Below are 121,896 nucleotides of genomic sequence, written 5' to 3'. Positions count from 1 at the left end.
ACTGTTGAAAATGTAGGGGCTATTATTCACACTAGGACTACCACTGAAACAACCATGGTACAACTACTGTTTTGAAAGCATTAAAAAAAACATTTCGGAGACCGTTTTAGAAGGTAAAAATAAATAATATAATTACAAACCTAGATGGCGCTGTCAGTTATTTTAACGACACAAATTTAATACGCTTATCACCATATGGTATCTTATATTATCTTAACCGCGGACTTACAGTTTACTCTCAAAAATCAAAACAATCAAAAATTCAAAATTCAAAACATTACCATCCGGCCATAGAGGCATAGAATATAGAATATAGTCCGGCATTCCGACGTTGTTCGTAGTGTTTGCTGCATATTTATTTTTTTTTAATGATTTTATTATAAACTGACACACATCTGATGAATCTGATGTACACTGTACGGTTGTACCTTAGTAATAATAACTAGCAGTTCGTAATAGTTGTAGGTCTATCTAATGTTATACTTATTGGGACTTATCTCATACCTAAATAACAGGACCTGTACCTAAACAGCTTTTACCCACTAAACTGTTTTAATCGAAAAATAAAATAATTTTTACGCAGCAGTAATTATGGATGCAGAAGTGGATTCTGCTTGGATATGTACACAAGCCGTCGTAAGTACTGACAGTCAATCGGACAATGAACAAGAAAAAATTAACAATGTGAGTACCTACCCCTTATATTATATATTTTAATTAAAATTAATGGTGGGAGGAGAGGTGTAACTTACAATATTTTGAATCAACAGGTTAGTCATAGATACTGCTTTTACAGTGTTGAATGGTATAATTAATATTATATTTAAATTAATTACAAATGTATGCATAATATAATTCATCTTATGATAAATATAAAGTTATTTATTGGGCTCCTTTACTCATAGCCGTAAAGAGATGGCCTAGGGGCTAAGCCTCCCTAACACTTCCTACATTTTTCTAAGCTTGTTCAATATTATTATAGAAGGACTTAAGCTCTCCCCCCCCCCAAACCTCAAACACTATTTGTGCCAATACTTAAATAACTTAATAAGATAGTTACAATAGCATTTACTCATCATTGTTTTTAATTAGTATGGCTGCATTTTCCTAAATGATATGATTGACAATGGACGTTATGTGCTGAAAGAAGGTGATAATACAATTGGACGACATCCTTTAAATCATATATACATTGATCATCCGGTAAGAATAGTTTTGTTTTTGATCTAGATGAATTGCCACTTGTTTGTTTTTAGGATAGTCAAGGGGTCTTATTATGTTATAATGTTTGATAAAGTTAAAATGTAAGCATTTTTAAAATCTAATTTTGGTGATTGAATGTTCAAATATATTTAAAAATTGTAAGTAATATCTAAATAAGACAAGAAAATTTAGAATTCAAACTTATTTTCAAAATCTGTTGTAATAAAATTAGATGGTATTCAGAAAAAAAATAGGTCTGTTTAGCATGAAAAACAGTCTGTTTCAAATCCCACTAAGTATAATTTAAAATGTCCTTCAAGCTGGTGGCAATATTGATTGATTGTGTACTTTTATATTTACATTTTGTAATATTATTTAATATTTTTTGTTTTTCATATTTTACTATTAGTCAGTATCGATGAACCATGCTGTTATTCAATGTGATTCTGATGGTGTTGTTCTGTTAGATAAAGGAAGTTTAAATAAAACTAAACTTAATAAGGTATTCATAATAATTAGTATTTATAGTTTATACATTATCCCTGCAGTTAATTATAAATATTTTCAACATATTCATAGAAAACCTTGAGGAAAGATGTTGCTTATTTTCTTGAAGAAAATGCTTTATTGGTGTTTGGAGAAGTCCGAGCTAATTATTGTATGAATGAAGAATCTAATGAATTCACAAATGATACCAAATCAAGGGGTAATTTAAAAAAATTATAGATAATACATTAATACACAAATATACATTCTAATGTATGTTTCTTCTTATTTTCATAATTTTTACTTTTGTAGCACCTCATAACACTTCTGTTGACGAAAAAACTCAAAATGATGGGCTTTCCTTATCAAAATTGTCTAATGCTGTAAGATTGTATATTTTATTATTTCAATAATCTTACATTTTAATTTATTTATTCTTTTCAGGCCATTACTCCCAAATCTGTTAGTACTGACATACCTAATGTAATTACTGATTGTAATTTATCATTAGTAATTGAAAATAGTTCTTCATGCAAGATAGAAAAAGAAGTTCCCAAAACCGTTATTGGAACTGAATGTGCTATGAATACTATTAATGATATACACACACAATTAAATTCTTCTAGTCCAAGTGATGAATATTTATTAGAGACTCTTAGCCAAGTAGAAGCAAAACAAAATTCTAATGGAATTTTTCACAATTTATCAAATGAAGATACTACTGTAATGAATCTAACAGAATCTGTTCCCGAGATAACACAAGAAGATTGTCCCAGTCCTGTAATGGATCTTAAGAGTTCTATTTTAACTACAAGCAATGTAGCGAACAATCAATTTGTATCACCTAACAAAATTAATACAGAAGCGATGCGAGAAGATACTCCTAGCCCCGTAATGGATCTTAAAAATTCCATTATAACTACAAACAATATATCAACAATTATGTTTCAGTCTCCCAGCCAAATAAAAACAAAATTAAACAGAGAAGATACTCCTAGTCCAATAATGGATTTGGGATGTTATGATGATTTTGGAAATAACCTTGAAACCATTAATTATGGTATTTCAGCCATTCAGTCTCCAAATAAAGTCGATGAATTTGACAATACTCAGGTTCTGGAAATTGATAACAATATTGTAGAATTGTACACAAAGACCTCAAACAATGATGATATTTTATTTTACAAAGCCCAGAAAGTTAAATCTAGTAAACAATCAAATACTCAAATTCAAAATTCTTCAGACATTCAGAGTAATGACAATTTATCAAATTCAAAAAATATTAACTTAGATACAAAATGCAATGAAAAACCAACAAAACACTTTTGTAGAAAAAATGAAATTCAAAATGATAATTTTAATAGTGATACTTCCCAAAATACATCCATGCTAACATCTTTTCGTTTAATAACAGCCACTGATGGTCATAATAATGATGAACATAAAAGAATTATTAATACTTTTGAAGCAGATGATGATGAAGTATTTAGAAATTTTATTGAAAATGAATGTAAATCTCAGCAACATGATTTGGCAAAACTAGAAAATCAAGATTTTTTTAACTGCCCCACTCAAAAGATATCAATTAATAAAAATAGAAATATAAAATCAAAATTAAGTTCTTCAGTACATGATGAAGAAACACACAAACCTCCAGAGTTCAAACAACCTAATAAAATGAATACTATTACTTCTAAGATCTATACCACCAGTATACAAGAAGAAAACATTCAGATTCCTGAAATAGAAGATGATTTTTTCAACTGTCCTACTCAAAAATTACCAATTACTAAAAAGATACAACCAGAACCAAAGGTACCTTCTTCCATATATGAAGAAGAAACGCAAATACCTTTGGAGCTTAAAAAACTCAATAAAATAGATACTATTACTTCTAAGAACTATAACACCAATATACACGAAGAAAACACTCAGATTCCTGAAATGGATGATGATTTTTTCAACTGTCCTACTCAAAAACTATCAATTTCAAAAATAATACCACCAAAACCAAAAGTATCTTCTTCCATATATGAAGAAGAAACGCAAATACCTTTGGAGCTTAAAAAACTCAATAAAATAGATACTATTACTTCTAAGAACTATAACACCAATATACATGAAGAAAACACTCAGATTCCTGAAATGGATGATGATTTTTTCAACTGTCCTACTCAAAAATTATCAATTTCAAAAATAATACCACCAAAACCAAAAGTATCTTCTTCCATACACGAAGAAGAAACGCAAATACCTGTGGAGCTTAAAAAACTCAATAAAATAGATACTATTACTTCTAAGAACTATAACACCAATATACAAGAAGACAACACTCAGATTTCTGAAATGGATGATGATTTTTTCAACTGTCCTACTCAAAAAGTATCAATTTCAAAAATAATACCACCAAAACCAAAAGTATCTTCTTCCATACACGAAGAAGAAACGCAAATACCTGTGGAGCTTAAAAAACTCAATAAAATAGATACTATTACTTCTAAGAACTATAACACCAATATACAAGAAGACAACACTCAGATTTCTGAAATGGATGATGATTTTTTCAACTGTCCTACTCAAAAAGTATCAATTTCAAAAATAATACCACCAAAACCAAAAGTATCTTCTTCCATACACGAAGAAGAAACGCAAATACCTGTGGAGCTTAAAAAACTCAATAAAATAGATACTATTACTTCTAAGAACTATAACACCAATATACAAGAAGACAACACTCAGATTTCTGAAATGGATGATGATTTTTTCAACTGTCCTACTCAAAAAGTATCAATTTCAAAAATAATACCACCAAAACCAAAAGTATCTTCTTCCATACACGAAGAAGAAACGCAAATACCTGTGGAGCTTAAAAAACTCAATAAAATAGATACTATTACTTCTAAGAACTATAACACCAATATACAAGAAGACAACACTCAGATTTCTGAAATGGATGATGATTTTTTCAACTGTCCTACTCAAAAAGTATCAATTTCAAAAATAATACCACCAAAACCAAAAGTATCTTCTTCCATACACGAAGAAGAAACGCAAATACCTGTGGAGCTTAAAAAACTCAATAAAATAGATACTATTACTTCTAAGAACTATAACACCAATATACACGAAGAAAACACTCAGATTCCTGAAATGGATGATGATTTTTTCAACTGTCCTACTCAAAAATTATCAATTTCTAAAAAGATACAACCAATACTAAAAGTATCTTCTTCCATACACGAAGAGGAAACACAGAAACCTCTAGAATTTTCACAATTCGATAAAACAAATTACATCACTTCCAACACCATTAATATTCAACAGAATAAAGGAAACATTGTCAATTGTACAACACAAAAATGTCAGTCAAATTCTATTTCAAATTGTTCTATAAACATTGATGAAGATGTCACCATGAATCCTGAATATTTTGGTAAGTACCATGATTCCAGTTAAACAATATACCTATTGATCCAAATTTAATTTATATTATGTTTTTATTTTGTTTCAGATGTATCAAATAATCATAAACAAATTGTTGAACCTGTCAAAGAAGACAGATGTAAGGTTCAAAAATCAAAGTGTGTCAAATCAACAATTAAACTATCAAATGTCCAACTACCAGTTAATTGTAATGAAAAATCATCAAATAGTTTAAAAATTAATAAACCCAAAATTCGGGTTAGAGAAGATTTACATATGTCCTGTTCTGGTGATTCAAGCAATAATTTCCCAAACATCCTAAATAAACCTAATGAAAATGCTGTATCAAATAATATAAATACTACAGTGCCTTTTGATAAAAACTTTGATTCGCCTGGTTGTTCAAATACTACTACTATAAAAAAAAATGATTTAAACGCATCATCATCTACTAAGCAAAAACATTTTACTGATGATTCTGTACAATCTCAAGTAACTGTTTCCCTTAAATATAAACACCAAATGAAACGAATGGATGAATCCATATTTAGTCCATTAAATATACCTGATGTAAGTGCAAACTCATTGTTAGAACATCATTCATCTCCAAAAACCACTGAGAATAAATTAAATACCTTAAACTGTGAACCATCTACTTCTTGTAATGATGCTATTAAATGGAAATCATTTTGGAATAAGAAAAAAGTGCAAAGTCAGGGTAAAGGAATAAGTGATAAACAAAAAAGTATTAAATTCGCTACCGAAGTTAAGGAAAATAAAGAACGGTACCAGACAAGAGCAATAACTAGAAAACGAAAGCAAAATGGTGTTGTTGAAAGCAACAAAAAAATATGCAGCAGGAATAAAATATTAGAACCATTGGTGAGTTTTATAATGTATATATATTCTATATAAGTATCCTCAATAAATATTTTTTGAGAGTGGCATCATCAAAATTAGATATTTCAGTCTTTTAAATAGAAAACATATATGTATATTTAAAAATTGAATACAAGGTGTTGCTCGCAAGTTACTGATAGTGGAAATTAAAAAAAAAAATTTGAGAGTAAGTTTACAATAATTTTTTATGAGCATTTGTATTTAGAATTTTGGCTAAATTTGTAAAAACTACAAAAATTTACAAATTATTTTGAGTTAGAAATTCATAAAAAAAATTTGTTATTATACCAAATTCTGAAATTTAATAGAAGATTCCTTAGAAGTTTGTCTACCTTTATCAAAATAAAAAATTCTACCGGAAATTCAAATTAAAGTTTTTATGATGGTTTGAGTTGAAATTTTTCATCATTGGATATTCACTTCATTTCTCATGTAACAATTTTCTTATTTTGTTGCAAGTCAAAAAACGAAAAACTGTAGGTACTTAAATTTACACCATACATTTATTTTACCAGTTCATATACTTGATAACATTTTGACTCGTTTTGAGCTGTTAACAGACATTTTTAATTTTCAATTTTTTTAGTTTTTTGTTTCTATAAATGTCAATAAAATTTTATTTGTTTGGTCAAAAAGCTTGAAAATTTAATGCTCCTGATATGTATTTACAATATGAGTTGAAAAATATCAAAAATATATAGGTAAGATTTTGTTTTTGTCAAATTTATCAAATTGAAAATATACAAATTATTTTGTAGTTAAATATTTATAAAATGTCCATCATGTTATCATCGGTTCAAATTGTGTATTAGAATGTTTCTATGACTGTATTGTCAGTATTATCTTTTAACTGCCTTAATTTTTGCATCTCTTAATATACTTAACTGCTTCAGTTATAGTATAGGGTGTTTCATAAACACGGACAAAAACTATTTAGGGATAATTTTGTTAAAGAAGTTTTATCGAATAAAAATGTACTTATTAATCAGCTTCTATATATACTCCTAAATAAGTGTGAAATACAATATTGTACGTGTGTGCACCCTGGCTGCGATGACTGAACAGTATTTTTCCCATGTTTATAATGCATTTGAGTACTAAAATGTCTAAAATGTATTCCTCAGCATAAAGATGCATCATGATTCATGATTAACACAATACACCTGATCTAGTAAACCTTTAAAAATCTCAAATGGAATGGATATAATATAACGGATAACAACAAAAATAAAATCAGAGCTGTCATGAAAACAAAAAAAAATACCACCCACTTAAATTCTGTCCATGTTTATGAAACACACTATATTTGTAATCAATATTTTACTAATTTAGTAGATTATATATTTATATCATACTACTATATAAAATAGAACCCCCATTTTTGTATAACTCAAAAAGTACACAACAGATTTTAGTACAGTTTTCACTAATCAATAGGTTTAGATTCAGGGAAGGTTTTAATATACAATTTATTCGTATAACTTGATTAATAAAATAAAAAAATTATTTGTGTCATACATCCGTATATACTTAAATAGCATAAAATTATCCCCCCGCTCACAGATTTTTCTTGCGCTGTGGCACTATAATCCTTACTGGCTGTGGAGCTGTCTTAGTTAAAGAATACAAATGATACCAACCGATTTGCCATTCCAGTTCAAATGGCTCCAATTTCCCATGAAATTAAGCTTTGCAAAGACTATAAGGTACGAGGTCAAACATTAAACGTTGCAGGTTTAGACTTAACTGCCCAGTGTTTTTCTTATGGTCAATAGTACGTAGCTCTGTGCACATGTCGCATGCAAACAAAATCTATTTGTGCTGGCTCTAGAAGCGAGACACTTGAAGTGATGTATTCAGAAATATTTAATGCTTAAGACAAATTGATAAAATTGACACAAAAATAAAAATCATAAAAATATATTTTACACTTGTATATAAAATTATACTAAAAATATTAATCAAATTAAATTTATGATATAATTCATATCAAACTTTTCACATAATCCTAAACATATAAATGTACTGAAATCTAGCAATAGCAAAGCATAGCCGGGTCAGCTAGTCTATATATATATATATTACAATTTGGTTTTGTTTTACTATTTAAAATGTACATTTAACAAATAATTTGAACAAGCTATATTTTTTGTAATTTTAGGTTGAAAATTCATCAGAAATTGTTGTTAGTTTTAGTTATCTGAAGAGTCGTCACCTACAAGAAATGAAACAATTTGTTGACCAAACAGGTATATTAATACTTGGCCCAAATAAATATGAATTGTATTTTTTAAAGCTAAATACTATATTGTTCTTAGGTGGTACGGTTACAGATGAGATTACACAATGTTCAGTATTGGTAACAGACAAGATACGGTGCACAATGAAAATACTGTCGGCAATAGCCAGAGGATGTCCAATTGTCAATGTCAATTGGCTCAAACACTCTTACACTGTTAAAATGTTTCAAGGTTTTTTTTCTTGCATGTTCATTATAGTCAACTGTGTATAATATAATAATACTAAACATTTTTATAGACTTTGACGATTTTATAATTGTGGATAAAGATGCAGAAAGAAAATACAAGTTTCAGTTAAAAGAATCACTGGCCAAAGCCAAGGCCAAGAGACTCTTAGATGGATATAATGTATTGGTTACTCCATCAGTGAAACCTGGTCCCCAAGAAATGAAAGGTACTTTTTTGCCTATTGTAGCGATCTTGTTAATTGTTACTTATAATTAAAGACCAGATATTTATGCACTGTTATTGGTATGCACTTATAATGAATGTAAATATATGCAAAAAATAATATGAAATATTCAGTATACAATTAAATTGTTTTTATCTACGAGGACACAATTATACCCGGATGTGTTTTTATCCGTCTTACAAGCGTACACCATAGCACATTTTACGTTTAAAATAATCCATTTTACTATGTTGTTTTTAAAATTACAAGTGCACTGACCTATTATACAATTTAAAGGTAAGCTTATTACTCTAGACATTTCTAAGGCTCTTATTTATATTTTAATATTACAAAGCAAATTATGGCATTTAAAAACTGTGCATTTTTGGAAATTTTAAAATAATCTTAACTTACTTTAAAATTAAAATATCAATAAAAGCCTCTCTAGATCAGGGGTGCAAAGTAAATACTATTGGATTCCTTAAGATATAAAAATAAATAAATGAGTTCTAAAGAAAAAAAATTGTTGATAAATCCATATATTTATATAATAGCAATATGGAGACAAAAAATTGTGAGATATGTTGATGGTCCAATTCTCTGCTTTCTGCCATCCGCCTACTGTTGCCCTAGATAATAATCTCAAGTTTAAATTGTATAGTGGATCAATTTACTCTAATTTTAAAAATAACAGTGAAATAAATAATTGTGAATGTTAAATTTGTTGAAGGCAAGATCGGGTTAAACATTTTATTTATGCAGAATTAATTAACAGATTTTGATAATCTAAGATGATACTAAATGATAAAATGTCTATGCATTTGAAAAATCAATTAGATTAAATTTATATTTTTAAATTTTTAGTGATTACTTAAAATTGTATATCTATAATATGCAAAAAAATTGAATTTTGTATATTAAGTACTAACACCCAAAATGAAAAAAAAATATGCAATATAAAATGTTGCTATTTTATTAATCAAGTAATGATTTAAGAAAATGTATTGACTGTATGTATATGATGTAGAAAATAGCAGCATGCATTTTATGCGAAATCCGGTCTTAACTTATAATGTATGTAGACATGTAGTGTATTACCAAGGTTAGTACAACATGTTGATATTTTAATGACACTTGATTTTGGTTTTCAGTAATCATAACATGTGCTGGCGGCAATTATGTCTTAAACTGGACAACGAAACAATATTCAAAGGAGTTGATTGTGACGTGCGATAAAGACCGTACTCGATGGAAGTCAGCATGGGATAATGAATTCGCCAAAATAATTGACAGCGACACCCTTGTAATGTCCATTATTAGACAAAAATTGACTATTTAATGATGATGTTATAGGTTACTTCTTATTAAAAGCTGTATAAAATGAAATGTGTAAAGTCACTTGTTAATCTTCTCAAAATAAATATGATCTTATATTATATTTCAACCAATTTCATCGGTACTAGTGAAATCTCTTTATAGTCGACATTCATAAGAAATTTAAAAATGTCCACTATAGGGATGTGCTCCAGATAAAAATTTTAATGTACAAAACTCATGAACATATAAACAAAAAGTTGTACAAGATCAAAAGAGATTAAAATGTATACTTTTTGTAATTTATAAAAGTTGTTATTATTTATATGTATTTATTAGTTATTATTTATATGTATTTATTAATTACTACAAATACGCTTGTTATAAAAAAAAGTGGGTAATTATTCATTTATTATGTATTTTCCACAATTAAAAAAATCAATATTTTTTTAGTAATTGTTTTCACTTCCATGTTTGTATAATTATGATAAGAAACAACACATCGAAGATTTGATTAATGATTCCACAAATTTAACTTTTCGCCTTTCGGGGGTTACAAACAAATGAACAAAATGATTCTTATGATCAAAAGATTCACTAAATCAGTTCATCAAAGTAAACATGTCCTATCTTGACAACTCAACATTGTATTCTTCAGTTCATACATCATTATGATACTACAAACCTTAACTAAAAAATATATATAATTATATTTTCAATTTCAGTTAGGTATATATATTTTTTTTTAATACAGATATAAAATCTCATTTTTTTAATAATTTATCCATTATTTATGTGTCTATATCTTGTAACTAATGTACCTACTACCTTATACATAAAATATATACAGATTTTAACAAGTAAATGCAATTTTTAACAGTTATATGGCTTATAAGTTTGAAAAAATTTACAACTGATATTAATTTATATACGTTTTAGAAACTACCTTTAAAACAAAAATATCACGAATAATTGTTGTTGAACATATAATTAAAAGTATTAAACCGTATTCAGCATTAATTATTACATCTGAATATCATTAGAAATGCATATGACTTGGATCATGTGTTACTATATCAGCATGGTACGATGTGACTTATTATTTAGGTAGGTACTTAATTTAACAACTTTGTTGGCATTAAATAATTCAAATTGGTCTAGTAAATTCATGTGTACCTAACTAAAAAAAATGTTCATGATTTTTTTTTTTTAAATACTACCTATTTTAAGAAATACCCACAGCGACCTCTGCAAAGTATAAACTATACTTGTAGTACTTTTTTTGTATGGTAAGTTTTTAAAATATAAAACAATAAATATAGGTAGGTACGAGGGAAGCGATACATTTTTTTTCCCCGCGTCACTTACCTTTATGTGAGAGCCTTAGTTAGGTACTTACATGGCTGTATACATATTATATTATTTATTACACTATAGTGTAGTAGTATAACCACAACATTTTGTAGCAAATACATCGGTGATCGGTGACAGCACACTATTATAGAATAATATTGTTTAATTACATATTAATGCCGAGCCCAGAGAGAATATTATAGGCACGATTAAAGTATCCATTTTTTTATTACTTCTGTAAATTTCAAAGCCTAATTTTGAATTTTTTTCAAGTCTCGACACTTCTAGAGTTTTATGTTTAGTTATATTTTAACCGTTAAGACTAAAAACAATATTGTTAGATGCCGGACGTAAAAATTGACTCGCGACGGTAGTGTATCTAAAAATCTGAATGCCCTATAGTCTATACCTAGTCCGAGTGCCGCGTTCTGCATTGTATTGATTTAAACACTACCAATAATATTCTGTTGCGGAATTTGAAATAAAAATGTATCGTGTAATCCAAAGAAGTCAAAAACTCGAAAACTGATGACAACATATTATATTACAATATCTATCATCTATGGCAAAAGCCGACTGTCGTCACTCACCGGAGACGATTCGCAATTCTAATAATTTCATTGAACAAAAAAGAAATGTGTATGGCAACAATAAACATTTACTCACATATTTCATTCTACTCAAGTAATTTTTATAAAAAATTTCGATTTTTTTCAATTAGGATTTAGATGAAGGAAGAAGTTCCACGATATGGCGTCTGCACTCAAGATATGGCGCCTTGCAGCTATATATTACCCGAAGAGTCGATGTACATGTAAGTTTGATCACTTATTCTTTTGAGGCTTGAATATTTTACTATTTAGTCTCAAAATTAAAATTTATTGCCACAGACAATTTGCTACCCGGGTGAAATAGGTGCATATTTTTTGTTCCCGAGCGCGCAACACAAAAAAATACGGTATCACAAACGACGACGGCATATCCAGGTCGCAGAATAATAACTTATTTGTAAAATTAAATAGATATAAATAGTGTTGTAAATACTAGTCATATTACAGTAGTACAGTACACGGGAATTTTTATGTCCCTCAAAATTCAACAATTTTTATTTTTAGTTTATATAAATGTTGAATAATATATGAATATTACTATGTCGTCTGCTTGTGGTCGAACCGCGAATTAAAGTGACGCCGTCGTACATCAAACATCAAATTATTTTATAAAGCTGGGAAATTCAGTCTGCTGATTATTGAATATCTATCGAAAATTAAATAAGGAAATTTTAAATTTTAAATAATCTCGAATAGCTTAAAATGTACCTAACAAATGCACTCTAAACTAATACATAAAATATTAGATATTAATTTCGTCAAAGTAGTTGCAAAGACGCAATCGATCTAAAATTTCAGTCAGCAAAGCAAAATTTAAGTTCAGTCATAGGTATCTGGTTTATTCCGCAGTGCACACACAATAATCAGGGATTCTGTCGGAGCCCGAAAGCGTCGATGTTTCAAGTAATTAATTTTGGTTTCATATTTTTTTGGTGGTTAAATTAACTTTTTATACTTTACATAAAAATTTAATTTCATGAAAAATATGCTACCCCTATGTAGACACATATTTTATTTCTGAGAGTAAATGCATAAAATACAAGAGATAAAATAATATACAAACGCGGCTCGTCGTCGTCGTTTTTCTGCTCCCTGATCGTAGGGTATAGTTTAATAATTATAACCTATTTTTAAGTACTTGAAATAGACATACATTATATGATTTAATTTAGAAATATCCGTTATAAGTGATTACTCATACGACACAATTTTAATTTAGAACTTGTAAATTTTTTCAAATCCAAAGTTAGCAGTTGCAGTACACTATTAATTTAGTGTTATATATATTTCATTGTTCTATTATATTATATTAATATTACATTATATTATAGTTGTATCTAAAAAAACAATTATCCTAAATCTGGAAATGTGAATATAGTATCGGTACTTCGAGGGGTCCAAATAAAAAAATTCTCAATTGTTTTCAAAGGCGGCAGGAAAAACAAACAAAAAATTAAGGAAAAAAGTGAATTTATAGGAGAAACCCGGTTTCGACCAAATCGATTTTGGTTGTTGATGTAACTCTCAACAACAACAAAAATACCGTGGATGTACATGACATTTTTATTGAATACTTATAACGGCGTTTTCTATAAACCATACAATTTTGACAACACATTTTTATAAGCGTTTGAGTTTTGAATTTTGACAAAATTAGTATAAGTCACGAAAATGTGCAAAATATTTTGAGTTAGAAATTCATAAACATTTTTCGTTTTATATCTAAGTTTTTAAAACTTAATACAAGATCTTTATAAGTTTGTGTCTACCTTTATCAATAAAAAAAAGTTCTACCGAAAAGTCAAATTAAATTTTTATGAGCATTTGAAGTTGACATTTTGACAACATTGAATATTCACTCCATTTCTCATATAGGTAGTGATTTTTACTTATTTTTTTGTAACTGAAAACCCAATAATTGCAGATATTTGAAATTCACACCATTTTTTTATATTTTCAATTCATATACTTTTGATGTACTAGTTTTGAGCAGTTTACAAACAATTTGAATTTTGAATTTTTTTAGTTTATTTATTTATTTTGAGGGTCGTTCCGTACGAGGGGCATTCCGTTGGTGTTTGGTTGTTCATAAGGTGTCCATGAGTGAGGAGGGTGTGACCGATTCTTAGTCGGATTATTATTTCTGTTTTTCTGGTAGTTTTTTTTCGTGGTCAGGGATTTATATTTTGTTTTATTTCTCGTAATTTGTTTTTTTGGTTTACCCTGTGGTTTTGCCATATGTTCCGTGTTAAAATATTTAAATGATTTTTTGTGTCTTTTATTGTGTTGTATTTTTGTTTGGGAGCTTCGGATGTTATTGCATTTTTTGCGTGTTGGTCTGCTAGTTCGTTCCCGTTTATTTTACAATGACCTGGTGTCCATATGAATTTGATAATTTTGTATGAACAGCAGAGCGACCTCCACATACCAGATTTTTTAAATTTAATTTTAAATATCTTAACATTTTTAACTTAACTGATTTTTATTTGCTAAACATTTATTAAATAATGAGTTACTTTTAATCAAATCCAAGTTGCGTAGTTCGTTTATAAAAAATTAAATGATAAATATAGTAAAAATTATTATTATTTATGATGCGTACGTATAACATCAAAATTTACTTTTTATTATTTTAAAACCAAAAAACTAGCTATTTAAGTAAATAAAAAAGTTAGTTGTAAGTTTCCAAATCAATTTTAACTTAACTGAATTAAAAATAAAATTAGGAGAACTGTTAACTTAAAACTTTTTGAAATGTCACTTAAAAATGTTCATTAACTAGCCCAGGGTTGCAGCTATTATAATACTAAATTATTTTTAAATATAGGTACTCACATAACATATTATCTAACTCTAATTTATTGCAATAATTATTTATTTTCTTAAACACAATATTTCAGGAATTAATATATTATAAATTAATTAATAATAAAAATAATTGATTTGAACGATATATTTTATAAAATATTGAAATCAAATAAACACACTTACTAATCAGTAATGGTAACTAGTCCCTGTGTATTATGCTATTATTAAAATAAAAATGAACCAGTAGCAGAGTTCTAGTAGATAACTGACTTGTATATTGCCTAGGGAAGAAAGATGACTTTCGTAAGGTATAAATTCTTCAAAAAATGGTTAAAACACAAATTGACACATAATAACTACGTATAGGTAACATAAACCTTAAAGAGATTATTTTAGCTATATAATATCTGTAATTTCTATTAACAAATAGCTCATACGTATTTTGTTGAACATTTTACTATATAGGCTGCGTTTTTTTCAGAGATGATGGTATCCGTCAGTAAAAATTTGCCAATTTTGAGTACAATGCCATATTATGCAGTGAGTAATGTGTTGACGTGAGTGTTTCAAAGTCTTAATTGTATAGCAGAAAACATGTGGTATGTACTTTTTATTTTTCAGTAGATTTATTTAATATTGTTGGATGATCAGAGTTTGTATTGCCCTCAACTTTTCAATTTAATTGTATTGCAACTACTGGTATAACGCTATTCCGGCTATCAATAAAATTATGAAATTGGTCGGGTATGAAATTTATTTTATTTTTTTGTTTAAAATTTTTTTTTGTAATATTTAAATATTTTCACCGATTATCAGGTACGATGACTTGTAGGCACTATAGAGACTGTGTGAGAGAGAGAAGGAGATAAATGTTAGATAGAATGACTGAGTGATGAAAGGGGGATGGGGGGAGAAGGGAGAGCGAGTGAGACTTGTAGGGAAGGAGAATAGGAAGTGTGGAGGTAGAATAGTTAGGTTAATAATGTCGAATACTTAGGAAAGGTTCTTGGATTGCAAAGGCCACTAGACCAATCAGCTGAAAAACTACCTAGCAATAGGTTGAAAACCTTGACTTATGGGATAGAATAAAAATATCGGTAGAGGATGTCAGAGCACTGTTTGTTTGCTCTCTGTATCCCACACCCAACAAAGCAATTAATGTATGTTTAACAGAACCAACCATATATTGTTACTTTAATAATAGTTGGTTCTGCTAAACATAAATTTGCTTTGTTGCGCGTGGGACATAAAGAGATAAAGAGCAAACAAATAGTGCGTAGACATCCTCTCAATAGTGTCATCAAGTTGAACAAAAAAGTAAGAAAAAACGTCAGAAAAGAATACGTCTTTTAAATATTAAATACGGAAGTATGATAGGAAGTAAAAGTAATAAGAATTAACGGTAAAGATAGGACTTTGATGAAAAAATAAAACACAAAAATGTCCTGAAAATAGTCAAAGTTGCCTTTAAATCATTAAAAATTTGATAATTAGATTACAACGATTAGTGCAGTCTTTTCCTCACTCTGTACATTTTCAACGTGTTCCATGTTTTTTGTGTAAGAGGTTGAACATTTAAACGTTTTACTCACCACCCTCACATGCCACCACTGAGTGTTATCTTTTAGCTCGCTAGGCGAACACCTTCGTGACAATCATCGGCCGGCGTGGCTAGCATCCGGGTGGGTGACCACCTGGGTGTATAGTGACGAATCCTAGCTCCACGTATACACGTGTTACTCGAACCCAACCGTGACGTCTACAAAATATGCTGTTAGCCATAGTGCACGGTTTATTAACAATCAAATTGACATACAAAATAAAAAGAATGCAGTTGGGGCTTGGTGTGGCACGGGGATTGGCCGAAGTCCCTAATGAGTAATGGGTGTCAATCTCGGCCGGCGTGGCTAGCACCCGGATGGGTGACCACCTGGGTGTTTAGTGACGAATCTTAGCTCCACATACACACGTGTTACTCAAACACAACCGTAACCCCTACAAAAAATGCTAAATTTGTCATAGTTTCCGATGCTTTAGACAAAAACAAAAAATCCAAATTGTTTAAATTGATTATAGATTTAATAGAACCGCTAATAATTACGATTATTTTAGTGGTGTCAGTTATTGGCAGTGGAAGGGGGGATAGTTTATCATCCAGATAATGCTCAATGTATTCCAAAATAAAATTATTTCAATACGTTATTCAGTTGCTTCAAATCTGATCCTAGAATTTTTACAAAACATATGAAGCTTAAATAATTAATAAAAACATGATGCTTTAAGAAAGACGTTTCACCTGAATGTGTAGTCTCCAATTGTTCAAATGCGTCTTACAAGTATGAAACATATCAAATTTTAGTTAAGCAGTTATCATTCATCTTCATTGATTCCAAATAATAATAATCACTCTAATATTAAAACTTTTATTGCTAAATGAGATCTGCTGACATTGATGAACACTTGTAACACGGGGCCAACACATGCTTATAAAATATTAATACTAACTAGTTACTTCTTAAACGTACATCCAATCATACTTTCAAGTTGAAGCCCATATAAAAGTCTTTATCTCTATTCGCATTAATGGTGTGCTCCAAGTTGTTTGAAATTGTAATAATTAAACAAAAAAAGTTCAACTTAATATTCAAATTCATTGACCGAAAATCATACTCAAAACAATTAGTTCAATAAACAATGATTTTTTTGAAACCACTTGCTATATTCCAAAGTTTATAAAATGTAAATAACAAAAAATCAACTTAAATAAGATATAAATTTAAAAAATGTTAAAGGGAGCATGGGCGCTGGCAGGCAAATGCATTTTAAGAATCATAAAATAAAAAAAAAAGTTCAACTTGATAAGCGGACACAAAAATAGAAAACCAAATAAGGATCTTTTTATTCTAAGGGTCCCACTTAACCCTCTGTTAGTCGCGCGCCAAACGGGGGTGATTAAACTAGCACCCCCCACACTGTCCAACTCGCGCGACTATGCTGTTAAGACAGAGGGTTAAATAAGTCATAAAAAGATTAGTACGCCTAAGGGCTATGGATAGTTGAAGCTGTGGTGATGATAGTAGGCTAGTGGTAGTATATTATCATCACTGGTCGAGTGCAATCGCAATGATCTTTTCCTACTAACTACCAAGGTATTCGATATTGTATAAGCATAACAATAAAAGAAAATATTTAAATATTACCAAGAAAAATTAGAACCTAATTAACTATCATAATTTGAATATATAGTTTTAAAGCCAGTCGGCTAGCATTGTGCCAGTACTTATAATTAATAATACTTTAAATACAGTCAACACTAATTAGTGATTTGTCTATCACAAAAAATTATAAAAACTGATTTAAAAATTCTAATGTATCAAAAAATATAACAAAATGTTAATTAAGAAATAATGAGAGTTGACGGTATGAGGAGTTATTGTGAGGTTTTCAGTATTTGTTTATTCATTAGTTTTGACTAAAAATTATATTGTCTTAACATTCCCAATATGTTTTCTTCTCACTTCTTTCCACATTGCACTTAATCTATTTTTTCCAAAATATTGACTAAGACCAAAACAAAAGGTTATAATAAATATTATTATACTTGAATTTTTTGTATACTTTTTTCAATATTTATGCTAGTTACAGTTTGAAAAACAATATTATTTTAATTCAAACATTAAACTATTTAAGGCAAAAATAGCTTTAACGAAAAAGCACCCTTAGACCTCTTTCACTTTAATTTTTTGTATCCATAATAACTTTCATTCAATTAACACATTATTTTATTGTACTAAGGGAAAGTCGATAGAACTCTGATCATATTTCTTCACATTTTTTACTGATATTGTAAACTGCAATCTTTAATATTTGTTTTTAATGCACATTTTTTCATACATTTTTTTTTTTTTATTCTTAAAATTCATTTGCCCGCGGGCGCCCAAACTCCCCTTCCCATTATTATTTTTGAATTTATATTCTATCATATATTTTTATAATTTTTTTTTATTTTGATTCTTACAATTCATTTGCCTGCGGGCGCCCAAACTCCCCTTCAAATATTTTTTTGAATAATTTAACTCTATAGTGTAATTTTTTAAAAACATTTTTTTTTAATTTTGATAGCAAGTTAGTACCTAGAAATATTCACTGTTTCATTATCTAATTATTGAATATTTAGCTATAAGGTTAGGAATACTAATATTGTAGACTGCAGTCTTCAATATTTGTTTTTAATATAAATTTTTTTATTTTGATTATTACAATTAATTTGCCTACGGGCGCCCATGCCCCCTTCCCATTTTTATTTTAAATTTATATTCCATCACATTTTTTTTAATAATTTTTTTTATTTGATCCTTACAATCCATTTGCCTGCGGGCGCCCATGCCTCCCTTTCCATTTTTATTTTTAAATTTACATTCTATCATATTTTTTTTTACTATTTTTTTTATTTTGATTCTTACAATTCATTTGCCCCATGTTCCCCTTCCCATTATTATTTTTAAATTTATATTCTATCATATATTTTTATAATTTTTTTTTATTTTGATTCTTACAATTCATTTGCTTGCGGGTGCCGAAACTCCCCTTCAAGTTTTTTTTTCAATAATTTAACTCTAGTTCAATTTTTTAAAAACATTTTTTAAATTTTGATAGCAAGTTATTGCCTTAGAAAAATTCACTGTTTCATTATCTAACTAGCTCTTCGAACGTCGCTGGGTTAGACCCCCAGACCCCCCGTGTTAGCTGCCTGTGTTCCTCGATTCTATCCGTTGTGGAATCCACCTCCGGCGCCTTCGAGGTGTTCGAGTGAAAATCGTTTTACAGGAAATTCGAAAAGAAAATAAACCGTACCAAAAAACTGTTACTTGGAGTGTAGACTAGTCTTTGCTCGTCTACTGTAAGTGATAAGGATTTGTGATAAAGATTTGTTATAAGGCACTTTGGAGGTGTCGTTTCGAGGGCGGGAACGTTTGAATGTCGAGTTGGAGGCTCTAGAAATCAGCGGTTAAACTGGCTCGACACATCCAGTTTTGTTTTTTAAACGCGGAACCAAAAGCTTGAGTCGGAGCACCGTATTTGTGTGTCTAGCAAGTCAGTCACGTCAAGGTGAAAAATGAAAATCGATTAAAATATAATTCAGACATCTAATTAAGCCATCCGACTGCGTCGCATAGCCGACGATATGGACCTGCATTGGTCTCCCGGTGTATCTCGCTCCGTCAGTAATGAAGGTCTCTGTGCTATTCGCTGATGGTGAATACCGATGTCTGGACATCTGTCACGTACTTGGAAATCGGTGATTGAACAGACCTGATAGTTTAGACGGTCCAGTCTTGTGCTTTTATGAAAGTCAAAAATCGTAAATATTAAAGATTTATTTTAATGTTTATCAAGTCAGTCACGTCCACTGAAAATCGATTCACGTTCAACTCAGTCATTTAAGAAGGCAATCCGACTATGTCGGACAGCGGACAGTGTGTGCTGGCATGTCAGGTATGCGGACACATTGGTGGGCAGCTATAAGTGAGAATAGTATTTGCCAAAGCTTATTAAAGGACATAATACATTAGCCCGGTGGGATCAAACTCGCTTGCTGCACTGTTTCTTACAATACAAATTCAAAACTCCGGATCTACAATATAAAACCTTCTAGGCTAGGTATCGAATTAACTATACATATTAATTCTGATTTCACATTTTGTGAGCTTAACTGATTAATATACTACACCAATATACTATTATATTATGAGTTAACAACATTGACTGACCTACTCACCTTATTTGCCCTTATATATATTAACATATAATTGGGGGATTATTTGGTAGTATTATACTACTAGTATAGTCACAGTGGCTGAAAATAAAGGCTGATTTGATCGACGTCGTTAAACGTTGACCTCCAATTCTATTCTACAATTGAATATCCAACTACCAACATGAGCAACCTATGGTGACACAGAGTAGCTATTCTATAGGATTACCTTGTGACTATCGAGTACAAAAATAAAAACTCAAAGTAATATAATATATATTATTGAATTAAAAAAAAAAAGAAATATTTATAAATTGCATAGTTAGTACCTTAGAAAAATTCATTGTTTCATTATCTAACTTGCTATCAAAATTTAAAAAATGTTTTTAAATAATTGAACTAGAGTTAAATTATTAAAAAAAAAATTTGAAGGGGAGTTTGGGCGCCCGCAGGCAAATGAATTGTAAGGATCAAAATAAAAAAAATTATTAAAAAGAATGTGATGGAATATAAATTTAAAATAAAAATGGGAAGGGGGGCATGGGCGCCCGCAGGCAAATGAATTGTAATAATCAAAATAAAAAAATTTATATTAAAACAAATATTGAAGACTGCAGTCTACAATATTTGTATTCCTAACCTTATAGCTAAATATTCAATAATTAGATAATGAAGCAGTGAATATTTCTAGGTACTAACTTGCTATCAAAATTAAAAAAAATGTTTTTAAAAAATTGAACTATTGAGTTAAATTATTCAAAAAAATATTTGAAGGGGAGATTGGGCGCCCGCAGGCAAATGAATTGTAAGAATCAAAATAAAAAAAAATTATAAAAATATATGATGGAATATAAATTTAAAAATAATAATGGGAAGGGGGGCATGGGCGCCCGCGGGCAAATTAATTTTAAGAATCAAATAAAAAAAATTAATGAAAAATTGTACATTATAAACAAATATTAAAGATTGCAGTCTACAATATCAGTATTCATAAACTCATAGCTTTATTTTCAATAATTAGATAATGAAACAGTGAATTTTTCTAAGGCAATAACTTGCTATCAAAATTTAAAAAATGTTTTTAAAAAATTGAACTAGAGTTAAATTATTGAAAAAAAAAACTTGAAGGGGATCATGGGCGCCCGCAGGCAAATGAATTGTAAGAATCAAAATAAAAAAATTTATATTAAATACAAATATTGAAGACTGCAGTCTAAAATATTAGTATTCTTAAACTCCTAGCTTTATTTTCAATAATTAGAGAGTGAAACAGTGAATTTTTCTAAGGTAATAACTTGCTGTCAAAATTAAAAAAAATTTTTTAAAAAATTGAACTAGAGTTAAATTATTGAAAACAAAATTTGAAGGGGAGTTTGGGCACCCGCAGGCAAATGAATTGTAAGAATCAAAATAAAAAAAAATTATTAAAAAGAATGTGATGGAATATAAATTTAAAATAAAAATGGGAAGGGGGGCATGGGCGCCCGCGGGCAAATGAATTTTAAGAATCAAATAAAAAAAATTAATGAAAGATTGTACATTATAAACAAATATTAAAGATTGCAGTCTACAATATCAGTATTCCTAAACTCATAGCTTTATTTTCAATAATTAGATAATGAAACAGTGAATATTTCTAGGTACTAACTTGCTATCAAAATTAAAAAAAATGTTGATGCGAGGTAATGTAGGTATTATATAAAAAAAAATCACCACATTATGTCAATGTAAATTTTTGTCATTCTAACTTTGAACGAATTTTCTATGATAATCAGAACATGTTGACACCAGTGGCGCAACTAGGGGGGTGCAAAAAGGTCTTTAGCACCCCCAAGTTAAAATTTAGCACCCCCTGTTTTTTATATCTAACTTTTATTATTTTATTGAAATACCATGAATGTTATGTTTTTAAATATTATGATAAATTTCCTGAAAAAATATTTAATTATTTGGTCGTAAGTCTTATAATATAATTCATTCTAATTCATTCCATACACGGATATTCCCATAATAATAAAGCAAATAATAAAACTGGTTAAGATCAAGTATGCTTCAGCAAAGGTTTACCAATTTATCTTTGCTGAATATTGAAAAAGATTTATTAAATCAGCTTAACACTGAAACTATTTTAAATAAATATTGTATGAAACCTATAAAAATTATGCTAATTTAAAATGTATTATATATATATAAGTTATTTACTAACAAAATTATGAAATTATAATGTATCCTTATGTTACTGAAATTTTAGCAAAAAAAGTATTATAAATTTATTTTCTTTTATTTATGTGAAGTGTGTTAATATATGTTTTAAAATGTTGAATTACCGAGAATTGCAGGCTCATGTGTAGGGGGTGTGGGGGGCGAAGCCCCCCACTGCTCTGTGGTGCATTCACATATTTAGCACCCCCTGTTTTAGAGGTCTAGTTGCGCCTATGGTTGACACACGATACTACGATAGAGTACATATAACGACTTGGATATTACAGGTACAATACTGATTTCATGACTTAAACCGTGGACGACTATCGGAGTCTACTACAGATTCGACAATGGTTTAACAACTTATCATTGTTACGCGATTCGACTATTCGAGACAATAAATTACAAAATGACTGAGATTGTGATTATTCTACTTATTATGTTGTATTTTAAGTTATTACAACAATATTACTGTGCGCACAACAAATTTATTCAATGACATAATTTTAGTGGACGAACGGAAACACGGTGTTACTGCGAGGGGATTTGCGGCCACTGCCTTTGCCAGTGCTGCTACTACTCGTAGCCATCGTGCAAGTCCGGGCTGGGCGTTGCCGCTGCAGGACTAGTCGCAACAGTCGGCGGTGCAGTCTTGTGGACCAGCAGATCTCGACGACGAGCACGGCGGACGCGACGGCATAGCTGAAAAACAGGAACAGGAACGCTTCCTTGAGCCGGACTAGCTTGAGTACCCGGCCGCGGATCTTCTCCAGCGGCAGCACCTTATTGGAACCCAAGTGTGTGATCCAGTGGTCGACGATGCCGGTCTCGAAGAGCGTACTAAGCACAGCGTTGACCGGCTCGATGAGGTACGAGCCGCCGTTGAACATGAACTGCGTGGTGTGCGTGCGCAACAGACAGCCGGGCAGGAACCGTATGGGTATCTTGACTTTGATGCGCTTAGCCTGGGGTATGGAGTAGTAGTACATGAACCGCTTCACTTCGAACAGAGCGATGTCACGCTTAACCACCAGCCGATCGATGACTAGCTCGAAGTTGGTGGGCGGCAACAGCTGGAGCCGCTTCATGAACGTCCGCGATATCCGCGTAGTGGCCGTCGTCGCGTTCATTATGTGCATCGACCGCGGGGTGGCCATCGTGATCAACGCCGAGTCCAGGATCTCATCCATCCGAGTGAACTCTGCACCGTGCGCCGGTACCGTCATGAAGCTGCCCAACGACGCTTTGTACGCCACGTTGATGACCATGCAGTACCACAGCCAGTGCATCATGAACGCCCGGAGGCTACACCAGACAGGCAGCACGCCCAGTGGCTGGTCAATAGCAGTGCGGTACACGAAGAACACCACAGAATCCACGCGGTGCAACTTTTTCAGTTTTCGGAAGAAATGGAACACGCCTGTAACAATTATACGCCAACTAATGCAGTTTATTACTTTATTGTTATTTTATTGCCGCTTTGTGTCGTCTACACTTTTGCGGGTCTGAAATCGGGGGCCAAGTGTACGACAAAACTAGTGAATCGTGTCCTGTATGGCCGTATCCAACCCAAGCATCAACATTTAATGGTAGGTAAACCTACCTATAATTAATTATTGGGGGACGAAGTGGCTGAGCGGATAACGCATCGGTTGCAACACGCACCGTCGTCGGTTCGAACCTAGGTCACGGGCGGCACTTCTCTCCGGGCAGTCATGGTGTCTAGAGAGAGGCCGCCATCCCCCAATCGGGCATAGCAGAAACCTACGGGTGCCCACTAGAAATTCTGCTAAACAAACACACACGTTTTCCATAACCCTACAGTACCACAACCTACAGGCCAAGCCAATGGCCTCAGTTGCCGAAGCTTAAAAATAATTTAAAAAAAAAAAATTTAATTATTATAAACTATCCTAAACTTAAGCAATGTAGCATAAAACAATTATATTTTTAATTTAATCTTGAAAAAACCTTCAAAAATATGTGGTTGTTTATTCGTATATAGTAGGTACCTTATACCAATACGGCCTATGGTACAAATGTACCTATCACCATTTTTCAATTCTCTTTATCTAATATAGAGTTGAGAGTAAAAAAGGCAAAAAATCATTATTGGTATATTGATTTTATTAATACCTATAACTATTATTACCAAAAATATTAAATTCAAAGAGTTTTAAAAATTGTATTTTATGTGTCGAAAAGGAAAAAAAGTGAAATATAGGGTGACAATTATAGTATAAATAAAACATGTTACTCCCATCGCAGATTACCAAATGTTTTTAAATAAAAATATGCGGTGCTGATATAAAAAAAGAAATTTAAAAATTAATAAAAAAGGTGGACTTCAGAACTCTAAATGATGAAAATAGAAGATATAACTTTTTATGTAAACATTTTATGGTTTTAAAAACAAAATATATAAATATGTAGAGCTAGAATAAGAAAGGTGGAATTTGGAAAAATTGTTTAAGCAATAAATTATCCTTATTCGTACCACATTCAAAAGTTGTTATAGTACCTACTTAAGTTAAATATTTAAAATTAATAGTCAGTAATCTAATATTTCAGTCCAATAAGTTGCCATACAATTTATAATATTTCATCATGTGTCAGATACTTAGACATCGGTCATGGTTGTGCTAGCTAATGCACTGCTAACTTAATGAAAGTTACTAAATAATATAACCGCTGTTACGACTCTTATATTGATGTACCTCAGGTCCTCAGCTTTGGACAACTAGCAAATTCTGGGGATAGACTCGCTAATTCTATCAATGTAAGACTACGATACTGTTAGTAGGTAGGTACCATTATTATTAATTACCAATCGATTTGACTCCGATTTGAGTAAGGTAGGTCGTGGGTGGGCCACCCGAAGTTGGCCCACACACGAATAGAAGGGGGAATAGTAATAACTAACAATTCCTGGGAACAGGCTCACACCATTTTGAACTTGATATCTTGTAACGTCGGTGGGTGAACTTCATGACCATATACATGTAGACACCTAAAAGCTAAAGTTTATACCAGGTGCTAAACGTTTTCGACAGACTTGCGATGTCTCTGAACAATGCCCGCTAATCGAACGGCAATAATTAATAATAATAGTAAAATTGATAACTTCTTAACTAAGCAATTACCAACAGCAACTACGAACATCGAGCCGATGAACAACCATCCGATTTTGTCGAACTCGTAAACGTAATTGGTCCAAGACTGCGGCGGAGGGCCGGCCCGGTACGGAACTGCCCACCCCAGACAGTCGATACTCGTAGTCCTAGCCAGTTCAGTGTTGAACGCACTGTTGTGAGTGGCGTACGAGTACCAGCCAAACGCCAAGTCGGCCTCCTCCGAGTACAGCATAGCCGTTATGTTGTCTAACACTTCAGCGCTGTTGTACCAACTGTACATTTCGGACGCATTACCCTTCGGTGACATGATGACCGGCGTGAAGTTCATGTGCCTGGCCACGATCTCTAGCACCTTGCCGCCGACGCCGGACGTGGTCCACAGCGGACGCTGTGCAGTGCCGTCGCCGGGCCGCAACACCGTGTCGGGTGGGTGTTCGTTGCCGGCGCACCGGAGCGGACAGCCGAGCATGTTACCGGTTTTCGGCTTTCCGGAGAACAGGTCGGTACCCACACTGAACCGTCCATCCACCCACCGGTCCAGTAGCAACGGCCGGCCCAACTTGCTGCACCCGTAGTTGGAAAATGGCCGGTAGGTATACGCGTTCACGCCACCCTCGTCCATCCGGACCAGCCCGACGACGTTTACATGCTTTCCCGCGTCCCAAAAGAGGCGGAACGTGCGCCGGATGTTGTTCATGGGCACCTGCCTCGTCCAAACCGCCAGGAAATAGCTCCGCTGCGTGGTGTTCAGCAGTTGCGTGTACAGCCTGTCCTCGGCCAGGAACGCGAACACACCACCTCTCGTCTGCTGCTGTGGCGGGGCGTCCACGGTGAACGACGAATATGGCACGATCACTTTGGGGCTTTGCACGGCCATGGCGAAAGCGTCCACTGCAGCCGCGTACTCGGTTGTTCCAGACCGCCGGAAATACATGTAAACGGTCCGCCGGTCAAAATACGTACGCGTCACGTTCGCCAGGCAGTCGAACAACTCGGCAGTGTACTCGCCACCGCTGTTGTTCTGGGCAACAACCGCCGACATCGAAACCACGTCGGCTAAAGACGTCATACCCGCAGCGACCGCGGACATCGCAAAGCTTAGGAACGACAGCACAGCTAACACCATTGCCGCAAATCAAATCCTTGACTCCGAGAAGTGTTTTTGGGGTGGTTTGTCGTCAGCAGCTATCGAGGCAATAGCAGAGGTGCCGAAAAAACACGGCAACAGATATTAATTATAACAATCGACACTTGACTCGTATTACGACTTGACATTGAGTAATTAAAATAACACCATAATCAATGATCATAAACGTCACTCATTGACCGTTGTTGAAATGCAATTAAACATAGTGCGGCGGTTTTGAGCATAAAAATATGTTTTTAAGTGGATATATTTTGTTTACCAAGCAGTGCCACAGGAATTGAGTCATTCATTAATAATCACTCACTATTAAATTTTTAAAGTGCCGAGGGATAAAAAAATAATCACCAGGAAAAAATGTTTGTCTTTCTAGCAAAATATATTTTTTTTTCACAAAAAAACTATGGTTCACATTTAAAATATTTATAAAATAAAATAAGATCAATATAATATATTTATGTATAATATTTGTAGACAATAAACTAAAACGTTTAGGAAAAATGTATACAACAAAAAAAAAATATGTAATATAATAATAAACCAAACATAAATTTTACATTACTGAACGCGTTGGGAACATTGAACAAACTCTTATTTAAAAATTCAACAATATAAATATACAGCTTATATAATATTCTCATATTGCACGCCTACTATAAAATAATAACGACTTTATAAAATTATTAACTTACAGATTGTTTTATGTTATTCCGATTGAGACAAACTACAAAGCGATATTGTTGCCTTACTAAAAACAAGAAGCACAGAAAAAAACATCATAAAACACCCTGTATATAGTTTACTGTCATTGTAAGTAGCATATCATTATTTATTTAATAAGTTATAAATAAACTAAAATGAACATTTTGAATGAGCAAGTGCAATTTACAAAAATAATTTGTAACAAAATTTGAACACTATAACTTAAGAACAGTGTGTAATATATGTTAAAAAGAAAATAGCGGAAAATTCAACTTTTAGACATAGTCATAATTTTGTGTACTATATGCAACAATCATTAAATAAAAGCAATAAAAAAAAATCATGCATCGCTCGAACAAAAATTTGATTATACAGTTTTTTACAGAAAAACATATATTACACCTTCCAAGAATACAGCTTACTGAAGGATTTTACAGAAAAATTACCTACTATAAAAATTATGAAAGAAAATGTTATCAATATGCATAAGAAAATCAATCTATGATATCCCATTACAATCAAACAGTATTTTAAGATAAATTTTAATGTTCTTAGTTTTTATCTTTAAAATTAATAAAAATATCAAAAATGTTTGATTTGTCACTGATCCAGATCAAATTAATCTCAATAATTCGTATGTGAACTTGGAAGATGTAAGACAAGTTTTAGTAATTATATACTATTGTGTCCTCGTGGTAAGATTATAATTTATTTGCTAGCAATAATTCATCAAAAAATACATTTAATTAGAGAGCATAATATACTAATATTACCATATTTTACAAAATGTTCACATAAGTAATATGGCAAATAAATTTTAGAAGAAAATATGTTGTATATCTCTCAAGTCTCAACGTATTTCAATTTTTTTTAAAAAGCTTTAAATATTAGGGTAAAATAAAACAACAAATAAATGGTCTTTAACAAAAAAAAAAATTTAGTAATAAAAATAGCGAGCACCAAATATATAGTACAGCTAAATAAAACTAATTTTAATTTAAAAAAAGTTAAATTTCATAAGTTTATTTAATATAAAAGTACTTGGTATTTTGTAGCAAAATTATTTTACTAATATTGTATACAACTTATGTGTATTTAAGTCATATTCATGATTTAGTTAAAACAAAAAAATGACACCTTGATACTAGACAATTAAGTGTATAAAGCATGTTGGCTTATGAAACAGATGATATAGCGTTGTGAGGGGATCCCATGGCACATAAAACTTTGTCTAACCATTGTAATGGCCCATTTAAATGTATCTCAATCCAACAAGGTGTGCTAGTAACATCTTGTCTATGATACTCAGCGCCCCAGCCTTTCACAAAAGACATCCTAAACAGAAAAATTAATTTATACTTAATAATTGTACAAAAATATTATTAGTAGTAAATATTTTGGTACTTACCTAATTGTGCACATTTTTGTGAGCTCAAATACAGCTTCATAACCTGAATTCACAGATTCTGTGAGTAAAGTTGCAAATTGTTGATTGTTGAATATACGTAAAGAACATCCAGCTGGTATCTTACACACAGTTAATGGATGAAAATTATGATGGTGATTGCAGTTACGTGACTGTACAAAAACTGCAGAGTCTGATAAACATTCTGCGTATACTTCACCGCCAATATAATGCAATTGAATCCCTAAATTAAATTAAAAATAAATAATAACAAATTTAAGAAGGTGTTTAATTTTAACATAGTTGATGATTTATTTAACATTTAATTCTTTAAAATTAAAAAGGTAAGTACAGTGATTTTTTTTAACGGATTTACACAATGTATTACTAAGGTTAAGATTTCATATATTATCTCAATTGAATATAAAATACTGATTAGATTTCACTTGTTAAAAAATGATTTAACTTTGTTTATCACATTAATTTGAGTAAGTTAAACTATGTTTGAGTGTGGTTATTTGCATAGGAGTAGCAATGTCATGTAATAAAAAGGTAATTTGTATACTAGGCACAATTATTCGGACAGTATATATTTTATTTTTTAAAAACGTGAACATTTGAAAAAAGTATAAAAATATGTATTTAATTTGTTTAATATTTGTAATTATAAATATAAATCTGCATAATGAATGCTATGTTTATTTAAATTAAAACTTTTTCATTTATTTTAAAATAGTAAGCTGTCTATTCATTGATATTGTGATATTTTAATTTTTGAATAACGATTTCTAATAATTCTTTTTTTCAAGTTTTATAATGCATTGAGATGCTTTTTAGTATACATTTTACCAATTTAGGTTTGTGTTTCTCGTAAAGTGATAAAGCTGAAAAGCTAAAAATATTTTGAGAAGTTATAAGTTCCGACCAATTATTTTCCAACAAAATATAGTCCTCTGTTTATACTTGCCTAATTGTACGTAATAATTTGTTATTGCTCCTAAAGTTCAAAGATATCTAATCTAATAGTTCATCAAACTACTTTTTTTTATATACAGAGTGCGGCAGAACAGACTGACGAGTTTTGAAAGGTTATAAAAAATTAACCGTAAAACTTAGAGGAAAAAAATTTTTTTTTAAAGAAGTATAATCCCATTTTTCAAAATTATTGTTTGAAAATTATCTCCAAGATGAAAATGTCAGACATCACCCACACACCATAGAAGATCTTAAACAGAAAATCACCAAGGAAGTCGAAGCTTAACCAGTCAAAACGTGAGAAAATCATATGAGAGCTTCAGAGATCGTCTACAACAGTATATTGATGCTGACGGCCGCCATCTTGGAGATATAATTTTCAAACAATAATTTTTAAAAATGGGATTAAATACTTATTTTAATGAAAAAAAAATTTCTCTCTCAGTTTTACTGTTCATTTTTTATAACCCTTCAAAACTCATCAGTCGGCTCTGTCATGCCCTAGTTACTTGTTGAATGATATATTCTGTTACTATTACATATCTTTAACTATTATTATTTATTTATAATTATTATTGTTTTTGTATATTTTTTATTTGTATAAGCCGTAATATTATTCAATGAGTATTTATCAATTTATTTAAACAAGTTCTTTGAAATAAATCAAAAAGTGAAATGTTAAATAAATTACTATTAGCCTTACTTGGATCTTGTATGTATATTTAAATATATTACCTCTTCCGATATGTCGCCTAGTGTTTTCAATTGTTTGATTTCGATTCACATTAGAAAGTTGTCCAAGGCAAAATCGGTTTAAATTATTACTTGGATTGGTGAAACCATCCACAACTACAACAGGAGATTGACAATGAAATAGTTCTCCAACTCTACTATTTAATTCATAGTATGCTATGCTTGCCCAACTAGCTTGTTCCTGGTGGGTAAACCATTTTTAAGTAAGTTATTTATTAAAAAACTTAATTTTAAAAGTTGTTGTATTTTACTTGGTACAAAACTTGAGTTCCAGATGCGGGACTCATAGCTTTTTCATCAGGCCCAGGAGAACTTCCTAATTCTAAAAATATTTTAAATATGAATAGATATAAGTTCAAGTTATAATTAAAATTTATGAATAAGTCTATTTACCTGATAGTGCGCTGCTCTGAAAGGGACTGTTTGGTGGAGGACTTGATGATGGAGAATTGGGTCCTTGATTATAATTATTGTATTGAAGATTTTCCGGCATTTGACGGAACATCATAGGGGGTAGCTGACTTTGTCTTGGTACCAATACAGGAGGTAGGACTGAAAAGTAAATAACAAAACTTGTAAGATTAATAAGTCAAATATTGTGCTGGTTAGTTTTAAATAAGTTTACATCCGACATTTGTAAGTATATAAGTTTTTTAAACATGAAACAAGTATACTCTATTCCAAATAAATTTGGAAAAACTGTTGAGCCTCGCAGCAGTAAGACTGCTGTAATTGGCCAGTAGTTGGCAGCCAACAACACTGTAAGACACGTTATCATCGGGATTTTTTTGAAATAGAGTATAGGTATAATTTTTTTATAATATAATTTTTTAAGTTGGGTAAGTATACTAACTAAAATATTATAGTATAATAATATCTTAATACTATGATCATCTCTTTCAATTAGGTAACATGTAAATAAGTTAAATATTTAATTTAAAATAAATATTTACATAAATCCAGTTAATTGCTTATAAGAGAAACAATAAAAATAATAAATTGATCTACTAAGTAATTCATAATGAAAATTACTGCTAACATTAATATTGTTACTGTACATCTTAGATGAGATATTGAAACAAAAATAATTCAATACCATGTTCTCAATCAAAACACAATTATTGCTTTTAACTTTTGTTAGTCCCTTAAGCAATATAATAATTTGTTTAAATGAATCAGATTTGACTTACCAGGACTTTCAACACGTTTGTAGTGATAAGGATTAATACAAACATCTTTCTGTTTGTTTTGAGTAGAGAACGGAAATTGACAATGGTCAAGTGGCTTAAGCTCATGATGGGTTTGGAGATCTGGCCATCGCCATACACGGCAGTATATGACATGAGGTAAACTCTTACGATGAGACACCTGAACAAAACACATAGCATGTACATTACCACGATAGAAATTAAATATCCACAGCCAGTTTGATTTCGGTGTAAGTACCTGTAGTCGTCCATCGAGACTTCTCGGTATGGTGACGCACTTGCTCGGCTGTCCAGGACAGCTGAGCGCTTTTTCCAACTCTTCGATGGCGCCTTTGGTTTTCTTTAGTTTCTTGACAAGTGCATCGACTGCTTTTTCAGCCCATTTCTCCTCTTCGTCGCCCTGCTTCCAGCCCAACAGTTTCTTAACGGCCGGGCTGGTAAACGAGAACAGGCTGTTTATCGACGAAATTGTCGACGACGAACGACCCGAATCGAACTCGTCCACCTCCATTGCACGGGAGAACGAAATGTAATAAAACACACACGCACGGAAATATTCGAAGACCAGAGGACCTTAGACACCAGATAAGTGGACAACAGACAAGAGCAAGTACTAACTACTAAGTAGTAAGTTCTTATATTATTTATTTATTGTTATTATTGTTGTTCGGGTGAAGAGAGAAAGGAAAACGCGCATCATTGATTAGAATCCAACGGTGGACGGTGGCGGCTGTTCGGACGGATACGTTCCGGAGCAAACCGCGGCAACGCTGTTCGAAGTGTTACACGCGCATTTGTTACGGTCCCCGGACTGTGCGTGCGCTGCGACGTTGCCGGATTTTGCGTCTCAGCAGGTGTACCGTATCGTCGTTTTTGGGGACGTCCGTACCGCGAAATGTTCGATTTCAAACCACGGCCACTGGTAACGACAAAACTTTTACCGGCCGTTAAATACGACGACAAGCTCGCGCGCGTTGCGGCTTTCGGACAGCGCAGTATAGCACAAAACCACGTTGAGCGCGTGGGACAGTCGTCGCGCTTGTTGCTCGCCGTCTTGTGACTATTATCCCAAACGATTATATTGTGTGGTAGCCGCAATAAGTGTAAATCGCGGACAAAACGTGTCGCCGGCGATAAATGCTCTTCCTCACTGCAGTCGCGGTAGCGAGAACGGACTAGTTTCGTACGCACGCGCGCGCGAGTTCGAAGTAGGTACAACACGTTTCAGCGGCGCTTCAGGTATACGAGACCATACGAGTATACCATAGGTATTAGGTACTATGTGCGTACATTTTGCTGACGAGGCGGGTGGGAGCAGCCGACTGGCGCCTGTACGGTCCAGTCCGATTTTCCCTTTTTTTCCTCTCTGCCGACACGGGTATTATATTTTATTGTATTTTAGATAATATAAAGTGATAATCGACGGATAGAATATTATATTTATATAACGTGTACAACATACGAGTATGACAACAATAATATTATGTACTGTGTTTAGCCTTTTAGGTACGAACTACTAGTGTACAACGTGATGTATGTTGTCCACACTATTTTCTCGTACCCCGATTATCCACCCTCCTGGCACTAGGTGTGTAATATGCGACACATGGAACAAGATATAACTCATTTTTATATGTATATGCTGCCTGCAGGGTCGAACGAAAGAGAACGACAATATATTTAATATTTATGCATGTGTACTGTGTAGTATGTACCTATAATACCTATATATTATGCACTTTTATAGAAAAAAATAGGGCGTCATCCTCCTCGAATTGCGGAGTAAAAATTACCTGAAAAAAACCCCCCAACCAAGAATCCCGGGAAAAAAATCCTCAGATTACAATTTTCTCACAAACACATGCAAATTATTGAAAAGATATTTTAAACACTAATAAGTGTAATTACCAACATAATTAATATTTAATTACAAATATATATATATATACTTACAGTGTAGTAGTATATACTTAAAATGTAGAAAATGTTTAATTTGTATAACTATAAGGAGTAAGGAGTAAGGAAATAAAATATTACGTTTCCCATAACATTTTGATGATAATGAAAATATAGTCTTATTAGAAGGTGTTTTTTTCAAGTTTTACTTTATATACATTCTAGATACCTACTTAATAGATTATGAAATAAAAATAATTATCAAACAACAGTTAATGAATGTAGGTACTCAAAGTTAAAAATATTTCAAATAATACAAACAATAATAATAATAATAATGAAATTATATCAAAATATTATATAAATGTAGATACTCTCAGTTAAAAACATAGCATAATAATATATACATATTTCGAATGATCAATATACGTCAAATAATACAAATAATCATCTTATACTATAGATTATCAAAGGTACACACTATAATGTGCTACACCGTACACAGGCGCGTCCCCAAGGACGGAGGGACGGCGAAGGGGCGTTCGCCCCTGCCATAACAATTTAAATTTAAATGATCAAAATTATTTTAATTTACCGTTATATCTAAGAAGAAAAAAATAAATCTCTACAAAGATAATAATCAATAAGAAAATTATGGGTGTAGATGGAGATTTTAGTGTACACTGTAATAATTTGTATCATACAAATGCTGTACAAGTTGTACTTGATTTTTTGAATACATTTAAAAACCCACAAAATGAAATAGTTAATATTTTGAATTATTATTATTGTTATTATTTTTTTTTTTAATACATAATAATCTTTATTATTATTAATATGTATAATATTACAATATTTCATTGTATAATTGTATTTATTTATTATTATTATTAATACGTATAAAATATAGATTTTAAAAATAGGTACCCCCCCCCCCCCACCTTGAAAACTGTCCAGGGACGCCCCTGACCGTACAAGACAATAGGTAACATTTAAAGTTCTTAATACATATATCATAATATTAATCGGAATTTGTAGGAAAAATAAAAAATTAATTTTACATAATTATGGGTACAAAATATAGTATAAAACAAAATATTATTAGTAGTTATACATATATTATATATAAATTATATATTTGTTATTAAATATTAAAAAAGATGGTAATTAGACCCTAATTAGCATTTAAAAAAATATTTGTTCAATCATTTGCATGCGTTGTGAGAACAATATTGTAATCTGGTGATTTATTTTCCTAGGGTCGGAGATTTTTTGTCTGGGAATTTTGGTCAGGGGTTTTTTTCCCGGGTTTTTTATTCCGATTAACTCCTGTCACACATATTGACCACGTGGTTGATTTTTGGACCCTTTCTATACTTGCAGAAAGTGCATATAGTATTGCTGTAGTACATAGGAAACGGAATTTGATTTTAAAACAATTTATTCGACGATTTATGTCTACACGCTTACAAATCTGTTATTAATATCTCTATATATAATATATATATATATCGTCTGTTTCATATGACTATTGATGATACACGGTAATTGATCGCAGTAATATTATTTATTCGTTTCGATTTCCGTATAATGGAACCAGTGCGCTATGTCTACATGTTATATTGTAGGCGCCTGTGCGCGTTTTTGGACAATAACAACTGCAACAAAGACGTCGATACTAAATTTAATGGGTTTAGGTAAAGACTGGCGCTCCCCTTCAAAATTATATTTTATAAATATGTCGCCGGCATTTAGTGCAGAAGCAACGGTCCAGCGAGGTATAGTATTGTCCCGCCGTGCTGTCGCCATTCACCATCCCAGTACAATCGTGCCAAGTCCAAAACGAAACCGGCTCTCATATTTTATGTGCATCAATGTTACATACTTACATTTGTACAGGGTGCAAACAACTGATTTGTACTTGTTTCATTTGTAATTTAATGTAAGTAATTATATTTTTGTAAGGACGTGATTTTGTGAGGGGCTGTTTCATATAGTGTCAACCGACCCCCAATGGCAGTTGTACTAGTAATAGGTAAAAAAGACCAAAGAAAAAAAGAACAGTTCTTAAAAAAATATTACAATAATTATATAAAAATGAAGAATGAAAGATATATACTCTTATATTCTTTCATATAATTGTATGAAATAAAAAACGAGATTTTTTAAAATAAATAAAATTTTTTTATAATTTAAAATTTTTAAATATTTAATTGGGGCCCAACCAAAAAATCAAATGCATACACGATCTAAGCATTCCAATCAATTTGCCTACGTATCATTGCCAAAGCTCCATGGTACGTAACGAATAAATTACTACACGATGACCTCCAAATCAAAACTGTCCAAGAAACATCCACCAACTTCTATAAAAGATTTCATGGGAAACTCCTCATGAACCATAACCACCTCATCTCTCAACTGGCCTCAAAAACTCTTCCAGATAACCCCACAAGACGTCTCAAACGCAGCTGGTGCAGAGACCTGCTTAACCATTAAAATACATTTAAGAAAACTAAAAATTAATTAATTATTTATTTTTTTTTTTTTATAACTCCTTGTCTAAGGTGACTCGACTGCGAGTCTTCCTTCATGTCACTCAAAGTCTTTATATTACTTATATCATATTTACTTATTGTATATAATGTACAGATTGTGAATTCTCAATAAACGCCATAATTAAAAAAAAAAAATATTTAATTAAATAAACATTTTTTTTAAGAGGAGGTTGTGTCGTACCCGCGCATGTGTAGTATTGGTCTCGAATTGTGGAAGGAATAAAAATCGCCGGAAAAAAATCCCCAGACTACAATATTACTCACACAAACAAGTCATGGAAATTATTGAACTTTGTGTCAGGTTTGTGAGTGGCAAAATAAATATTCCAAATTATTTTAATTTAGTGAGCCATAATATTAGGAGAATATCTAATAATTAACAGTGTGTTAACTGTTGTTTGATAATTATTTTTACTTTTATTTTATAATATTTTAAATATTTTATTTATTTAAAGTAAAACTTGTAAAAACACTTCCTAATAATATTTTAAATTTTCAATCCTTAGCTGTAAAAATTGAATATTTTCTACATTTTAAGTAATGTTACTACACTTACTACACTTACACTAGGTAATTATAGTTAAAAAAATGTTTGTACAATAATTTGCATGCGTTTGTGAGTTATATTGTAGCTTGGGTTTTTTTTTCTCAGGGATTTTCATTCCAATTACCACGGGTACTACGACGTCCTCTAAAGCCTTCAAGGGGATTGGAAACTACGACCGTTTTTAAGGAGTTCAATATATGTAATTTCTATGTACATCCTGGCAGTATAATTGCGTACGTAGTAAGGCGTGATAACTAATTACAAATGTATGTATTTTTAATTTTCATGATCAATTATAAATACATTTAAAATTTTTAAAAATTGTTCTTCTTTTCCGGGATTCAGTTGTACCTATATAGAGTTTTAAATAAAATATGTGAGCGAGGGCATCAAGGATTGCCTTGTAAGTTGTAATGCTACATCAAGATTCATCCGCAATTTTCGTTTTTTTTTTTTAAATGTAAAAAATTAGCACACTCTCTAATAAATTATTGGTATCATACGTTAATTGATATTCAGAAAAAAAGAAAAGCCTCGAAATCAAATCCCCAGTAAAAGTGTACTTTGTTGTTTGTTGGTAAGGAGATATATTTAAATCATGTGATTCTCAAAAATATTAATGGTTAGGGGATGGATGATGTCCTACGGTTGGAAAAGCTAGTTGGAACGAAATTAAAGGTAATTCAAGAATTATTTTATCACTAACAATCTATAAATTCACTATGTGGAGAGCAATAAAAAAATGTTTAGTGTAGGCGGTATAGAAATATTAAATATGAAAAAAAAAACTTAAGCCGCTTCTATATTCTTTAGTTTTCTATATAATAATGTGTACCTACGGAGACGAAACTCTTTTTCCAATTTTCCATCCTGCGAGTGTTATACATTTGTATTATACATGCCACATGGGTATATTGCGTATGATGAGAGTACCGCTGGATTGAGAATGACAACAGCAGTAATACAGCATAATATTATGTAGGTATTATACTTATATAATATATTATACTACGTGTTTCACACATAGTAATAATAATGCGCATTGTAGCAGGCTGTGGCGCCAGTTCACCACAGGGACCTGTTGAGTCCATCGCATACATACTATATAGTAGGTATAAATATATTATACCTATATATTATTGTGTACGTCCGGCGGCGGGCTGCACGAGGTTATTGTGATGAGAATGTGGGTTTTGAAATTTGAACCATTCATAGTCGGCGGGCGAGGGGTTCGTACACATTTTTGGCGCCGATAATATATGTGGTACGTATATTATAACGTATATACCGGCGACCGCGACGGGACTATTATATTATGGTATATGTAAACAATATTAACGAGTGTCGCGTATGTATGTATATTGTATATATATTATATATACTATATTTATATGTTTTTTTTAGTACATCCATGTGTTAGGATCTAATAAATAGATCCGATCTATAAATGGGATTATTGTATTTATATAATATGTACCTAATATATATTATATGCTATATGCACACTACACACACTGACACACACAACAAGTATAATACGAATTTATACACCACATTAATCATATATATAGTAGTGTGTTTTCCGTAGTAGTTATCAGATTCACCCACAGAACATAAAGTTGATTTATAACAATAGTATTACACATTACTAAATACAATGCATTGCTGATAATTTTATGCAGAAGCCGGTATTTACTGATAAGTGATACAATTTAAATTTATTTAAAATATTTTAGTCCATTTAGGTGCTTTTACCGGGTGATTCGTTTATCGTTTAACACTCATTATTTCAAAAATTATAAATGTTTTTGAAAAAAAATTTGTGTAGTACCAAGCTGTTGTTACAAAACGACATTTTCAAAAAAAAATAATTTTTTAAATATTTTGTATTTAACATTTTTAAGTTTTTACTTTTTTAAATGACAACGCAAAGTTTCAATTTCAAATTCCAAAGCAGAATATATTTCTAAGTATTTCGGTAGATAAAAATTAAATTTAGGGCAATTAGTTTATGAGGTATTCAAAATATGTAGATTAGACCGCAAAATGTTGGTCCACTACTTATGAGGAATCCAACATTTTTTAAATGAAACACAGAGTGATGAAATTTTGATTATTGATTTATTAGATTATTTAGATTGGATCATTGCGAATATTGTCCTACGATTTTTCAAATACTTAGTTTTACATCACTACCTCTAACAACATGCATAATGGAAAGATCATTTAGTACATTAAGAGTAAAAACGTGGCTCCCTTATTCGGTCTACTGCATTTGAAGAACGTTCAAATGGTTTGAATGTAATGAGAGTTTATCGTCAAAGGTCGAAGTTGTACAAAGATACGTTATCAGATATTTGGATGGTAAAGATAGTTTTTAGATGTTATTAATATGCTTAGAATGAAACAAAGAATTTTGAAGTTTTTATTTACTAATAAGTAGGTAAGTAACTAATAAAAATATAAAATAATAATATAATAATTTGGATTATATTTGATTTTCTATTTTTATTTTAAATTATTTTTATTTATTTTAACTAACCATCTGACAATACATGACACATTACACAAATATTAATTATTAATACGTTTATATTCTAGAATAACATCAAACCTTTATTTAGCACTTTCCCCTAAATTTTATCCATACTAACGCCTATGAACATGTTCACAAGTTCACTGTTCACATAAGCTCTAATATACCACTCCTAGCCTGTGACCATTTACACTACACTACCTACCGAGCACGTGGCTTTGTCAAAAAGATATATATTCTATTTCTAGTATTACAAACACTTAAGTCCCAATTTTGGTGAGTGCTTTATTTTGTATATTATATTATATTGTATAAGTCACAATTTTTGACACATGTATCTGATGTATCTATGACTATTTCAACAATTTTCATTCGGATACATTATGATTGACAGAACTATTATGCAGTATACACACAAAATAGAGTTGCTTATGAGTTATGATATTCCCCAAATGTTGATTGCATTGCCTCTACTCCCATATATTTTTAAAAGTTTGTAGGTTTTATTTTATAATTTATGCATAATAATTTCTACTTATGTTACTACTAATTTACCAATTTTTTGTGTTTTTTGGTTTTTCAGCCAAGGTTTATTAATATATCAGAATTCTACGTAGATACATTTCTAAGTATTTTAAATTATTTACCCTTAGACAATCTGGATTTAATTTACTGGTTATAACATGAACAAGACCACAATCATTAAAAAGATAACTTATACCAAATCTATGGTTGATTTTAGAGTTACTCTTAAACCTCCTGCTGTTTTGTTTTGTTTCTAATAATATTTGCAGATTTTAATACATTTTGGTTGGCTCTTTTTTTATTTGGTGAATAATATGTCCTAATATGTTATTTTTATTAATATATTTTATATGTATTGTACATTATTATATATTATTTATATTACTATATATATTGTTCAATAAAAGAGCATTTGAGCTTTCAGAAATGGTAGATCCATTGTTAAATCAGATAATACCATAGAACTATAGAAGTTTATGTTGTGTTTCCCAAAGTGGGCGATATCGCCTCCCTTGCAGGGGGCGCTAGAGCTATGTAGGGGGGCAATGGAAGTTACAAGCTTAATTGGGGGGCATTTCATTTCAAAAAGGGGGCGGTGACAGTTTCATCGGTCGTTATATATAGCAATAACAGAAATACCGTAATTATCTGAATTGTGTATTTTGTATTTTTAGATTAATCGTTCGTCGTCGATAACATAAACAACGTACGTGATCTAAATTATCGGAATTATTTTTGTATTTAGTGCACTCACGAATGCCGACCTTATTCGTTAACGTTTTTATAATAATTTTCGTTAATTTGCTGTGTATTATTTTATTTAAATGTTAAACGTTTTTCACATCATGGCTGAATCGAAGAAAAAATGTAAGCAGTGTAATATTGAATATTTGAAGTACGGTTTTATTCAATCGCCTACGAATATGACATTACCAATGTGCCTTATTTGCCAAAAAGTATTTTCAAATGAAGTTATGAAACCGTCGAGACTGCAAGAACATTTAACAAAAGTTCATGCTCATAAAAAAAATATGGATTTCTTTTATTTTCAAACACTTGAATTGGTCAATATGTTTTCAACAACGTCGAAACAAGATGATGACGGATTGCGAGCTTCCTACAACATTTCTCTACTGATTGCCAAATCTGGTAAATCGCAAACTATTGACTTATTTTATCAGCTATAAACGAGGTAATAAATACAGTGCTGCATAAACCAGCTTTTGGTATTTTAAAAAAAATTCTTCTAAGCAATAATACAGTGCAAAGGAGAATTTAGTTGACAAAAAATTGAGTGAACACTTACATAAGTCATTACAGTATGTAATTTCAGCTATCAATAAAATCAAAAATAATTCATTGAATGATAGATTGTTTGGACAACTTTGTACTGAAAATGATGAATAATTCTATCAATTATTATTTTACACAGAAGTTCGTTGGTTGTCGAATGGTGCCTGTTTAGACAGATTCTATAAGTTGTTTGACTCGGTGCTTGAGTTTTTAAAAACTAAAGATGATATTTTACGAGGCAACTTAATTGATTATAGAAGTGACATTGCTTATTTGATGACCTGTTTAAAAAATTTAATGAAACAAATTTGCAGCTTCAAGGTGATGATTTGAATTTAATCTAAACAAAAAATATTATTTCTGCATTTTTGATAAAACTTCGTATGTACAAAAGAAATTTAGGACGAAAAGAATTTATACAGTTTCCAAATCTATCAATGGAACAAAAAAATTATGAAGATTTAATGACATATTGTCAACACCTAGCTGAAAGCACTACATTCCGATTTCAACAAACGATTTGACGATATTCTTAAATGGACATACCCAAATGGGTTTTAGATCCATTTTCAAATACAGAAACCATAGATACTACAAAATTAGAAGAAGAATTAATGGAAGTAACTACAATAATGAGGAATTAAAATTAAAGTTCAAGGAAGGTTACTAAGTATTCTGGCTACAAAAGCAGATACCTATACTTCATCCTGGATTGTGGGCTGTTGTACAAACATTTTTGATCGCATTTTCATCATCCTACTAACTACTTGGTTAAATGTGGATATAGTGCAGTAACCAATCTACTCACTAAAAAAAGACAACAGTTACAAATAACTAGGACTTATGAATGCCGATTACGAAAATCGGAACCTGATATCAACGAACTTCTAGCAAAACACCAACCACATCCATCTCATTAAGATATTTTTTTTCATTTGTACCTATACGGCTATATACATGATATATAATATATTTATAAGCAATAAATTTCATTTTTCATTGCATTACTTTTGTAACAATATTTTTTTTAAGGGGGCGTCTGTCGGATTTTTGTTTTTGGAAGTCTACACTCACAAATTTGAAGCGAAGTTAAACTCTGCCAAATTGAACCTATGTTTCCTATGAGAAAGTTTTAGTACCTATTATTTTGGGGCTTACAAATTTCACTTTTTAGTCTTGAAATTAAAATTTGTTGCCACGAACAAATTGGTACTCGGGTGACGTAGGCACATATTTTTTATTAAAAAAAAAAATAAATAAACGATGACATCACATCCCGGTCGCAGAATAATAACATATTTATACAATTAAATAGGTATAAGCAGTGGACGAGAGTCTTTATGTCCCGCGAAATCCAACAATTTTATTTTTTAGTATACATGAATGTTTAGTTATATGTAAATTATTTTACCTCTACGGCTCTACCCCTCCACCACAAAAATCTCAAATTTTGCCGAAAATGTCTAAGGGGTTGGGTGACTTTGACGAATTGAACCTAATAACAAAGTTCAGCGAAAACACTATTCAATAAAAGGTGAAAAATAATTGAAATATTTTAAAAATTGCATTGTGTATTGAAACTCACAATATAGATACAAATATATTATGAGGAAATATGAATATATACATATATATTATATTTTTGAATACCTTAAAATATAAAATCTATTTTGGTGATTGTTACAACATATTTCATTATACAAAAATTATAACAAAATAATGTAAAAATTGCTTAATTATTTTGAATAAAGTGTAACTAGAGTTGCTTTTTTTACTTTTTTTTTTTAAAAATTGTATATATATTTTTTAACTTCAAATTGAAATGTTCGCTATCGTCTATTGCTTTTACAATTTAATTTGGTCAATTTTTGGTGATGTTAGGGCAATTCCGTTTTTTTTTAGGATATTTTTGTGTGTTATTTTGTCATCGACGTCCTATCTTTACAGTTAATACTTATTTCTTTTACTTCCTATCATACTTTCGTATTTAATATTTTAATCATAGTTCATGTCAACTGTCAAAAATCTACAGATTTTTCGACTTGATAACACTGAAGAGGATATCAGACTGTTTTCAATATTCGTTTCTTTTTTCTATCTCTTTTATCCACTAATAACAAAGCAAATAGAACCGTCCCTGCAGGATCCAAACGCATGTTGCTACTTTCTTTTTGCTTTATGTGCCATTAAGGCTTTTTGCAACTTATTATGTGCTTTGTGTGCCCCACAGCTTAAATATGGCTTTATCCTATGGTATTGATATAGTTCCTATAAGGAACAGCTTTGGTGTTTTAGAAAAAATATACACGTTTTTTTCATACACCAAAACGTGAAATTATTTAAAAAATCAAATTCAAATTAACTTTCAAAATAATTAGATGGGAAGAACGCCTTTAATACAAATTAAAGAATCAAAGTGATTAATAGGTTAATATAATAATATATGTATTTCCAAAAAGGGACTCATAAATTTGCTTTAAACTTAAATTGTTATGATATTAAATACATGATATAAAGTATACATTTTCAATGTGAGCCATGAATTGATAATAATATAAAAATGATTATTTATGAATGAGCGGTAATTGTTAACTTGTAGGTATATAATAAAGTAGGAAAATGTTTAAGCATCCTTCCCCAAACAAAGATCCTACGTGCGTGACTGATAAGAAAGCAGGAAAGATGAATTTTGGTATACACCTTTATTGGAGAGTTTTAATTAACATACTAAAAGTCTAGTATAGGACATTTTTTCCGATACTTTTTTAAGTTGCTTGCCTTACACGGAAATGTAATTTATCATAATAAAGGTAATTTAAAAGTTTATGGAATATTTTCACATTACCACATTAATATAAAAACAACTCTTGTTGACTTTTAAAATTATATATATATGCTTCCATGCAGTCAGCAGTTTTAAAGTGAACATTGCCGCCCCGGGAAACACAGCATTATAATGTTTCCTGGATAAGGAGAAAATATTTTTAATAGCTATTAAAATCACTATAAGTACTCCAAAAAATATCTTGCTTCAGAATATAAAATAAAAGTAATAAAATAATGATATTGTCTTACATTAAATGTATCACCCCATATAAAATAACTTTAACAACGATTAATTTCTTGATTGTTCGACTCTAGTTATAGAGTAAAAACTTAACGTTTTTATTGATAAAATGATACTGTGGATATAGGCTTTAATATATTCCACAACAATGTTTATTTTAACACTAGGACAGGATAATATAATTTATTGAAATAAAGCCATTTTCATTTAATTAGGAGCCAAATTGCTAGACTCACCTGGTCAGTTGTTTTCATCCTTGAATTGCACAGCTGCTTTATCTTCTACCATGGATTTGTAAGTCAAATTGGCTACAACGTGTGTAACATTATTGACGCTTACGTTCTGATCCGGTTCGTTAGGACCAATGTTTCAGCTCATTTTTTTTCAATAAAACTACAAACTTAGCCGAAACAAGTAATATGCATTTCTAGTTTTTACGAGGGGGTGTAATTTATTAGCAGTAGTGCTAATGAAAACAATTATTTTCCACTCCTCTGTTCATATAATTTTAAATATCAAAGTATAACAAATTAACTATTTGTCCGAAATTTGATTACTATAATCTCCATAAGTAGGTACTCAAAAAATATTTTGCTTTAGAATATAAAAAATAAAATACCTAATGAAATAATGATATTGTCTTACATTAAATTTATCACGCCATATAAAATAACTTCAACAACAATATTTTTCATTTTGTGACCCTAGTTACACTTTATTCAAAATAATTAGGCAATTTCTAGTTGTAATTTAAATAGAAACTAAACAAAAATAGTATTTTGAAATGTTATTTTATTAAAAAAAACATTTGTCATGATATATAATAAATTACATCACAATATGTTAGATAAACATGTAACCTGTTTAATAACAATTTTAGGATTTTAGAGACTTAATAATAAATTAATCACAACACATTGTTTAACTTGGATGAATGGCAACATTCTATTGGTACATTATTACTCTAAGAAATTAAATCAAACAACTAGTCCTGTAGTCATTGGTTGAGATCAGTGAAAAACTGTGATTAGGCACTATAAAAATGGTGTTACAAGATTATAAGCAACTACTTGTAATATTTAAGTATTTAACTAATCCAAATCATTAGAATTGGAGTGAAGTACTACATGGGAAGGTGAAGAATTTTCTCATGAACAAAGTATCACTTTTAATTTATTAAATGTATGTCAAGTATTTTCAACTTTACTATTTTTCGTTGGATGGGGAGTATTTTAGATTGTCGACTTAACTAAAGCTGATAGACAAAATGAAAGAAAGACAATATTAGTATTAAATGATTACAATAATTTCCATTAAAAACAATATGAAATTACCACGTCATACGTCAACTTTGGGTAATATTTCTAGTAAAATACGTATTGTAATTAGTACTAATTACTATCTAAATACTTGTGTACTAAATTATTTCAAGGTATATAATTTTCCTCTGTCATGGTTGAAAGTACGAATATGTATTAATAATTAATACAAAATAATAAGAATGCAGTTGGTTCTTGATGTGGAGTGGTGATTGGCTGAAGTCCCTAATGGGTGTCAATCATCGTCCAGCGTCGCTAGCTCCCGGATGGGTGACCACCTGGGTGTTTAGCGACGAATCCTAGCTCCTCATGCACATGTATTACTCAAATCTAACCGTGACCTCTTCAAAAAATGCTGATTGCCATTGTTTCCGATGCTGTAGACAAAAAAAAAAATCCAAATCGTTTATTTTAATTATAGCCACTAATAATTATAATTATTTTAATGGTATCGGTTATTGGTGGTGGGAGGGGGAAGAATTTACCATCCAGATTACGCTTCAAGAATTCCAAAATAAAATAATTTCAATACGTTGTTAAGTTGCTTCAAATCTAGACATCTTTCTAGAATTTTTACAGAACATATGAAGTTTAAAAAATTAAGTGTCTAACACTATTATATTTGTATTTATCAAATAAAAAAGGTTTGGGTTTTTACAGTACCTATCTAAAATATGTACAAGGAGATGTGAGTGGGAGTCACCCATGCACAGGTTTGCTTGGAAAAAATATCATCCCCCCCCCTTTAAGTTTAAAACTTAATTAGCACCAATTATCATAAGTTAGGTGTACAAGTTAATTTCGTTTGTAAAAAGAATAGTTTAAATGAGATTATCTTTTTCATAGAAAAATTTATCATCAACTTCGTTGAACTAAAAACGAAATAGAGTAAATATAAAAAAAAGTGGGCATAAGGATCTCATTCTGCTCTGCAGTACAATAATGTCTAGTGAGGTTGCTGGCATAAATGTTTTAAATTTGAATTCAATGATATAAAATTATTTTACATGAAGTATATTAAGTACTAAGTATATTTTATTATATTATTGTTAATAAAGTAATTTATTTTACTATTGTCAATTAGACATTATTACATATTACATAGTAAAACAGTAAGTTGAATAAATTTTGGTCAAAAAAATTGCAATTGAAAATGTGATTGTGTGTACAAAATATAATATTCTTTGTACATTTTCAGGGGCCACGAATGATTTTTAAATTACTACAAAATAACTAAAATCATTATTCTCATTTGTTTAAATATCTTATTTTGTTTTAATTTGAACTTAATATATCTATATAAAAAACTGTAAGGGTACCTACCTACCAACATATTTTTTTCAGATTTTTGGTTACAATATGAAATACTTCTGAGAAACCTTGTTTAACATTTTCAATCCTAATTCCTTACTTATAAGAGTTGGACTTTTTATTCATTTTTAACTACAAAATTTTTTTAAAAATTGACGAGTTTGATGAATATTATCAAAATGTTAACTTGCAATGCTTATAAAAAAAATCGTTCTTATGTCCTCTTCCTTAGTACTTTTGAACTATTACAATAAATAGCAACTTATGAGGATGGTTGAAATATACATTTTCAAGCATTTAGACACTACAAAACAAATGTTATTAACAATAATCAAACGAAACTTTCAAAACTTTATAATTAGCTCAAAATAAGTCAAAATATTTTGAACATCTTAATGCGTATAGTAAATGAAATAATAAACATTTGGTGAAAATTGCATGTATCCACAGATATTTTTTTTTAGAGTTAGAACAAAACAAAATCAATTTTTTCAAAAACTAGTACTGCATATAAACCTCTGTTTTTAATAGTTTTTTCAAAACTAAAGGTGATATTTTACTTTTGACCCCCCCCCCCCAAATTAACCAGATTGATTTTTCTACCAGAAATGATATCAAATCTAATCGAAGCAGCAATTTTACTGTCACAAAATAGGACAACGGACACAAATATATATTTTTTTAAATAAAATAAAAGCACATTGGGGGACGGAGTGGCCGAGTGGATAAAGCGTCCGTTGCAACGAGCACCGTCGCCGGTTCGAACCTCGGTCACGGTGTCCGGAGAGAGGCCGCCATCCCCCAACCGGGCATGGCAGAAACCTACGGTTGCCCACTAGAAATTCTGCCAAACAAACACACACGTGTTCCGTAACCCTACAGTTCCAAAACCCTTACAGTACCACAACCTACAGCTGATGGCCTCAGTTATCGAAGCTTAAATAGATAAAAAAAAACAACACATTATTGAAAAATCAATACATTCATTGCTTCGTTCAGAATCTAAAACAAGTTTTTTATTAAAATAATTGAAATAATCTAATGTTCTTTGAAATAATTAAATTATAGAATTTTATTTCTATAATCTTTATTCCGTATTCGAATTCATATTCTGAAAACTATTCATAAGTCATTTCGTTTGATGGAACCATCATGTGGACAAAATAATTAGTTTATTAATTGTAGTAATCACTTGATTTTAGATTCAAGAAATATACAATCTATACTATTAAACACAATAAGTATATGTGAGATTATTGTAACAAACTAACGAAACATTATGGAGTAACGTTAATAAGAAGCCACCCATCAGTAGCACTTATAGCTTGTTTATTATGTAATGACTTATAACTTATTAGAATTAAGTTAGATGATCCCTACAACATTTCCTTTTCAGCCTGCGACGTAGATTTCCAGGAAGTGACGGAATATGTAATCCTTTTATTAGAGGATTTTCATGGTTTACTAATTTATTATAAAATCGTTGATAGAAAATAGCAGATTCTTCTTCAACTGTTTTTATACCTAGGTTCTCTGTGGAGGGTTATGTTAGAGACGAAGGGCAGGGCATTTGTGATTTCACGAAGGGTAATATTTTGGAAGGACTGAATTTTATTTAAATTTTATTTTTTTGCCGATCCCCAAGTAGTTGAATTCCATACGTCTATATGGGTGTCAGAAGTGATTTATATATTTGAAGTTTTGTTTTTGAAATGAGAATTTATTTTTTGAAAGTAATACTCTTAGAGAGCGGGAGCCGGAGCGGGCATTAGGTATTACCTAATTTTTTTTTCTTAATATGGTTTTCCATGTTAGTCTTTTATCGAGGTTTAGTCCTCTAGTATTTAAAGTGTCATGAGCAGGGATAGGTAAATTATTTACAGTTACGTTAGGGCAAAGTCCGTGTCTTAGGGTAAAAGTTGTGTGAATGGATTTGTTGTTGTTCAATTTAATTTTCCAATTGGCATACCATTCTGAGAGTAGATTTAGGTGGAATTATAAATTTCTTGAGGCAATTAGTGGAGCATTATGCACTGACAATATGACTTTATCATCAGCATAATCAGTAACAATAGTATTTCGTGAAGAGGGTTGATCGGCAGCATAAATATTAAATAAGATAGGAGAAAGTACACCTCCTTGGGGTACTCCTGCACTAATTGTGGCTATATTTGAGGTGGTGGAACTTTGGCGTATTTGAAAATGTCGGTCTGTAAGATATGACTCCATTAGTAGAAATAGTATAGGAAGAAGAAATTTAAGAAGTTTAAGCAGAAGACCTTCATGCCAGACTTTGTCAAATGCCTGGGAGATGTCTAAAAATTCACCAGTACATTAGCATTTGTTTTCAAGAGAGGTAGAGATTGCATCAATTACTTTATGGGCCCAGTGTACGGTGCTGTGTTTGGTTCTAAAGCCAAATTGTGAGGATGGGAGTACATTTTTTGATGTTATGTGCGGATAAATACGTTTGAGGATGAGTCTTTCGCAAATGTTTGATAAGTATGGCAATACACTTATAAGTTTATAGGATGTTGGGAGGTCGACTAATCAAATCTGAAAATTAAATTTGGCATCCACATTTAAAAAATTAATCTATTTATAATTGTTGTAAAAAATTGGACTCTTGCAAATTCCGACCACATTGAGCGTGTAGTAAAAATACTACAGTAAATTGCAACCGGGATTTTTAGGTTTCTAAAATGGATATTGTAAATTGCGTTCCGGATTTTTCGGTTTACAAAATAGGTATAGTTAAATTGAGCCCATAGTATCTAACATCTAAGTGACCTCCAAAACATTGATATCCATTATATTATATATATATTCTATTTTAAATACTGTTGTTCATTTAATATTTACCGCTTATAGTTTTATGGATAAATTATAAGAGTTACAATCTGAAATCTACATTAAAATTAATTGTATAAATGAATCTTTTAGATTTTCAAAACACTAAATCAAAAAATGTATTCAACAATACCATGTAAATACTATTATGAGGGCTGAATATGTGAAAATGATGTCTCATTCCTATATAATATGCTGATATATAAATTAAAATTGTACGACTGTTAACTACACATTATAAAATTAACCTGATTTTTTATTTTTATTTTCTACATGAATTAACCCTAACAAAAAAAATATTTAAAACAACTTATTAATAACATATTATTTTATTAAAAAATAAAAAGTTTCCATTTTTATTCACTAATTTATTTATTTCAAGCAAACCCAAAAATCATTTTTGGAAGACAGTGATAGTGACAACTCTATAGTGGTGTCCTCTGGCTAATGCTAAGTAACTATCATAAAAAAAAATATTTCTATTGGGTGCAATTTACTACATAGAAGTTTGAACCTGCAAAAATACCAGGAAAAATGTATTACATAGAAATGTAAGCCTGGAAAATACCATGCGCAATATACGTTCGCCCAAAAAAACACAACTTTTAACATACATATGGAACAAAAAATTAACACAAGTCTTTTGTCTAACACATTGTCAGATAAATGTCATTAAATGTGTTAAAAAAAATGTAGCACTAGCCAATATATTATTAGCAGTCCTGAGGAAGACATCAGATATTTTTGTTTTCAAAAAATAAATAGAATCAAATACATATAAAAGTATAATTGATTTAGAATTAACATTATGACATTTAACATTATAACAACCTTTAAATACCTTCAGTAAAAATAAAAAAGATGTTTACCCAAAATAAAATTGGTATATATTAAATTAATTTCTTAAGATTGAAATATATTATTGCATTTTAGTAACTGTATAGGTATACTTATACATTTAAATATAAACAATTAACCCGAAATCTTGCCATTTAACTCATTTTAAAACAGCTTAAAATTATTTCACTATTTATTATTTTTTTAATATGATTGTTTGGTTTATAGGTAATTACACTATTTTTAAAAAAATATGGGGTTTTTAACTTGTTTACTTATCTAAATATATTTTTTTAATCAGGTAAGATACTTAAGAATACATTTTTAAACCTTTCATACTACATGTATATATAAATATATAAAAAACAGATAATTTATTCAAGGAACATTTAAGTTATAGATATTTTTTATTATTATTAGCCAAGTCTTATAAATATTGTACATTTTCCATGAAAATGTGCATCAAGTGTTGATTTCATTAATACAATCGCCATTTACGATGTTTTAAAATAATAAAAACTTGTTAGTAAGAGTACAATAATTCAATTTATAATAAATACTCAACAAATTGTGTTAATTATATTACACATAATACATTTATTGACCCAAATGTCTATACTTATATAATGGTATACGGGTCAACCAATTTGAATAATTTACCTTGTTAACGTTTACTTATTTGATTTTAATGTCCGAACAGAAAGTAATCAAATGCAATTTTGTTATTCAACTAAAGTTTCAAAATAATTCTATCAGACTTAGTAACAGCCAAAAACAACTCTTAATCTTAAGATTGTTCAAGTCAGAGTCTGTTTTTTTTTGGATTTTTGATATCTTCATTCAGTGGCCATGTTTACTAAAAGTCAGTAAAATATTATAAGGTATAATATAAGGTCTTTGGATTTAAGAAGTTGACCAAATCGTACAAGACTTTAAGTTCCCCCTAATCATTCACTTTGTAATAATTGTTCAGGATTTGATGGAATCCAAACATATAAAGTATTTGTTTCCCGATCAATTATTTCTTGACGGCCATTAAACTGTTCATAACTAGTTGATTCACCATTGTGATCGTTATCTTGAGCTCGTAAATTGAGATTAAGAGGTGCACTAACTTCATCTGCAGTTAATATTTGATTGGAATCATGAGAGAAATTGTCATGGAATTTGACATCTCCGTCAGATTCTGCTTCTATTTTATCCTTATTCACTTCCAATTTAGTTAGATGGATACTCATGTCTGAAGATGTGACAATCCCACTCACTTGACCAGCATAACTATTAATTTGAACAGAGTTTACAACATCTTTCCTATGTACTACAGTATGTCGACGCATGTCTGAACGTACTCTGAATGCTTTACCACAAGTTTCACATTTATATGGTTTTTCACCTAATAAAAATATAAAATAAAAATGATGCATTATGAACTTCAGTTATTAAATTTTATTAAATACCAATTGTATTAGAACATACATTGGCATCCGAGTTTTTAATCAGAGCACACTAATTTTTCTCAAATTTTAATTATTTTTCAATATTCTTAAAATTCTAAGTCATTTGCACATGAAAAACACCAAAAGATAAGTAAAAAAGCTCAGGTTAAGTGTGTGTTGAATGGCTTAATTATTGAAACAATTAGAAAATTATTAAACTAGAGCTCAAGAAAGATTATAAAATGTAATATATTTAAACAAAATCTTTGTCCATTACATTTGAGAAATAATTTATACGTGTTAGAAATTAATAATTTTTGCAGATATTCACAAGGAGGGAAATGTGGGTAAGGTTTATCTAGCGACTTAATCTGAAAAATTTGTTAAAAACCATAAACTGCATAAGGTGAAGAAAAAACTTGATATTATTAAAGAAAATGTATTTACTAGATAAAAGTCAAAGTTTTTTAACTTGTTATACTGAGAATTAGAAGAGAATGGGGTGCCATTGCTTTAAAATATAGACATTTTAATTGCTTCACATTTTATAATTTTTGTATTTGTTGAGAAATTATTGAAAAAGTAGGATGTACTAGGAAGATGTATAGTGAACTAGAACATGTAATATATACAAATTATCATCACAAATGTATTACATACCTGTATGAATACGACGATGATTTTGCAAATAAGATGATGCTCGAAAAGTTTTTTTACAAAATTCACAAACATAATTTTTTTCTCCTGTATGTATTCGACGGTGGACAATTAGAGAGTATTTACGAGCAAAGTCTTTACCACAAAATTCACATTGAAATTGTTTGGATTCAGAATGTAATGAAGCAATATGATACTTAAGGTCGCCCCACTGTCGAAAATTTCGTCCACACCATTCACATTCAAATGGCTTATCACCAGTATGCAGCCGATTATGTACCTAGAAATATAATTAACAGTACAAAAATGTCAATAAAGTATTTTATATTATCATTATGTAGGTAAGTAATAAATACCTTAAGAGCACTGCTGGAGAAGAAACTTTTGGGACATAGTTTACAGCTATGTGGCCGTTTACCGGAATGCGATCTTAAATGATATAGTAGAGAATTACGATGATTGAACTTCCTTTTACATTGAGTGCATACAAGATTTTTTGATATATTTTTTTTCATTATTTGTTCCAATTCATCTGTATCATCTTCCCAAGTGTGTTCTGCTCGACTGTTTTCCCCATTATCATCATTTCCATTTAACAAACAATCATTTTCTTCTTTTGGTTTAATCATAGGACCTTCATGGTTTGTAATACTCTCACCATTGTACTCCCAACTAAAAAAATTCAAGAGTTTATGTATTAATTATATTTATAATTATTAATTTTATTACATTTGCTCTTGTATTGGTTGCTTTTCATCAGTTTCTGATTCAGTATCAGCTACGCCAGGTACCATATGACGAATACCTTCCATTAAATCTTCTGGATCAGAAAACTCTTCCAAACAGTCCTGTTTAACAGTAACAACAGTTGCAGGTTGTGGGTGTACAGAAGCCATATGAATTTCCAATGCTTTTAAACGTCGAAAATTTCTACCACAGAGATGACATGTAGGGAATGGCTGTTGAAGTTGAGCAGCTAATATAGACCCATCAGATGAAAATATGCAATGTTTGTCATCCTCCATGCTTTCCTCTTCTGTTAACTAAAAATGTATACAACTGATATGTTAACATTTTTGTTTTATTATAATATTTGTATACAGTAGATCGTTTGCTTGAAGCAAAAACTGTTGAATATTTAATTTTTATTATCTATATGCCAATTGGCAATTTTACATTGATATTTTTAAATTCTTATCAATATTGAGTTTTTGCTCTAAAAATGTTTGTTTAATCTTGAGTATTAAGTAATGAAGTCACTAATGTTAGAGTAAGATTTACACATTCATCAAATTGACAATTCCATTATTGGTATATTTTTAAAATATAGAAAAAAACAAGTTTTTAGTAGGAAATCAAATATAAATAACTTTTTTTTAATTGCAGAGCTTGTGTTCTCAACAAGGTGGCATTTAATTCATAAAAGTGATTAAGGTACTTGCATGTAAATATATAATTATAACTCAAAAAAAAAATATGGTAAAAACATCATTACATTATATATTAATTATTTATATAAAAATAATTAACTTTATAATATCATACCCTGTATTATTATACCCATGAAAGTGTATAGTATTTATTAATTATTGTAGTGTGAGGCGACCGGAGCTGGTAGATGTTGGGAGCGACTAATTATCAAACTTTAAGAGGATGTCAGAGCACTATATATTTTTTCTCTGACTCACAGGCAACATAAAAATATATGTTCAGTAGAACTAATCCTACATTGTTACTTTTAGTATTAGAATGAATTCACTTATTATTTGTGTCGCTGTTAGCTATTTCAATTGTTGTAAGTTATGAGGGTGTAAATTATAACATCTTTAAAATGATTGTAAATTAAAATAGCTACCCAGGTAATGTTCTTAACTTAAAAGTTAGTTTATAGGTGAATTCATTCCAATATTCAAAGTAACAACACAGGGTTTGTTCTACTTAATGTAAATTTGTTATGTAGCGAGGTCAGAGAAAAAAAAATGGTGAGCTGACATCTTCTTAATAGAAATTTAGAGAAATTTAAAGGATACATGAACATATTTACCAATGCACGTTCCAAGAGTGCCTGCTACACATTATACTAAAATACTAATTTTTTTTCTGGGTTACAATAACACACAAATACTATAATACATTTGCAGTTGATGAGTTTTTGCTTTAAGTTGACTAAGTTTGAATACGCAAATAAATAGATGACCTTACTCTATAACTCTGAAGCGGAGGAAGATTATGAAGTTCTGGTTGGTCTTCAATATATTGATTTTCATTATTATCTGTTGGTTCTTGAACATTGTGATTTTGATAATTTACATGATGTGGTGAAGTTCCAGAGTCTGTAGTAACTACAATTACTTTACTTTGCTGTGGTTCATAATGAAATTTTAGATGTTCAAAAAACTTTATTTGATGAGTAAAATGTTTATCACAGATCTCGCATAAGAATGGCATTCGACCACTTACTTTCTTAGGAGCATGTACTGATTTATGTGCCTACAAATAAAGTTTGATTAAATATGTTTATATATTTGACTTAAAAGTAAAAGAAAAAAAATCAATTACGGTAACAGCGGATTGAGAATTAAACTGTTCACCGCATTGTTTACATTTATAACACTTAGAATGAATACTTCTCATTGGAGCGGGGGTGGATTCTCTTTTGCGAAAACGTTTTTTGTGTGGCAAATTATTTTGTATTTCAGCATGGTAATCAGATTCTGAAGCTTCATCTTCAATTAAATTTTCAGAACTAATAATCTGTATAAAAGACATTCAAATAAATAAATTTAAATGTAAAATATATTTATGTATAATACTTGTTGATTATTGATATGACTTGGAGTTTGTGTTGAATGTTTACTATTTGTATTTAAATCAAAATCAGTACTATATAGATAGCTGGTCATAAGATGAGTGTCATGATGGCTACCATCAACAAGAGATTTGTTTTCTTGGGCAAGCTCAGCAGCTAGTTCATGAGCTAATCGGTGGTCATCTTCAGTGAGTGTTGTAGATCCATCACCAGATAAAATATCATTTGTATCATAATACCCAGTTGTGTGATGAGATAATTCTCCATTCTCATCTAGAGTTATATTATATGTTAAGTTCTTTAGATGTTACCATTTTAAGTTGACGGAAATACTTACCAATACGGAATTCTTCAGGCAAATTGTGTTGGTTACTAACAAGTTGTTTACTATTTTCTTCAGATACATGTTGATGACCATGTTCAGTGATATACTGATCTGCAGTTTCTAAAAATTCTCTTGATCTTTCATCCAATATATCATTATCCATAGCTGGTAACTGATATGATAACAAAGTCACCTATTAAGCATAAAACCAAGATAATTAAATTGATATTAACATTTAACGGGTTTATTTATTACAGAATATATTTAATAGCACATTTAAATCAAATAAAAACTTTAAAGTGTGAATATTATTACTAATAGGATGATTAAAATTCACTAATAATAATATTTAAAAACTACTTTCATAACATTTGAATTGTTTTTGTTGATGTTAACAACACAAATCTAGGTTTCACATAAAATCATTTACAAAAAATATAGTAGATACCTACCTAGTACCTACATTAAAATTATTGGATATAGTTTTAAGGAATCAAATTGTTCAATTTCAATAAATATAAGATAATAATTTATTTAAGTTTAATGTGATTAGATAAAAGAAGTTATCAAAGTATTTGTAAACCTTATATTTTTAATCTATAATTTGTCATACTTAAATTTGAATAAACAAATAGGTATACATATTTATATATAATGGAAATTATTTTGATTACATGGAGAGTGGTTTTAATTTTATTTAATTGAAAATAAATTATCAGTTATCACTAAAATTCATTTTTGTTCAATCATACACAAACAAAATACTATTGTCATTCATTTAAACTAGTTCCATATGTTGGACATGTCTAAAACATGCATTTATTTATCACTTAGTGAGTATAAGGTTTGGCTATCACTTTGGTGTAATTTGTTTTAGTACCCCGGTACATAAATAACATCACAAGTCTACAGCATAATGACAACCCCATCAATCATAGACACAATCTGTTACAGAGTCCAAACATTTGGGCCACTCTCACATACACTGGTTCACAAAGGAAGAGGGTGAACATTGTGAAAATTGTTTGACAGTACTTAAGGCTCTTGGCATTATTGTTATGATATGAATTGACAGATGAGAGAAACGCGACTGACTGATTTTACTCACCAACAGCGGTAACGTGACAAACCAAAAACAATAGCCCGAGGACGGACACTTATTGTTCGTCTGGTGTCTGTACCGTCGTCACGCCACATCTTTCCTCCCAAACGTCCGGCGGCGATCCAACGTCTGCGAGCTGCTGTACACGGCAATCCAACATCGCGAGTGTCGGTATTAGTAAAGGTGCATTGGTAATGGCGTATTTGCCACGGTCGGAGGAAATGGACAGTCCAGAAAAACCGTTCAGACTATCAAATGTCGTGTGCAGAGTGCAGAGCAAGTGTTCGGGACGAGTACGCACTGCGCCGGATTGAAGATAAAGTGTATAACGGGTAGATAATAATTAAATAATAATAATAATAATAATAATAAAATTGTTATTATACCGACGAAAAATATGCCTATGACAACAACGCAAGAACCGTCTTCGAGGTTGTCGAGGAAAATTCAATTTGGTCGCGTCGAAGGGGTCTACTGATGGAATTTCTCTGGTAAAACTGTTTGAGAGATTAAGATTTAAGAGAAAAACATAAATTGCATATTATATATAATGCATATAAATATATAATACATATTATGGTATATTATGAATAATATGTACTGTGTATATTAAAGCGACACACGTAGATATCAAAGTATCAACTAAATACTAATAAGTAATAACTATTATAGAAGTATCTAGTATTGTTAATATATAATATAGGTATTGTAATACGGAACGGCGTAGGTGATATACATTATACATAATAAAAAATAAAAATAATTATTATTATTATAAAAGCATACGATCGGCGATGGCCAAGTGGGGCCAGTGGGGGTCTTAAGGTTGATTGTCAGGCGGGGGAACCACACGCGATACTGCAGGCATCTAGCGTACAAATCGCGACGGCCGACGCGGACCGATTTATTTTTCCCGACGAAATGAGAATGACGATAATATACACATAAATGTATTATATCACGATTCATGACTGATAAACAAGTACTACCGCGATTCGGGTCAATCCTTTCAAGAGTCGAGACACTGCAGAACTACACAGTTATAAATTATAATCGTATAATGTACCAGAGATTTATTTCCCGGCCGTCGCGATGACGACGGAGCTTTTTAGACTTGCCGCGTCTGTCCACCGTCTGATCGTCTAGACTTCGCTGTCGGCCAGCGAAACTCCGGTGCGCTGTTGTGTATATTTCTCAAGTAATCCCCACGTCCATAATGTTACACGGCGCGGACACCTGTTGCTAATTTTCTGTTGCGAATTCCGGTTGTTAAGACTTCCTGTGTCGTCGCTTCGTAATATGGCTACGATGGACAGCATACTCGTCGGTACGTATGTCTGTTGGTTTAATCAACCATTTTTCGACAAACGTGTCACAGTCATCTTAATTGGTTGGTTCCCCAATCTTAAAGTTGGTCCTGCTCTCTGAGTATTATCTTGTCTACCTAAAAGCTTACTCAGCGTCAGAAGATCATTTTCATTTCTTTTTTTTAGCTTTATTATTATATGTCACTGTTTTCCAAAGTTAATTACAGTATTATTGATCTATAAACGCTAGTAAACCTTCTATGTATTAGAAAAATTTGGTACATTTAAGATAATTTGTAATCTGTATTTATGGATAATGTTTGGCCATAATAGAGCCATACAAATATTTATAAATTTGTAACCCCTAATTGTTCATGTATTTTTGTTTATTTTTTAAATGGAACAATTTGAAAAACACTGATAAAAATATATTATTGTTGATAAATCATTTCAAGTGTATTGTAACATGTTGGTTTTGGATATAATTTAAGATATTCTATTTTAAGATTTTAAATCATCGTTGAAAATAACATTTTTATAAATATTTATTTAACATTGAAGTTATGTCCAAAACTATTAGATCATATAGGTGTTTAGCCTATAAAGATAAATAGGTAAGAACATTTAATTTATGAGTATGTGTTATGCGTTTTAGTAATTTTCTATGTTTTATAGTCAACTGATTTACATGTAGTTTTGTCTTTTTTTCTAAATGTAATATATTTTACTTACAAACATTAATTCTATTCAATTAATGTTGGAGTTATAAAGTAATAATTAATTTAGTTCTTAAGATTTGTGAATAGTATACTAATGAGTTCTGTCTTATTATTGGATTTTTTTAATCATGTAGGCGTGTTATATATAATACCTACCTACTGTTTACTATAATGTTATCTTTGTTGTTATGTGGATGTGTTTGTCTATATTATATAGCTGGTTATAAATTAATATTATGTGCATTTTAATTTAGACGAACGTGAAGATGTTCAAAAGAAAACATTTACCAAGTGGATAAATTCACAACTGTCAAAAGTGAGTTAATATATTTTTCTTGATAAATCTTTTGAACAATATTATATAGTCATTAAAAAAAATATATTATATGGTTATAGGAAAATCATGAAGTCATATCTGACTTATTTCTGGATCTACAAAATGGTACTAAATTACTTTATTTGTTAGAAATTCTAACTGGCATTCAAATTGTAAGTACTTGTATGATGAATATTTATTTAATGTTGGTTGATCTATTTTTTTTTTTTTTTGTAGAAACCAGAAAAAGGATGTATGAGAGTCCACCATCTGAATAATGTAAATAAAGCGTTGCAAATATTGGAACAAAATAATGTAAGTATTATAACATTTTTCTTATTAAAGAATGAAAAGTATTTTTGTTTTAACATTTTTTGTGGCTATAAATTGTTACCATTATTAATTTTTAGGTAAAATTGGTGAATATAAGTAGTAATGATATAGTTGATGGAAGTCCAAAACTAATTTTAGGATTAGTATGGAGTATAATATTGCATTGGCAGGTAAATTAAACATTTGTTATTTGTATTATATTTATTAAATAGCACATTTTGTTATTAAACCAACAAAATATGGTTTAAACTTTAAATAGCACTCATTGATAGTTTTTATGTAAACTATTAGGTTGATTGTCATTTGAAGGAATTAATGTCTGAATCACAACAAACAAATTTAGAAAAGACACTGTTGGCATGGTGTCGTAAAAACACAGAAGTAAAGATATTAATTTAATATTTTATTACAGAATATAATTTTAAATCTTATGATAACTTTCAGGGTTATGATGTTGACATAAAAAATTTTACTACAAGTTGGTCAGATGGGTTAGCATTTAGTGCATTAATACATAAATTCAGATCTGATCTTTTGGATTATGATACTGTCTTAAAACAACATCCAAATGCTAGACTTGAAAATATATTTTCTGCTGCTCATCAGAATTTAAATATTGAACGTTTATTAGATCCTGAAGGTATTTTATATTTTATTAAATATTTATAATTCATATTAATTTTTATTCTTTTGTTTAATTTATTTAGATGTTAATACATCCATACCCGACAAAAAATCTATTATGATGTATGTAATGTGCTTGTTTCAAAGATTATCTCAATATTCATACGAAATGGGAGCTTCAAAGTCTGATATACAAGTAAGGATTAAAATAAAAAACTATTCTAATAGTATGTTAATGATTTACAAATATTTATTTAGTATGAAGATAGATTTAAAAAGTCTGATGAAAGACCTTTGAGTATGTTAACAAATATTTCGGTTGAACTTGGTGGTTATCAAACAGCATTAGAAGAAGTTTTAACATGGTTACTAGAAGCTGAAGATCGCTTACACCAGTCAGAAAAAACTCCTGAAGAACTGGAGGGTGTTAGGGAAATATTTCACATGCATGAAGTAAATTAATTTATTATGAAGGGCATAAAAAATAAAATAAATTAATTATTGATTTAAAATTTTCTTTTGAAGAATTTTCTTATTGAATTGTCGCATCATCAAGAAGGCGTTGGTTCTATATTAGAAGAAGGGGCTAGAATGTTAGCTGATGGCGGTTTAACTGAAGAAGAAGAACAAGAAGTTCGTATTCAAATGAAATTGTTAAATTCGAGATGGGAAAAATTAAGAATTACTGCTATGGAAAGACAAACCAAGTAAGTGAAATTTATTTTATAGATACAAGGTTATTATTTATTTCACTGTTACTTATTTACATTTAGGATACATGAATCTTTAATGGGGATCCAGCAAAAACAATTAGATGAGCTACGTTTGTGGCTAACACAAACTGAAGATCGTATATCACACTTGTCACAATCTGCAAAAATGGATGTTGACTGCTTACGTTCACAGCTTGAGGAACATTCTGCACTCAGAACTGATTTAAGGAAACAGCAGCTATCGGTTGATTCATTATCTAATCTTGTTGTGGTTATAGATGAAAATACATCTCCTGATTCTGGTAAGTATTTTTGAGCTATTTGTTACTATTATTTTTTTGTCTATCTTTTCAATTCTTAATTTTCCACTATTTTGCTAACTTTTAAGTATGATTTTCTTATTGCTTGCAGTTTTTTAATACAACAATTATAAGTATTCTTGTTTATTATCAAGTTTATTGCTTACTGCTTAGTAGTAGATTTACCATAGTTTTATTCAGACATATTTTCAATATACTAATCCTTTGAGAAAGGAAATAAAATATATAGCCGCTTCTCAGAAATTAGATGAGGAATAAAAAATTGAAAAAAAAAATTATTTATGTCAGAGCAATAACATATATTTTACGTCTTGTTTTCACCTCCATACTTGCAGCAACAACATTAAAATAAATCTTTGAACAGCTATATTATAGAGGTATTCAAACTATGTAGTTTCCAAGGGCATCCCAGGAGTTGACGAGGGGAGCTGTGTCAAAGAACCAGAAAACAAAATGAAACATAACTATATTGATGATAGCAATTATGTAAACAATAACAAAATACTCGCAATGTTTTCATTATTATTCAACCATACATTTTTTGTATATGATTAATAACTTAGAATTAAATTTACATTTATATAACAATTACTATTTTTGTCGTTTACAATTTGAGATTACTCAAAATATTGTGAAGAGACAAGACTCACATTGTATGAAAAAGTTTGAACTTGTTAGCTTATAACTTATAAGATAAAACCCTATAAAATAAAGAAAAACATAGTGGTAAAAACGTAAATAATATATATCAAAATGTTTTTAAACTATTAACAAATTTTTTTTTTTATATTAATATAAATATAATTTAGATACTGTCTAGGTCATATTTTTACCTTTTATTTTCTTTAAACAATATATAATTTTATAGTGCACGTACAGATGGAAGATGAATTATCTGCTTTGGGCGAGCGTTGGGCTCATATTTGTAAATGGGCAGAAGAATATGGGGTTAAGTTACAGACGTTACTAATGAAGTGTAGTCGTATTACGGAACAATTATCATGGTTACAATCATGGTTTGATTCCAAAGAAATAAATCTTAAACACATGGAATCTAAACACGTTACTGAAGTGGCAGAGATTTTGGATAGAATCAAACAGTTACAAGTAAAATATTTTAGTATCTGTGATTAAGACATTTTTTGGAATAATAAATATTAAATAATGTGTTCATTGTAGACTTTACGCCATCAAATGTCAAGTCAACAAAAAAATATTATTCATCTTCAAACTAAAATTCAGAGTTTGGAAGAAGAATTTTTGTATACAGAAGATTGTCCTTATTCAGAAAAAATAGAAACTCTACAAGACAGATGTGATGCTTTAGTACAAATTATTGAAATACAAGCTCAAAGAGTATGTTTATTTGTTTAATCACAATTGAACTAGCAGTATATAAGAGTAAAAATTGAAAAAAACATGATTACCTTTCATATTACTTCACTAAAAATTGATAATTTATTGTAAATTATACAACAAAAATACTACATTCGATTTTCAGAAATTTATTTTTATTCTTAAAAAGAAATATGGATTATGAATTTATTAAAAAAAAGTTGTAGAACATTGAGTTTGAAAATTACTAAAGGAAATTTTCTGTATATTAATTAAAAATAATCAACAATTTTACCTAAAGCTATTTTTGTATTTCAATTTTAGATACTAGATGCTGGTTTTGAATTTGATTTAATATGCGATTCAAATTCTGAAAAACCAGATGAAAAACTTTTGGAAGACAGTTCATTTGATGGTAGTTTAAATATGTCTGATGTTGAGGTTTTTATTTTTATTATTATGTTTTTTATGCTTCTTAAGTGCATAATTAACATGATATATTGTATTTTTTAAGGAATTTGGTTGGAAGCGTAGAAGGAAAGGTGGATCATTTCAAGAAGATGAATATGATAATGCTACATCAAACTTGAGTAACTGGTTAGTAAGAACTCAAAAATTGCTAGATGAACCTTTAGAAGTAGAAGAGCAAGCGGCTTTATATGAAGATATAATGTCTGAAATTGACAGTCAAAAATCTCAGTTAGATTTTGCTAGTAAATTTATAACAAACAACGAAAGTAATGTTAACTTTATTGTAATTACTGAAATTAATATAACTTGATGAATGATTATTTTTATTTTTCCTTAGGCAATAATACTCCATTTCCCAAAGTAGATCGTTATAATACATTATGTACAGAATTTAGTGATTTGGAAACTTCTTTGGTTAAATTCAAAAATAAAATAAAATATAACCTTGAAAAAAAACAGACATCAAAAGAAATGAACAATTTAAAATTAATATTTGATGGATATGCTAAATGGCTGGATAGCGGAAATTGTACATTTGAACAAATTAAGGTTAGTAAAAGCATTAAAATGTAACTAACAATTGAAAAATCTGTAATTAAATAATTTTTTTTTTAGGTAAAATTAAAATCATTAAAATCTCTCGAAGAGCGTATTACTAAACTTCAGACACAAAGTAAACTGTTGGATTCCAATGACTCCATAAGAAATGAAGTTGAAAAATGTGTATCAAGTTGGAGTTCTTTGAACGAAAAGTATGTATAAATTCAAAAATAAATTTTACATTTTTCAATAAATTTTTTTTTAGATTTTCTACTTATGAAATACAAGCAAAGTTATCGCAAGAAACCAATTCTAACAGTAAATTTAAAGAATCTAAAGAAGAGCTTACTGGCTGGATTAATAAATTAGAAGGAGTATTATTGGGAGAACCTGTCCTAATGAATTATTCAAAAGTTTTAACCAATCAATTAGAACAATTAAAAGAAATGCAAAAGTCAGTTAATGATCGCCGTGACACTTTAGAAATGGTAAATACTCTTGGGCAAGATATTTTAGAAAAGTTAAATAGTGAAAAAGCTGCAGAACGGTTAACTGAAGACCTTCAAGATTTAAATACTAGATGGAGTGATATTCCAGTACTGTTAGATGAACGCATTTTGAAATTACAAAAAGGTATTTATTACTTAGCATATTTTACTAACTAATATATTAGTTACTAACTAAACTATTTTTATTTTTAGATTTGTTTTTAGTCCTAGAATTAGAATCTAATTTTAGAACATTAGAAGATTTAATGGAACAAAGTGAAGATCTGTTCAATTATTACAATTCTCAAAGTGATCAACCGGATTTAAAAATGATAAATGTATGAAAATAAGATAAGATAACTTAAAACTCTTTAAATTAATATTTTATAATTTTATTGAATAAATGAATAATTTATTTACAGGATGTATGCGATTCTGTATCTCAATTATATGAGAAACTGCATGGTGATATGATAAATATATTTGAGTCCTCAGTGGATACAAAATTTATGATCGATATGAATCAAAAATTAGAGTCTATTAAAGAAAAGTTGAATACAATTGTAAAATTTAAAGAAGATATTGCTATTGTAGGATTAAAAACTATTGAAAAGGTTATTTATTTAAATGCAGATATAGCATTACTATGTTTAATATGTCTTATTATTAATGTATTTTAATCTGTGCCAAATTTTATAATTATTATTTATTATCAAACATTATCAATTATTATTACTGCAGGATTATTCTGATGTAAAAAAATGTGTATCTGAAGTGGAAACATGTCATTCGTATCGAGAGAAGGATCCTATTGGTTCAGCGGGTGAACTTATTAAATTAAAGAATAAATACCACACTCTTCATGACAAACTTTTGGAAAAAAAACCAAAATTAGAAAAACTTGGTTAGTGTTAGTGTTAAATAAAAACATTTATTGATTTAATTACTTAACTCTTATCTTATGTAGAACTCAGCCAAGATGATAGTGTTAAAATGTTAGTTTTAAAATGGGGTAAAGTTTTCGATGGTGTGCAACTTATAAGAAACCGTTTGCAACAAGATGTACAACTTCACTCTGAGTTTAAAGGTTAGTTATTTATTTTTAATGTTTTTGACCTATGGACTAATCAGTCTTAGTCTTTGTTTCCCAATCTTCACCATTAAAAGTGAATCCCATTTTCAATTTCAACTTTCAAAATCAAACATTTTTATTTAAAATTGAGGTTTTAAAGTTATTCCATTAATTTTAAAAGGTATACTTGTTTTTAAAATTAAAATGTTGTATCTAATGAAAGAAGAAGGCATATTTATTATTAAATATTAATGGTTTAGTTATCAACATCTAAGTTTATTATTAGTTATTATAAAAAAGTATATTTAAATCAACCAACTATATAGCATTATGTGTACAAATGTTGCCCAACGCTTAGTCACAGCTTTCAGGTAAATATAATTATTTATAATCTGTTTAATATGTTTATGTACATAGTTTTAATGTCTCAAGAGAATGTATGGCTTGACAAATTAGATAAATGCCTTAAAAAAAGTGTAAAAACTATAGCAACTGATGCAGAAGAAATATCTGAAGAACTTGATGTAAGTATATATTTACTAACTGTGTTTTAAAAAAAAAAAAGTAATTAATTTAAATCATACTTCTATAATGTGACCTATCTTGCTGCCTACACAAATTTTCTCAAGCTGTTTTTATGATTCTTGAAAAAATTGTGGAGTTTGTTAAATAGACATTTATAAATATTAATTTTTTTATATTTCATAAACAAAATCGAATTTAAAAATAACTAAGTAGACCTAATCATTTTTATTGAATTAATTCATTTTATCAAAATACCGAGCTTTTATAGAAATTATTATACATTCTTGATATTGATTTATCTTTTTTTAGGACTTAGAAAACTGCCTCAGAAATCATCCAGAATCCAGAGTTGATCGATTAAATGAAATTGGTGCAATTTTATCAGATCACAATGTTATGGCATCTAGTATAAAAGTAGATTTAGCTAAAGTTACATCACGTTGCAAAAAACTTACAACTCAAGTAATTATTTATTTTATCTGGCATTTCTTACAGAGGAGACAGCTTAAGTTTACCCTTTTTTCTCCTATTAAATTAAAATGTTTAATGCCAGGTTGCATGAACAATCACTAAGCTTTTAACGAATCAATAGTGAGCTAATGATCCTTTAAAAATGATTTAGTGGCTCATGATTTGTCCATTCAATTTTATTTTACCTTTAAATTAATAAATTTTTCATGCAACCCGGCATTAGATTTCTAATAGTTCAAAGTATTATGTAAAAAATCTGACAATTGTCTTAAAATACAATATATATATATAATTTAATGTTTTACATTTATATTAGGCAGAAGAAAAAGTTAAACGTTTAGAAGAAAGCATTGAACAAACACAAAAATCTGAAAATTGCATTGCTGAGTTTCAACAATGGCTTGAAACTACTGATCAACAACTTACATCTCGAATTCAAAATGATTTCTCACCTCAAGATCTACCTAATGATGTTGAAGTAAGTCAATCTATTGATTTCCTGCCCAAAACTTCTATGGCTAGGTCATTGTGGTAAAATTATATTTGAAAATATGCAGAGTCCCATTATTTTTTTTCAATACACTGGCATTTATTAATTTGAGGTATAGACAGACGAGTACTGTAGCCACAATAAATATCAAAGAATGGGTAATTAAAGGGATATTCCTATATTTATGCTGATATACCTGTCTTATAGTCCAGTGTAACAGTGACAGGAGTTTTACTTAAATAATGCCAGCTCTATTATTTTATGAAGATTGTGTTATGTCTGCAGTTTATAGTTAGTACCAATGCAATGTAATGTAATAGATACAAATTTGTTAAGAGTTGCAATAGTATTACCATTGATTTTAAGGTATATAAATATAACAATTTATTATATTTTAATAATTTTTAAGTTAAAATATATAAAAAAAAGATTATTTTGGCCATTGTTCTTTTATTGTTGCTTTTAAATTATTTTGACCATTACTTATCCAATATATTATTAAGATTACTCTCTTTCATTTTTATAGTTTCTATTTTTCTTCTAAATCCAAATTTAGAATATTTCACAGAATCACTAATACAAATTCTGAATGTTATGCTATTTATTATAAATATTTTTATCTTATAAAGTAATAATACTAGTTTAACAGTATTATTTTTTAACATACTTATGTTACTTAATTACTTTAAATTTTAAAATAGTATTGAATTATAATGAATAGGATTGTTTTGTATAGTATTTTTAAAGTTACATATAAGTATATCATACCTATTAAGCCATTTGTATTGTTACTAATTTTTTATTTATTTCAAGGATTCTATTTGCTTATTTACTTAGAAACATGTTTGATTCTTATCGTATTTATAATGGCTTAAGTTATTAGCTCTGAATATATTTATAATCATTTTATATTGACATTGGTTTTTGTGTGGTACAGAGACTATCCAATGAATTTCAAAAGCAAGCTAAACTTCTGCATGATATGGAAGAACAAATTTGCAACTACGAAATAGCAAATAAAAAAGAAGTAGCAAATCGTTTGAAAGATCAACTGTCTTTATTAAAAGTGAGTTATTTTATTTAATATGTATTTAAATTTAACAAGTTCAGTATCCTTTTTGATTTGTGTATACAATTTATTTTACCATAATTAATATAATTTTTGGTGAAACTGAAAGTATTATTTTGTAACTGTGCTTTGCTTATTATACTTATACACTGTATTAAAAGTTGTACCCTATACATGTTTAGAAACGTTTCTATCAGCTAGAAGAGAAATTTGAAAGATATCAATCTCCTGGAGACTTACCAACTCGCGTTACTAGAGTGTTGAGAGAATTACAATCCATTGAAAATACTATTTGTCTTTTAGAGCTGGCATCTGACGATCCTGATAGCATCAAAGGACAATTAGAACAATGTTTGGTAATTATTACTTGTGCTTAAGTAGACTTATTGCTTAGGATGATTAGAATGTGTAACCTGTTCATTCTATTTGGTATATACTTAATGTATTTAATTTTATACTTGAACATTAAAAAAAAAAACCCTTTAAAAAGTCATTTGGTTTAAAGTTACTTAAATAAATGACTCAACACATTCATTAAATGCATATCGATATAATACTTTATCATAATATTTATATTTATTTTTTTTTTAATATTTCATTTTTATATTTCCACTTATTATTTATGACAATAGACATTATAATAAGTAATAATGGGGGATGAGGTGACTGAGTGGTCTGACGCGTCCGCTGCGACGCAGCCGGTCGCGGTTCGATCCTCGGCTACCGGGCGGCATTTTTCTCCGGACAAGTCGCGGTGACCGGAGAACAAGTGCTGCCATCCCCCACCCCCAGGGCATGGCAGAAACCTACGGGTGCCCCATTCGAAATTCTGCCAAAAACAAACACTCACGTGTTCCCCCCTACCGTCCCAAAAAATATACAATACAAACCTACAATACAAATTCTACTACAGCTAATGGCCTCAGTTGCCGAAGCTTAAGATCAATAAAAAAAAAAAAAAAAAATAAGTAATAATAATAAAAATTCTTCTTAAAATAGGTAATATATGTCTGTCTTTTCTACAACCAGTTGTCATTGTAAGATGCTAATTTTCTATTTTAGCAGTATAATTTTTCTTATTATCCAAGATATATTTTATTTTAATAAAAAAAAAAGTCTAACCGAAATAACTTAATTTTGTTAAAAAACCTCTTGCAAAGTAAACTTATAATATGTAATATGTAAGACTGAATATTGAATCAATAATACAAATATTAACTGTTGATTTTAATAAAAAAGTAAATTTTACGCTAAGTTAGTCTAATAATAGATTTAATTTAACTCATATATATATAATATAATTTAGATCTTATTTTTTCAACTAATACTTAATTAAAAAAATTAATATTACAGAAAATGAGTTCTACATTAGAAAGCTTAAAAAGTGAAGTAGAATTTGTGACAAGTTCAAATGAAACTTGTGAAAATCAACTACAGCTAGAAACAATAAAACAGTTGTATTCTAAGGTAAGTTTTGAGAAATAATTACTTATTAATTACTTTGTCATCTAATGAGAGAAACATTTACAGTTTCCATCATATTATCATAGCTTTTCTTGAAAATAGATTTCCCATGGTATTTTTTAAAAGTTAATTTTTAGTTTTTATTATCATTTATTATTAAAAAATTGTAGTATAATAATAAAAAAAATATGATGTCTCTAATCAGAAATTAATATATTTTTTTAATATTCTGTACTATTATTTGTTTACAAAAAAGAACATCTATCTGGATCATAACAAAAAATATCACATAAGAGATTTAGCATTATATTTCTTCTAAATTGAAAAATTGTCTTAATATCTACCTTAAAAGTTGGTTCATAAAAATGGACTCTTTACAACATTTACTACCTGATATATTTTCATAAAACCCTTAACTGATGATTGTCATTTGTTTTTTTTTTATGATTTACTATTCAAAAATTCAGTCTAAGAATTGAAATTAAAAATATATTTTTTTGTTTAGTTGGTAACGGATATTTATGATACAAAATATAAGCTAGAAAAAGGCTTAAATGCTTTAGATTTCCTTGACACTAATATGAATATTATGTCTAACTGGTTGACTGAAGTGGAACAAAAATTGGATGAATTTGAAAAAACTCAATTATCTGAGAAAAATGCTGAGGCCGCAAAGAAATTTATCGATGTGAGATTTATAATGATATTTATTTTTGTTTTTACAATGTTCAATGTATGACCGTATTGTTTAATAGCACACATTAAATGAAGATATTGAAAATTGGATAAAGGTTAAAAATTCTATTTATGCTCGTTATATTGAATTTAAATCCCTTAAAGATCCTTTATGTGATGATGATACATATAGTGAACGTTTTGATATCATTTCTAGTAGATGGGAATTAATTCTAAATAAACTTCATAATAATTCAACACTACTGAAGGTTAGTAAGATGTACTATTTTTGCTTATATTTATTATTTTGAAAATATCTATAATTTGTTGCTTATGAATATATATTGTATATATCTTAAATTAATATTGTTTTAGAACTATTTGCAAACTCTTTCATTGTAGAAGATATTTAAACTATTTTTGAAATTAATTTTTAATTTTCATTAATTGAATAAAAATATTCCAAATTTTTACAGAATATACCTACAATAGTTACAAGTAAAACATTAGAAGGACAGTCTAATAAATCCATACAATTAAAAGAAACATCTGTTCCCGAAATAAAAATTACCGAAGAAGAAAGTAAAAAGGATCATAAAGCATTATTGCAACATAATGAAGAGGACGATACTTTCCAATTGACTAAAAACAGTATGTTATTTTCACAAGTATCACAAGTAGATCCCTCAGTTTTCCAATCTTTTGTGAAACCTAAAAGTGAAATTAATACACAAGAGTGTGTCATGGTTGAGATTAAAGAACATGAAATACTAAAGTCAAGTGTTATTAGTCATGGTGAAGTAACTGCAGTTCACCGTGTAGTTCCTGAGGGTTACGCTGAAATGGTTGAGTTATCTGAGGATACAGAAACAGATGCAGATGAAACAGATGAGGAGAAATGGCCTCAAATTGTATATAGAAGAAAAAATACGGAAAAAAAATCATGTTTGAGTCCTTGTGAAATTTTAGTCAAGCGACAAAAACTGGCATCAAATGATTCATTAAAGTCTAGTTTAGAAAGCTTACATAGTAATTAATTTTTTTTTAAATTAGGTGTCTTATTTTTTTTTCAATATATTTTATACTTTAGGTAAGGAGTATATTCCAACTTTAGAAGAAGAACCAAAGAATCTTACTGATTCTGTTTGTGTTAAAGTAAACAAAACTCATCATACCACTATAACTGCATGGCAAAGTCCAAAATCTGATAACCGTAAAGAAGTTATACTGCATAAAGAAATAGAATCGTTTAATACATATAAAATTATTGGAGCTGATGATGTTAATATTTCAAATGCATTTAAAAACATTCCTGAAGATAATGATAGTTTTTATGGAAGTGATAAAGAAACTGATGATGCAGTATTATTTTCAGATGATGAAGGGCTAAATGATAAATATCCAGATTCTAGTTCATCAGACGATGATCAAATAACCAAGGTAAGTAAAATATTTGTCAATTTTTTTTAATCAACTATTAAGAACCATTATAAGTTTTAAATTATATTTCCAAAAAAATATCATAATATAATATTTAAAGGTGTTTAAAATAGCAATATCTCATTATAAAAACCAAAGCCATAGTAATACCAGATTTCTTAAATTTTACAATGTTTTTAAAGAACAAAAATTAGTATTCACTACAAAATTTAAGTTTCTATAGTTATTATTTTGAGTTTGATTGAAAACAATCCTTAGTTTATAAATAAATATGTACTATAAACTATAAATGTAAATTGTTTTACTTTTTTCCTTAACTTTTTATTTTATACATAAAATAAAAAAACAAAAATTTAAATATTTAGTAGGTACCTAATGAGATTCACTGAAAAAAACTAAATGTCATATTATAATAAGTATTCAATAAATAATAGGGGTATTATAAAAATAATTGTAAAAATATTTTTTAAATATTTTACTGTTATAAGAATAAAAATTATATTACATTTTATATAATTTGATTCGATTATTATATAATCATGGTTAGTTAATTATTTTAAAATGTTATATAGGGTGATCCAACAAGTATGCTCACCTCCCTTTTTTCTTTAATAATGAAGTTTTTAAAAATTTGAGTTTTGGAATCTTTAAATATACTCAAGACTTATTTTCATATTCTTAAGATTTTTTGTGCAACTTAAGTAGTGTCCTGTGGCGATGCAAACCTTTGTTTTTCAAATGAGAACCCTGCTTTTTTTCTTTAAATTATTTAGCGGATAATTTTGTTGAGAATTTTGATGAATTAAAATCAAAATTTGAAAGAGTAGTTTCCTAGTTATTGGACAATTTGTACTAAGGATAATTGTCTTTGGACTATATGATAGATATTTTAGTTCTACACATGGAATGAGAAAAATAATTAAATAAATCAAGAAGGATTTTACTTGCTATTTACCTAAGTGTTTGACTAAATAAATATAAAATTATGTATTATTTTATATTATGTCTATAGACTATAGATAACAACATATAATGTATAAGCATATCCTTCTTCCCTATTATAAACTATATTATCCATAGCACAAAATGTGTAATAACTAGAAAACTATGAGTTTGAATTTTGATTTCAATACATCAAAAATCTCAAGAAAATGAAATTATGGTCTTTGAGTATATTTAAATATCCCAAAAATCAGATATTGAAAATCTTCATTATTAAAGAATAAAAGGGGGGATGAACATACTTGTTGGATCACTCTGTATAGTACTATACATTTTATATTAGTATTATTATACTATACATGTTTGTATAAAATGAATAAAATTGACAAATATAATTTTTGCTATGTATTAACTATTAAAATATTAAAATTAGGTGTTTAGAATCATGTAGTGAATATTGAATTAATTAATAATAAACAGTCCAGGGTCATTTAGGTGTGTAGAAATAAAACCAGTTATGAGTGTATGTGGTAACTTCTTTAGTAGTATTTTACAAACACATTATATTTTTACTTTAAAAATTTCAACATTTCAATGGCTTCAACCTATTATACTACCTATATGTTACTATTTTTTTTTTATTCCTTATTGATGTTATATTTATTGATAAAAAATTATGAAATATTTTTTTTTAAATTTTTGTGATAATAATGGAATGTGGTTTTTTTAAATACTGAAATACCTATTGATTTTAAAATAAGTGAACATGGATATTCTTCTTTATTTATTTATTATTTGTACATTAAACATGTTATAAATTCTAATCATAATATTATTACATACAATTATTGATTAAAATATAAATCAATTGATAATAAATTTAATTTAATATTATTTATGTGACACATATTCAAATACTTAAAAAAATTTATTAATCATTATTTAAAAAAAAAATGTTATACAAATTAATTAATAAATATTAATAATTAAATACATATTTAATTATTAAAAACAATGCTTAAAATGGTATGATTTAGAACTTTTCATTATCATTCAATTTATTTACTATTTGTCTTATTTTTTTAAATTTTCAGGGTATTTCATTTATGAGGCAGAAAACTGAAAAAGTAACCACTTCAAAATCACCAAATACATCAATAGTAAAAAATCTAGATGTAGATATTGAAAAATATGAAAATGAAGCAAAACAAATGTTGGTGAGGATGGAACTTACATTAAAAGACCTTAGACAATTGAATACAGAATTAGATCCAAATAAGCGTTTCGAGGTAAATATTTCATCATCTTTACTTGTAGACACTATACCTACTTCTATAATTTTTGTTAAACAGTCTGTTGAACAAGAAGTTAGTAATATAGCACCAGATGCAGCCACATTAATAAGCAAAGGCGATAGTCTTATACTTGCAAGCCATACGGGAGACCCCTCTAGAGCAAGCACTTTATGTACTTTAATTCAAGACAGACTTAGAGTAATGTGGACTCATATCATGTCAGAAATAGAGGTAACATTTTAAATAAGTAAAATTTACTTTTGTGTATTGTCGTTTATTGAATTCATTATTCACAGATTGTAAAACTTCAGACACAAATGTTAAAGAAACAAGTAGAATCCTTCAACAGAATTACTCAAGATATTGAAAATTGGATAAACCATAAGCACAACAATTCAGAGGTAGAATAAAATCAAATAGTTTTTACTGCATATGTTGAAAATAATATTAAACTAAAATTAATTGTTTAAAATATATGTACACGTTTATATATATATGTGTATTAATTTTAAGGTATTTGAACGAGAAATTAATATCAAATATGCTAATTTATTAGAAATGGATGAGATAATATCAGATATTGAAGCACTGTGTTGTGATAAAGATGCTGTTGATAAAATGCGATTGAAAATTGTTGAACTTGAAAATAAGTTAAATAAATTAAGTCCCTTGTCTCAACAAGTAAATATTATGCAAATCATTTTTTTAACTGTTAACATAATATTAACTAATATATAATATTTTGTAGCAAAATATCAACGTACCTGTAGAAATTTTATCTCAAATAGACGAGACCAGAACAAATTTAGGTTCTTTATTAAAACAGTTGAATTTAATACCGTTGTCAAATTATTCTGTTGCTCTTCAAAATTCTAAGATTGAAGTAATATTATAAAAATTACTATAATAAATACTTATTGTATTAAATGTTTTAATTTTAGGATATTAAAAGTAAAACTGAGGTTTTAAAAAGATCTATTGAAAAATTAAGTTCAAAAAATATTAATGATGAAGTATTTGTGCAACGAAATATTGAAAAAATGCGGGAGACTTGGGAAATGCTTAACAAGTGTGTGATTGAACGGTCTGGGTGAGATATTATATTTGTATTTTTCTATTCAATCTATACCTAATACTTATATGTTAATGAACTTAACTAAATATTATTTATTTTTAGACAACTATCTAGCATACAAACTGAAGTTACCAACTTACAACAAAGTGGTAAAGAACTTTCTGAATGGTTAGCAGAAATTGAAAGTGATATGGAAGAAAATAGTTTGACATTGACATTGCAAGAGAAAAAAAATAAACAACATAATTTGGAAAAAAGAGTGTCATCTAGGCATAGGTAATTTAAAATTAAAAATAATAATTTTATCATTGATACATTTTTGACATCTTCTAGAGTATTTTAAGGCTGTGGTGTAACAATTCTTTATTAAAAATAAGTGAAAATGTTTTCATTTAACAAAGAATACATTATAAATCACCAAATTTAAATTACCGACTTTCTGCGGTAAGGGATATTCTGTTTCAATAATTTTGTCTCCCATCCCTATAAACTGCGTAGCTACCTCATTTTTTCCTTATGTTATATCTTTTCCTGTTATTATTATTATTTTTTATTTTTTGAGTAGTTATTGAAGTAAAGTAAACGTTTTATTTACTAACCTCGTACAAAGTAAATTGTTGCAAACAAAATACAATTTTAATGTTTTTTTGAAGTTTATGTTGAGTGCAATTGATATTATTATTTTTAAATGATTAAGTGTTTGATTTATAATTTTTACTATTTAATTTAACAGAACAGTTATAAGTTTTCTAAACTGTTCACGAACATTATGGTCGCATTCAGACAGTTTCCAATCAGAAGTTGAGAGCCTAAGATTAAGATGGCAAGCAGTTTTAAATAAGCTGACAACGCAACGAGAAAAGTATGTGTATTTTTTTGTTCTAAATCTATCCCATAATTTTTTTCCAAGTGGTCAAATGCTGGAAAGAAGGTGTTATTTTTACTCATTTGGCATTAGCCCAAATTGTTTATAATTATTTTGTCTAGGGACATATTATAAGTATTTTCTTTTTGTTATTCTTTCTGAACTCATTCAGGTACTTGTTAACAACAAAATAGTTATCAGTTTTTTCAATTAATTTTAATTTTTATGGTTTTAGGGTGAATGAAATGGAAAAATCTAAGTCTGATTTTTCAAATGTCATATCTGCTACAAAAGTCACTATTGATCAAACTTTAAATGTGTTTCAAGCTACACAAGCTAATCCTTCAGAAGTTGATTCACTAAATTCAAAAAGTTGTTTACTAAAGGTATTAATTTAATTTAATATTAATTTTTTTAAGTTTGATAATCTATGTATTATTTTATAGTCCAAAGAAATAGAATTGTTAACTCGAAGAAAAGAATTAGATGCTATTAATTCAAAAAAATTGAAACAACCAAATGATCTTGAATCAATTAAGACACTTCTTGATAAGGTAATAATTTGAAGTATTTTTGTATATTAAACCAAGTATCCAATCGACATAAGCAGTTTTATAACAACTATAATATTGAATATAGATAAGTCCTCAGTTTAGGAACTAATAAATCATAAATTATTGTTTATCTTCTCTTCGTAATATTTTATATTCTGAATGGAGCGAGGAATATATTAATTTTACATAGGTTTGTTCATGTTTGATGAGGTTTTTGAACAGATAATTTCCACTTTATGAGCTGTTTCTGGCATAAAATTGTATCTTTAATCTGTCTCATGAGAGAAAGGTCATTCTTGCGTGTCCCCCACACCGTAGAGTGGTACACGTGAGCTAGCCGCTAGCAATGAGTGACGGTGTATTAGTGGGTAAAACACATGCCTGTTTACCTAGATTGCACACAGAGGGGGGGGGGGGGTTTGATGGTTGTGGTGTGAAGCTCAGTCTAAATGCTTGAAACAGTGCTGTGCCTTTCTGTCTTGAGACAAACTATAAACTATAGTAGGATTTGAAAATAAACTGTTTGTCCCAGTTTTATAAGAAAATGATGAAATTTCAAAATTTTAAAATTATAAGGTTAATGTAGTTAACACAATAATTATAAAACAATTAGCTTCTTATTAAGCTTCTATGTGTGTTTTGGAGAAGATATATTATAATAATGAATTATTCTTTAGGTTCATTTTATAAACCGGAAAATTAGGATAAAAATCAATAAAATTAGCATTTTGATTTTTTTCTTTATCTTAAAGATAATATTTTTGAAGTGTAAACTGGTTTAAATTTCATAATAAAAATATTCCTTTGTTTGTATATTACCAAAGAAAATAAAATGATTTTTATGAATTTTTTTAGGTTATTTCTGATCTGTCTGATAATTTAGAATGTTTAAACGGAAAATTAAATGCTTTAAACAGATTTATAAGTCAACTAAAAGAGTTGAGTAGTTGGGTTGCTGTAAAAAAATTAGAAGTAGAAGAATTTAATGCAAAATCTACTTCAGAGAGAAAATTAGCAACTGAAAAATTACTAGTATGTTTTTTATTTCTATTTACATTAAGTAAAGTTTTATCATAACTATTCAACAACTATATCAACTATTAACAATAATATGTATTATTTTAGTCAAACTTATCTGAACGAGATGCTGAAATAAAAGATATTTTGGAAAATTTTACAAATATGGAAAAACAATGTGAAGGAATTGGTCAACCTGTATCTGTAGATTTACAAGTAAAACTATTAGCCTAAGTTATTAGTGTATTATTTTATTTGCTGTTTATTTTGAGTGTTATATTTTTAAATTATTTAATTTAATGATTGATTTTTGTTTTAGGATAAAGTTAAAAATCTCAGAGACAATTGGGATGATTTAAAAAATATAAATGAAAGTATTTTGAAAAAACCATCAATTACATCTATTGAAGTAAAAAAAGGTAATTTATATTTAGGTTGATTATATTTAATTTGATTTTGTATCAAAATAATCAGTTATGCAACTTAGAAAAATGCTTGGTAGATTAAACCTCTCTTTTGGTTGTATTGATTATAATAATTATAGTAATATTATAATTCATAAAAGCATTATACATTAATATTATACGTGTAGGTACCATTTTGCATTCAATTTGAAAGTCAATATTACTTGATACATAATCGGTTTATTGTTTCATAATATAATGGCAATTTTCTGTTGTTTTAGTATTTCACTATACCTCTACCCCTTCAAAAAATCGTAAGTGTACTGCAGAGTACAGAAACATTAAAAAAAAAAAATTTTAACTACCTAAGTGTATACTCTGGACTAGATGAATAATATTTAATAATCCATATAAAAAATTACTAATTACATTGACTTTTGTTAGGTCTATTTTTGTTGGCACTAATTTAAAACATATATATAGCATTGTTTGTACATACATAGTTAGTGGCATACCCTAGATTTTTCAATTAGGGGGGGGGGCCTAAATAAAGTAAATTAGAATTTAATATCCTTTACCTTATACTGAGTTGTTATTAACATATCTCATAACCGTGTAATAACCTCTACAAATAATTGATAATACCCAACATTTTCTTGAAAACGGTTTTCAGAAACATAATGGTTTATAATACTTAATTGTTAAGCTAATTTTTAAATAAAAGCAAAAAAAAAATGGTTTATAATTTGCCTTTTAGTATATGAGATTTATACCAAAACAGAGCCAATTGGGGAAGGCTGAAGCCCCCTAGTTCCATTGGATATGCCACTGTACATAGTATCTATTCATAAATTATTTTTTGTTTATTAGAATTGTTAGTATTAATTTGTTTTTATTGTTGGTTTTAAAAAATATAGTGGAATTTACTAAGTTGAAACATGTATTTTTTAACTGTTCACAAAAGAGATAATATAAAACAAAAATATTTATAGCTTCAATCACAATTATGTTGTATAGATCTTGTTTAATCATGTTTGAAATGCATTTTGTATCTATTAACATTTTCAATTAAGTTTTGACGATAATGATTAATTATTTTATTTGCATAATTTGTATAATATACTAAATAATATAACAGTGTAGTCAGGGTTTAAAATTAGAAAAAAATCCAGAGGGGACTAATGTCACTATATAGTTTTAAGTGTTCCATACATAATTTTATGTATAAAATCCTAATTTTGTTAAAGGGGATGCTTTTTAACCACCGTCAGAGGTAAGGGGACTGAGTCCTCATTTTAACCCCAGAGTATAGTGACAAAAATTATTGTTAATTTATCAGTAGCTACATATAAGTTGGTCGTGTTGAAATGACATAGGGTAATATAAAAACAATGTAAAATAAAACGGTTTTAAAGTATGTCACCAACATTATTATCAAGATGAAAGTTTGAAACCATTAAAAGTTTTTGCATTCGAGTTCACGTATAAACGTGCAGTGCATATCTTGGGGCTTATAAATATAGGTCTGGCTTTTTTAGTTTTCTATTACTGTGCAGAACTTGTAAATTATACAAAAAAATAAGTATTTTCCCAAATGTGTAACAAGAGAACTTGAGTTCTCAAAGGCCGGGGTTTGGGCGGTTTTAGGTAGCGTAATCTTCCGTCCGCTAAGATCGACGACGATACTCCGCGAAAAGATATTATATATCTTCCCGTACATAGTGCATAGAATTTCGGACTAGTGAAAAATATCGAGGCCAGCCGTCTCAGTGTTTGAATAAAATATTTAATGTTATATTATTATAATATGTTATACGATATAATCATTATTCGCGGTATCGGCGACGTCCGTCCGTGACGGAGACGCGGTCGTTGTCGTGTAGGATGTGCGCAGGGATCGATAATGCGAAGAGTGCGGAAGAAAACTTTGGAATACTAACACTGCCGCCCAGAGGTTTTCGTTCTAACGCCGCGACGCGCACGTGTAGGAAATCGTAGTGACGGCAGTGGGATGACGACGGTGCGGTAGTAGTGTAGTAGTAGAAGTAGTAGTAGTACTATCTGTGGGTGGGTGCTTGCGTGTGTGCGTATGTGCGTGTGTGAGTCGTACCCATTCGTGGCCGACGGTACGCGCTCGGCTTTCGCCAAGTCTACTTGAACTTTGCGGAGCGAAAAGTGCCGGCCGGCCAGCCGCGCGCGTACACCACGACTCCACCCACTTGTGTATCAATCGATGAGGGTGGCCGCCGCGCGCGAGCACACGGGGCACATCTCGCGCGCGCTACTTGTTCCGGTCCATCCGCGCGGCCCGCATCGGCAGGACGTCCCTTCCCTCGACCCTTTCCCCAGCTACCCGGGTGGCATTCAGCCACGCGGCCGCCGCCAATCACCACCACTTCGTTTACTTATAGGGTTCCGAATTTATTTTTTATTTTTTTTTCACGCGTTTTCTTTACTATTTTTTCTCAATTTTTTTCCATTCATTTAACCGCTTCTATACTGTTATCGATTCACGATTAGAGGGTCGTTAATCCATGGATCATGTTTCGATCGTAAGTATAGTTATAACATCACCTCGCTCCCAATGAAACTTTAATAATTCCTATACGACCCCGTAATGTTCTTATTGTAGACATCCACATTGGTGGTGATGGTTTTGCGCCAGGTGTAGTTAACGTTATTTGCTTTTGTTAGAATTACGTTGAGTATTTTTATAAAAAAAATTTCAACGTCAATTCTTAAACATATATTACGTAACGTTTTTTTAAATAACATTATTTTTGTTCATGTTATATCTTTTAGTTAATTTTTTATTTTTAAACAGGTTTAATTTGTTGTAATACTATGAGTATGGTACAGATATACTTGCTTTGATTTATGTAAACATGCCTAATATAAAGTTTAATTTGTTCATATTTTTTGTTCATTCTATTTTATGGACAATTGTCCATTATATACCAGTTACAATTGAAACAAAATGTACAGCATACAAAATATGTTATTTTTTTAAAAGTTATATTTTGACCATGTGTTGAATAATTAATGTATTGATATAAAAAAAAATATTTATTTTAAGTTTGATTTCATACATTTAATACATTTTAGCTTATTTGCTATTATCAATATAGTCAATGCAAAATTGCAAGTTATTTGGATTTCAGTAGAAATATTTTTAGATTTGAATCAACCATTTTATTTACAAAATTGAAAATTAGTTTATTTTAAGTTTTTACAAGGCTCTAACTATTGTTATTGTTATTTTGAGTAAAACCACATAATGATAATATATTGACTTTAGTATCTATATGAATATAAAAATTAAAAGTAAAATAAAATAAACTTATTTTTATAAAATAAATAAATTACAATAATTTGTTAATGTATTGATATTTAAATTTGGTATTATTTATGTGTCTGAATAATTTTACAGCAGAAGAAAATTGGAAGAGTTTAGCAAGGAATGCTTCCGAAACACACCGTTTAAGTTTACGGTCCCTATCTCCAGTCAATTCATCAGATGCACTTCTCAATTTATTAGCTAGTTTTGATAAGTCAATTCTTCAGGTATTTTTTTTTATAGAATGTTAGTGTTCATGTTTTAATAATTAATATTTGCTGTAGATTTGTGATTGGCTGGCTTTAGAAGAAAAGATGTTGCGTCAACAATCAGTTACAGTCGGGGATGTTGACGATATACTTCAGCTAATTGATAAACAAAAGGCAAGTATATAACTATTAAACAATTTAATTTATGTTTAAAATGTAAAATTAGAATTTGGTAATTGTGTATAAAGTTAGAAATTTAAATTGTGTTAAATTCTTACAATTATAATTATTTTTATAGATTTAAACATACTATAGCGTATCATTTTAGATTTGATCAATTTGTGAATTCCTAAAACCAACTAACCCTTAAACTTTAATTGTTATAAATATTTTTTGTGAAGTGAACATTTTTTTTTAAAATTTCTTTTTTGACTTAATACTAAATTGGATATCACAAATCTCTATAATTGTACTTTGGGTCTTATACTATATAAGAGTATGCAATATAAATAGCATCTTTATTATTTTATAGCACAATAGGTATCTTAATATTCAACTTTACCATAGAGCATTGTCACATCAATTTGTTATTAGAACAACGTTGTCTTCCACAATAGTTTGTAATAATATAATATAATTTATATTTAGTAGTCATTATCAAGACAGTTATTTTTTATTTTGTGTAAAAATACTGAAATAAGAAAAATTTATCATAAGCAAAGCCGTGAGAGTAAAAATGTTATTGCTAACGTTTTGCAAACACTTAAATACGGCCCAGGTGTTAACTATAATTTATTTTACATAAGGTATAAGTCGTTTAAGATCTGTACAATATTTTATTTTTTTATTTTATCAAATTATTGTCTAAATATGTTTTACTTACTTTTTCTTTTATAGAATTATTTTATGCTCATAATTCAAAAAACCTTGGTTTCTAGATTAATATTTAAATATCAATATTTAATAAAACCTCAATACATTACATTTATCGATTTGTTAATTTTCTTAAAGTGGTAAAAATGATGGATTAGGTTAACAAAAGATTGTTTACTTACACTTATGTGTATACACAGTCACCATGGTAATGCAATGTCTTAATGGTCTCTTGCATATTTCGTTCTTAATAAGACAAGTATGAATGTAATATTTTGCGGTAGAGACTATTATATTTATTTATTTTCAACAATACATAACATATCAAGATATGATATTCTATACTACTACTATATTATATTATTATATTTGTGTTAAAAAATATATTTTAATAATTAATTATTTTACTAATTTCTTTTTTTTACTGTCAGATCTTACAAATTTGGTTTTAAATTATATATTATTATTTTCAGCTAATACTGGAAATGTTTTAACCAGTAAAAATGAATTCATTTGACATAGCTCAATATATATTCTTATTAAAAATGTGTACAAATTAATAGTAATACATTTTCTTATTTTACATATAGAACGTATTACGGGAATTGGAACAAAAGAAGCCTCAACTGGATGAACTAGTTCATACTGCTGAAAATCTTAAAGCCGATTCAAATCGACAACAATTACACGGCAAAGGTAATTTATTGTCAATTTTAAATAAATTATGTTTATTGTATACAGTATTTAATATTGTTATTCTGTAGTGACTAAATTGCGTGAACATTGGGATGAAACAAATAATAAAGTAATGCAACGCAAAACTGAATTAAATGCAATGTTGAGTGATAGCCAGCGTTATGAAACAAAAAAAATGGAAATAGATACTTGGTTGACTAGAATGGAAAATAGGTTACAGCGAATGAGTTCAGTCGGCAATACAGCAGATGTACTAGATGCACAACAGAGAGAACAAAAAGTATTGAACAAATATTGTCAAACTTTAATATAAAATTATTATTAGTTTTAATTTTATAAGTACTAAAATTAGTAATTATAATAATAATTACTATACTATTAAACTTGTATTTATGAATTGTTATAGTCATTCCATGTTGAGTTACATCAATACAAACACCAGATTGATTTATTTAATCAACTTACACAAAAATTAATTGCAGTTTATCAAAATGATGATACTTCCAAAATTAAAAAATTAACAGAACAAGTACATCAAAGATTCCAAAACCTTAATACAAAGTAAATTTTGTGTTAGACATATGTGATTAAGATTATATTTCATTACTAATTGCAAAATTTCTTTTTAGCATTATAAATCGAGGAAAAGTATTGCATTCAGCAATAAACTCCTTACAAAATTTAGACAAATCATTTGATAACTTTTTAGGATGGTTGTCTGAAGCAGAATCATCTATGGAAACAATCGAAGCAGAATTTGATAGATGTAATACACTCAAACGTGAAAACACTTCAGCAATGAACCAACTAAAGGTATGTAACTGACTTTTTTATGTAACATTCTAATTTAAGTTTAAATAACAGATATTTAAAGATATTTGGATTTATTATGTAATTATTAGTAGTATTGGCTAAAGGTTCTATACCTATGCTCCTAAAGCTTTTACTACTGTGGAGAAGACAATTACAGAAAATTAGTAATACATTCAAATTTAATGAATTGTTAACATTTCAATTCAAATTCACCATAATTATTAGCTTATTCATCTGTTGCACATTGTTCACAATTATTAAAATATTTAGGAAAAGGTGAAATTTAAGCTAAAATGTATGTTAGACTATGTGTCATTGTTGATGCTAGAAATATAATTTAAATGATGAATCATAATTTATAGGTTATTAATGATATACTCAATGCTTGTATATTATACCTCAATGTATACTTCCTGTCAAATTTAACTTATAAAATGTTCTGCAGTTGTAATGTAACTCATTCTGAATTCCTGATTTAAATAGAAGAACAATGATTTTAATTATTTTGTTGAAATTCGAAAATATAATTTGGGATAGTCCTCAATATTTAGATTCTGAGCAGAGCCATGAACGTATTGATTTTACAATGATATATGTTTTTTTTATTTTTTTTATTTCTTTTGTGTTTGTCATCACGTTTTGAGACAGTAAAAATGCTTTGATTTTTTTCAATAGTATCTTTTATGGTAAGAAAGTGAATCTAGTTGGTACTGTGGGTGGTCAAAAGTAAAAAATTCCCAATATTTTTCAAAAGCAGCTGGAAAAACATACAAAATTTAAGGAAAACGGGCATTGTTACGGAAACCAGGTTTTCAACAAAATCAATTTTGGTTTTTGATGTAAATCTAAGAAATATATTGTTGATACATGCAATTTTCACTGAATGTTTATATCCGCGTTATCTATACACCATACAATTTTCAATATATTTTGAAAATATGGCGTATGACATTTTCGATAATTATTTATTTTTTAAACTTATATCTGTAAAAAATTGTTCGCTTGGTTAAAAAACTTGAAAATGTAATACAAAGTTCCTGATATATATTTACAATATCAGTTGAAAAATATTAAAAATACCTAGGCTCGATTCTTTTCCTTGTTGTAAGTGGAAATTTAATAAAGGTTGAATGTAAATCCTCAATAATTTTTTATGCATTTTTGAATTAAGGATTTTGACAAAATTCGTAAGAATCACAAAAATGTTAAAATTATTTCGCTTTAGAAATTCATAAAAAATTTTCTTTTTGTATCGAAGATTTTCAAATTTAATACAAGGTTCCTTATAAGTTTATCTACCTTTTTCAAAAAAAAATTCCACCGGAAAGTCAAATTAAATTTTTATGAGCGTTTGGAGTTGACATTTTTACAACATAGGATATTCACCCTATTTCTCATATTGCAATTTTTTATTTTGTTGTAATTCAAAAACAAATTAAAACTGCAGATATTGAAATGTACACCATATGTTTATACTATTAATTATACTTCATAAAATTTTTAAAATACTTTAGCTCTTTTTAAGCTGTTTACAGATATTTTCAATTTTTTAGTTTTTTTTTTTTTATAACTGTCAATTACATTTTATTTGTTGGGTTAAAAAGCTTGAAAATTGAATACAATGCTCCTGATATACATTTACAATATCAGTTGAAAAATATTTAAAATACATAGTAATGATTTTTTTATCAACATTTGAAGATCAAATTTTGACAAAATTCATATCATTTAAAATTTATAAATAATTTTATAGTTAAACATTTTTAGAATGTTCAGCATTTATAGCTAAGAGTTGAAAATTTAAAATAAAGTTCCACGTAAGTAAATTATTCTGTAACCAAAAAATCTAAAAGAAAAATAAGCACAGGTTTTTTAAAAATTGTTTGTATGTGAACGAAATTACATATTAAATAACCAAGAATAATGATTTATGTTATTTTGTTGTAAACTAAAAATATTATTCCTAGGTACTTGAAACTTTTAAAGTATATTCGAAATTTAAACAAACAATTACTCTTCAAATGTATTTTTTTTGTTGCCAAAAATGAATGTAATCTACTGTGGTATTAATATTTACTAGTAAAATAAATTACTTACTGTAGAGTAGAGTTACATCCTCTTACCCCCTTTTATTTATAATTTCTACTACCAATAACCTATAAGGAACTTTCTATTCAGTTTTCGAGTCTTTTGATTGAGCAAAATTTGTTTATTGTCAATAATATTCAAAAACTTCAAAAACCTAATAAAATTCAAAATGTTCTTATGCCTTTAAATATCTCAAAAAGAGTCGGGGTTATTTTTTTAGTGACACCAAAGACCAAAAAACAAAATTTATTTCGTCGAAAACTGGTTTGAATTATTTATCTATTATTTTGACACTTCACAAGAGTGTTTCCGTTTTCAGTCGAAATGACCATCCCCCGTTATCACCATGGCCGTTTTCCACCAAAGGTTATATTTCCATTTCTGCCTAAAAAAAATAATGAATTATTTAAGGTATTTTTGAGGACCCCTGAACCTAAGTCCAACAAATAATAATGATTACGATATACGCGCCTCACCTTGTGACACAGATCATAAACTATTATCTATATATATTATCTTACTAGTATTATTCACATAGCCAGTGCAGTATTTCCCAACGTATACAGTATACACTATCAATCTATGAATGTATGAAAAGCTTAACGACTAGAGGGCACTTTTTGATTTTATTTTAGTCTACATCACTACGAAATGTTGTAACGCCGCTCGTAATGCTATTGTTATACACAGTTCTTATCTAGTAGTATAAAGTCTATGATTAACAACATCTCAAGTTTGTTGTTCAAATAATACATTCAACTATGAAAATTAAAATTACATAAACAGTACAACAATTTAAACATATTAACTATACGAAAAATACATTTTTTTGACAAACTCGAAACTTTTTAAATATGCCCATTAATATATATTTTTGAATATATTTTTTATTTGCCCAGCCAAGTTATTTATTATTTGTCTTAAATTAATTATACTTCGTTGAGTTTTTGGTTGATTTACTCTTGACATCTTACAATATAGGTACACTGGTTTGTACTTCATTTATCAAATTCTGAACACACGTAAATATTGAAGGTGAGTTTTTATAAAACGATTCATTGAAATAAAAATGAAATGATTCACATGCGTTTGTGGTTCTATTTTAATGAAGAAGTTGCTTCTGTCCATAACTTAGGGGAGACCGTAATTGTATTTTAAATGACATTGTTCAATAAATATTGTAAATAAGCTAGAACGCGATTATCAGATCGACGCTGCGGCATAAAATCTCCCATAAAACAACTCATTACTTCACTGTGATTTAAAAATAATAAGCCAAAAGTATGACGTAACTCGTAAGTCACTTAACCACATACCAATATTTGAATATTACAAAATAATATTGTTTTTATACTCGGTAACTAGACCTAGTGATTGAATTTTTCGATACCATGCTTGAGTCAAGTGAAATCGACCCCCCAACTATGTATACATTTTCCAGGCCAAACTTCATCAATTGCATTTTGTATAGTTTTTCAAAATCACTAGTTATATTAGTTGGTAATAAGGTTAGTTTATTTTATGTAACGTATAAATCAAAACGTTGTTTGAATCATCGTTTAATCATAAAAACTGTACCTTCCATTGTCAAAATGTTAATTTCTTGTAATGAGTTGTGTACAGACAGTGGCGTAGCCAGATTTTTTTTCGGGGGTGGGGGCTGATCAATTTTTTACACAGCGGTGGTTTAGTTTTTGATCGAATACCATTTACTATTAAAATAGTTTTTAAATTTTATTAACATTTCGGGGGGAGGGGGGGGCTGTACAGTACAGATTTTATAGGCTTGTATAATTTGGATGAGTCTGAAGAATTTTTTGACGACCTTCATACATATTTTTGTTCGTATACTATCTATGTCTTCAACGGAAATAGTAGTGCCTACATGAACCTTGTCCAAATTTCCCATAACAATTTTTTTTTTGTACTTTCTTTCAAATTTGACTAGTACATAATTATTTTTTAAAAACATTTTAACAGCGCAATGTTTTTAGTAGCACCTCTGCCGAGTAATGCCGTTTTTAGATGTATACGCTTGCAGTGTACATTTAAAATGTTTGTATATTAGCATAATATGCCCATGGTTACTTGTTATCTATCTGAACTTCAATGTTCTCCTGCATTCTGTTGTGGGGGACCTTCCCCTCGGAACGGCTTTGACTTGGACTAGAAACTTTTACGTACAAATGTGTAATTATATGTTTAATGTTTATTATTGTATTTTACTATTGGTACACAATTTTATTTTCAAAATATTTAAATTCATTTAAATCTTATTTATACCGTATAACCAGTGTTTGATTTGTGGGGAGGGGGGCGGAGTTCTTTTTCTTTTTCTTTTTTTTAGAGTACCTCTTCTTTTTTTGAAACAGAACGCTTGGGACGCAACATTAACTATAGAGAAATGGTAAATATGCAGGTTTTCTGATGCAAAATATAAAAGCCATAATGTTATCCCTTATAACAATATAACTATAAATTACTGTGATGAGAAATTTAATTATGCAAGACAGTCATATCAACATTTATCGACCTTGTTTAATGCATAATTTATTAATTATTAATCAATTTTAAGTTTTTTTAAAAATATTCAATAAATAAGTTTGGGGTATACGGTATTACGATGGTTAATTTTGTGTGGAACACTCTTTCATTCAACATATCCGCTGAGTCCTCATTGTAATTGTTTTCCTAATCAAGCACTGCGTGTATCGCAGTGGTGATAAAGGAGAATAGAGATCCCCCATGAACTTTTTTTCAATATTTAAAATAACGTATTATTATTATTTATTAACGGCCGATAGCCATATTGATATAAAAAGATAAATTATATTTTTAATGGTCAAATAGTGTACCTATGTCAAAAAATCACCCACATTCCCCCATGTAAAAATGATTTGATCGCCAATGCTTGGTATAACGAGACTAGAGTAATATTAATAGTAAAACAAATTACTACAATAGCAGTATATATATCATTTCAATATTCACATCATTCTCCGGTTATAGGCAGTATTAACTTAAAAGTTCAATAAATTATATAAATATATACTATTCTTATAATTAAATATTGATGTATAATAAATATAATTATTATATACTTACACCAACCGCTACGGTTTTTTTCTGTCATCAAAACTTCATGATTTTTTTGATTTTTATTTTAATTGATCTTAAGCCGGGCAACTTAGGCCATTAGCTGTTTGTAGTGTGGCGGACGGTTAGTTAAAACACGGGTTTATGTACCTATATGCAACAAGGATTTGCTGCTAAAAATCCTGGATGGTCATCCATCCGAGAGCTAGCAACACTGACTATCACATACACTAAGGCACGTTATCAACTGTGTGTTGACACCGCGCCACACCTTCCTATAGGTTCATACATTTATTGCCCTTTATTTTTACTTGTCTACTGGTCTCTATATCACATTCTCTTGTCAAATTTCGTTATCTGGCATTAGTAAATATAGAAAGAGAATAATTATTTATTACGATTAATTACAGTGACATTTTATATATATTTCCATCTAATTCTAGGTATATTATGTAGACGTGCATAGTTATAAAATGTATGTTTTGTTATTGTTTACATTTTATTTTTAGTGACTTACTCTTAAGTTTGTTTTCAACTTTGATCTAACATGCCTCCCTGTGACTTCTTAAGTGATGCTTATAGTATGGAGTGTGGGGGGGGGGCCTTTTCCTCCATCTACTAATTTTGAACTTAAGTTTAACTCTAGTTCCAGTAATTATTAATGTAAGTCTTAGTTACGCCTATTATCACCTGGTATAAATTAATTGTTTATGTGCAAACAACTTGCATATTTTCAATGAAAATAGGTTGTACCTCAAATTAATTTTTAAATGGTATACTTGAAAATCAAAGAACTGCTTTTACTATACGTCTATCCTGTAGTCCACTATACATTTAAATGCTTACCATATTATTTGAAATTTAAACTACTTTTTTTACTAAGATATTTCAGTATTTGTATTTTGTATTCTATTATTGAATTATAAATATTGAGTTTACATTTAGAATTTAGCGAATAACTAATTCACTACATTTTCAAAACTTTAATAATTGTTTTATGTGAGCGGTCATACCATATAATAAAAAAGGAACATTTTTTTGACCATCTGGATTTTATTAGATTTAAAATGGATACTACAACCTTGTTTATGTCAGTTGTTATCTTACACTCCCTGTCCCTGTCAATGTCTGTACAAATAACTGCTTTGTAGTATTTTTTATTGTAGTTGACATTTCTATCTCGAATAACATTCCAAGTCTTGGGTTGTATTATATATTTAACGTTGGACACATTTTTTTTTCGTGTATGGATTGTTTAATTTTTTTGTTAATCTAATGGAAGTTGTATAGGTACATCTAGCATATACAATCATGGTAAAGTATAATTATGTTTTATTTTTATTGAAAATTGGACACAAATTGTCATATATGCCAAAGTTAGTTTAGATGCGAGTATCGAGGGATAAATAATATGTGTATCGTGTATTAAAATTTTAATTCAACGCGAAGTAAAAAGTTAAATTTTAAAATAAGTCGTATAAAGTGCGTAAATACAAATTGATGAAATTTTATTATTAAATCGTATAGTTCATTTTATTTGATAATCGAAATTCAAAACATAAATCTAAGACGGGGAAGGCATGTGAAAATATAGTAATACTAATATCATTTATCAATGTATAATTTATTGAAGGTACTTTGGCTGAGGGAAATAGCAGTCTTAAATATAATTATGCAGAAGTGGAATGTGTCAATAAAAAAGTGGCATATCTTCACTATATCTCCCCCTCACTTCGATCATTGATTGTTTCAAAAATGAACGCTCACTTAAAACTCTTAAAAGGAGGAAATAAATATAAGTTATATGTAATCAACTTTATTCTCGACTTTATTGTTATAATAATTGTTATTATACCGTAATGGTCCTAAAAGTTAAACAAATGTATTTATTCATTTATCATATTATTGCGTTATGAAATACCTATCATATTTTATTAGTAATTTTATTTTTAATTGTTAGGTTAGGTTTATACGTATAAAACTAAAAACATTAATAAAGACAATAATAAGATATTAAAATAATTTAATGATGTGTATTGTGGTCTGAGATGATACATTCGTTAAAAAAATCTAAAAATTCGATTTATCTAAAGTATATTAAACAGAAGCAATATTGTATGTATCTTATAATTATGGACTACTCGGAACCCCGTTGGTATATTTTTTTATGTATAATATTGAATATAAGATGAACGGAAATTAGATTGATGCTTTTTGTATTAGTTTTATATTCATTATACTCGTTACCTGAATTATATCATTATCATATACTGATGTATAGGTGTTATTATATAAATATATATACATATATATATATATTCTGTGATATTAATGTTGATGTTTGAATAACAAAATAAAGGGATTGTATAAACAAGCAATTGTAAAATCAATTGAGTATTGTGTTCATGCTATTATTTGTGTGTTATTGTTATCTTTTATTCTTAACTATCTCGTTTGAAGGTACAAAAAAGTAGGTAGGTACTAGGTACATGTGTACTATGTGTAAACGAAATAACTAATTTGTCAGGTTAAATTGATTAAAATCACATCCTCCATTGTCTCTGCGCTATAGTGGTATTTTTTAGGACATTTCGATTTCTGTCTTATATTTTATCATTATTATAAGCCAATATAATATAAAGACTTATTTGTATTTTCTATTCTATATATTATTTATAAAATAAAAATAAGAATTCTATTATATTCATAAAGTTATAAAAACTATGTATCATATTATATTTTGGACTGTTGAAGTATTTAAAAGTCTAGAAAAGCGTGGAGTGAAGTGCTTGCCACAAAATGTTGTTGGCACACTCCTTCTATCATTAAAATTTATAAATGCTTATAAATAATTATAGATGTATTGATTTAATATTTCGATTTATTTTGTACACGAACGTATATTTTTTGAAACACGGAATAAAAAATATGGGTTGCCATTTAGAAAAAAAACATCATCAATAAATTCCGTCAAAGTCTACCTACACGCTGGTATAATATATAATCTAACTGGTCAATGATATATGAAACGATGATGGTCCCTGTTTATTTGTATAAGTGTATATGTGTATATGTGTGTATAGATGAATGGGTATATTATATACGAACATTAAAAAATGATACGCATACGGAGTAGGAGTAACTAATGTCGCCGTCGCGGACGTTATTATTTCGTATAAAATCCAGAAGACACAAATCACGTCTCGGAGGTGCTATAAAATATAAATACAAGAAATCGAACCCGAATCCAAACCGGCAGCGCCCGACGACGGCTATTGATGTTGGTCACCTATGACCCATTGTTGTTTGACGTGATGGCAGCGGTGGCCCTACGAACGACAATATAATATAATAATAACACTCGCAAGTTCAGTACTCGGTGTATTGGATGGCAGTGATGCACACACGCGCGAGTAATACTTTGCTTACACGTACATACGCGGGTACCGTATAAAAATATATACACTCGTATATATGCCGCGCACGTGACCCGGCACCACAACAACCTCTCGAGTAAATTGCACGCGCGCCGCCGTACATGCGCCCCCCGCGAAACAAATATTATATAGGTGTATCATCCACTAGCGGCAGCGTCTCGTTCGTTGTTGTCGCGTCTCTGGTCCCTCACACGCGGTCTGTCTGTCTGCGGCGTCGGTTGGTGGTCGGTGGTGGTCGTCCGCGCCCCGCTATCGTCTCGCGTCATGTCCGAATCGCTGCGGCGGACGTCCCGCGACGGTGGCTCGTCATCCCGGCAAAAAATCACATCCGCCTTGCAAATGATACGGAAAAACGCTGTGTACCGGTCGATTGCGACGCGGTTAGGACACGCGGCCGACGTAACACCAAAAAAATGGAAAAAGTCATCGCCGACGGTGCAACCGACGGCGTCGTTGTCGCCGTCCGCGGCCGATGACGGTGGCTTCGGCGATTGGCGCACAGATGGTCTGCCCGAACATTCGCACCGCAGGCCGTCACCACCATGCGCCGTCACCCGTTCAGTGTCCGACTACGGTGTGGTGCAGCAGCGGCCACCAACGCGCAGGCAACACGTTAGCAGCGACACCAAACGCGTGGAAGAAGCGTACCGCCGAGGGTTTTGCGACGGTTCCGTGGCCGACGTGTTCCTTATGCGACAAACCAGCGGCAGCGTGCGTCAGCAGCAGCAACACCATATGGCCGTAGCCGCCGGGGGAGGACGTCGGCGACCTCGTCCCAGCTCGGTGGATTACGCCGACGGGACGCCGTGGACGAGACTCAGCTCGTCGTCCACCGTCCCGGCCGGTCTTGGCTGCGGCGGCCTGTCCGACAAATCGCACGCTACTCCCCCGGTAGTTGTGCAGCACAGATCGTTACCCTCATCCGCGTCCAGATTGCAGCGGCACCGCCGGCTCTCGCTGCCCGTCTCGTCCCAAGGCGACGACGGTGGAAGTGGAGTAGGTTCCTCGTCCGCGGTCGACATGGAATCGCCGTCGGCCACAGTACCCACCAGAGCCGCTGCCATCGCACTTCACCAACTCATCGAATGTTACCGGAACGGTTATCGGGTGACCGATCACAAGATCGCTCTAATGTTGGATATACTAGACACGCAACAAAGACTTGCCAAGGTAAAAGTTACGAGTTCGGATGGGATGGCAATTTTTTTCTCTTTCGTCCCCGGGCCGACGAATTTCGTTTATATATTATAATATTGCGCTGTACGGTCGTACAAAAGCTTTTGCGTGGATGATATAAATTAAACTATACCTGTACATATTTTGCCCATATTTACCGCAGGTCTTTATAATAGAAAAACACAATTTCGAAATTAAGTTAGGTTCCGTGTATCTGTAGCCTGTTAGTAGAAACCCATATAAAGTAATCTAACAGATCTTTACATTTATGCGTCCACAAGTTGTGCTCAATTGTTGCAGCGGTTGATTCAATGTGGTCTTAAAAAATTACAACGCGTGCATCTATAGACTTCATAGTTCAGATGTAACATAGTTTACAGAGTTTTAGAATACTTGCAACCGTTTTCTTTTTTTACTCGATTTTATCTCATATTGAAAATTGGAATGGATAAAAATATTAAATTTCAAACCCAATAAAACGTTTACTCTGAAAGTATATATAGTATATACATATAATATAAGTAGTAGGTATACCTTCGACTTGCGCTCTACTTCCAAATCATTCGCCCTTCTAGGTTAGATTTGCATAATACATATCGTTTGGCCGCCTGGTCTGAAAGCATTTTCACGTTTCGTCGGGAAATCATGTCAGGGAAACACACACACATATATATATAAATATGTATAAATTATGTTGTAAAAAAAACTATTTCCCTTTTCCGTATACCTGTCCCAATGAAATATTTAGTCTAGTTGTTTTTCTCAACTGCGAGGCCTTCCCCGAAGTTTGATATAGTTATTTTTTAAAGATGACAAAACTTTGCCGCTTTATATTGTCCATTATTCATTATGGTTTGTACCTAGTTGATTTTGACTCTGGTGATCCCCTCGACAACAAAATAAAATAATTAATCATTAAATAATAAATCCTATTTGATTAATTGCTATAAAAATAAAAAAAATTTGATTTATTTATTTTATTTAAAATGATGGTAATTAGTTTTAGTTTTAACCTTAGCTTTTCTTCCATGAGGTTATTTATATTCATAAATGTGTCGCTTTAATTTATTAGTTATTACTTAATACGGTAACATAGTAGTGATTGGATACATTTCTTAATTTATTCACAGAAATCAGTTTTAAATCATAAATAACCGAAGGGTTAACTTTTTTTTTATTACAAAAAGGTTGCACATTAAAATACATATGTTTTGAATTTATTATAAGTAATGTATTCGTTATTATACTGCATCTATCTTTCATTTTAACTGTATTTTCGATTTTGCGAAAAAAAAATGGTTTTCTATCATAAAAAAAAGTAAAAACGTATACTTCAAATATCTTTGTTATATTTTGGTATAATACTAAAAAAATTCTATTTAATTATAAAATATGTTATTCTGTCTTGAAACGTTACCATAACTATTTTGAACAGCATCATATTGTCAAATCTGATTGAAATCCTCTTGTTATATTTGACTTAGATAAAGGAATCAAAATGATTGATACACGGGATTATCGTGATTGATTATTTTGTTATTGTTATATTATACGAGTGTAAGCCTGCAAATTATACGTGTTTCGTTCTTAATAATAAAAGGTCCTATATATGCATTAGTTACAATTATATTATGTGAATAATTTTAGTATTCCAAAATGCTTATTAAAGCTCTCCAACATTCGACATTTTTCGTATCATTAATTGGAATATTCAATAATACTTGACACGGTTTTTCATCGAGTGGGTTAAATGTGATATTCATATTATAATAATATGATATTTATTATTATTTGCATCGGTCGTATTATTTAAGCTTTTCTCTCACTAGATAGATATATTTGCTCGTAAATTAAAAATTATTCGTAGGTCAATAAAAATATTATTCTCAAAGTAAAACATTTCAGCATTGACTTAATATCTGTTGAAGTACTTCGGAAGTGTATAGCTCACATACATATAATATTATAGTTTATAGTATATACTGTACCATGCATAGGGGAAAATATACGAGCCCAATTCTATAAAACAATGCACTTTGAGCTTGTGTTCGCTTGTCTCTGCGTTTTTCTATAATTGTACACTGAATTTTTTTTAATCAATGCCAGAAGCGAACAAGAGGTCTCTCAACAAGAGCATCTGACCTCATTGTTTTAAACTCTCGTATTAAACGTTCTTTTTTGCGTACAATGAACGGGATTTTATGGTGTTTCATTATAAAAGGTTATGTTTGCAAGATAAGCTTTATTATAATTTTGGTGTTTAGCACATCTGCGAATAGAGTTTATACCCTTTCAGATATTTCTTTGATTTTTTTCTATAATCTATAATAATTCAACACTTCTCTATTGCGATACCTGAGATAGGTGGTTGAAATAAATCAATTAATTTCAAACCTTTTCATCTAAAATAATGAACTTTTTTGGATGTTAAAAACCGGCATTGATACCCTTTTTAGTATTTTGGGTACATGCATGGAAACTGTTGCGTACTAATTTGATGGTTTGACTATTTTTGCTGTAATTTAAAAAATATATTAAGTAGACATTTTTTATGCTCTCTTATTTCTGTGTTACATTTTATACAAATATAAATACATGTAAACAATAACTTGTGTATTGGAAATATTAACATACTTATTATAAGTAGTTTTATTATTTATATTTTTGATATTTATAGTATCAGGTTTTGATTTCTGGTTCTATTGGGTATCCGACTATCGGGTGTATCGCCATTTTGTTCAGTGTGTAAATCCTTGATTTATTATCAAATTTGTATTTTTCTATTGGAATCTGTATAATTGTGTGTAGTTTAATATGTAGTGCTAGTGCTATGTGATTATGAATAATTTACTGTATTATTTATAATTACTCATATAGCAAATATGATATAGTATATGATTTCTAACTGTTTTTAATTAAATTCTTAAAAGCTCTTGTAGTAAGAAATAATACTACAAGTTTTTTTAATTACCTATGTAAACTGTTCTGTAAAAATTGCAATCCATAAATCTTATGAGTTATGAATTATGATCAATTGATTTTGAAAAATTAATGAATCTTATGAACTAAATGAAAAATGAATTGTTATACAAGTTCATAGTTATTTTTATTGCAAATAGTAGATCATTACATTTTTTAGTATGGCCTAATATACTTAATTTAGTATATTTCTAATATCACCTATATTATATTTTTAAATAATAAATATGGCTTAATATTAAATATTTGACGTATTGATAACAATGCAAATGGCTTGAATTAAAATGACAACTATTATACCTATATAATAATTTGTTTTATCGAGATTATTACATTAATTTATATGAAAAGCGGTACTTTAGTAGGTACCTAACAAAGATAGAATGAAACTGACATACCCTGTAATCTATATAAAGTCACAATCAGTGCAAACGAACTTTACCAGGACGGGTTTAAATACTTCCTGGCTAACCTTGAGAAGTAATTTTATTATTTTTATATACTTTTTGCAAACCAATTATAAATGTAGGTACCTAATTTTGATTTTAATTAAAATGCTTAACTCGTCTACATGATTTTATTACACTTAATTCAATTTGAGTCCAGTCTCACACAAAATCTAAGTGTGACTATATGGCTAACGTGGAAAAATAATGTAAACTGTGTGTACCTACCTAAAGTAAAATCTTTGAGAAGTTTTTTGTTGCTGTGTATGATACTACGGTCTATATGATGTTTATGATATTATATAATTTTGTTTTTTTGTCACTGTTGGCACAAAGAATATTTTGATGTTAACACAAATTTCATAATTTAACATGTCGTATGTGTTTGTTGGACATAAAACTACAAATAAAAATAATGAAAAATTGCGGGGGTACATAACAAGAGAAAATGTTTGCATAGAAAGGATTTGCGAGGAACCTTGTGGTCTTGTGTTATGGCTCTCGTGAGAATACTGCTCTATACCAGCAACGACGCGTTAAAATTTAATTAGGCCTATTTTGTGGCTTGTTTCCTTTACCACCCGCTAGTTTATATTTTCTGCGTGATCGACATAATAAATTGATGTTTATTCGATTGGCTTTGCGTCCGTGTAGAAATTTAAAATGTTCATGTTTGAAAACAACTTATATTCCACTAGTAGGTAAAATATCAACCCTCGGGTGTATATGGTACGACGACAATTTTAATGAAGATGAGGAATTTAACAGATGCATTGCTCTTTCTCTCATAACGCAATCATTACCATCTATAATCCAATTACACAATCCATTCTCAATTAACTGTAGTTTATATTATTTACACTTTATCCGCCAGATGTTATATCTCATTAATATTAAACCATAAAATCATTGGATGCACAAATGATTTAGATGATGTATAAACCTACGACTTATACATACTTAAATTATGATTTGTTTGTAGTTACGGTTTGCAGTAATTCAAATATTTTAAAAAGACAAATGACTAACAGAAAACATGTTATGTATTTTATAAAAAAAACTAACTCGTTTATTTTATTAACAGGAATTGCAGCAAGAAATGGAAACTAAAAGTCAATCATTAAATTCGCTTGATACTAGCGGAAGAAAACTTCTAGGAAGTCTGTCGTCACAGGAAGATGCGGTGATGCTTCAAAGACGGTTAGAAGAAATGAATCAGCGTTGGAACCAATTGAAAAATCGTTCTGTGACTATTAGGTACCTATTTACATTCATGATTTTAAATAATGGCCCATGTGGCCGGAGGTCTTTAAATATATATATTTAAATAAGAATGAGTACCTATGACATAATTTATATTTATATACATTATACAATCGTAATATTTCAATATTTTAAATTTAAAATAAAATATGAAAAAAATAACTTTCAGATTATGTAGGTGGTGATCATACATATTACTTTGTAGTTAAAAAGTGCAATAATATATTTAACCTTTAAAAATAATACATTTTGAACTGTATATTATGAATGCCTTTTTTGGGTAGGGGTAATTGGAACCTGTCATTTTACTTGTGCCCCGAGGGATATGTACAGTGTACACCCTGTTAACTTTCATTTATATTATATGATTGTAATTTATAATTCCCAAGAAGCTCATATAGCACCGAACCTGTGATATTGAAGCAATCCCGTTGGACTTTGATCATATTTAGTTTCCCCCTTTTAATACTTGACGCGTCAAGAGTAGTGTGACCTTTTGAATGATTTATTCGCGTTATGGGTACTGAGTTAAGCTCATAAAATTATCAACGTTTGCAATTGGTTTTTGTTAGAAATTTTGGTTGGTAATAAAACTCCGATAGTAATTTTAAAGAATAATGTTTTAAAAATTTTTTTGACGTAAAAGTAATCTACATTTCGCGTATACGCATTAATAAGTATATATAATAGGGTGCCCGTTAATTATATATGAACTTTATACGTATATATTATGAATACACGCCATGACCCACGTGTATTAAAATGTGTTATTTATACATGCTTATATACCCATTTAAGGATGTTTGGAAATTTTAATTTATCATACATTTATTCTACTTATATATTTTTTTATTGTAGAAATCGATTAGAGAATAATACGGAACATTGGAATACTCTTTTATTATCCCTGAGAGAGCTAGTCGAATGGGTAATTAAAAAGGACACAGAAATTTCAAGTTTTGGTCCTTTAGGCAACGATTTGGTCACGCTACAAAAGCAACAGGTATATACAATTAATTCACATTTTATTGTAGAGCAAAATATAATACAACTATTTATTATATATAATAAAAAATGAATGTATTATAGGATGATCATAGAGGATTCCGTAGGCAATTGGAAGAGAAGAGGCCAGTTATTGATTCTAACCTACGTAGTGGTCGCCAATACATTAACAATGAATCCCAAATTGCATCTGCCGTAAAAAATGAAGGTAAGAATATAATTTTATAAGAAATTTCTAAGTAAAAACACTAAGAAAATCGCAATGCTTTAGAGGTCGGCGGGTGTACCTTGTCATTGAGTAACCACATTAAATATGTGTTATATTTTAAATCATAGCATATATGAAAAACGATTGTAAGTTGAAACGGTCTACCTGTCTCTGTCAGCCCATATACATTACTTATATTGGAATCTTTTAGGTATTCAATTTTCATTTCAAATATTTGCTGAAAAATTCAAGTGTCTATTGTTATTTGTTTTTGAGTTACACCAAAAAAATAAAATTGGTTTTGCGTAAAATTCCCATTATTCCCGACGTTTGTTAACTTCTCCCGACGCTTTTAAAAACTACTTTGAATTTCCCGAGTGCGTCATCTACGTTCACTTTTCCATCAGTAAAGATGCTGATGTCAAAAATTGAAAAAATTTTACCACCCCAAATGTTGATGATGGAAAAAAAACATCATTGCAAAAACAATACATTCATTGGTTTCGCTCAGAAACTATAAGTAGAATATATCAACTATCTACTAAAAATATTTTAAGGATTTTAGATCCTGATCGTAGAGAAAGAATGTACCGATATATTTTTTTTTCTGTCAGTAATCAACTTTTCGGGCAGTACAAATACTCCACTTCTCTACTTCAATATATTTTCTGATATGTAAAAGAATCTAGATTTGGTGCATTTGAGTGATAAAAATTGAAAATTCGTAGTAGCTTTCAAATCAAACACGTCGTTAAATAAAAAAATGTTGGCTAAATTGGCTGTATTTTTTTGGTTTAACTGAAAAACTAATAACCGTATTGATAGTTACTCGAAATTATTTCCAAATGTTAATATGACCATTTTCCACACTGATGACTTAGCCATGAAAAAAAATGTTTATTGTTTTTTTTTCAATTATTGTCGATAAATACTTTTTCGCTGGATCAAAAAACTTGAAAATTTAATACGAAGTTCATAAGATACTAATATTATCAGTCGTTAATCTTGTAATTAAAAAAAAGTCGAGTGTAAACCCACAATATATAATTATGATTGTTTGATGTTAAAATATTGACAAATTCATTAAAAATTGTGAAAATTTGTAAATTATTTTTAAGTTAGAGATTCATAAAACATTTTCTTTTCATATAGCTAACATTTTAAAATATAATGTATCACTGAATTCAAATTTAACACATCCATTTTAGTGACTTCTCTAGACATATAATGTAGGTACAGCAGAGCGTTATCCACTTGCCTGCTTTTCTTACTTATGATGAGCTAAACGAAAATACAAATATTTTAATAATACTTGTATACTTGTGTCGTTTTTTTACATCTTAGACTGATTGAAATAACTGTTTTATAAATTAAAATGTGTTTTGATGATCATAGTTTAGACTTTTATCAAACTATAACTGTCGATGTCTTTCATACTACAATTTTTATAATATAAGGTAATGTAAACATAGGCCTCCCTAAAAGCGGCACACCCTACAAAAAATTCTACACACTTAAAATTTTTGAATTATTTATAAATATAAATATTATTATTTTTAAAATACAGGTAAATAAAATATATTACAAAATAGTTATTGCTCTATTGTGCAGTATCAGAGTACGAATCAGGTACTAGATCCAATTTGCTACCGAAAACCTCCCTTCAAGTTGATCAAACCATTCTATCTACAAGACATTTTGTCTTCAGACACAAAAGTAAATGAATACATTTAGAAAAAAAAAGTCATTGAAAATCAATACATTCATGATTCATCACTCTGCTTAGCATCTATAAAATATTCTTCGAAATTCGAGAAAGGATTCTGGAACCTATTTTGTACTATAGTGTAATAACTAATAACTGATTATACAATTATTATTATTTAATTGATTGGTAACTTTGGTTATCAAAAAGTTGACCTCTCCGCTCAAGAATTGTTATAATTGTTATGATTTTATATAAAGATTTATCATTTAATTCAAATGAAAAACTAAAACTACGTGTACAATGATTGAGTCAATGGCGAAGTGCACTTGGCATCTGTACTTCAGAGTGGTACCTACTTAGCGGATACTTTTTAACATTTAAATTGCAAACTAAAAAATAGTCTAGGGAGGAAAAAAATTCTGTTCATGCTTATAATTGTAAAATAGTGTATATGATAAAAAAAGAATATTAATTAACTGCATGTATTAACACCCTAATGAGCATTAACTATAGGTACCTACTACCTACTACAAAATATACGTACCTAAGTACATTAACCATCGACATTTCACAAATTACAAGTAGGTACTATTTATGTGGAATAAAAATTTAAACACACTGGTAAAGAATTAAATACGAAGTTTAAACTTTTAAACAACTATTTATAAAACTACACATTTTAACGTATTCTGATTCAAGAGCGTTATTATTATTATTATTATTATTGCTGTTATTACTTATTGTTGAAATTATACTATGCCTGCATTCGTCTGACACTCACCACACAATGGTTTTACATTATTTGGGCACCACAATTGATATTGATTATTAATTTGAGCACGGCTGTTGTCTGTGAACTCTAATTACCGTGAAATGAAATACTCGAAGGACAATAATATTAATATTATTTTATTATTGAGGTAGTTCTAGTACTACCACGTAAATATACTATTGTATTAATTTACTTATTTTTAATATAATTTCATTTAAATGTCCATTGGACATAAATACATAATTAATAATTATATTATAGTTAAAATAATCTCAATAAAGAAAAAAAAGAAAACCTCCTCACATACTTCAGATCCTCTGAATCTTGCGCCTACTGCCCTGCTACCCTGCTACCCTTAATTGAATCTATTAAATATGGTAAATGCCCTAAAGAATATTACGACTAGTGTTAGATGAAAACCGGGGGTGTTCAAGCCAACCACCGCCTCTCTCCAAAACAAAAAAATGGTACAGATCTTATCTCCTGGCCCTTTCATTTATATAAGGCCTAATTATCTAATAATTGTTATCATTGTAAAGTGTATTTTGACTAACTTGGAACAATTATAAGTTTTAATATTAATATTTGGCAGTATTTTTATGAGTAATCAATAATCATCCACGTCTCACCGTCCCGGTTTCAATGAAAATACGTAATAATATATTATTTTTTACTTATAATAAATTATTATTAAGAGGACGCTATACGGGCATTTATTGTCTCCGTCTTACTTGTGTGTAACATTGCAAATTTACGCTCAGCAGATCACATTCAGCTCCGTTAGTTTAAAAATTAGAGTGGATCGACCTATTATAAAAATTGATGGCAAAAACATTATCTGTGTTTTTATGTGGTTTTTTTAAGATAGTTCAATTTTTTCAATTTTTGTGTATATAATTTAGAATGAATTAAAATGCTCATAACTCTCTTCAAAACTGAATTATTGTAAAAAACCTACATAATATAGCTAATATTCTTACCACCAAGTTTCATAATATAATTCACTCTAATTTGTGATCTGCTGAGCATAAATTTGCTATGTTACGCACTTCTAAGACGAAGACGACAAATGTTATGTCCGTGTAGCGTCCCCTTACGTATATTTAAGCAGATATTAAATTAGTTCTAATTCGATTAATTTGATGACTAAGTAATTTCTGTTTAGAAACTTAGAATATTTTGAAAAGTAAGACTCCTTGGCACTTAAGACCTTCTATTTTGTTTAATTTGAGGTTCATTTGTTATATTCAAAAAAATAAATTTTGTATAAAGTATGAAAATTACTTGGACAATGGGCACAGTAAACAGTGCCTTGTCAGAATGACTCAGATGTTAGAATCATTGTCTGAACTGACTATAAAATTTTACTTTTGTTTTATTAGAACATTAAATTAACATTTAATTCTAGTGATGCTTATAATAACAATATATCCTAACCAAATAATAATCAATGTCATTCTCTAAATTTAAACTTAATTTTAGTGTTATAAACTTATAGAAGTGTATTACAAAATATACTAAAAATATATAACAAATAACAACTTAACTATAAGATATCGTTGTCATTGTAATGGGTCGTTATTTTTGAGAATATATTTTACTAAAATAAAAATTTGTTGAAACATGAATAAAATATTATTTGAATTATATTCCAATAGAAGAAATAAATATTGTGTAAAACACAAAAATAATGTGTGGTACCTATTGGTGAAAATATCAATATGTACTTATATTGTTATATAATTATTTTACTTAATTTAAAAGAATCAATCTACTTATTAGTTGTTGTTTAAATATTATCATAAATCAACCATATTTTGTCTCTAAGTAGAAAAAATTGAGCAGAACCTGTGTATTTTACTTTGAGTATATATTATAAAATTAAGTTAGTATTCTGCTACTGCTTTCTTTTTTGTTATTGTTAACATTTTTCACAATATATTTTATGGTTGTGAAAATTAATAAATTTAAATTTGATGTAAATATAATCAAATTAAATTGATTTGTTTTTAGAAATTAATAACACTGGAGATTCTAGAGGATATCGTAGTGCTGAAGAACAAGCTCGCGATTTAACAATAAGTTTGAAACGTGAAGTTTTGCGTGTTTCTGAACAATGGAACTCTTTACTTCAACGTTCGGATCAGTGGCAACGAAGCCTAAATGACTCAATTAAGGTATAGTTTTTTTTTATTCTAGTGTTACAACAATATTTCTTGATCACAAAATTAACTTTTATAGTTAAACTTTATATCAATAAAAACTTAAAATATTTAATTTTAATTTTCACTCTCAACGAGTAGGGAGCTTAAGCTCTATTTTTACAAATTTTTCGTGGAGAACAAATCTAATTTTCAAACTTGAATTACAGTTTCGTTTCCAAGTTTTTTATTTGATAATTTTTTATAATGTTTATTGTTAGAAGTTTGTACACAAATAATCAATTTAAAAACTCATTTTTTATTTATTTTTATGTGATAGATGTTAATTTCATTTATTTATGTTATGAAGTAATTGATCAAAACACTTTAAGCAAATAAAAATAGATTAAATACCTCTCTTTGTGTATATATTTAATATACATTACACATAGTCCTCAGAACTGGGTAATAAACTATTTTTGTACAATAGCCATGTGTTGCTAGTATAGCAGCCAAATCCAATAGCCAATCAATTTATTTTGTTCATTTTACTAAGCAGGTCATATAGTGATTTGATGTATTCTTATAATTTTATTCGTATATTTCTTCTAGAAAATGCAAGTGTTCCAGAAAGGCTTAGAGGACTGTACTTCAAAATTAGCTAGTGTTGAAGCCATGTATAAATCATGGCCTGCACCAAACACTGGTGACTCCACAAAAGGTCTTCAAGAGCTAAGGGTAAATTAATGGATTAAAACAAATATACAAATAAATATATTGATTTATTTTTATAGCAATTTGGAGATAGATTAAATCCTGTACAACGGTTATTGGAGGAAGTTAATGATCAAGCCAGCATACTTGCATCAAACAATGTAACAATATGTGCATCCAATAAAAACATGTTGCAGGACATAAATAATAGGTAATTTTACTTTTTTTAGTAATATTTGGTATTAAAAAATGTAAATAAATTATGTTTTTTTTTTTTTAATCAGATGGAAAATTTTACAATTAGCTATGGATGATAGATATAAACAAATCCGTGATACTGGGAAAAGCACAATTAGCAATAGTAATGGAACTTCACCTGCCAGTCATAGCGAGGCATCCACTTCCTTATTGTTGAGTGGATCAGTGGAACCTCCATGGAAACGTGAAATAACTCCAAATAAAGTTCCTTATTATATTAAGTGAGTATTTTTCAGAATTTTTTTTTTGGATATAATACTAATTTAATTCACATTAGCCATCAATGTGAATCTACTAATTGGGACCATCCAAAAATGATGGAACTAATGTCATCTCTGTCAGAATTTAACGATGTAAGATTCTCCGCCTACAGAACTGCTATGAAATTACGAACAGTCCAAAAACGCATGTCTCGTAAGTTTTATTGTTTATGATTGTGGGAATAAAAAGATTTTTAAAAATTCTTGTCTCTTTTTTTAGTTGATTTGTTGACTCTAGAAGCCGCCTTAGAATCATTTGATAACCATGGTTTACGTGCTCAAAATGACAAATTAATAACTGTATCAGAAATGTTAACCATTCTAGGATCTATTTTTGACACACTAGCGTCTCAACATCCTTCTTTAGTACACGTTCCACTCTGCCTTGACTTATCTTTGAATTGGCTATTAAATGTTTATGACAGGTAAAGGATACATTTATAATTCTAAAATAATATTCCATTTAATTTTTTGTTATTTTTTTTTCTTAGCCAACGCACAGGACAAATTCGTGTATTGTCATTTAAAGTTGGTCTAGTATTATTATGTAAAGGGCATTTAGAAGAAAAATACCGTTACTTATTCAGATTAATAGCTGATCCAAATAGACAGGTAGATCAACGCAAATTAGGCCTCTTACTGCATGATTGCATTCAATTACCACGCCAATTGGGTGAGGTAGCATCATTTGGTGGTTCTAATATTGAACCATCTGTTCGAAGTTGTTTCCAAAAAGCTGGGAAAGATAAGTCTGTTATTGAAGTAAGTATATTTATTACATAACTACAATTGCACATAATAGGTACTACAAAAGTTATAATTGACTAAATTAAAACAAACATTATTTCAGGCTATGCACTTCTTAGTTTGGTTACAACAGGAACCACAGAGTATGGTATGGTTAGCTGTGCTGCACAGGTTAGCTGAAGCTGAATCAGCGAAACATCAAGCAAAGTGCAACATTTGCAAAACGTATCCTATAATTGGTTTCCGATATCGATGCTTAAAATGTTTCAATTTTGATATGTGTCAATCATGCTTCTTTTCTGGTCGTAAAGCTAAGCACCACAAACTTACTCATCCAATGCAAGAATATTGTACTACAACAACATCCGGAGAAGACGTTCGGGATTTCACACGTGCCCTTCGTAATAAATTCAAATCTAAACGTTATTTCAAAAAGCATCCTCGTGTTGGATACTTACCTGTTCAATCAGTATTAGAAGGTGATGCCTTAGAGAGTCCTTCTCCATCACCACAACATTCTAACACTCCTTCTACTATACCTGACGTTCACAACCGTTTAGAAATGTATGCTTCACGTTTAGCTGAAGTTGAATATAGAGCACGTAGCAATTCTACCCCAGATTCGTAAGTTATTATTAAATTTAATTAAATCTTACTGTATGCATAATACCAGTACACAATAATATTCTAATATTTGTTATAATGCTAATTATTGTTTTTAGTGAAGATGAACATCATTTAATCGCCCAGTATTGTCAGTCATTAAATGGTGGGTCTGAAACATTGCCATCTGTTCCAAGGAGTCCAGTTCAAATAATGGTTGCCATTGATGCAGATCAGCGTCATGAATTAGAAACTATGATAAAGTAATTATTAAATCAGGTTCATTAAGTTAATATAGAATTAAATATTCTCTAACATAAAATTATAGAGAATTGGAAGATGAAAATACACACTTGCAAGAAGAATATGAAAAATTAAAAACTGGAACTGGCAGCAAAGGGTCTTACAATATTATGCCCAACACTAATGGTGAGGTTGATATGGTATCTGAGGCAAGAATGTTACGCCAACATAAAGGCCGCTTAGAAGCACGTATGCAAATATTGGAAGACCATAACAGACAATTAGAAGCACAATTGCAAAGACTTAGACAACTATTAGAAGAAGTAAGTGAAAAGTGTATAAGTAATTGCATACAAAATCATGTTTACTTAACTTATAAGTGAAGAAAATAATTATTACATACATTTTAACTTTGAAGTTGATTACGAAGTAAAATTTGTCTGCTTGTGCTTAACTGTTCAAAATGTATTTATTTATGAGGACTAAGCATGGGGGGATAAGTACTTTTTTTACCAGGATACAATTATTAAGGCCACAAATACAGATATACGTAGTGCCTATATATTGTATAAAAAAAATTTAACTTCTTTTGAGTTTTATCGTTGGCATATTTACTTAACAAATCTGGATCCACTTTTTTACTTTTTGATGACTCACTTTCGAAAATTTGTTTAGACATAATTTATTATTATCATAATATATATTATTATTTAATAAATTAAAACACAATTAACAAAAAATCTCCGTCATAATAGCCAATGGGAAAAGTAAAATAAAAATAATAACTCCTGATAACATTTTAAATAATACCATAGGGCATAGAGTAAGAAATAAGAGCAGGGAAATGATACTTGCTTACTTTATAGTTTATATTGCTTATACTGTTATTATTGTTGATGTAAGAGAAAATTATATTTTAGACATTCATATTAATACACGCTTTGTTTAAAAATAGAACAAATCAAATTTATTACGATACAAAGATGTATATACACGTAGATAGTAGATACATCATACTTAGCTCTCACTAATCAAGAAATTATTTATTATTATGGTTGTTTATTTTTGTTATTCGAACATTGATTATATTTATTTATATTTACATTTTATACATTATTTAGTTTTAGCACAATAGTACATACAACAAAATACATATGTATTTATATCGCTATCGACGAGATTATACTGAGGCCCCTAGCCCCTAATGTAGTATACAAGTATTACAAATACGCATTAATACTGTACAGCCACCAGGGCGCCAGTCAGTACTCTAAAAATTTACTTTTATACTATTAATTTAATTTTTAATTTTTGGGATGGGGCCTCTGAATATAAGATTGATGGGCCTATCTGCCCATGAGACTAAGCAAACTAGTTAATTCATTTAATTTATAATGTAAATTCATATGATGAACAAATAATTGAAGATTATAATTTACAATTAATACAACTTTTAAACATTTTTTTGTCGGTTTAAAACAAATAATACAATAAGTTGTGTAATTTAATGGGAAAAAAAAGAGAAGAGAGGTAAATGACTATGTTTATACAATATCAATGATATTTAAAGTTTAAACCAATTGTATGCAGTATGCATTATTACAATTTACAACAAGGGGCCTGGTGTGTATCGATAGTTGGTCGCAGTCGCTAATGTGTGATGTGATCAAGCATTGTCCAGCATTGCTAGCTCCCGAACATATGACCAACAGGGTTTTTAGGGACAAATTGTCGTCCCACATACATACTAACCTAACCGTAACCGTATAGTTTCTGATTCTTTAATTCAATAAATAAAAAATATATTTATGTATACAATGACAAAAGTATTATATTATAAGATATTTTTAATTTTTACAAATAAAACAGTTTTATAATTAAAACATTATTCAATAGATGATATTTTTATAAAAATTGTAATACTTTAAGTATTATTTTTAATTAAATTGTATGTTTGTTTTTATTTTGTAAATTTTAGCCTGCAACATTCCAAACAAGGTCAGTGACAGCTTCTCAATTAGCATGTGATTCTCCTTTACAAAGTTCTTCTGACAAATCAGGTATGTCTAAAATAATTGATTATAAAAGGATAAATTAGAGTAAATCTCGTTTTTTTCATTATTATTTTAATTCTTTTTTTTAGGAAATTGGTCAGAAAACAACAGTCGTAATACTTTGGAGAGACCACCTCCTCCACCAATATCTGCATCTCATCATGCGGTTGGTAATTTACACCATATGGCAGGTAAAATATAATTTAAAATAACATTTTTCTATGTAACATAAGTGTTCAAATCTAACAATCTAATCTGATAGTACCAAAGCAAATTGTCATTATTTTTATTTAATGATTGATAATGGTTTTTTTAAATATATACTGAGTGGTTCATCAAGCATGCTTCATTCAATAATGAAGTTGTTAAAAATCTGATTTTTAAATATACTTAAAGACCATATCTCAAGAATTTGAGATTTTATACTAAATTTTCCTGAAATTGTTGACGTATCAAAATCAAAATTCGTACAAGAAGTTTTTGAGTTATTTAAATTTGAGTTCTTAGGATAAAAGGTCCATAGTAACGAGTTTATAAGGTATGGAACTATGGTTATTTGAAAATTGTAGTCATTTATATAAATTTATCGATATCAATAATTTGTAAAAACCGCCCTAGTATAATGAAAACTAGATCCAATTTTTTGTCAATTTTATATTTATGTAGAACCAGTTTTAAGGACTATTATTCTTAATACAATCATTTTAGTAACTAAGAAACTACTCATTCAAATTTTGAATGTGGTACATGTGAAGAGGGGGCTCTCATTTGAAAAACAAAATTTTGTAACACCACAGGACACTTTATAAGCAATACAGAGAAATTCAAGAATTTGACTATATGGTCTTTGAGTACATTTAAAAATTCTAAAAATCAGAATTTGAAAAAATTCATTATTAAAAGGAAAATGGGAGTGAGCATGCTTGGTGAATCACCCTGTATTTATTATGTCAATGTTAGTTGTATATATTACATTTTTAATACTACATATATTCCATAATTTATTAGCTGTTCATGGAAATGGAAAAATCTAGGTTTGTATTATTGTAGTACATATTTTTAAAAAAAGGAGTTAATTGATATATTCTTTATAGGTGATCTAGGTAAAGTTGTTACTGAACTTGTAGCTGTCATGACAACAGAAAGACATGAAAATTAAAGAGTATTATGACATTGTAGTACAATATTAATAGTATTATTATTATTTTTATTATTATTATAAGTATTTGTTAACTATGAATGTAATGATTAAAATACATGTTTACATATCAAAATGTTAATAATTTTTATAGTTAGGCACGTATAAAATAACTTTTTCACCAATTTTTCTTTCATTGTTTCATTTCAAAAGAATAAAAATAAGATCATTTTGTAGCGGTGTGAGATAACATCAACTAGTTTTATATGCAGAATGTTAAATTTTATAAAAATGTATTTTTCTGTCAAAATAGTTGTATATTTTCTGTACTAAAATCTTAGTATTTTAATCATTAGTTGTATAGTTGTTTAATTTTTCAACGCTGCAAAATAAAGATCAAAAATAACTGTCATCTTTATATTGTTCTTAAAAACCTATTTAATGTTAATTTAGTAATAAATAAGTATTAACTTATCATTATGAAATAAAAACATACGTTTTATTTTAAAAAATTTTAATTACACAAAATTAGTATTTTTATAAATTACATTTTAATAGATTATTTTAATGCATATTTGTTTATCAGTTATGTGCCATTACTTTTTTCTTTTCAAGATAATTTGATCATGTTTATTTTATCTCTGATACCTAAATTTATTTTATTTTTCCTATTATACAATTTTATTTTATTTTAGTTTATCATAATTTTATCACTGTTGATAATATCATTATAAATACAGGTGTATACAAATGCATACTCTATATTGTTAAAATGTGATGAACAATTTCAAATTTTAGTCAAAAGATTCATAGTGTAATTTCACTGTAGCTCCCACTACCTAACATATCAAATATTATATCTTAAAAATATCTTTATTTGATTTTTGATTATTTTCATTTCAAATATGAAGCTAGAACTCTTGTTTTTTGATTAAAATAACATTTTATGATAAATATAATTATTACATTTTAAAATAAGGACAATCACAATTTTGTACGATTTCCCATACAATATGTTGTATGTAGTTACTAATAAGTGTTACATGATAATAATTAATAATATTATGCTATATACCTACATTACAATTATAGTAAGCTAATTTTTTTTTGTTTTTTATTTTTTTGTTATTTTTATTCAAACATTTATTACATTATTAATTTTTTGGTTTAATAATTATTTGGTTAAGAGGTTAAAAAACTTAATATCATTCATTATTATATAAATGTTATGATGTATTTATTATTATTATTATTATTATTTAACTTATATTTTTAAATAGGAAACTATATAGCAATAACAAAGAAAATAAAAATATACTAATTTTAAAAAAAAAATTTTTATTTTTATTACAAAACCTATTTTGTTGTGTTGAATGTTGATTGTTGCTTAAAATTTACCATGCTTATTGGAAACTAGGGATAAAAAGCCTTGTCCTTTGAAAAAAAGACCCTTACCAACAAACACTATGCATTCAATGATTATGCTCCAACTATCAGTACTATTTATTATATATTTTAACATAATGCATTGCTGTGCTTTAAATAAATTTAATATGGTTATATTTTTGTACTTTTACATCATATTTATTTATAATATTATCATATTAAATTTAATATAGTTTACAGACCATTACATGAAATATTGCATAATTTTTATCAATAAGTTAAGTACTGGGAATTTTAAGTGTTGACCTCCCAAAGGTACCAACTAGATTCGCCTTTTTACCAGGAAAGATAATATCAAAGTTGAAAACAATGTCATTTGTCGTTCTGCTTAGAATATAAAACGAGTAGATAGGTTAGGTTAGGTTACAACCCTAACTTATCATCCAGGGAAATAACTATGTCAGGGGTGGGCAATATTGGCTTGCCGTGTGGATTCGGACCATGAAGGAAAAATAAATGGACCACCAAAAATGTTTTCTTCAATCCAAATTTTGTTTTCTCTGTGTAAGCCCAAATGTATTTAACTCTTGATGACCTTCAACATTTTTTTCATTCGGACTCTTTCAAAACTAATTGATAACAACTAATCTAGGCAATATAAAGAAAATGTTAAGACTGAATCTATAAACTGTTCGTCACTATACATTAAACAAACTATATTTAATAATATCAATAAATCAATTTAGATTACTTATCATCCACCTTATTAATACATTTTAGTATAGACATAATCATAGTTGTTAAGAGTGTCAGAGCGAGTTTTCAAATTACAGCAATTCTATACAATTTGAATTAATTTCATATTTTAATTAGTACTTTAAATATAACACTTCTACAAATCGACTGCCCTATTTTTATTTATAAGGGGTTGATATTTTGTATTATATCAATAAAAATTACTTCACAGTAAACTCTCATGCCTCCTTAACAAGTCGTATTTTGATAATTTTCCTTTCACCTTAAATAGTGCTTGCAAAATACGTTTGAAAAATAACAAATATTGTAATTACAAATGCATATTTCTGTTAATATAATCATTACTTTGAACTGACCCGGAAAATGTTATCTTTTCAAATCAATAAAATTAACAAAATCCAACTATTCTACAGCGCTCAGGCTTGAAAGTTTTTCCTGTAAACATGTTTTGATACTAACACTGTATACTGTGAATTATAGAGATAATATTTATGTGCTCTTTCAAAAAATATATGTATATATTTCATAAATATTCAAAGCAATCTTTGTTGATATTATAAATTTTAAATTTCTGCATAACACATTGAAATACATTGTGTATTGTTTATAGACTATAAATTGTTGCAATCAAGATGAAAATATTATTTGAAATTTATTTTGTTGAATTTGTCTTTTACACAAATATAGATAATATCTAACTACCTTTCTATAATTTTTGTATTTTCAAACTCTTTATCAATTTAAATATATTGGTACATACTACGAGTGTTACAATGATAGTAATAAGTCATAGCTAATACAGACTATAGAAACATCATTTTATTTACTAGGAAAAAGAAAACATGACACAGACATTATTTAAAGAAAAGGATGTTCAAATTAAACAAATAAATACAATTTTACAATAAATTTGGAATGTATTTGTTAATTATCATTGATAACAGATTACCTAATAATATTTTACAAATATTAAATTTACCGAGTACACTATAATGGTATCTTTCATAAGAATAAAACCCCTACGTTATTTAATATAATTCATAGACTATAATATAATTATAATATAATTAAAAACAACAAAACAATCATTCATGAGGAAAAACCATATTTAACTATCCAAAAAAAGAACATAACGAATAATTAATTGAAATTTTAGAAAATATAAATAGTATTCTTGCGGTATTTTAGAACACTTACATTCTTTTCAATTTTGTGGAAAACAATTTCACAAATGCTTAGTTATGCCCAAAAGATAAAAAATAATTTTAATAGTACTGATTGAACTATTTTATTGAATTATTATTATAATAGGCAATTTCATAATAAATAATTTATATTTACATGATAATGAGTGTATTCATATCTTTAAATGATGATTAATCGAAACAGAAATTAATTTATAAAATTCACATGGTATGGTTGATTATTGTCGAATTAAAATTAAATTATAAAATAATACTTCACTTAATGTGAAAGAAATCTACAAGAATGGAATGACGAATAAAATGAAATAATAATAATAATAAAAAAAATTTTGATGGTGACACACATAAACAACAAGTTTAAAAACAAAAAGAATCTTACATCCGTCACCACAGTTTCATTCTATGATGTGCGCTAATTTTACTTAAGCTGGAGTAAACAACAACAATTCATTATAATATATATTTTTTTTTTTTACAAACTTTTGTTTTGTTTTTGAATAACGATGTATTAACGTGAAAAATACTTTTAATCCTCCAGATTCCTAAAAGCTTGCTGGATATCATCATATAACTGATCAAAGTCAGCACGGATTTTAGCTTCGCCATCTTTAACCGGGTCCTATTAATGTACACAATCAATAAAAAAAAAATGTTCTGTAATAAAAAAATTATGTATTTTACCTTGAACTTCATGGACGATAACTGGTATAGGATATTGCCCATACTGTCCCTGATTACAGACCAAGTTATCTTATTTTCAGATTGGGCTGTTGACTCAACGGCATGACGTGCCATGTCATAAAAGGCAATAGTATTTCGTAACATTCCAACAGTTTTGTAAAATGGACAAAAACGATCATATGACGAATAACTAAAAGAATATTAAAAATTATACGATAATATCAAAATATGTGACTACCATCAACCAAACCAGATAAATTACCTGTTTTGTTGTAAAAAGTCATCTTTTAATAGTTTAGCAACTTCTAATGTAATTTTGTCGGATTCAGCTAGTGATGCTTTACCGACCAACTGTACTATTTCAGATAAATCTTCTTCTTCTTGTAAAATCTCCTTAACCTTGGTTCTTAGAGGCACAAATTCAGGGAAGTTTTTGTCATAGAAGTCATCCAAAGCTCTTGTATACTTACTAAAACCATAAATTATTGTTCAAAAATATTCTTAAAATAATTAGTAATTGTCATTAATACCTGTATGAAATAAGCCAATTAATGGAAGGAAAGTGTTTACGTTGAGCCAATTTCTTATCCAAACCCCAAAACACTTGCACAATACCTAATGTAGCTGATGTAACTGGATCAGAGAAGTCACCACCTGGAGGACTGACAGCTCCAACAATACTAACTGAACCTTCCCGTTCAGGGTTACCTAGACATTTTACTCTGCCAGCTCTTTCGTAGAAGGAAGCCAAGCGAGCACCCAAGTATGCAGGATAACCACTAATACACAATAAACACATTTAATTTAATAAATATAAATTAATAAATATATTTCTTTAATATACCTATCAGCAGGCATTTCAGCAAGACGACCAGAAATTTCACGCAAAGCTTCAGCCCAACGAGAAGTTGAATCGGCCATCATAGATACATTATATCCCATATCTCTGAAGTACTCAGATAAAGTAATACCTAAAAATCATAATTTATTAAGTATTAAAATAATCATTATGAGGTTTATATAAACACTGACATAATATTTATTGTTAGTTATTACCAGTATAAATTGAAGCTTCTCGAGCAGCTACAGGCATGTTAGAAGTATTTGCAACTAATGCAGTTCTCTTCATGATAGATTCAGTTACACCATCAACTTCAATCGACAGTTCTGGGAAATCTCCCAATACCTAATTAATAATTGTACAATATAGACCATTAGTGATATAAATACATAATTATGCATAACAGTATAACTCAAGTTCCGAAAAAAAAATAGATTTAAAGGGTGGATTTAAATTTTATATTTTTTGATTTATGGGCAGTTCAAATTTTTTTCAAACAAAACAAAACCTACTGTGCATTTGTTGATGTATCTTCAAAACTTTTAAAATTTTATTTTATTTAAATGCTATTTTATTGTGCTATCAATTGGCACACAATCAAACAAGAAATGTACAGTGATTTCATAAAATTAAAAAAAACGCCATATTTACTAGATAATATTTTTATTTTATTGTTCTACAGAATAACACCTAGAATACCTTGACATTTTGCTTTTCTAGTCCTTTCTGAAGATAAATAAAATAAAAATAAAAATTGTAGTAATTTTGGCGTTATTTAGGGTCATACACAATTTCTTTTCAAAAATACTCATTTTTGCAAACTTTTTTTAATTTAATGAAAATATTTTGTTTGATTGTGTATCAACCTTAGTTGGTAGCAAAATAAATGCTTTAAAAAAAAAAAAAAAAACAATAAAATTTTGAAGATAAGTAAATGTGTGGTAGGTTATTTTGTAAAATAAAAAAGTTACACACTCTTTAAAGCGGTTTTTTTTCATAACTTGAGGTAAATTATAATATGGCACCAACCAGTAATTTCTTCACAAGACTTAGTGTATATTAATAACAATTAATAAATATAAAAACTTAAATGTATTTTATAAATTAATAGAGTATTTTTACCTCAGCCATTTCATTACCACGTTCTCCACAACCAACATACACAATAACATCAGAATTTGAATACTTTGATAAAGCTTGAGATATTACAGTTTTACCACAACCAAAAGCTCCAGGAATAGCTGTTGTTCCACCTTGTACACAACTAAATAGATACAAATAATTTATTTAAGTTAATTAGAACTTAATACTTATAGCTCATTAACTTACGGAAATAGAGAGTCAAGTACTCGTTGTCCTGTTAGAAGTGGATAGTTGGCAGGCAATTTTTCAGTGACTGGGCGTGGCTGACGTACGGGCCAAACTTGCAACATAGTGAACGATGATTTTTCTCCATCAAATTCTGTTTCCAATATAATATCCTAGGAAACAAAATAATAACTGAATTGTTGTTTTACAATAATAACAATATTAATTATATTTACATCAACTTTATAGTTTCCCGGTGGAGCTTGGAAAACAACGGTTCCCTTAGCTTTAGGTGGCAACATTAACTTATGTTTAACAAGAGTATTTTCATGGACAAGACCAAAGAGGTCTCCACCAGTTATATGGCTTCCGATCTTTATATTAGATGAGTTATAATCCCATGACACATTACGACCTAAAGCAGGTATATTAACACCCTTGGGAATATAGATGTTTTGGGTGAGCTCATTAATGTCTTTTAATGGTCGTTGAATACCATCAAATATACTTCCCAAAATGCCAGGGCCTAATTCTACAGAAAGTGGTTTTCCAGTCCTTGAAACCGGGTCACCAACAGTAACACCAGATGTATCTTCATAAACCTAGAGTAATAAATATATTACATGATTATGTATGGAACTATTATATTAGATAAAACAATCATTTTGATCTTATTAACCTGGATTGTAGCCATGTCACCTTCTAAACGAATAATTTCACCAACCAGCTGAAAGTATCCTACACGAACCAGTTCGTACATAGCTGAACCAGACATCTTTTCAGCCGTAACGACTAAAAACAAAAAACAATGTTAAAGATATATAAAAAACAAAATAACACTGCACAAAAATCAAATGAATTAAACAAAAGTAATAGTACTAACCTGGTCCAGACACAGCAAAGACAAACCCATATGAACTTTCCTGTTCTTCATCCTCAAAAGTGTTTAACGAAGTCATTTTTGAACGATTTTTATCTGGATTGTAAAGAAAAAGTTAAGTAAAACAGATATCTATTTTAAGTACTTGAAAAAATCTTTTAAAATATTACAACATTTATTATTTATGTAGGTACATTGTAAAAGGCTGACAAGGAAAAATAATAAATAATAGTAAGTCAGTAGGTACCCACAATTACAAATAAAAGAAAATATAGGTACTAGTTTAATGTATTAAGTATCTATTATCTTAAGTCATATTGTATTCTTCAATAAAATATCAAATTTTTTTTGTTGAAATCAATAATATAAATAAATAAATAAAATATTTTACCTAATGTTCCCCAACAAGATACAATAGAATTCCACATACTTAATAACATATACTAATTTACAATACAGGCAAATGTTGTAAATGAAGTGTGCAATTTAAATTATAAGAAAAACAAGTATACATACAATGTAACAAGTGGTACATGAACTGACATAAAGGAAAAGATTCAACTAAAAATATTGTAGCTTAGTTTAGAAAATATTATATAAGTTAGATAGAACAACAAGCATCTACAGGTATTAAGATGTAAACCATAAATCACTGTAAATATTTTACCATGAATTTAATTCATTATCTGGGTTCTTTTATTTACATAAATATATTTTTAATAAATTACATAATTTTATTGGTACTAATAAATATAGATATGATTCAAATACGGTTTAGAAGCTCATGAACAAATAAATCAGTACCATAATAGTGTACTCAATTAAACACAATTACCATTTAGTTAATTGATATCCAAAAATAAGGCGGATCCCAAGTTAATTAGGTTAGGATTGACAATAAACTAGGAGACATATTCACATGCACAATTTCGGTATTTAACTCAGAATTTGACGGTAAATAATGCTTCATATTAAAATATTTCGTTAATATAGACTTGAGGGTGTTGGCCGTGGCCACAGCCAACGTCGTCCAAACTGGGAGGAAACCATCAAAGGGTTGATAAGTGTTGATAACGGGAGGTAAGGGTGCAACGTCAAAAATAAGGATTACCGTAAAGTTGGTGTAAACAGAAGTACAATCGTATTGAAATGAAAGGAAACACTTTGGTTGAAAAATTAATTATTAAATATTATACTCACTTGAATATCTGCACGGGCGTATCCTTTTTCGATTGAAAGACGACTCAGTAAGCCACAACTCATGCAGTGCTGCTACTGGCGGTGAATGGAGCGACCGCGACTTGAAAAAAAATGGGTGGAACTCTAATCAGCTGACTGTGAGACGTCTATCACCATGTGCAACAACATTGTTTCTAGTGCCAACCTTCCAAGACGAGCAAATAATAATAAGAAGAAATCATCAGATAATTATTATTATTTAATATTTATTTCCAAAATATTTTTCCTCTAAGGCAAATCATACAATTATATGTATCTGGTATGGTAATTCTCGTTCTAAATTGTCGAAATCAAATAATATTTCAGTAAATATTTTGAATAATATTGTGTATTACGGAAAGAAATACAAATTATCGGGATACGGCTGATACGTCGAGTATACGATAACTCTTCATACAAGTCAGTACTCAGTACCCAACAAAAATAAAATTAACACTTGTTAAGATTAATTAATTAATAAATATATGATGTGTATTGTATTGTATTATTGTACTACAGTGCATACAATTGCAAATGAACCTATCTCAGTGATGTATACTATCTTAATGTCATAACTTAAATGGAATCCACCCAATCAACAAATCTTATATATTTTAATGACTAGGTAGGTATTAATTATAAGTAAAACAAAAAAAAGAGAGAAATGGTTATAAATTATAATAATTTATAGCCATGTATATGTATTATACACAATAGACTTACGTAGTTCATAGATGCCTGTTATATGAATTATAAAACGAGTTACTTTAAGTTAATTTAGCTTGCACTTACGTAATTACTTGGCTACCGTAGATACGTATAATTATACATGAATATAAATAATGGAAAAAAAAGAGGAAGCGCTTTGTAACTATAAGCGAGTATTTACTATTTAGTAAAATATGCTTCGATATAATTGATAGGATCATCGTAGTATTTATAATTTTTGTACAAAAAATAGAAAGTTTAGGTAGTTATTTCAATTTTTATGTTTCAAACAGTTTTTCAATAATTCCGTTAATCTTAAACTCATAAATGCATTATCTTATATCTATTAATGTATAAGAGATTAAATAATTGTAACAAGTAACTAAATTGAATGATTCAAATACTTAATAGGTAGCCAGGTAGTAGGCCTCGCGTCCTCACCTACTATAATTACTCTAACATTCTACTTAAAATAATATGGTATTAGTGGTATATAAATGAAATACAATATGGATAAGTAGGTATATGACAAATTGATGGAAATCAAATTAATATAGTTTATGCATAGTTAGGATTTCACTAATAATAGCTATAATCAGTAAATTCTGTCTTAAATCTATAGGAATCTATTGATATCGATTTTATTGAAGTCGGACAAGTATTTTCTGAGATTAGCCATTGGCAACTCGTGTTCATTACGGTACCTACCTAACGCAGAAACGCGTTTTCGTAAATCAGCACGAAATTGCAATACATTTCTGTCAGCTGATATCTATTAGGTTGAGTACCTATGTAGTATGTTTTCACATCAAAAATCGGAGAAAATAAACTAAAATTTAAACAGATGAGTGTACTATATTTTATTTAAATTGCTTATAATATATGTTTGTACTATTTTTTAATTCGAATTTTTTATGTTATTAGTTGTAGGTAGTAATTTTGTGTAAAGAAACGATAATAAGTTACTGGAACGAACGCAAAATTGTTATCGACTAGTCTCAGAAACTAGCAAGTAGGTAGTAACTACCTGACCGATTTCAATAAGCTATATACTTAACTAATAACAGGAGCGCCGTGTACAGAGGGCTCAGCCACTCAGGGACTGCNCCCCCCCCCCCCCGAGCTTCATAACCATAAGGCGAAGCTCAGCAACCTACGGCTCTCAAATTTTAAAACGCCCTCAAAGTACTAGTTATATTCCTAATAAAATAACTGAGAAAGATAAACTTTTTTTTCGATATTGATAAATTATGAAATTATAACATAATCACTCTCAAAGTATGTGCAAAAAAACTTAGTTAGGCAAATTAAAAATTGTAAACATTTTCCTATCATACTTGTATAGCAACAACCGATTACCGATAGTAAAGAATATGTTTCAATATGTTTTAGAATTACTGTTGATAAAAAATTCGGGTACCACACAACCGCACGATTGCCTGCGTTAAACCATTAACTTTAATATTTATCTCAAAAGTCAAATAATTGCATATAATTTGCAACGTCGACGAATTTATGTTTTTATTTGTGATCAGTAAGATATAAATTTTGAAAAAATTACTTAAGTTATGGTACCACTTAAAAACTTAATTTTTAACAAACATGTTATAATATAGTGTACAAAATAATATAAGGTTGAAATAATATAATTAAAAATGTTATACCTTGGTATCACTTAAAAAACAAATTTTTAACAAATATGTTATAATATTTTTATGAATTTTATACTTGTTATATTCTTCATGGCTTCTTTTATACGAACTAAATCAACATTTTCCATTTTTTAATACGACTTTTAAATACTGATTGAATTTTCGTACGTGTTTCCTCTTGTGTTTCTTTTAAAATATTTAAATCTACATGGACAGAAAGATGGGAGATATGAAATTGAGCGTTGTAAGTTCGATAAATACTTTCAGATCCATTTGTCGTACTTTAAAAAATAAAAAATAATGCAAAATTATAGAGTTATTATAGCAATTATATACAGATTAATTTTCACCGAGGATTTTCGGATGGCTCTTATTGTGTCCAAATTTAATAAACAACCATTCTCTACGTATGTATATTTAAAATGTAGTCAGAAAACAAACATCCAATCGGGGAAAAAAATTATGAGTTCACATTTTGGATATTATCTTGAAAAGGTAAAAATGGTAAACCAAAATTGTTCAAAGCAAGTGGCAACAATGCTTCAAAGTTACAGAAAAAGACCGTACACAATCGTGTTTCACCGAAAAATTCCATGTTTTAGAATTATTTCTGGAATTTTTTTAAACCAAATTTACTGATGATGCAACGTTATATTTACTATTAACTAATGCGTATTATATCTCAATTTGAATTGAGTTTGTCGGATTGTCGAGTACAATTTTACGAGGTGCTGCTAATACGTAAGTGGACATATAAACATATTACTGGGTTTCAAAAAAGAATAAATAATATTAAGCCACCAGCCACGTGCATTGTATGTTCATTTTCAGCACAAACATTGACCTTACTTGTGCTGATGACAGTAGAAAAATCTCTTCATTTTTTGGTTTTAATGAAGTTTGTTAATAATATTTGTTAGAAATTCACCTAAAAGACAATCAATTTTTAATGATCTCCAGATTGAAAACAATTTACCGTCAAAATCTCTTAGACCATTTTGTCCAACATGGTGGTGTACTGGTGTACCTATATGAGAATAGTTTGTTTAAAAACTGTACTTATATTTAAATTATGCAATAATGATTGAATTTTTAAAAACTTTCGAATGAAAAAAATGATTTGGACCCACAACAAAAAATTTGTTTAAAAAGATAACTAAATTTGAGTTTTTATTTTTTACAATTATCATAATTTCTATTTTTGATCTAACTTTTAAATGCAGAGTTGCAAAGAGTAACATTAAGCTTCCAAAAACCACAAAAAAAAATTTCAAATGTAAGAGAGCATCAATTCAGGAATAACACTTCATATAGAAATTACTTTGCGTTACGTTACTA

At 29.2% G+C, this 121,896-nt stretch overlaps 6 protein-coding genes and 1 pseudogene across 13 annotated transcripts; 3 read left to right on the top strand and 4 right to left on the bottom strand.

Moving 5' to 3' along the window:
* The first annotated feature begins 211 nt into the window (after nt 1–211).
* LOC111039529 lies at nt 212–10,343 on the top strand. Its single transcript, XM_022323079.1, has 11 exons — nt 212–684; nt 1,093–1,203; nt 1,613–1,705; nt 1,783–1,909; nt 2,002–2,072; nt 2,134–5,122; nt 5,201–5,994; nt 8,174–8,261; nt 8,331–8,483; nt 8,551–8,706; nt 9,855–10,343. Exons 1-11 carry the CDS (start codon nt 592–594, stop codon nt 10,040–10,042), a joined length of 4,863 nt encoding a protein of 1,620 aa, XP_022178771.1. The 5' UTR covers nt 212–591; the 3' UTR covers nt 10,043–10,343.
* A 12,828-nt stretch (nt 10,344–23,171) lies between these two features.
* Nucleotides 23,172–27,393, bottom strand: LOC111039556. The gene is made up of 2 exons (XM_022323111.1): nt 25,890–27,393; nt 23,172–24,166 (listed from the first exon to the last, which is right to left on the bottom strand). Exons 1-2 carry the CDS (start codon nt 27,004–27,006, stop codon nt 23,253–23,255), a joined length of 2,031 nt encoding a protein of 676 aa, XP_022178803.1. The 5' UTR covers nt 27,007–27,393; the 3' UTR covers nt 23,172–23,252.
* Nucleotides 27,394–27,805: 412 nt separating this feature from the next.
* Nucleotides 27,806–33,292, bottom strand: LOC111039535 (protein mothers against dpp-like). Its single transcript, XM_022323085.1, has 7 exons — nt 32,306–33,292; nt 32,050–32,227; nt 31,253–31,411; nt 31,111–31,181; nt 30,842–31,040; nt 29,135–29,375; nt 27,806–29,061 (listed from the first exon to the last, which is right to left on the bottom strand). The coding sequence occupies exons 1-7, from the start codon at nt 32,576–32,578 to the stop codon at nt 28,902–28,904; spliced, it is 1,281 nt and encodes a 426-aa protein (XP_022178777.1). The 5' UTR covers nt 32,579–33,292; the 3' UTR covers nt 27,806–28,901.
* Nucleotides 33,293–40,903: 7,611 nt separating this feature from the next.
* On the top strand, nt 40,904–42,366 carry LOC111039549 (annotated as a pseudogene).
* Nucleotides 42,367–51,542: 9,176 nt separating this feature from the next.
* Nucleotides 51,543–57,866, bottom strand: LOC111039508 (zinc finger protein 345-like). 3 transcript variants are annotated; one of them, XM_022323045.1, is made up of 10 exons: nt 57,142–57,866; nt 56,046–56,226; nt 55,713–55,981; nt 55,459–55,653; nt 55,360–55,389; nt 55,102–55,260; nt 53,629–53,942; nt 53,256–53,571; nt 52,903–53,179; nt 51,543–52,199 (listed from the first exon to the last, which is right to left on the bottom strand). In XM_022323045.1, exons 2-10 carry the CDS (start codon nt 56,194–56,196, stop codon nt 51,754–51,756), a joined length of 2,157 nt encoding a protein of 718 aa, XP_022178737.1. In that variant the 5' UTR covers nt 56,197–56,226; nt 57,142–57,866; the 3' UTR covers nt 51,543–51,753. The 3 variants fall into 3 exon arrangements, with proteins under 3 accessions (XP_022178737.1, XP_022178735.1, XP_022178736.1); XM_022323043.1 differs by having other exon boundaries at nt 55,102–55,389; nt 57,142–57,435; nt 57,522–57,865; XM_022323044.1 differs by lacking the exon at nt 57,142–57,866 and adding an exon at nt 56,486–56,584 and having other exon boundaries at nt 55,102–55,389.
* Nucleotides 57,867–58,014: 148 nt separating this feature from the next.
* LOC111039507 (dystrophin, isoforms A/C/F/G/H-like) lies at nt 58,015–110,335 on the top strand. 4 transcript variants are annotated; one of them, XM_022323041.1, is made up of 68 exons: nt 58,015–58,462; nt 59,416–59,477; nt 59,558–59,650; nt 59,715–59,792; nt 59,888–59,980; nt 60,102–60,191; nt 60,255–60,450; nt 60,518–60,630; nt 60,693–60,887; nt 60,960–61,141; nt 61,208–61,449; nt 62,336–62,574; nt 62,647–62,823; nt 63,127–63,243; nt 63,317–63,539; nt 63,611–63,822; nt 63,889–64,025; nt 64,079–64,446; nt 64,515–64,639; nt 64,724–64,915; nt 65,043–65,205; nt 65,269–65,388; nt 65,791–65,897; nt 66,208–66,360; nt 66,686–66,847; nt 67,797–67,925; nt 68,111–68,284; nt 69,282–69,395; nt 69,898–70,080; nt 70,148–70,336; nt 70,544–71,096; nt 71,158–71,507; nt 73,544–73,738; nt 73,802–73,975; nt 74,041–74,145; nt 74,258–74,425; nt 74,493–74,627; nt 74,686–74,834; nt 74,922–75,095; nt 75,553–75,681; nt 75,920–76,070; nt 76,131–76,238; nt 77,094–77,270; nt 77,364–77,471; nt 77,575–77,674; nt 81,090–81,223; nt 81,281–81,379; nt 82,669–82,774; nt 82,843–83,054; nt 83,181–83,335; nt 83,404–83,587; nt 97,894–98,066; nt 98,931–99,075; nt 99,162–99,285; nt 103,779–103,942; nt 104,519–104,644; nt 104,701–104,831; nt 104,905–105,099; nt 105,156–105,292; nt 105,359–105,563; nt 105,630–105,900; nt 105,989–106,509; nt 106,608–106,751; nt 106,817–107,054; nt 108,710–108,791; nt 108,875–108,976; nt 109,794–109,819; nt 109,880–109,994. In XM_022323041.1, exons 1-67 carry the CDS (start codon nt 58,435–58,437, stop codon nt 109,817–109,819), a joined length of 11,106 nt encoding a protein of 3,701 aa, XP_022178733.1. In that variant the 5' UTR covers nt 58,015–58,434; the 3' UTR covers nt 109,880–109,994. The 4 variants fall into 4 exon arrangements, with proteins under 4 accessions (XP_022178733.1, XP_022178732.1, XP_022178731.1 ...); XM_022323040.1 differs by lacking the exon at nt 109,794–109,819 and having other exon boundaries at nt 58,016–58,462; nt 81,093–81,223; nt 109,880–110,335; XM_022323039.1 differs by lacking the exon at nt 109,794–109,819 and having other exon boundaries at nt 58,016–58,462; nt 109,880–110,335.
* A 3,127-nt stretch (nt 110,336–113,462) lies between these two features.
* Nucleotides 113,463–118,301, bottom strand: LOC111039523 (V-type proton ATPase catalytic subunit A). Of its 3 annotated transcripts, none has more exons than XM_022323072.1 (12): nt 118,181–118,301; nt 116,984–117,076; nt 116,780–116,892; nt 116,337–116,702; nt 116,122–116,273; nt 115,915–116,056; nt 115,008–115,137; nt 114,796–114,922; nt 114,482–114,730; nt 114,214–114,420; nt 113,952–114,141; nt 113,463–113,889 (listed from the first exon to the last, which is right to left on the bottom strand). In XM_022323072.1, exons 2-12 carry the CDS (start codon nt 117,057–117,059, stop codon nt 113,797–113,799), a joined length of 1,845 nt encoding a protein of 614 aa, XP_022178764.1. In that variant the 5' UTR covers nt 117,060–117,076; nt 118,181–118,301; the 3' UTR covers nt 113,463–113,796. The 3 variants fall into 3 exon arrangements, with proteins under 3 accessions (XP_022178764.1, XP_022178765.1, XP_022178766.1); XM_022323073.1 differs by lacking the exon at nt 118,181–118,301 and adding an exon at nt 118,092–118,115; XM_022323074.1 differs by lacking the exon at nt 118,181–118,301 and adding an exon at nt 117,816–117,840.
* Nucleotides 118,302–121,896: the final 3,595 nt, after the last annotated feature.

Source organism: Myzus persicae, unplaced genomic scaffold (genome assembly GCF_001856785.1).
Source record: "Myzus persicae strain clone G006 unplaced genomic scaffold, MPER_G0061.0, whole genome shotgun sequence".
NCBI lineage: Eukaryota > Metazoa > Arthropoda > Insecta > Hemiptera > Aphididae > Myzus > Myzus persicae.
Note: the sequence above shows the minus strand (reverse complement) of the source record. Positions and strands in the feature narration are given on the sequence as shown.

Bases quoted from the DNA above. Each gene is read 5' to 3' on its own strand.
- LOC111039529 (XM_022323079.1), top strand. From the start codon at position 592: ATGGATGCAGAAGTGGATTCTGCTTGGATATGTACACAAGCCGTCGTA. The intron at 1,910-2,001 runs GTAATTTAAAAA...TTACTTTTGTAG, and splicing joins AAATGATACCAAATCAAGGG to CACCTCATAACACTTCTGTT. The intron at 8,707-9,854 runs GTACTTTTTTGC...TTTGGTTTTCAG, and splicing joins TGGTCCCCAAGAAATGAAAG to TAATCATAACATGTGCTGGC.
- LOC111039556 (XM_022323111.1), bottom strand. From the start codon at position 27,006: ATGGTGTTAGCTGTGCTGTCGTTCCTAAGCTTTGCGATGTCCGCGGTC. The intron at 24,167-25,889 runs GTAATTGCTTAG...TAATTGTTACAG, and splicing joins GATGTTCGTAGTTGCTGTTG to GCGTGTTCCATTTCTTCCGA.
- LOC111039535 (XM_022323085.1), bottom strand. From the start codon at position 32,578: ATGGAGGTGGACGAGTTCGATTCGGGTCGTTCGTCGTCGACAATTTCG. The intron at 31,412-32,049 runs GTAAGTCAAATC...TTTACTTTTCAG, and splicing joins CAAACGTGTTGAAAGTCCTG to TCCTACCTCCTGTATTGGTA. The intron at 31,041-31,110 runs GTAAAATACAAC...TTTACCCACCAG, and splicing joins GAACTCAAGTTTTGTACCAA to GAACAAGCTAGTTGGGCAAG.
- LOC111039508 (XM_022323043.1), bottom strand. From the start codon at position 56,196: ATGGATAATGATATATTGGATGAAAGATCAAGAGAATTTTTAGAAACT. The intron at 53,572-53,628 runs GTAATAAAATTA...GAATTTTTTTAG, and splicing joins CAACCAATACAAGAGCAAAT to TTGGGAGTACAATGGTGAGA. The intron at 53,180-53,255 runs GTATTTATTACT...TTATATTTCTAG, and splicing joins TCTCCAGCAGTGCTCTTAAG to GTACATAATCGGCTGCATAC.
- LOC111039507 (XM_022323039.1), top strand. From the start codon at position 58,435: ATGGCTACGATGGACAGCATACTCGTCG. The intron at 68,285-69,281 runs GTAATTATTACT...TTAATATTACAG, and splicing joins GACAATTAGAACAATGTTTG to AAAATGAGTTCTACATTAGA. The intron at 77,472-77,574 runs GTAAAACTATTA...TTTTTGTTTTAG, and splicing joins CTGTATCTGTAGATTTACAA to GATAAAGTTAAAAATCTCAG.
- LOC111039523 (XM_022323072.1), bottom strand. From the start codon at position 117,059: ATGACTTCGTTAAACACTTTTGAGGATGAAGAACAGGAAAGTTCATAT. The intron at 114,923-115,007 runs GTAATAACTAAC...TATGATTTTTAG, and splicing joins AGAAGCTTCAATTTATACTG to GTATTACTTTATCTGAGTAC. The intron at 114,731-114,795 runs GTATATTAAAGA...ATTGTGTATTAG, and splicing joins GCTGAAATGCCTGCTGATAG to TGGTTATCCTGCATACTTGG.